The following is a 144,179-nucleotide window of genomic DNA, read 5'->3' on the forward strand; positions in this document are numbered from 1 at the left end:
GTGGAAAATTAAGATAATAAGTAAAATCTGCTTCACTTTATATTTTAATTTCTTGTCTCCAAACATAATTGAATAAAAGTTGTAAACATTCACCTAGCAATCAAATTAACATTCTCTAAACACTTCCAGTAAACACCAATAATAGTGAATAGATCAATTCTTATGATATATATGTTTTATTATGCCCATAAAAATTAGAGGAGTCATAATGACAGCAGCCATTCTTTCAGTGCTTCCAGGTACCAAGGTGCTATGGGATCCTGTTATTTAAGTTATCTTATTTAATGCTTACCCACTGATTTTAGATCACTTAGTTAACCAGATCAATTAGCTCTTGAGTTATCAGGCTGAGATTCACACTCAGGTGCAACCTACTCCAGAGACAGTGCACTGTGTCTTGTTGCTGTGGCTGCAACAGGGGTTAGTAAGTAGGAGATAAGAAATAACCCAGGGCATATGCTGCAATTTTGCCTTTATTTAAAAACATTGTGAATTGTTACTAAGAACATGCTCAAAGTAGTATGACAAGAATTACTTATTATTTTCTATTTGTAGCTATTTGAGCCAAAATATCTCTGTATGGTTTACATTATTCCTTGTATTTTTTTCTCCCTATTCTGTACCCAATAGTAACCCCTCACTAAACATTATTTTGGGGAAAGCATTGAGATTTTTAAATAGCCAGACATTTAAATAAGATAAATGAGTAAAACATCCTTACTATGACCAAATAGCGTATCAATATGGAATAAAATATTTGTTTAGTAATAAAGTTTAATATTAATTGGCTAATGCAAAGCCATTTTATAATGTGCTTTGATTTATATTTTCAAAGTATTTGAGGCATATTATCTCTAATTTTTAATTCTTTACTGCATGGGTTAATTATCATAGCTTTATTTTCTGCCAATTCAAGCTGTAATATTAAATTTTGAAGAAAATATCTTTATTCATAAATGCAGGAACAGGGAAAATATATATAATAGATATATAGAAATAGAAAATATATATGATACCCAGAAATAAAAATGAATTAATTAGAACATATTAGAGTTAGGAGTAAACTTGGTAGCTATCTTGTCTAATCACATTAGATTACAAAGGAATATTCAGACATATTGAATGGTATTTCTAAAATGTCACTGTTAGCATAGAGTCAATTATAAAAATTATATCCACATAATTCTTTGTGGGTTTGAATGTCTAGTATATGCTTTTTCAGTGACTTCCAAATAAGCTATAATAAATATTTGACTAGGTATCATCATTATTTTGTTGGTGGTATGCAAGTAATTCAAAAGACCCCCTTATGTGTCTCTTCTAACTGCTCATTTGAAGTTCTTATTTATTTCTAATTCATTTAAGCAGATATTCCCATGTGTATCAGATTCTAGCCTCCCTCCTGGAGGTCAATGTCAAAGACACACCAAGGGCTTGCGGTGTAGGTTGGTGTTAGAATGCTTGCCTAGCATGTGTAGGGCCCTGTGTTCCATCCCCAGCACTATAAATGAATAAATAAATATAAAATGAAACAACTTTTGTGAGCACAAGAATGAGTCCACATTCCCTGTCTTTTGATTTGACAACTAGTTGAAGTTACCAAACCCTTGAACAATCCTATAGAAGCACAAGTCATGACAAATTATGGGGTTTAACAGAGCAAGAAAACTAAAGGTCTTGGTGGTGCAGTTATATGTCCTTTAAAATAACAAGCTTGTTTTCAATAATGAAAATTTTTAAGCAACAGTGTTAACCAAGGGCAAGAGAAGCTTCTGAGGATGAGAGTCTCATTTAGACCTTAGGTTCCATTTGGACAGCTGTATTCTCAGAGAATTAGTTGAGATGTTTGACTTTTCCACCCACTGCTCTATCTGATGCTGTTGTTAGGAACTTTCACAATCACATGTTGTTTAATGACAAGGATGTTTCTGAGAAGTGTATCAATAGACAATTTCATGGTTGTAGGAAGATGATAAAGTATACTCAAAGAAATTAAGACAGCATTGTTACTAGGCAGTATAATCTTAGGACCACTGTCTTATATACAGCCAACCAATGCCCAGAACATCATTACATAGAGCATTACTGTATATGAAATGTATACAATGGTAAATCTATAGGGATAGAAATTAGATTTAAAGGTGGTTTAGAGCTAGAGGGAGAGGGGAATGAAGAGTGATTATAATAGATTAAAATTTTCTTTGGGGATGATGGTAAGGTTCTAAAATTAAGCTTTTGGGCATGGTTATACAACTCTGTAAATATACTAATGGCTATCAAATATTTAATTGAACAATTAGTTGATTAAACTTTATAGTATGTAAATCATTTCAATAAAGCTATTAATATAAATAAATTTAATACTTTTATGTGACAGAATAAATTCATTTGCTTATTTCAGAAATTCTTTCAAATTTCTGTGCCAAGACATGATCTATCTACTGGATGGATAACTGCCAAAAATAGAGAAATAGGTACACATATAATATAAAGCTATCCCCAAAGATTTATAACAAAAGAACATACATAATACTTGGAAACACAGGGTCCTGTGAACTTTCCTAAGAAATCTGGGGAAGGGTCCATAAGAAAAGGAACATTCGAATTTTCCTTAAAGTATTAGAAGAATTGCCCTGAGTATTAAACAATGGTCAGAAAATTCAAGGTAAGATCATGAAGACATGAAATCTGAAAAACATAAAAGGTTTGTGAGACAAACCAGTGGGATCAGGGACCTGAAGTCGTGGCCAATAAAGCCTTAGTGGTAGGTGGGGCCTTATGTACATGCTGAGGAGTTTTATATGGAACAGGAGATAATGGTGGTTATTAAGTGTTTTAGAGTAGATGTATACACTTATCATAATTTGAACATTATGCAATGAATGCACATATTGAAGCATCACATGGTACCCTATGAATTTGTATAATCTTATGTGTGAATTAAAAACTAAGGTTTTAAAAGAAGGAAAAAATAAAATGTAATCTGTTTGTTTTTCTCTGAAAATCTCTTCGTGGCAGTGTAAAGAACAGATTGAAAAGATGTGAGACTAAAGATATGGGGACCAGAGAAAAAAGCTATTATATGATGCCTTAGGGAGAAATTATGAGGATTTGATCAGTCATGCAACAGGAACATAGTAGTTAGATTTGGATAACATTTCAACAGTAGAAAAACTTGGTAACTCACCAAAAGTGTGTCTAGGGAAAAGGATGGCAACAATTTTAGGAGTCTGGCATCCAAGTGTTCCAGGTGACTAGGTAATAGGATAGGATTACTTAAAAAAGAAAGAAAGAAAGAAAATTTACTATCTTTATATCTTTAAACCAAACCTATCATGTTTTAACCATGCTACGTACACAAAAGTTCAATATATGGATGAATTACTTAGGGCATGAGTCTGACACTGAACTTGGCAGCCATGTATATATTAATATTATTATTTTATGCAAATAAAATAAATATTGGCAATATTTTAATTAAGAGTAATAAGATATTTCAGTTTTATCAAGGCTTTTCAAACTAGTTTTGTACCTGAAATCTTGCTGCTGGAATCAAGTCATCCTGGGTGACAGTGCCTGTTTATATGTTTGTTCTATACCACATTCTTCATTTCATCATAGTTCAACACTGTGATGTTCTTCTGTTGCCTAAATCAAGTCTATATGCCTCTACTTTTATTAAAACTTTATTATCAAGGTGAGCCCATGTTCTCCTTCTAGCAACCCAAAGGTAGTTTTTTGTTTGTTTGTTTGTTTGTTTTTGCAATTAACTGAATTCAGGTGTATTCCATATAAATGAATTTGATCTGTGTTTGCATGCATCCTTTAGTTTCTGTTCTGGAATGCATATTTCAAACCTTATTTAGTCAATTTCATGTCTGTGTCTTTCATGAGGATTTTACTTATCAATAAGAATTAATTGATAAGTAAAACAATCTCTAGAGAGCATATACAGTGTATGCCACATTATCATTTAGTGAAGGTTATGTTTGGTTGTTCATCATTGGTTTTCTCCATGTAATTTGCTCAAATAGGTTGCAAGTTCTTTCAGCCCAAGGATATTATTCTTTTTGTGAGTGGCCTTTTTTTATACAGAAAAAATATGTGTTGTATATTTTAAACATTTATTTTATAACTTATATTCTTGGGTTTCCACATAAAACTACATGATACTTCTCTAAGTGCCAGAATTATTATTGTACATAAGAGACCTAAGTTTCCTTCACTAAATTTGGCCTCATTCAAAACATAGCAGGATACCTTTTCTTGTCTCTGAAACCTTTATAATTCTTGCTGGTACTTCCCATATCATGCAGAGCAAGCCTAGGTAAATTGCATGCTAGGTAAAAGCTGCCATGGTATTACCCACCACAGGAAGTGGTAGGAAAGGAGTGTTAGTGGAAAGTCAGTGGAGAGCTCAGTAGGAAAAGAACACATGAAAACAATATGCTGGTTATTATCAATAGTTAAAACCAAATGGAGAGCAGGCATTCCCATTTAAAAATCAATCAGGGGATGCCAAAATATCTTAGTCAGCATGAATCATTGATATTTGCAGATTTTACTCATTCCAACTCTGATATGGGATTAGACAAGAGTTGGCTCTGAAAAGGGTCCAGGAAATGGCATAAACTTTATTGCATTTATAGACACAAATCCTTTCTATTTCCTTAAAATTCATCACATTGCCAAGAAAGAAAGTCTGTAAGAAAAGAGCACAATGCTGGTTCAAAATGTGTGTGCAGCCAGGCGCAGTGGCGCACACCTGTAATCCCAGTGGCTCTGGAGGCTGAGACAGGAAGATTGCAGGTTCAAAGCCAGCCTCAGCAAAAGTGGGTGTTGTCTGCAAATAAAATACAAAATAGGGCTGGGGATGTGGCTCAGTGATCAAGTGTCCCAGAGTTCAATCCCTGATCCCCCCTGCAAATATATATATATATATATATATATATATATATATATATATATATATATATATATGCAGTGTTTTATTTTAGGCCATTATAGACTCATGAGATCTGAGATGAAGAGGTTATTGTTTCAATAATTGCCTACTCCATATACCTCTGGCAGAAACTAATGCTTGAAAAAATATAGGCAGAGAATTTGCCATCTTATAAATAAGGTAACCACTTTCATATTTGATTATTTTTTTCAGGTGTACTAGCTAAACAATAGCACTTTAGTGAATGTCTGACACTGCTCTCACCCTCTTTGGAACTTTGATCTCACCTCTAAATATTTTATTATTATTTTAGAAATTCCCATGTGTTAACATGAAGGTGTTCTGAGGATTCTCTTCACAGCTACAATGTTTCAGTCAACATTGTCCCATCTTGCTCTTGCTTTTCATGGTGATGTCCAAGACTATGGTGGATATCCAATGTTGGAGACAAGCTAGGCATGGTGGCTCATACCTGTAATCCCAGCACCTCTGGAGGCTGAGCAGGAGGATTGTGATTTCAAAGCCAGCCTCAGGAGCTTAGCAAGGCCCTAAGCAACATAGTGAGACACTGTATGTAAATATAAAAAAAAAAAATTGGGGATGTGGGTCTGTGGTTATACAGTCTTGGGTTCAATCCCTGGTACCAAAAAAAAAAGTTGATGACATTCCAGTGACACTTGTCAAACTTCAAGGACTGAGCAGAGAACAACCTGAGTGACAGATGACAGGCCATACTCATAGCCACCATTGTTCTGTGACACTTGGTGCACTATTTTGTTATTATTGACTTGTTGCCAAGCTTTCCCTATTGTAAGATGCTTGAAAGCAAGAACCATGATTTATTTGGTTTGGACTGCAATTATTTGTTGAATGAATGAGCAACTCTAAGCATATGTCTTCAGACAAAATTATGCAGTGTTCACTTTTCTTTTAGTAAGTTCTTTTCCCAGAGAAGGCTGCCTGATGATACATGTAAATGGACCTCTTGCAGTTCAGTTCCTTATACTCATGGATGGCTCAAATTTGGGTGAAAAAATTTTAAGCTTAAATTAGAATACATGCTAGATTCGTGAATTAATTTCATTATAAAATGAGACTGTCTTCTGTGGACCTACTTTAGCACAGTGAAACTACATAAAATAATACTCCCTGTAGGGCATGGCTGCCTGCTTCCTTGTCTTGAGGCTGCACATATGGCTGGGACAGCTCCTGGAGATCAGCCAGGAGGTGGTGCTATGGGCGGTGACGGGAGAGGCGGACCACCTCAGGATAGGTCCAGGGCTCTTCCAACTTCATGGACAGCTTGTGCCTTCCCTTACAGACTATGGGATGGGTGTACATGTGAACTTGCTCCACTCCTCTGACCTGTATTCTGATTGGCTCCTGTATAAACTGTGTGTACTTCCTTATTAAATGAGATCCTGCTTTGACTGTTCTCCCTGGCACATCTGATTGTCCTCCCAGGAGGCAGCCAGTTGACCTTTACCTTTCTTGGCTCCTCTTGGTCTGGGTGTGCTTTTCCCTCTGGCCAGGAGGAGACACGGGCTAAAAACCCTGACAATTCCCCTTTCAGGTAAAGGATGGTTCTATTAGGGTCTCAAATATATAGCTTCAAATTACTCTTTCGAGATAAATTTTAAAAGAGACATGGAAAAAACAACTGTCAATAACTCCATTACTTGGAGAAAAATTTTAAAATAATAAAAGCTGCTAAGTTTTCAACTTTTATAAAAGAGTCCTTTGTTTGTGTTTTCTTGTGTGCTAGAAAAGAAGATAAGAAAAAAGTCATGAGAATGGAGACCTTCGAAGTGGAGATGTCAGGATGTGCAGGATTTATTTATTCATTAACTGCAGAATATTTATTGACTAAGGGCATACTGCTGTGACAGATGCTGACAGCAGTGAACTGGGTGGACAAATTCTCTTGACCTCAATGAAGCTTATGGCCTAGTAGAGGACAGACAACAAGTGCAGTTACTCAAATTATTAGTGATAATTGTAAGTACAGAAGTGGTCATATGCCAACCTAACAACTTCATCCAAAGTAATCACTTGGAACAGTGAGGGCATCATGCCAAGAAATCTTTTGGGTAAATAGAAATCAAATTCCAGGAGATATTAAGAAACTCTGAAAACTCTGAATTTTTTTTTTTTTTTTTTACCTATTGGGATATGAACACATTAAAAAAAACTTTTTAAAACGTTTTTCAATTATTCTATGTAGATAATTTGTATATTCATTGCATTTTAATCTCTCTGGTGGAAAGATTATTCTCATTTATAGGGATAAAGTGACTAAAAGATTTATAAATGGAGACGAGTGATTACATGTCAAAAATTACTTAGACATGGTAGTTTGTCTAATGAAATCACCTTCCTGATGGTGTTTTAACCTTTGAACACACTCTTTTAGACAAAATTTTAGGTACCAGTCTCTAGTCACATGTTTAAGTAGAAATCAGAAATCAAACTCAACTCTGTTTAATTGTGTCTGATTCATCTCTTTTTAAAAATATTTATCTTGATAAATCATATTATTCTATATTTCACTTTTAGTTGTTATTGTTTTAACTTAGAACCCCAGAAATACTAGATAACCAGTGTAAATCCTTCAATTTTAAATAGGAGAAAATTGGAATACAGATAGACAATGTGACTTGCTCATAATGTCACTAAAATTAGGCCTTCATTATCATAATCTGCAGAAAGTACTACAAAATATATAATTCTTATATGTACTTATTTAAGCATATATTATAGTATATATGGCATCATTTTCCTGGAAATTTTATTACTAGACGTCTTTAGGAAAAAGTTTTGAAGAGAACTTTAGATATGAAGATGATACCAACCAGTGAGCATCTGCAATTCTCTCTCTCTCCCCTCCACCTATTGACATGGATACAATGTTACAGAAGATAGGAAAATAAATTTTGGTGTTGTGTCTAATTTCAAGTCTTAGTGAAAATTATGCCAAACTCAGGGAGGAATTAAGGCTCTAATTTATACACCTAGAGGTTTTTGTCATGTGCAGACTTAGAGGTTATTTTCAGCAGCTACAATTATTCATTTGTAAATGTGGAATTTTGGTGTGAGAATAAAATTGGTCTTTATTCATGAATTTCTCTTTCCATCATATAAAATATATCTTGTAAATTGAGTTTTCAAGATCTATTATTGTGGTGTTCATTTGTTGTGAGTGAATTTTTTAAAAATTGTATTTGACATGTACCTAGTTAAGTACTTGTTTTCAGCTTTTAGTATAATAAGCAATATGTGCTATCATAGCTTCAATTTTCCTGCCAAGTAGAGAGTGACAGCTGTGTGGCAATATGTAATGCATATTTTCATCTACAGATAAATTGGAAGGAAGGAAAAACATCTTCTGGGTGGGCAGGTCACCATCATTTAAATGAATCGTTAAAATTATATTTTTCCCTAGAAACAAAAATGTAATTGCTTTTCTGGTTAGATGCACACTGAAAGGCCTTATTTATATTATTGTAACATATTTTCTCTCAATTTACAACTTTCCCAAGATCCTTCAGATTTTTTCATTTCTGTTACTCTTTTCCATTCAAGAAATGTGCACTTATTTCTTTGTAAAATTCCATCATATTTGCAGAAATTTTCCCCTGAAGGACAGTCTTACTCAGTATGTAGCATTATGATACAGAGCAAGCTTTCCACATTCATCTGATTGGTGAGGTAGGGATTGAAGCTTCCACTTAAGGAAAGTTCTCATGTTCACCTTGATTGAACAAGGTTACAGCCCTGGGCTCAGACTTTTAACTGTACAATATTTTAACTCAATTTCAAAGCAAAATGTGAAATATCATTTATTTATTACTTTTTTTCTTTTTTGTATTTGACCATGAATACATTTGCCCATAATATATTTGCCCATATCCAGGATGGCTTTACAAGTGCTTCATTTCCAAATTGTGTATCAAACCTTAAAATTCAGTTAACAATATGTGACTGTGGTATTCATTTCATGATTTGCATGAATAGCAAGCAGAGGCAATCTTTCCTCCTCTCAGATGGCTTATATGTAAACAATATTTTGGTATTTTTATGTTCTGGCATGTTTCTAATTTGAAAATACAACAGAACAACTCTTCATGAATTATTTAATATTCTGAAGACATTTAATTACACTTTGGACTGGGATGATGTCATTTACACTTAAAAGAGTATTAGAGAAATAAATGTTATCCTTGATGATCATTAGTACAATATTTAGGCCTATCAGATGAATCACACATTTGGAGACATTACAGAGGGAAAGAAAAGCTAAGTGCTATTTCTTAAGAGTTTATTTAGTATTTGAGAATTTTATTGATTCAAAGCCAATAATAGTTTGTTTTCTCCCAAGTACATGAAGAAGTTAACTTTGTATGTAAATTTAATCAGTGCAGACATACTATGTGGAAGTTGGGAGGGTTCTTCCAGCATAGTATAATGATTTAATAAATTTTTTGAATTTTTTTGCATAGAAAATATTTTATAAGTCTTTGTTCAACATTTAAAGCAAAGACCTGTCTCATAGGTCTTAATGTATGTCCCTTTCAGTTCGTTTTTTTCCTTCTCTTAAAGTCTGCATTATGCTGATAAACCAGTCTCTGCCACACCAGTGCCATCACAATAACTGATAGGATGTCTCCAAATGCTCTTAATACATTAACTTGAGAATCATTGGTTGTTTCTGTCAAGTCAGACCTGCAATCTAAGAGTTCAACACCCAGATGTCTTTTCTAGCTTACTCTCTTTATACTTGCAGCATACCTGACTGAATTCTAGTTATTCGTTTCCTAAACAGCTATCAGTTGGAGCTGTGTCGGGCCTTATGAGGAACTACTACTGCTCCTTTCAAACTTAACCACGTCCTGTAGATGGTTATATTTCTACATTATTGTATCTGAAAAATTACCTGTATGTTGTTTTATTCCTTTGCTTCCATTTTATCCTATCTTAGGCTAGATTCTATAGAAAATAGGCCCTAGACCAGGATTTGCATTCAGGATACTTATGGAGGGGGTAGGGATCCTCCTGTCAACAACAATTGAGACTGAGTAAAGAATACATAGCTAGGGAGAGTGAATTGAGATGCAGTTGCAGAAAGGGCTTCGCCTAACCCCACAGATTCTGCTGAAATTCAAATGTCTGTTCAGAAATGAGGCTGAGTGATCCTCTGAATCCCCTCATTGACAACTTATGGGTGTGATTTTTTGGTCAAGAGCAAGATCCAAGCAAATAGTTAGCTGTGTTCTCGGAGCAGCCAACATTGTAGCTGAGGGTAGTGAAGGCCTCAGTCCAAAGGGAATGGGGTTGATACTATAAAACATATACAAGAACCTTCCCTCCTTTTTTTCCTTTTCCACCTGGAAAATAATCTAATTCTCCATGGCTCACTCTCTCTCACCTCTTCTCTCTCATGACACTTAATTTGTATTTCTTTTCTTTCTCTTTTAATCTTTTAGTACTTTTTCTAGTGGATATGAGTTAATTTCATAACTAGAAGGGCTGGGAAGTTAAACATAGAGACTCTATGCTGACTGTATTTCTTAACTATCTTGGACACAATGAGTTAACTCTTTTAAACAAATCTCTAGCAAGAATAATGGCCCATAAACTTACTCTTCAGTATTCAGTTATAAAGAAAATAAACATAAAATAATTTTTATGCATATGTAGAGTTATGAGAGATATAATGAGGAATTTAATAACTTTATTTTACTTATAGATTAATTGTACACAGTCTCTGACTTCAGATATTGCATCTTTTACTTGGGATATCTTGGGACAGATGGCCAGTTCCTGATCAAGAGGAGGAGGCGATTACTACCTATAACACAACATCTGCGGCTATTAAGCTACTCACTCAGAATATATAAGTAAAACTTGAATGTAGCAAAAGTAGTATTATCATATCTCCATATCTCTAATCAGACACTGTTTATACCTTACATTCAGGAGAGCTTCTAATGATGATCAAACTTAATTTACATACAGAGAAATCTGAAGTTGTTGATACTAATCTTCTAAGAACAACAAATATCCACTTTGCAAAGAGTTATGGACAGTTTCTTACAGGAAAAGATTTTTAATTCCACTGGTAAATGTGACTGCATGTACTACTATACTGGATTTACCTGATTAATGCATCTTACCACTATAACACTACAATAAAATCTTATCACATATAAGCATCCACTATCTCAGCAGTTCTTTTTTACTATTTCATAACTTCAGAGTTTTATTTTTATTATTCTTGGTAAGATATCATCTTATTTTCAAATTGCTTCTTCCGGTGTATTATGTAAACATGAATAAGTGATAAGCATTAGGCTCCTATAACTTCCTATTTGAGACATATGTAACATTCTTAGAATTCTGTAGTTTTCACAATTTCCTTCCTTGATTAAGTTCCAGTGAAAAGGAAAGATTCTCTTTCATTTCTGTGAACCAGCTCATTCATTCAAAAACCATATTGGCACTCCAGTTGTATACATAGAGGATATGAAAATGAATAAGTTGCTTTTGTTTCCCCTCTCAAAATTTTGTTTCCCCTCTCTAATTTCTGACAACAGATTTACTAGAAAATAAAGTTACTGAAGGAGAAATATTTGAACTAATTTTTGACGGTTGAGCCTGATTTCTCATGGGTATCATGAATGTACATGAAAAACACTTTCATTATTGCTAAAAAGGGTGAGAGGGGGGTGATAGCAGAATGTAATAAATACAAAACTTAACGTCAGGTATCAAAGGGCCTTAAAATAATTCTACCCTATATTTAATGGCCATTTAAGGATTTATTTTTCTTTTATTTTGTGAAAGGGAATAGATTAATTATATTATTTCAGAAAGGAAGTTTTGGTTACATAATACAGGATGGATTATGAACAGAAGCCTAAATGGGAGCCTAAAAAATCTAGGCATGAAAGTGTTAAAGAATGAAGCAAAGAAAACTACAAGAGGTAATTATTAATAGGGAGATGGAAAAACTTAGTAGAGGAGAGTTGGTGAATTGCTGTAGTGGGAGGTATTAGAGTAGGATATGTAGAAGAATCAGAGCATGACAGGAAATACTAATTCACTGCAAAAATGTTGTCACCTTCTCTATGATTTTGGCACAACCCTTTATGTTTGTTCTATGTGTAACTCAGCCTCATAATGCATAGGCTTCATTACTGTAAAAAATATATATTTTTTCATTATTGAAGTTAGTACAATTATTGAAATGAATGAGATGGGAAGAGAGAATGAGAATAGAGAAAATGGAAAAAAATGAGATTGAAGAGAAAAAAAATGAGATATCATTATATCCTATTCCTGGTTAAATGTTCCCTAGTGTACTTAAAATCAAATACACTATTTAACGTTATCCTCCAAGGACTTTCTCCATTTCCTTGTGGGATGAAAAGTGTTTAGGATGTTGGAGTTAAGCATATTTTGAGGACACAAATAACATATGTGATATAATAATGAAACATTTCAATTTCATGGGAAAGATACTATGAAACGGCATCACCTTTATATTACCTAACTGCCTGGAAAAGAATTCTAGTATTTATGGTCTAGTTTTCATAGGTGATAATTATTTAAACAGAATTTAGGCCCAAAGCTAAATGGCAGATGAGTTAGCAAAGGAAATTTTCTTCTTAGTGACCTACATTGCCTAAGGAGATTTTCTTTTAGAGCGAAAGTATATATGAGAAAGGGAAAAACAAAAAATGAAACAAAATCCCAAATTATCCACTTTTAAAATACTGGCTTATTTAAAATATTTTGGTTTAAACTAGAGGTTCATGTTCTCTTTACTTCCCCCAACATTATTAAGGTATAATCCACATGCAAAAAAATGTATGCTTTTACAGTGTATAGAGTGATGTTTGGATGTAGGTATACATTATGAAATGACTACTACAGTCAAGCCAATTAACACATCCTCAACTTCATATAATCATCTTTTTGGTATGTTTATGGTAAGAACACTTAAGATCTATCCTTTTAGCAATTTCAAATATTTAATAGAGAATTATTAACTTTACTCACCATGCTATTCAATAAATATCAAAAATGTATTTATCCTAATGAAACTAGATACCCTTAGTCTAACATCTCCCCATTTCACCTCTTCCCACACCCCCTGGTGACCACCGTTCTACTGGGTCTGTGAATTTGACTTTTTAATATCCCATGTACAAGTGAAATCATGCAGTTTTTGTCTTTTTGTGTCTGTTGTAGTCATTTAGCATAATTTCTCCAGGTTCATCCATGTTGTTGCAAATGCCAAGATTTCTCCTTTATTTAGACTGAGTGATATTCCATTTTATATATCTATAAACACACACACACACACACACACACACACACACACATATATCTCCATGCAAACAAACATTGTTACACACTTACACTGATTCCACATCATGCGTATTAGGAAATTGCTACAATAAACATGGGATTGTAGATATCTTTTTGACATTAATTTTATTTCCTTTGCATATATACTCAGAAATAGGCCTGTTGGTGATATGGTAGTTTTTTAATTTTTTGAGGAATATTCATAATATTTTTCTTAATGTTTATATTAGTTTGAGTTCCACTGGTGTATAAGAGTTTCCTTATCTTCAAATCTGTTATGATTTGGATGTGAGGTATCCCTCAAAAGCTCCTGTGTTAAGACAGGAATGTTCACAAGTAAAGTCATTAGATTATGAGACCTGTAACCGGATTAGTCCATCCTAGTTTGAATGAACAAGCTGGATGGTAACTGTAGGAGGGTGGGTAGAACTAGAGGAGGTAATCACGGGGAACAGGGGGGGCTTGCCCTGGAAGGGGTCTTCTTCCCTGCAGCACCCCCTGCTTCCTTCCTGTCATGAGGAGAGCAGCTTCCTGCTACCACATTCTTCATTCATGATGTTCTCCCTCACTTTGGGCCAAAGGGATGGAATTAACTGGATATGGACTGAGACCTCTGATATTATGAGCAAAAATGAACTTTCCCTCCTCTAAGTTGTTTTGATTGGGTATTTTGGTCACAGAAGCACAAAATCTGACCAAAACAACAATCTTACCAACTCTTATCTTTTCTCCTTTTGATAATAACAATTCCAACAATTGTTGAAGTGATGTCTTTATGGTTTTAATTGTATTTCCCTAATGACTAGTGATTTTGAGCACCTTTTAATATACGTGTTGGCCACTAATAAGTCTTTTGTAGAAAATTATCTTTTCAGGTCCTTTTTCCACTTTTTATTTGGATTTTTTTCTTTTTTGGCTATTAGTCAGCTTTTCATTACTGTAACAAAATACCTGAGACAATAAACTTATAAGGAGGAAAGACTAATTTTGGCTCATGGTTTCATAGGTTTCAGTTCATGATTAGTTGGCTATCTTGTTTTTGAATCTGTGATGAGGCAAGGCATTATGTCAGGGAGTTGGGGGTGGGGAGAGTGAGAGGGAGGGAGCAAGGGACGGACAGGATCCTAATATCACCTTCATCTCTTCAGTGACCTAACTTTTGTTAGTTTCTGAAGGTTCTCTGACTTCCCAATAGTGCCACAGGTTTGAGGCTAAGTTTTTAATATATGGCCTTTGAGACACTTATCAAAACCATATGCTTACTATTGAGTCGTTTGAGTTGCCTATATATTTTGGATATTGGCCTTTTATCAAATGTATGGTTTTTCAAATTCTGTAGGTTGTCTCTCAACTGTTTTCTTGTTTCCTTTTCTGTGTAGAAGCTGATGAGTTTCACGCAATTCCACTTATCCATTTTGCTTTTATTGCATTTATTATTGGTTTTTGGAGTTCTATAAAATAATTATTGCTCACACCTATGCCAGGAAACTTTTCTTATATGTCTTCTTCCAGTAGTTTTACAGAATCAGGTCCTACATTTAAGAAATCAATCCACTTTGAGTTGATATTTGTATATGAGGTAATAAGAGTCTAGTTGCAATCTTATGCATATAAATATCCATTTTTCCCAGCACTACTTATCAGATAGTATTTTCCCCATTCTGTATTCTTGGCACCCTTGTCAGAGATCACTTGACATTAAATGTAGGAATTTATTTCTTATTTCTCTGTCCCATTTCAATGATCTGTATTTCTGTATTCATGCCAATATCATGTTGCTTTGATTCCTGTAGTTTTGAATCAAGATTCTGAGCTTCACTATGTTCATTTGACACAGACTATACATCTGAAAATCACAATATTTCTTACATTAGAAATTAATTGGGTTATAAGGAAAAACCAGTATAATAACTGTTTCAGCAAAATCATTTTATTTTTAAAAATAAACCAGATGTTGGATACAGTGTTGCACACATGCTATCCCAGCAGATCAGGAAGCTGAGATAGGAGAATCACAAACTGAAGACCAGCCTAAGCAACTTAGTGATACCTGTTGCAAAAAAAAAAACAACAAAAAACAAACAAACAAACAAACAAAAAAACAACAACAAAAAGGGGACTGGAGATGTGGCTCAATGGTAAAGCACCTCTAGGTTAAAAAAAAGAAAGAAAAGAAAGAGCATGCATTCCTTATATGTAGTCTGTAGTTACTTCACATAGGAAGAAGTATGTATTTTATAGTTTTACATTCAACTCCTTGAATATCTGTTTTAGAATTTCCAATTAAAGGATAAAAAATTACAGTTTTAAAACTTCCTCATGATATCTGAATACTATATACAATAATAAGACTGCTGTGGGTTCAAATTCAGCAATTAGAATAAAATCATTAAAAGACTATACTGGATTAAGATGTACTTGCAAGTTACTGGAGCCAGAGAAATTTTATACGAAAAGGACTATTTCAAAGTCTTCTGGTTCTTTGAAACTTATTTTAGAGTATCTATCAACTTCCAATTCAGAGTGTTCAGTAGATTCTGTCTGGAATATTGCTTATCTTCTTTTCTCAAATTATGCTTTCTGATTCAGTTCTGGAACCTGTTCAATCATAAATATTCTAAAATCAAAGATTTTCTTTTAAATTTAAAAATACCTTAGAAGCTGCCTACTCAAATTAACTGACTCATGTGTAAAGTACATTTGACAAATGTTGATTCAGCCTATTCTTAAACCTGCAGAGACTGGTAATTCCCTATCTTTTAACACATCCTATTATAAAGATCTTATCTAACATAAATCTTTTAAAGCTTAGTCTTAACACATTAGTTTCTTGTCCCAAGTTATTTCTTCCTCATATTCATTTCAGTTTGAGTACCTGGTAAGATCCATTTGTATAGGCTGAACTTGTCCATTTAAAAACACATAAGGACATGACAATGTTGTAAGTCCAGGCTTTAGAACCTATAGTCTTACTTAACTTCTATAACTTTTAGTTTTCTCATCAGTAAACTGGTTCTAGCAACAAATATCTTATAGAGGTTGCTACAAAAAAAATAAGTAAAAAGGCACCTGAAAAAATACAATAGTTTAACACATTATTATTCTTTTCTCTGACTTTGGTGTGGTCAAAGTCAGACCACTGGCAGACTTACTAGCAGACTGACATGGTATCATCAAGTATTCTGCATGTTACTAAGTAATACAAAGATTTCATTCACTTTTTGGAAATCTTTTTGTGTTATTTATTTACAAGAAGCATTCAAGAAAAGTTAAAATCATTTTATACAAAAAATGCTAACCTTCATACATACACATTTTGAAATATTCTCTCTCTATATATTTAATGATTCATGTCAGAATCTGTCTGTGGTCACCAGCTTGTTAAGCCATCTTTTGGAATTTTTCCCAACTATCCATGTGTTCCAGGTTCCTAAATTTGTCTTCTGCCTATTTAATAATCACCCCACCTAGAATAGGTGCTAAAAACCAAAATAAAGTTGCTGGGCATTGTAGTTTAAATATAAGATAAACCCCAAAAGCTTACGTTTAAAGAAATGGAAGAAAGTTTAGAGGTGAAATGATTGGGTTCTGAGGGTTTAATCTAATCAGTGTATTAATTCACTCAGAGAGATTAACTGTGTGGTTAACCATAGGCAGGTAGGATGTGGCTTGAGGAAATGGGTTACTGGGGGCATGCCTTTGGAGTTTATGTTTTCTTCCTGGTGGGCAGAGCTCTCTCTCTGCTTCCTTTCTGCCATATTCTGAGCTGCTTTTATCCTCCTCACCTTTCTGCTATGATGTTCTGCCTCACCTGGGTCCCATAGCAATGAAGTTAGCCATCTGTGGACCAAGACTTCTGAAACTGTGAGCACCAAACAAACTTTTCCTCCTCTACATGGAAGCGAATGTGTTGAGCATATAACTCAGTAGTAGGGTACTTACCTAGCATGCACCAGGCCTGGGTTCAGTCCCTAACCGCACACACACACACACACACACATACACATACACATTCCCACACACACTAGGAGAGGGCAGACTTAAGCCAGCTTCCTAGGAAAGTATACACCGACCTGGAGCCAGTACTCAATACTCTACACCCTTCATTCATATACCCATTTTTAATCCATTTTGCCTTCTAGGGATCTAACAGACATTTCTCTAGCTGACTACTACCTGCAAAGTTAGCTGACGTAAAATTATCAAATGCAATCCTCAGATGCAGGGAACAGTTGTATTTGTTGATGAATCCAGGCATAGGTCAGTTAGGGCCATCAACTAGTTTGCTACTGACAGGTTGCAGGTTCTCATGGAAACCTGGAGTGATTAAAAAGCTGAACCCAGAACAAAGTCCTAATGAAGTGGAAGGAGTCAAAGCCATAGAAAATTACGATATTAATTTTAAGAGCAGGTCTAAAATCTGAGGAGAAATCCAGCAGCTGCAAGGAAATGAAATGGAATTGGAGAGAAAAACAGAAGGATTCTGAGTGTCCATTATGAATGGAAAAGGGGGAGTATTTTTGCATTGCATATGTAAATGCAGTTATTCAAACTCATGGAAAGGGCCAAACAGAATGAACATATAAATTTGCCCACATTTTTGTATTACTTTCCTTTTGTACTTTCATGTTGAGTTGGGGAAAGGAATTGTTTAATGTCACGCAATTTATGGCAAGCCCATTGGGTGATTTTTTGTCTTCCCCTTTCCTTTAGAGCATTTCTGAAAATTAACTTATAGAATATAGTTTCATTTAGATCAACATAAAAAGCAGTTTGTTGTTTAAAGGACCTCTCTGTCTATGTCTCTGTCTCAGTCTCCCTATGTGTCTGTCTATCTCTCTCTCTCTCTGTTTTGAATGCTGAGATTCCTTCTCTAAATTCCAGGGTTGCAGCCTCATTTCCTGTCTCATTGTTTCCTAAAAGTTCAGTGATAAAATCATTGTCTCACATGCAATTCTCCTTGTAGCACTGGAATGTAATTAGTCTTTAAAAAAAAAAAAAAAAACTTGAACTAAATTACAAGATGTCTCCTTATCATCTCTTTCCCAACTGGAGCTCAAATTCATTTCTGTCAATGTCTTTGATCTGTCTCTTTGGTTCAACAATTATTGTTTCTGTTGACAAGCAACTTAACTTTTTCCACTACATAAGTATTAGCCCTTTGTTGAAATGTTTTATTTTTAGTTTATGATTTGTATTTTTTTCTTTCTTTTTTTGTTTGTTTTAATTAGTTACACATGACAGTACAATGACTTGACATATCATACATTTGAATCACATGGGATACAATATCTCATTTTTCTGAGTATACAGGTTGCAGAATCACATTATTCATGCATTCATATATATACACACAGTAATAATAATGTTTGTTTCAGGAGAGATAGGAAGAATAATTTGTATATTTTTTTTAAAAAAAATCATCATAAATCTTGTTTTCCTAGAAATAGTGTTTCATTTTAAAAACTGAATACAAATGAATCTTATAAAATTTGGTGTGGAAATTTCATATGTTTTTATAAAAATATATAAAATTGTGTATATGTTGCTACTATGGTTGTCCACATGTACGATTAGGAAAATAAAGAAATTGAAAGTTAATTTCTGGCATTTTAGAAATACAAAATGATAATGAACAAACTCAAATATGCTACATAGTTGTAAATATAAGGAAAAGGTTTTAAAAACTGAAATGTCTGGATTAAAATTCAAGGTTGATTATATAAAAGTATTATTTATTTCCATGTATAGTTTAAAAAAAGTAGTTAGATTTTAATTTTTTTCATAATTCATCCTTAGATGACCTAAAAAATTTTAAGGTGTTTAAGAAAATGCTATTTTATATATTAAACACCCTGACTCTGTGGTCTGGTAGAATATGTGAATATAATTATTATCACATACACATTATGATTTTCTTTTATGAACCACACAAATAGGGCTTTCAATATTCATGGCATGTTAAAAAAGTGTAAACATATTTTATTTTGTTACCTGTTAAAAGTATTATAGCATTAACAAAAATATCCTATAATATGTGAAAGAATTAATCTAATATTGAGATGAGGAATACCTTATCTTAAGTGTTTATTATTTTGAGATTTTATAAGTGACCAAACAGATTCAGAAATATTACTTACTGCAAACATTATATATCTGTTGGGAGAAAAGTGATTTAAACCAAATTCCAAATTCTTTTCAATATAATAACCTGCTTCAAATGAAGATATATCCCTTTCTATCTCACTCCTGCCCCCAAAGTGTGAATGTCATACCCTAAGGGAGAAGTTTATGATTACTAAAATTTTAACCCTTCAGCGAATCTGATAACCAGCATGTACTTTTCTCTAGAAAAACTCACAAATACACATTCAGGAGCCAGACTCAAGTAGTGGCCGTTGTCCGAAAGTTGAGATAGAGAAAATTTAATTACAGGAATTCTTAGGGATAATTTTTTATGTAGTTTTATTTTCATCAAGCTCATCAAAAGTTACCATTTTGTAACTCACTCAGCACTTTGGTATATGTTTCTGCTTCTATGTGGATTCAGTTGGACAACATGATGGACAGCTTCCAAATCCAAGCGCAAACTATTTTTTACATTCCTATGTGTTCCCTTGGTTGGGTGCCATTGTTTCTGTATCATAGAAACCTTGCTCAAAGACAGATGCTAAAGAAGCAACATAGGCTATATAACCACTCTCTTAAGAGGTGTTAGATCCAGTTTAATAGTGAAGTTCAATTTTTTGTCTGAAACAATTATGCTATTTAGGGTTGCAATTCAGGACAGAAGATAAAAAATAACTATTGCTGCCAGTACTCCATTTCTTTACTTTGCCGAAAGCAAAAATGATCTGATCTAGCTCAAAATAGTGCTGGTTAGAGATACTAAGATGATACTGAGGAGGCAGCCAGAGTTGGGGCTCAGTGGTAGAGCGCTTGCCTAGCATGTGTGAGGCACTGGGTTCAATCCTCAGCACCACATAAAAATAAATAAACAAAATAAAGTTATTATATCCATGTACAACTTAAAAAATATTTTAAAAAAACTATACTGAAGGACATCAAATCTTCATGTGTTCTGCTTTCAAACTGGGATGCTTAGGTGTTTTTGTCTGACCCTGCATTTACATTAACTATTTTTAGGGAATTTATAACCACTACTGTTTATAAATATTGCTATATATGTCTTTTAATCTATTTATTCAATGAAACCATACCATGCCAGGAAATAAACCTATTTACAGATATGCCCTCAATATCAAGTAGAATAATTATCATATTTGATAATATTTATCTAGGTTATAATCTAGAAATTATTTTAAAATTCACACAAAATTGTATTTGGGGAGGAAAAATGAAAATTCACTTTGGTTCTCTCTCTTTGAACTATTCTCAGTTTCTTCTCTGATGTCACCAGGCTTTGTGCTTGATAGAGAAATCATCTTAAATTTTATATCTGTGTACTTAACAATATCTCCCTGACATATAGTCATAAAGCAAAATGCCTATAGACTTCAATTGAATTTACACATATATTTTAGAAACCAGATTGTTTTAATGGATTTCAGAATCACCTGCTGTTATACATCATGTTGATTTGGTAAGCATGGAAATATATTGATTTTATGTGTTCCAATTTTCTATTGAGTGGTTAATCCTTTTATGAAACAAATGTATTTTAGTGGGAAGAAAGAAAATACTACAAATATATTTACCTGGATAAAAGTATCCTGGCATCAGAGAAATTGAGTGATTAATTATTAGCTTGCATCCATTGCATTGATGTATACTTAGCAATGAGAAAAAGCTGAAAATTTGTATCATCCACACAAAATGTGTGTTTTTGTCACTGAGAGCCTTAAAACCCACATATGAAGGCTGTTAATTGTATGAAAATCTTTACATATCAGCCTGTGAAAGTGGAAAACCCATAATATGATTATATATTTAATGATATCAGCCTGAGCCCATTTAGGTTTGTTAATGCAACAGTGGAATGCAGCCTCCAGGCCTTCCCATTCTTGCATTTGTCTGTATTGTCTTCATATTTGTTTAAATTAGAAAGTAATACATTTTTAACAGCATTGTTGAGGTATAATTTGTATATCATAACATTTCCCTTCTGTAAGAATAAAATTCATTGATTTTTGACACCTCTATAGAGTTTTGCATCTGTCATCAGTATACAAGTTCAGAACATTCCCATCACCTCCCAAAATTTCCTCAAGCCACATTTGCCATCAATCAAATGTGTATTTTCAAATATAGTGTGTTAATTGCTTCATGTATTTCAAATAACTCATCATTAAAAGTAGCATAACACATTGATGAATAGAAACTTGAAAAACATCAACCAAAATCTTTTGTTAAATGTATTTTGAGGTTCTGTATACATACTTGATTAAAATCAGCTTATTTGCATCTGTTCTCTACTGGTAGTTTCTAAAAAGGGAACATACTGAACAGTTGATTTCTTCCTTCATATGTTCTTGGTGGGTGAATGTTGTCATGTTGTTCTGGGTGGGTTTTTAGTTTTAAAAATTTTAGTTGGTTTTGGGGAAAATGTTCAGTTATACAAATGGCACTTTTATATGGCAGTCTGTATAGTACTAATTTCTGAGAATAAATCATACAAAATAGAATGAATAATAGAAGTTAGACTATATAGTTAAATTAAAACATAAATATCAAATTGTAAATTATTCTTTATTAGGAGTAACTAAAGGAAAGAATGTATTGATCAACTCTGATATTAAATGTCTCAGACTTTAGGACAGAATAACAAGTATTTTAAAAGCTTTTCTTGTCTTTGTTCTACCAATTTATATTAAGATGCTGAGTATAATATAGAAGTACATATGGAAAATAAATATTATGTGAGCATATTATACTCTTATGTATAATTGGGCTTCCTCAAGTGATGTTTTTAACAAACTTTTATTATACATACTATACACTATTATTATAGAAATTATTATTTCTGCTTAAAGGTGATTGTATGGTTGGGAAATGCAGATATATTATGTGTAAAATTAAATATTTTTCTAAAAAAGTATAAATCAGATGTTCATAAATTTTGGAAATTAAAAATACATAATGCCTAGCTAGTTCTTAAGAGGTAGGCTATATCTTCTGTTTGTCAAAGTATTTACTCTGAATTATTGGTGGAGCTAACTTTTATTGAGGTTTCTCTGTTGCCAGGTACTTTATTACCAAGGTTGCCATCAGAACCAGGAATGACATTACTCACTATCAGGATTGAGAAAATTGATCTAAAAGACACTGGACAGTGCATCGATCCCTATATTACAGTTAGTGTAAAGGGTAAATAACTGGCAAATTGCATTATGTTTTTTCTTATATGGTGCTGGGAGCCATCAGCCAAGTAGGTATGACAAATTCCTTGCCAGCTTACTCCCATGCTGTCTAGTGGAAGGACTTCTGAAAGGTGACCTTGCTCAAGGACCAGGGCGGTTTAGCATAATAGGAGATTAGGGTGTTCCCCCTTTAGAATAGGGCAGTTTAGCATAATAGGAGATTAGGGTGTTCCCCCTTTAGAATAGGGCGTATCCTGCTGCTGAGTTCCTCTTGAGTTCTTAGGGTCAGACAGTATATTTGGGAGACAGAAGCCCATGCGGAGTGGATTTGGACAGAGTGTTGGATTTGGGCAGAGAAGTGGATTTTGGGAGAAGTGGACTTGGGCAGAGAACGTGGATTTCCCCAGAACGTGTTTGTAGACGGCCGGTGTGAGTTTGGGAATAAAGAATTGCTGTTTGAATCTACAAGCTGTGTGGAGACTCGTGATTTGTGCCCAGCCAGAGACTGCGGCAATATGGGACAAAGTTTTTGACAGGGGATGGTCTTGTATATGTGACAACTTACTTTAATGCATTCTATAATGAGGCAAAATCCTAGAAGAGATCATAACAGAACATAGTTCTGAAAGACTTACAAAATATATTTCCTACTTGCTTTTGAGTTTGTATAGATTTTTGCTCTTCAGATTCCAGCTAACGTGTGGACTAAACATACACATTGTCCTTAACAGCAGCTACAGCCTTCAGGATGTAGATTAACAACAGCACTCCTCACCTTCCATGGGTGTGTATTTTTCTACACAAAGCCCCATGTCCTCTTTTTCCATCTCTCCTGCTTCAGCCCCTCTTCTTCCTGTGCTACTGAGGTATCTACATAGGTGAGTCCTACAGAGGCAGATGAAAATCAGGGGACAGGGAAGTAGGGTGCGTCCATAACATCCATGCCCTGAAAGCAATCCCGTGGGATGATGATGTGATTAAGGAATAAATTATACCATTTTACAGAAATAACTATAGTTAGTACAAATGGCTTATTTTAATCTGTAGTTTTGCACCAAAGAAACAGATCGGTGCTGAAATTAAATGGAGGAACTTTTATCAATTGCAGAAATAAAATCAGATCCATGGGTTCATTAGTGCTAATTAAAAGAAAAATATGACCACAAAGAAAAAGATTTATTTAAAGAACATAATCCACAGCACTAATACTGGTACACTTTTAAATTCCGATGTTACCAGTTATCAAATATATAGTGTACTGGAAAATATTTACTTTGTTTGATAGACCATTTGTAAAACTGCATACTCATTCAGAAAGTATACTTAAAACACAAAAATATTTAATGATGTTGTAAATATTAAGTTACCTTTGCATATGTTAAACTGAAATATTTTTATGTAAATATTTTTAATAATTAAATGTACTAAATTGTTTTTGAGCTTTTTGAGACTCATAAATGAATAACACATAAACACTGAGGAGTTATTAAATGAGTCCATGTTGAATTTGATTAAACTGAGATTTTAAAACCCAGAAAATTAAAACTACATATAACGTACCATCTGGTTGTTGTAAATTCAGGGTATGTTTTAAACAGTATAACCAGAATTTAGAAAATATATATGAAAAATTATTCATTAACAAAAGGGTTTTTGTTGGCTGTTCTCATCCATTTTGGGTTCTTAACAGGGAAATTATGATAAGGTTAGGTTTAAAGACTTTTCTAAATAATCCATGTACTTGATCAAAGTTAGAAATTGGTGGCAGAGCTCCATTGTGGCAAATTATATACTCCAGATTTTTTTTTTTTTTGCATAGAAAAATATAGTGGGCTATTCCCTAAGGAAAACATGTTTGTTCTTTTTACCACTTCACTATGAAGATCAAATTTTGTCCACTTGGCCATGTAAAGGCTTCCTTCTCCCCTTCATGAGGTCTCCTATCCAGTCGATATTCATTTCTCTCCACATACCCCATGAACTTCAACAACTCTCACATACTTGCTCACACCAAATAGGAATCTCTTAGCCTGAGAATCTCCTCTCAGCTCTTTCCATGCCTCTTTAGGAACTGTAACCTTTGCAGTTTCTAGATTTTCCATCTGCATATGTGAATGCTCATAAGCAGAAACTTATTTGTTTCTCCAGATCTGAATGGTATAGATTTAACTCTTGTGCCAGATACTCCTGTGGCCTCAAGAAAAGAAGATACATATGTTCATTTTAATGTGGACATTGAGCTCCAGAAGCATATTGAAAAATTAAACAAAGGTTTGTAATAATCAGTTACTGACTTCTTAAGGACTTCTTAAGGACAGTACTTATCTGGGTTTGTGTTGATAGTTTACTTAACACAAGATCTTATGTCACATAGTTATGAATATTGACTTAAAGAAAGTGAAATCAACAATTTTTTTTTAAATATGAGAACTAGCAGTTGCATTATCTAGTTGTGTAATAATGTGGTTAAATATTATTTGACAGGGAAGTTTTTCTCATAATACAGAGTTAAGGAAGCAGGTTCTCTAATAATTACCTTAAGTCCTTTTAGGAACCTAATGATTACTTTCTAACAGTTAAAGAATTATTATTATTTCTTTCAATAAGATGCATTGGGTAAAAAGATACTATAACTGGCAGTTAGTTTGTAAGAATATGGAAAGGACAATCTGGGCATGGTGGTTTCAGGAGGGAGAGAAATAAAATATCAAAGGAACTCTTAAATTTCTATTCTATCTAATAGAGGTGCTTATTGAAACCATTGCTATAGGTACTGCTGATACTTAAGTAACTTCTGTTTTTCTTGTGGTATTTAATATTTTATATTCTTTGGTAGTTTATGATTCTACCTGTGTACATAACTTACATTCTTGCTATACAATTTTGTTGTACTTTGTAGAATTAAAATGATATGAAGAAATGTCACTCAGACAAGGTAGAAGAGCTTGGAGTGACAGCCACAGTGAGTTATCAACAGTTGTGTCATCAGACTGTTTGACATGTTACTTTGTAAAATCATAGGCTTCTGGTGACACATAAGAAATGTGTGGTCTCTGGCTTATGTGGTTTGTTTTAATTCCTTAGGTGCAGCTATCTTCTTTGAATTCAAACACTACAAGCCTAAAAAAAGGGTTACCAGCACCAAGTGTTTTGCTTTCATGGAGATGGATGAGATTAAACCTGGGCCAATTGTAATAGAACTGTAAGTGATATACATATAGGATTCATACTGTTCTAATGGTTACTGGTTCATGTTTCTTCTTAGTCCCTCTTATCTAGAATGTAACATTGGAGTAAATCAATCATCAAAGTATTTTAAACAATCATCTTTCTATTGTGGTTACAGATACAAGAAACCCACTGACTTTAAAAGAAAGAAATTGCAGTTATTGACCAAGAAACCACTTTATCTTCATCTACATCAAACTTTGCACAAGGAATGATTCTGACATGAGTAATGTGGAATTTCTGTGAATTTTACCACTCAGTAGAAACCATCATAGCTCTGGGTAGCATATTCATCCTTCAGGAGGCAGGAAGTGAGCCGTACCTATAGGCCAGTGAGTCCTTTGCAAAGCTGTACCACAGAACTAAAGTCCAGCACCTCATTGTTATGACTCCTTTGGATACAAGGTTTATTGTAGATTTTGAAACATGTTTTTACTTTTCTAATAATTGTGCAATTAATAGTCTTTTTCCTAATTTACCACTGTTCCTACCCTGCTTCCTTGAACAATACTGCTGTGGTAGGTATGCTCATCTTCAAACTTTAAAATACAGCAATAAGAATGTGCTAGAGTTTACACATTTGCTCACTTTTGCTCCAATATGGTCTTTTGATTTGAATTAACTTCAAACTTTTGAATTGAAGTGGGTAGGATAGTACCAGATTGCTTTGAAAGGAAATTGGATCAGTTATGATCTGTCTTATAGGCTGTTCCTTAGAGCTGGCCTAAATTCACCCTCATCTGATAGTTCTACTTAGAAATAGTGTGCCTTGACCAGATCAATATCTTATATGGGAGTGCCCCCCAGATTGTAGCTATGATTTTTTTCCAGATGACCAGATTGTTTTTCTGAAAGTGAGCATATTTTTAGTCATGTTGATTAGTTGTTCTACATCACATTGCTATTGTTTCTAGGGTTAATATTAAAACCATCTCTCTCAGAATAATTACAAATTTTTGGGTGGGTTTAAATCATGTCATCTAAAAATATATGAGTCAGATGCTAATGAGATACTGCAGGAACAACTGCTGTTTTTCTGACAACTGATTGTGAAACCTTAAAACCTGCATACCTTGTCTTTATAAAGTGATGAGTATGCAAAATCTGGAAAGATATTCTATTTTTTTTTAATATAGGTAGATACAACTGTCATTTATATCCTATTTAGATATATTGACATTCATATGAAAATATGCAGGTCATTAGCCTATTATAATTTCACCATTTACATTACTTTTAACTTAATGATGAGACATAAATAAAACTTTCATAGTACACAAGGTGGATATTTTATACACAGAACATAAAAATTTGTGAGGAGGTTTTTTGTGGGTTACATGTAGAACCCATGTATTTTAATATTCACTATTTTAAAAGAACAATGCATGAAGGGAATGCAATACTTGGCCTATTTTTAAACTAGTGTAAACCCTAATCATACTATCTGTTTGCTTTTTAAACCAAATAACAGTTATTTTAGCCCTTGCACTTCAAGAGATCTAGTCTTTAATTTTTCAGTTGTCTGTTAGGTCAATTTTGTTTACTAGATGAATGTTAATAAAACTATATGAGCCTGAAAGAATTCTCAACCAAATTTAGTCTTTTCTTTCATCTGGATTGGGTTAATTTCACAAGTGCAAAAATAGTTCAGTCTACAGTAGTTCTAGGAAATGAAGAATTTGCCTTAATTGAAATGTTCACTCAACTGAAACTCTGAGTAGTCAAAATTTCCAGACTGTAAACTTCTCAAGAGAAAGGCCTCATCTTCTCCATGTCATGTAAACTTTACAAGGTACTTGGCAGCACTCTGTACCCTGTGGAGTACTCAGTACCTTTTTGTTTGATGTTACTGATGTTTGAAGTTGCTCCCTTAAAATCTACTATTAAAATGTAGCAAAACTGATACATTGTTTTTTCTGTTTTTTCATAGACTATAAAACATGTATATCAAAGTGATAATTTTAAAAAAAAACAAACCTTTTTTTTTGGTTGTAGATGGACACAGTACCTTTATATTTATATGTGGTGCTGAGGATCAAACCCAGTTGGGCCTCACACACAACCCCAGCCCCTCAAAGTGATAATTTATATAAAGAAACATTTAGCATCCTTCACATAAGAATGCTTTTTTTAAACCTCTATTTATTTATGTGATGCTGAGGATTAAACCCAGGGCCTTGCCTGCGCTAGGCAAGTACTCTACCTCTGAGCCACAACCCCAGCTGCCACCAAAGAACAGGGTTATGTGAAAAAAAAGAGGATGCTTTGTATGAATGTCTTTCATCAGCATTAAACAAACTTAAATTGAACATTGTCATCAGCTTAGTTTTAATTCAGACCTGAATGACCAAACCTCCCCTGCCAAAAAAGGTGGTTTTATCTTGAAGCAATTAACACAAAACAATCTGTATCTCACAAATTAGTTGTTTAAATTTACTTTCTAGTGTGGGAGGGGATGAGTCACTGGACAATAATTACAACTATAGCAGTAATACTTTCAGGTTGAAACACTACTGCTTCACAAATGAAATAATTTTAGTAACTAAACTCAAACACAATTTGCTGGAGAGGACTTCTAAAACTTTTGAGATACAAAAGTATAATTGAATCAAGAGACAGTATTCTCTCACAACTGGTATATGGGCAGCTACCTTGGGCTTTGCTACAGAAGTGGTACAATCAGATGGATGTAAGGAGAGGCAACTATGGGTGGGTTCAGAACTGCTCAGATAAACTACATAGAATGCATTATAGCTTACCAATAGAATAAATACAAAAAAGGCTTTAGAGGGAAAACTACTGTTGCTTTGAATAAAAAAATAAACCTGCCTTTCCTTGAAAATCTATCTTCCTAGCTGACATCACCTTTATTTAAATGCTATTTTAAAATTAGAAGTTTTAGTAACTTCAGCATTGCCTTGTGTCCTATAGAGGTTGAAAGATACATTCAAAATTGGTGTTTGTGACTTAAATTTTATTTTACATGGTTAAAAATGGCATAAGCTATTATATGGTTTTCCTCTTACACACAGCTGCTGCTTCTGATATTAAATGGAGGCTATGTAGATTGAATTCTTCCTAACGGACTCAAATTCTTTTTGATTCTGGGTCATTTTCAGTAGTTTAGAGATGTTGTTTCACAGAGATTTTGTTTCACACTGAAGCTTTTGCCTCTATTTTGAGAATACTTAGGGGACATAAAAAGAACAATGATATGTTCTAGGTTTCAACAATCCTATTACTTTCTAGAACTTTAAAGAATGGAAGAATATGGTCTAGCAGTAAACAAAAGTACCAGGCTTTTATAATTTTATTTAAATCTTAAACCTCTTAAAATGTACTGTTAAAATTGCTGTAATTAAAATTACAGCTCTGGAGAGCTAGTTCTTAGAAACATTGTTTTAAAGACAGTAGTTACAGATTCAGGACTTGCTTTAATTGATTTTTAAATAAAATATATTTGAGTATCTGTGAAAAAAAAAAAAAGAATTTAATTCAGCCCATAGTTGCTGATTAAAGACATTATAAGCCTTAGAGTTTCATTCATTCTTTCTCAGAGGATTATACTTTTCTAATTTTTTTATCATATTTCTTGAAAATCAGTGGCAAGGTATGGGAAAGAGAAGAGTGTGTGTGTACATTTTTTAAAAGAAATTTCCTTATTTTTTATAGACACAACATACCACCCTATATTTTACTGTTATAATGCAATAATGGCAAAAGCAGTAGAACTTCAGGTCAAACAACTCTTGCTACTAATGTAAACTCATTCTCAGAAAACTATTCTCACATGGACAGTGGTTAGAAAAAAGTACATGAATGTGCTACAAAAATAGAGCCACAAGACTTCTCACAAGTAAAATAAATTCCTCTGTATAAGTCCACAGTTGACCAAGGTCCAGCCTCCTTAACAGTGAGCAACAGGAAATATGCTGCCAAGTCACCATCTTCAGTTCTGAGAGTGAGTTTACATGCTTCCCCAATGGCACAAAGTCTCATGACAATCCAATGAATCAACAGACACTTGGGAAATATTAATAAACAATTTTTTATGAACTATTACAACAAAGAACTTCAGCAAGAAGGAAAATGAAGTTTATGATCTTTGAGTAAACATTTTTAGCGTAACAGTCTCTGCGACCAGATATTTAAAGAGAAAAATCAAGCTTATAAAACACCATTTCTCTGTTATCAACTGGAATACACTAAAAATAGGATAATGGAAACACATGTTCTTAAAGCATTTCCACAGGAAATGTCCATAATTATGACATTCTAAATCATTTAGCAATTGTATATGCTACATTAACTAAAACAAAGGTATTCCTTATTGCACATTTTAAAGTTGGAAGGATACTCTAGTTTAAGTGGGGGATATTTAGGGGGAAAATATTTTGGCTCCAAATGTATACTGTGCCAAGGCAGCTTCATTCTAAAAACATAAACCATTTAAAAAAACTTTTATATTTTGAAGCCAATAATCCTTCAACACAATGAATAGTTCATAGTCCACTTTCTGACTAAGTGTCAGAGGTTAATTTTATGGGCCCTGTTTTAAGGCCTGTGAACAGCCCTCACTACTCTGAGAATCGGGTGTAGTTGGAGGCTCATCTTTAAAGCCTGAAGACATTAAGTCTTTTGCAGCAGGTGGTGGCCCATAGTCTTGGGGACCATGAGTTGGAGGTGGTAATGGGGCACCAGGAATGAAGTACTCTCTTGGGTCAAATGAGCCTAAAGGTCTAAATGGTGCAGGTCCTGGAAAAAAATCACGAGGGTCAAAAGGCAAATCCCGTTGTCCAGGTGGAACACCTGGTGCATATTCTCTGAAGCCTATTGGTCCTGACCTGGAAAATAAAAAGGAAGTTATGTAAATACCCAGAAATTTCTGAACTTGGGTGATTTCAAGTATGTTAATATAGTCTTTAATTTCTCCCAAGCCTAGAACATCCTGAGTTGCCAGATGAGGCAAACTGAAATGGAACAAGTTTAGGTTATAGCCTGGCCAACCAGCCATGAAGCAACATATTAAGGATTTAAACATGGCTCTACCTAGCTCCAGGCTTATCTTTTTTCTTTCCCTACTATATAATTGCAGAATTATTTCTATCTCACAAGAGCTCCATTTATATTTGGAAGTACTATATTACCATGACAAGATGATAGATTATGAAATAAGAACTTTGCTACATCAAAGAAATTTTGATAAAAGGAAATCCCACTATTTATTACTGTATCCATTAAAAATTCCTGAAGTATTTCAGCATGGACTTTACACATGCCATCAGAATTAAGGTGCATGCCCTCCTGGAAAAGGCCTTCCACAGCCACCTAATTAAATCAGCAACATTTATTAGGTCACTGTTAAATCCTCCTCTTTAACACTTCCCTCTGACTTTTCTCAAGGTAAGGAGGGTTTGACTTTTCCTTTTCTATATTCTATAACCTACTGCTTATGCTTCCATTATGGGTGATTACAAACTTTATGCTATAGGATTTTCATATCTGTGACAAAATTTTAAGTTATGGCATGTGTCTCATCCACCTTTCCATCGATTGCAGTGCATATCAACATATTTTCAACAAACATCTGCAGAAGTAATATTTCTGGCTTTTCTCTATATAGCCCCTTATCCTTGTCAATGAGATAGCTATTGCCTATCTCAGTATAAGATTATGTAGTGTCCCATATGTCCCAGAAAACTGGAGGAAAAGTTAAAATGTACTCAGCTGTATCCTTTCATTGTTAAGACCTGAGATAGCAACCAACTGTTTTAGCAAGCAATAGAAATGAAAGATGAATGTGATTTATAAGTCAATCACTACTGTTTAGATCATCATACCAAATGGTGGAGGAATTGGCCGAGGCCCAAAAGGCCCACCGAGCTGAAATGGCGGTCCATACCAAAAGGGAGGTGGTGGAGGCCGTCCCATCGGGGGTCCCATAGGGGGGCCCATGAAGGGTACCCCTGAGAAAGGAGGGGGCCCTTTCATAGCCATATTAACCTGCAATTTAAGATTTGAAAGCAGTTAAAAGTTTTAAAATTCCTATGTATTAAGACAAAGTACCAACACCGATAAAAGCTAAAACCCAAAACAGGCACCTGTCCAGAGAACACCATCAGTGCAACAAAACTCTACCCACCCCTCCTGTGTATTCCCACTGACAGCTTACAGAAGTTATAAGGATTCCACAAGAGGGAGCAGTTTGTTACTGATTATATCTGCACAGGAAAGGGAAAGGCAAGAGAACTGGCAGAGGTTATTAACAGAGGTGATTTCTGACCAGTATGTCATGCTGTATTCACTACAACCTATTTCAAAGGGAGTCCCCCCTTCCCCATCACTTCCCTTTCATCACAGTAGCTCATTACTTCCATATTAAGAATGAACAGAATAAAATGAAAAATCCATTCTCTACCCATGTAATAATAGCTACAATTCAGAGTATCTTCAGTACATCTTTCATATATTATTCAACCTCTGAGATCTTTAAGTAGACTGTCTTGTTTTAAATAAGAGGGAACAAAAGCAAATGGATTATCATAATTTGTTGATGGCCACACTGCATATTAAAGGATCTCAATACCAGGTTTGCCTCCAAGCCATGCTTTCCCACCTCTACTCCTCTCTAACAACAGGTCTTTGCTCTCTTTTAAATCTTCTACTACAAAGGGGTTTGGGGGTCTTATCTAAGCTGCCCTTAGATTGCTCCAGAGATGTATGTTCCTGGAATATGTATACACTGGAACTTGAGAAGTATTTTCCAACACAATGCTATATACACAAATTAGGAAGACAAGGCTTTAATATTTACTTTCATTTACTGTACACCATTTGAGATATTGATTTATCATTTCCTATGAGTAGTGGGTTTGAAACTAAACAATTAAAAATTTATTTTATTATAGAGCTGCAGAAGACCTACCAGATATAATAGCAACACAGTTACAAGAGAATGCACTTATGTGAACAAATGAGACCATTGCTTGGGATTGGCTCAAGAGGTCATTTCAGATTATCATTGTTGCACTGAAACAGTATTTCACTTTCAGAAAATCTGATACCAATCTAATTCAAATCACTCAAAATAGGGTTTGCTCAAATGGAGGAATTCTTAAATAGCATTCTTCCAAACAAAAATAAAAATGATGAATTATATAATTTATAATGAATTTACTTTGCCTTAGAACATTCAACACAAAACACCATATAAAGTTAGAGTGATAACTTTTCACATTCTGTAGTTCATTATAGTTGTACACACTTAAGCCACATTTCCAAGTTAAGGAGAAAAGTAAGCTCAAAATTGCATGCAGTTTAAAGCAAACAAGATCAGTGTCATGCTCTGAATATCCTTCCCAGAAATGCACAGAATAAAACCCAATTCAGTTCTCAACCTCTAAGTACTTACTCCAACTGGATGCTCAGTCAAAGAAGTAATGGTAGAAACTGAGTGGGTCTCAGGTTCTTGGGGAACAGTTTGCTTTTTAAAAAACAAATGGGATAGTACAAATAGAACACAAAGAAGGATAAAGCAAAGAGCAAGTACTGTAATAAAGCTACATGTTCCTCCACGACCACGTGATTCACAGTAACTACAGAACTTACCTTGCCCTCATCCGTCACCTTAGCTGGAGAAGAACTTCTGGAGCTGCTGTTCATGTGAGCTGGACCACATCCTGGGTCTGTTAGAGATCAAAGAATGGATTCAGATTTATGCTAACATGAAAAGAATAAAAATCCTGCATCCACAATTACAGATTCTTTGAAATTACTTGGTCTCTTTACCAGAGGCAATGGGTTTCCCAGATGCCTCAGAAGACCATTGAGTACGAGGTAAAGGTCCATCCATTGACCCTTGGGAAAGAAAGATCAGAGCCCTTGTATGTATTTTTCAGAAGAAATAAACCACTGGTGGACAGGTCAGGGTTCAACAATAACTAGAAAGCAACATTAAAAATGGGTTGCCCAGGGGTTGGGGTCGTAGCTCAGTTGTAGAGTGTTTGCCTAGCATGTGTGAGGCACTGGGTTTGATTCTCAGCACCACACCATCTATAATTAAAAATATTTTTTATAAAAAATGGTTTGCCAAATACGAAAATCACAATTTATGAAGAGACTTAAGTAAAATAAAGAACTGCCTTGGGTTGATAGAACAGCAAATTAATACGTACTGGTCCTAAACTTTAAGCTATAGACCTGAAGTATGTGTAGGTTGGCTTTTCTTTAGTCTATATCACCTGACTTCCAATCTTACCAAGACTACAGTCCTATTTAGAATTGGAAATAAGACTCAGTATTTCATATTGGAAATATGTATGCTACATAAAGTTTAAGGCTACTTTTATAATATTTGGGAAAGGAACACCATAGAGATTTAATTTAAAGATAAAGGTTTACACTTCACAGTGTAAAATTTAAAAGAAAAAAACAATACAGGGACCTCCAGGAAAAAAAAAAATGTTTTCTATTCTAGAACAGATTTTACAGAAAACATTCACTAAGATAAAGTAAGAAATTATCTTCTATATATTGTACAGGCCCAAATTCTATGTTTTCATTAGAATACTCAAAAGGGAAAAAAAACAAAACCTTGAAGCAGTTTACTATAAAGCAACATGCGAATGCTCACCAAATCCATTTCTAGGCATATCTCTTTGATTAAGAGTAGCAGAAGGAGGTCTCCCAGCTGGCTCTGCTGTCAGTGGAGGGGAACATTCTCCACCACTCATGGGGGATAGACCAAAAGAGCCATTATGGCTCAGTGGACCTAAAGACAACAATGCCGTGTTACTACTTTAAGGCAGCCTTCTCCCTGACACCAACCCCCACACCTCCCGCTTTAGCAAATCATTCAGATTGTTTCATAACCATTACACACAGAAATAAAAAGTAATTTACATACATTCTGCACCAAGAAATAAAATAGCTCCTTTTACAAAGTGCCCCCTACCTCTCCGAGGAGGATTTTGTAAATTTGGTCTCCCCGGCATTGGTTTTACAATCACAGGTTCATCTTGCCGCATTGCCATCTTTTGGGTCATTTCCAGTAGTCTTGAATATTGAGAAAGAATGGGCTGAATTATGAAACAGCAATCCTAAATAATATCTAGCATAATCTTAAAACACTATAAAACATACAGTAAGACACAAAAATCACATACTTCTGTCTCAAATTAGCAACTTCCCTTTTCTCTTCAGCTATAGCTCTTTCTGCAGAACGAGCTTTGAGCTATTAAAGAGAAAATATTCAAATTCAGTTGGGGTAGGCTATGCAAAAAATAAAGAAAAGGGGGAAAAAATCTTACCCAATTATCATGAGCTTTCTTCTCATGCATAGCAATCTGAAAAAGACAACACATTAAAAAAATGTTTTTAGGGACTCATTATAATAGCCTATAATTGTCTCTATTAGATATCAAAGAATTCTGCAACTACAGGACAGTATTAATTACTACCTGGTTTTTAAATGAGCGCTCGGTTTTCTGTAATTCTTCTTCCATCTCTTCAATTCTCCGCCTAAGAATTACAACAATTGAATAAAATTTGAAACATTCTGACCATTTTCTCTTTATTCCATCAGCTATACTTTTTAAAGAGTTTTATCATACATAAGTAAAACATTTCTATAGTTATATGAATCCAGTGTGATCAAAACTAATACTACAGACAAGGTGCAATGCCACATGCCAGTAATCCCATGCCAGATTGGGAAGCTGAGGCTGGAGGATCACAAGTTCGAGGTCAGTCTCAGCAATTAAGTGGGAACCTATGCAACTGAGACCCTGTCTCAAAGTAAAAAAAAAAGGTCTAAGGATGTAGCTTAGTAGTAAAGCACCAAAAATAAATAAATAAATAAATAAATAAATAAATAAATAAATAAATAAATAAATAAAATAAAAACCTAATACTAATAACTTCTTTATCATTTAATTGCTAGAGATTTTGAATTGATAAATTATAATTTCCTCAACTGCTCATCAGTGTGTTCTCAAGTAATTCTGCTAGAAATATCTTCCTCCTTAAAACTTTTTTTTCTTTTTTTCAAATTATATCCATAGAAGATTTCCAAGGTCTATCAAATGCCACACTTTTGTGGGTCTTGATATAACACACAGCAAACTGATTTCTTAAGAATTACTACAACATACAAAACCCCCAAAACTGTTGGCATTGACCAAGTTCCCTATGGTCTTGCCCATTGGGTACAAGTAAATTTTTGTTAACATTTTTTATTTTTTAAGTTGAAATTTATTTTTTCTCCTGTGTGAATTGAATGTGTTCATATCCTCTCATTATTATACTTCCATGCTATTTTCTTCTATCTACATTATGTAAAAAAAGATTAAAAAGAAAGCTAACACAAATTCATTAGACATTGACACCCTCCTTTAGAAACTGAACTCACTTGTAATTTTTAACTTCCTGTACAGCGGAAACCACCTTTTCATCTGCAGCTGACAGCTGCTGCTCTTTTTCTAGTCTCTCACATTCTTCTTGACTCAGTTTCCTAAAATAAAGCCAGTTATCAAATCAAAAGTTTCTCTTTGTGAATATCACTTCCCACAATTCTATAAAATGCTTAGGCTCATAAAATGGGAATTCAAACCTGCAATTTCATAAATCAAACTCTGGCAAATCACTTACATTTTCTAACTTCTCCTCTTAATTCTCTACTTACCAGTAAATAAAATAAATGTGAAAACAACATGTACCCCAAGGGCAAGTCTCCTGTGTGTAAGATAATAAAAACTCACTTTACTTCAATGTGGAAGATCAGGACTGATCAACCTAACATAATTAAACATATTAGGATAAAGCAGGGGATAATTCTTTTCTCGTTTCTGCCATGGGTAGGACACTAAGTATATCTTTGTCATGGAGGAACTCTTTTCTCAATCCAAGACTGGTACCATAATAAACATATAGTCAGTCAAAGAAAAAATCTTCTAGAATATGTCTTTTAGCTATGCAATTAACCACAGAACATTTTTCACACTTTAGAATTGTAAATTAAGCAAAAAGACAAATCTGAGTTTTGATAATGTCTATCACCCAGAAAAAGAAGCCAAACTGACCCACTATCAGAGTATTATCTACTGACAAGTTTTAACTCTGATCATGAAACTCAAGATGTTCATCTACTGACACAAAGGTAGCCACAGTTAATGATTTAAAAAATACTATTTTCTGCTATCCTTGTACTACTTTAGCCATAGTTCCAATTCAAAAGATAATTAACTTGAAACTTAATTTCCATAAATCAGAAGAACTACAGTAAAAAAGGATTACTGATACCAAATAGAAAAAGGGGATTATATATTCTTATATAGCTTCTCATTTAATTCTTCAGCAAGTATTTTATGAGTGGCTATAATATACTAGTTACATTGTAAGATGCTAAAGAATAAAAGAGCTCACTGTTTCAGGTATAAATGATGCCTAAAGGAATATAATAATTTTCCCCACTGGCTTAAGAAGGGATATGGAGAAAACTGAATCTTGAAGAACAGAGAGAATTTTGTTTCCAATTATCAAAGAGTTAGTCTGAGAGCACTAAGCACAATCAAAACATCTTTATAAGAATATAAAATTGTGTTTGAAGGGATCCAAGCTAAAAAGTCAGTGAAGATATATGTATGTGGCCAAGATCCATTAGAAAAAGGAATCTCAGAATTACAAGTAAGGCTGGCACTTTAAGGTACTTTTCTCCTATTAAAGATAACACAAAGATATGAGTCTGAACCAAGCCTTCATTAAATTCCTGGGCTTAGAGGAAAAAAGAGGCTACCAATAAAGGGACCCTTAATAAAAGCCCTAGTCTTTGAGTTTAGATTAGAAAGTACTGCACACTTAAGTGATGAATAGGCAAAAAATCCAAAAGGAACAATACTGAAACATTGAAAAGACAAGTCATTTTTGAATTATCTTAATTGCTGACTAAGTTTAAAGTGACAATCTTACTCAAGTAACTCAACACTTTTCTATAAGAAGATAACTTCGTCTTAGTCCTCAAATTTTATCTATAATTATCACAACAATGTTGGCCAATCAAAACTGACTAGGCACTCCATAAGACAAAATTCTGTGAGAAAATATCCCACAGAAAAGGAAACCAGCTAATGGGGTTATCTGCACATGTTTTAAAATCACTGTGCTTTATATAGTCAAAAAAGTAAAGTCAAGATTATGAATTTCAGGGCTGGGAATATAGTTTAGTTGGTAGAGTGCTGCCTTGCATGCACAAGGCTCTGGGTTCAAACCCCAGCACCACTAAAGAGGAAAAAAAAAGATTATGAATTTTGTCAAAGGATTAGAAACTATAACACCAAGAAATAGTTGGGTGTGGTGATCTTCCTACAGTCGAAGATACTCAGGAGGCAGAGGCAGAATTATGAGATTAAAGATAGCTTGGAAAGCAGTAAGACCCTAGTCCCTTATGAGAAAGAGCAAGGAGTCTGGAGAGGTAGCTCAATAGTAGAGCACATGGCTCAAGGTCCTGGGTTTGAGCTGTAGTACTGAAATAGGACTGGGGTTGTGGCTCAGTGGTGAAGCATGGGCCCCACATGTGTGGGGCACTGGGATCAGTCCTCAACACCACATAAAATAAATAAAATATTGTGTCGGGCTGGGGATGTGGCTCAAGCGGTAGCGTGCTCGCCTGGCATGCGTGCGGCCCGGGTTCAATCCTCAGAACCCCATGCAAACAAAGATGTTGTGTCTGCCAAAAACAAAAAAAATAAATATTAAAATTCTCTTTCTCTCTCTCTTAAAAAATCCTATAAAAAATGAAATATTGTGTCCATCTACAACTAAAATAATATTTTAAACCCTGAATTTTTAAAAATCCTAAACTCAATGAATGATTTTAGCAGCAGATTTGGGAAGTAAAATAAATCCTAGCACTTTTAAGACAGGTCAGAAGAAAATATCCAGAAGAAGTAAATCCAGAATGTAGGAGGCAGGGGAAATCAAATTCTAATATGCATTATTATAATCAGAAGAGAGAATGAGGTAAAATCAACATTTAGAAACAGACTCGAAAATTCAAGAAGTGTTTAATGGTCCCAAGCAACATAACTGCAAGAGGAAAAGTGGGTGGGGTGGGGAAAACTACACCTAGGCACTTCCCAATACAACTGTTAAAAAAAACAGAGAAAGGACTACAGAAACTGGGGGAGGGATAAGACCAAACAACAATGATAATGGACTCCTTAAAGAAAAAATTTAAAACAGATGGTAATTAATTGGATATTTTTAAATTGCTAAAACTAAGTAACAGTCAAAATTCAGTAGCCAAAAGAAAGATCCTTTAAAAATGGAAACTGGTTTTAACTCTAATCATGAAGTTCATGTCAACCTAATACGGATTATAAAGGTAGCAATATTTAGTGGATAAAATACTATTCTCTGTTTATCCTTGTACTACCTTTGATACACTAATCAAATCTATCATTAAAGGACAATGTTCAAATAGAATGAAAATAATTTCAAATAATAAACCAACAGTGTAGAATGCAGAACTACAGAAACTTTAAATATGTGTATAAATTGAATGAATGTCTTGTGGAGTTCACAGTATATGAAGTACTAACATATAATGCCACAACAGTTATCTGATTCAGGAGCTACTTAAAGCCCATAAAAAATAATAATAAACCTATTAATCTATGTCAGGTTTTTATTAAATCCAGAATATATACCATGGCCTTTAAATTATGAGAAGATGAATAAAATTATAATTATATAATTATAATCCATTATAATTTATGATTACATCAAGCTTATACAGGGGATGAGGACAATAATTAAAAATATATAAACTATTAAAAAGATACAAGGAAGAAAAAAAGAACAGGTCACCAAATAGAAAGCAAATTCTTCATAAACCACAGGCACATATTGACATGGACAGACTTATATTTTAGAAAGTCCACTCAAGCGGCTTTAGAGAAAACTACTAAGAATTTGAAATAAGTTATATACAAATATAAAAAAATGGAGAATGAAGACAGATGATCTAGGTTAGAAACAGAAAAGATGGCAGAGGCATGAACTGACATAGTACCTGGGGATGAGTAAAAAGAGTACAAACCACAGATGATGACTGAATGAATTTTGGAGGAGTTGAGAAAAATAGTGCTACAATTTAATTGCATTACAAAGAAAATTAATTGCCATTTAGGTCATTCAGATTACTAGTAGGGACAGAGAAAACAAGTGTTCTTTAAAAAAAAAGTGATAAAATGAGAAATGTTTCTTTGAAACAGGCCAGGAATTTAGAACTGGCCTGAACAAAAATTTGAGATTCTAAAAAGGTCACTTGGAGATCACAGAATTTTAGAAAAGTTAATGGAAAGGTTTCAATATTTAATGCATTAATTAGGCAACAGAAGTCAAAATACCTAAAAATAGATAGGTCTGTAAGAAGGTCTGTCTTTGCTTTACAAGATATATATATGCCGAAGAGTAAAATCAGGTGCAAACAAATAAAATCTGACACAACCTATTTTTAGAGAATTCAAGTATTTTTGTGGATTAAAAACTTCAAATGAACTTTCAAAAAATAACTAGCTCCACACTAAGAAGATTAATATATAAATATATACTCCAAACAAGTACTTCTGTAATCATAACTCCTAAGTTCCTTGCCACAGTTCAATTTTGCCTGAACATCTGAGATATTCAAGTCCAAAATTTGTACCATCAATAAGTAAATATTATTCCTTTTTGAAGTTTTTATTCTACTAAAACATGTCATTCCAAATCACTCAGTATTTTTAAAGGTCCAGAGTTAGAGATACAAGTTCAAAACATTAGAATTACATAACTAATCACAATGAAAGGTAATTAAAATAAATAGGGGGATCATAGAAAGGGTCTAGAACTTTGAAAGGTATTTCCACAGTGACTGTTAATACCTTTTTACCACATCCTGCCTTCATATGAATTTGACAATTGATTATGATGTCTTCACAGCCTTAGTTTATGGTTCCAACTACCTCAGGACTCTTAAGACTGACGATGGAAAGAAAAATGCAACTTATAGGAAACAAAACACAAAGGAAAAAAGACAAATCTCTACTTATTACAACTAGAAGAAATTGTAAATAATCTTAAGAAAAGATAAAATTATCTATTAGTTCACACAGTGATAACAATAACAAACAATGAAAATCTTACTTTTGTAGTGCCATCTCATTTTTCTGGTAGAGTTCATTTAAAATCTCCATTTTCTGCCTTATAGTTTTGCATTCCTCTTCTAGTCCAACTTTAGAAGACTGTAGTGAATTGCAGTCACCTTCTAATTTCTTTTTTTGGTCTGTAAAGGAAAAAACAGCTTATCTCTATATGTGTACAAGGACTTAAGAACTTGTTTGAGGGAGTAGTGCCAAGAAAAGTAAGAAGCATGAAAGCAAGAAGCCATTCTTTATCTTTGCATTAAAATTTTAAGTCTTTCCAACATGGCAATTTCTTCTCAAGAAGAACCCACCTTCTAGATTACATTTTGTGGACATCGAGGCTCTTAGCTTAAGTTGTAAAAGTTTTAGATCCTCTTCAACTACTGATATTGTAGTTTGTGTCTAAAAATTGCAGAAAAGAGAGGTATTCTTAAAAGTGAGGCACAGGAAGAATTCACAGGCACTATGGGACTCTTACAAAGAACTATACCTGAGAGACATCCATCATCTGCTTAATTTGATCTTTGATCTTCTCATTCCGATCACCTAAAAAACAAAAGGCTTTAGCTTTTTCTTTCCTTACTTTTAACTCTATATTCTCCTAACTTCCCCAAACTAAATAATGATTGTGTTCAAACACCAGAAGAAAAAAAATCAATTAAATAACTAAACTGATTAGACTAATGACTTTTAAGAGAATTGCAAGCTTAGATTTAAAAAAAAAAGAGAGAGAGAGGTGAATTTCAGGCTGGGGTTGTGGCTCAGTGGTAGAGTGCTCACCTAGCATGTGTGAGGCACTGAGTTTGATCCTCAGCATAAAAATAAATAAAAGTACTGTGTCTGTCTTAAAAACAAAACAAAAAAAGGTGAATTTCTAGTTTGCACAACTAAAATGTTATCTATGCTATTCTTGTAAGATAAAATCTTTTCTTCTCTCTCAGATCTATCTTCACCTGGGCAAGTAAGTGTCTTATTTAGAAAGATTCAATCCTCTATTTTCTCCCTGAATCCACTACCAGGTGTGGTTTGAAATACTTGCTATGTAAGCAATATCCAACTTGGGAGAAAACATCTGGAAATATTTTCCTCATCAGTAAACACTGTTACACTCCCTCTCTCTAGCTTTCTGATAGTCTCTAGCCTCTGTTCTCACAGCCTTAGTTTATGGTTCCAACTACCTCCGGACTCTTAAGACTGACTGTGGACCTTAAAACCACAGAGCCATAGAGATGATGAGTATCAAAATCAACTATCATCTGCATAAGTTAAGAAATAAATTTCTCTTACTGTACAATGTTCAATACTCTAAGTATTGTATAGGATGTGACTATTGTAGCTGCAGTGTACTTACTAGTTTTCAATGGGATAGAAAAAGTCAGTGTTCTTCATATGCCTATTGCTACATTATACCCCAGCAACCCACCTCTGCCAATGCAACAGACATATCTATAGATCCAGTGATATGTGTCTACAACCCTGAAGCTTAAGAAGAAAATAAGCCAGCTGAAAAGTGGCATCTGTATAAATACTTAATTAAAGACAAGAAAGCAAAAAAAGGATTCAACCTCCCTGAGACTGATCTTACCTGCTACCTCTCCGTTGGTTAATTCATCTGACTCATCTTCTCTATTTTGATCCTCAGATTCAGATTCACATTGTAACCGATTCAACTGTGTGATATAATTAGTCAAAGCCTAGAAAAGAAGCAAAAGGTTGGAAGACTCTCGATTTTAATTCAGAAGATTTCAGGAGAATTCATGAGATGAAACATGTATTTGGAGTATAAACTTACATTAATAGTATCATCTTTGTGATTAAGAGCTACAAGTAAATCTTTCTGGAACTTCTCAAATGATTTGATTTGTTCACTGAGCTCAGTGTGTGATGCACTCCAGTCTTTGACTTCCTGCTGCAACTGAAAAGTCAAAACACACGAATTCCTATGGGTTAGGGAGGGGTTTCTGCACTGGATACATCAGGACTACAAGACTTAGACAAAGAAATAGAGAACCATACTCCTCGGTGGCCTGCCTCAATCGAGGGGGTTGAGACCTTGGTTAAGGAAGAGGGCAGAGTGGCCCCAACTTTCACAGCTGCAGTAAGAACATCAGAGCTCTCAGGAAGTTGACCCTGTTTATTGCATTCCCCAGAAAATTGCTGCCAATTCAAATAATTTACCTCCAGCAGGAATGTCTGGGCACATATGACTGTCTCCTAAATTTAGACTCCTTATCATGTAATCTTCCCTTGGCCGGTGAATCAGTAACTACTCAAAAGAAGATCATAAAATACTTAATTTTCTGGTTTAAAAAGTTTCTTTGAGGCAATGCAAGTTAATAACTGATTGACATTTTAAGAAAATACACATATACAAGATAAAAATCAGGATGAATAAAGTTTATTACATTTGAACAACCATTTTAATTGACTTTGCACTGAAAAAATACACATTTTGTATAGCTTTCACTGGACAGACTATCAGGAGGTACATCTTCAGGTTTTATGTCCATTTCCTTTTCTTTCAATGTCTGTTCCTCAATTTCCCTTTGGTTTTCATTTTCATTCTGTTTAAGTTTGTGCAACGGCAGAGAGGACAAGACAGAAAGAAAACCTGTCATCTTAAAAACAGCATATCATTCTTCTGTACTGGTATGATGTGAACCAGAAAGTGCTTGAAATAATATTTAACTACAATTTATCAAGAGATCAGCAGTATCAAGAAAAGGATAAAACATTCAAGTGTAGAGATGAAAAATGTTTTAATGGCTTCAAACTAATATACTCTATATAGTGTGGCAATAAGGGTTGTCAATAAAGGTTGCTCCTTGGTAGAACAGTTTCTCCTACAGCAATGCCAGATTCAAATTATCTTAAACAGAAAGCAAGGCATTTTGACTCCACCTACCTTACATTTAAGTGATCACCAATATGTTAAGCTCAGTAACTATAAAAATACGTCACCTATCAACAATAAAGACAAACAAATCCTACTGCATTGTTGATCTACTGTTCCTAAATGCACCAAAGTCAATACTACCTGTGTTTGCGTACTGCTGCTGCGCAGCTCACAACACAGCTTCTCTCTTCCAGCAAAAGACAGCTGCTTTAGTGCTACCAACTCTTCTAAAAGCACCCTTTCTCCTTCTGAAACCAGGTTTTTGTTATTTAATGAGGATCTCTAAATAAGAAAAGAGGTCATGGAAGAATATTGATTGCGATAGAGGTAAAAAGCAGAAACATCAAGCAGATTTCTTTTAACCCCTTGGGACCAAGAGACCTTGGTTCTACATTATGATTCATATTTCATTATTAGGGATTAAAAGGCACATATGAAGTTCAATGCAAAATTCGCAACTTTAGAAAAAAAGTTATTTAAACTTAAATATTCAGGAGTTTGTATAGTTCGAGTAATATTTTCTCTGTCAATTTTTGCATTGAAATTTTAGAAGAATAAATTCACAAAATGCAATGAAGAAAAGAAAAACTGATTTTTCTTTTTTTTAAAGGAGATAGAGAGAGAGAGAGAGAGAGAGAGAGAGAAAGAGAGAGAATTTTTTTTTTAATATTTATTTTTTAGTTCTCGGCAGACTCAACATCTTTGTATGTGGTGCTGAGGATCGAATCTGGGCCACATGCATGCCAGGCGAGCGCGCTACCGCCTGAGCCACATCCCCAGCCCCACAAAACTGATTTTTCAAATGACATATTTTATTCTCAAATATCAATTTCCCTATTATTTTATATTTAAAAAATACACGTTTTAGTTTTCAAAATTAAATTCAATAAATTTGTTTTCATAAGAACTTTCATGCAAATATTTCTTGCTTTTCTGCAATAATTTTGTGAGTATATTTTATATAGCAGTTGATAAGAATATAGCTCCCAAATACCATGAGATATTTAAATTTAGAAAAGAATGTTATATAAATTTGAATTTCTCTAATCAACAAGAGATGTGTCCTCTGAGAGAGTTCTAGAAACAGATTACTTCAGAAGATTTCCATTCATGATTAAAAAGATGGATTAAAGATAGCTAAAGATAAACCTTGGAGATGGTAATTGGTAGACTCACAGAACTACAAATGAACATTGAAAAAGTGAATGACAGCAACTGTATACTCAAGTACCTCAGTATAATATTTCCAAAACTCTCAAAGTGCTTTAGCTATGTATGGTCAATAGAATTTTTAAATTTATATTGTAGTCACATTTCCAGTGCCTGAAAGGCAGTTAAATAAAATGATAATGCACATTATATCAGTTGAGTTAGGTGTGCCTAACAAGGTCTAAAGTTGATCCCAGGAACTTCCTGATGTTAAGTATTTGTAATTTGTTTGTATCTAGGAAAAATAATTTTGACTTAAAAAAAAGCCACATAAAAAATACCATTATTTCATTTGAGGAGAAAAGAGACTCTAAAGTTCCATACCTGGGCTAACTGTCTATTAAGTCTCTTAATCTCTTCTTGTAGCTGCTCCATGTGTCTCATGTGTGCCTGCCTCAACAGTTCTGTGGCCTGTTGATGTTCTTCATACTGTCGTACTAGTTCTTGCCTCATATCTTCCAACTGTTCTTCGTTTGACATCATTTGTCTAGAAGCATCCATGCTTGATGTCAACATCTTACCATGAATCTTTGATAAGAAAAAACACAAGCAAAAAACTCAATCATAACATATTTTGTGGTAATTAGTCAGCACTGATACTTTAACTGAATATGAAAACAATTCTATTAACAACATAAAGCATCTGAGTTTTAGTTTTATTATTAAACAAAAGCATAAATCACTTTTTTAAAAAAAATTATTTTTTAGTTGTAGATGAACATAATACCTTTTTTCATTTATTTTATGTGGTGCTGAGGATCAAACCTAGTGTCTCACCCATGCAAGGCAAGCACTCTACCACTGAGCCACAACCCCAGCCCATAAATCACTTTTTTTTAAAAAAGTATTTTTCTTATTTATAATTCCAAAACAACATGAAGTTAATTTATTACCACCATACATGTTATTTTCCAAAAGGAAACAGCTACTTACAAGATAGTTTAGCTAAAATCTAATTCTAACAGAGAAAAACAAAATACTCAAGATTCTTTATCCACCCTCTCCAACCCCCACCCCATCCACTTTTTTTTCCGCCCATACTAGAGATTGATCCCAGGGCCTCACACATGCTGGGCAAGTGCTCTACCACCAAGCTACATCTCTAGCCCCTTCTCTTAATAAAGTTATAATTCCTTTATATCTCTTGATATTTTATAATGGGGAAATAATATAAACAACAACAACAAATATACACACACACACACGCAAAGTTTATAGGGCCAGGGTTGTGCCTCAGTAGTAGAGCGCTTGCCTAGCATGCATGAGGCACTGGGTTCAATCCTGGGAACCACATAAAAATAAACAAATAAAATAAAGGTATTATGTCCATATACAACTAGAAAAATATTTTTTAAAAATTAAGTTCACAAAATATAAGGAATTTTGCCTATTTAATTTTTATTCATTGGTCATCACCGTATTATAGAAAACTGCTTATTCAAAGAAAAATTATAATAAATTTTATTTGGAAATAAATGCTTTACATTTATGAGTTTCTCACACTCATGACAAGTCAATAGGTTCTATGAATACTTCAATCCCTTAAGATACTAATTAAAATCATTCTGCCTTGAACAGTTATAGCTAAATTAGTTTTCATAAACATTTCACAAGTTTTGCATTACATAAAAAGCTGACAGTTTTATTTGAATACTCCTCTGAACAAGATATATCTATCATGAACACATAAAATAAATTTGAAATTCAGATAATTTTAAAAGAAATAGAATTTACTGTTTTCTAATAAAGGCTGCAATTCGTTGGGGTAACAGATCCTCAACTAACAAGAAAAAAGAATTAGTATAGAGATAATAAGATACTTTGAATTGTCTTCTTGAATTCATAGCAATTTCCTTTTATGTTCTTACATTTAATTGAGCAAATCATTTGGCCACAGGTATTACCTAGTTATAATATAATTAATCTTCAATTAGTTTAAATAAAACTAACACAGGTATAATTTACAATGAGAACTTAACATGTACTATGTCCAAAAGACAACCAAGAATACTATGACCTGATTTATTTTATACTTCACACCAATATTGTTTCACTTAATCAAATACCTTATAATTAATAAAATACATTAAAGTCAAGACTGGACTTCATACTTTCATTCTCTATTAATCAGCATTATTGCTACTGTTTTAAACTGAAGACATTACTATAAGTTTTTCTTTTTTATATTCAAAGAAGCATACTTACAGATTCGCTAACTATAAATGTTTTGTCTTTGGAGAACATTTCTTCTGAAATAGTTAGTTGGTAGACCTCTGATTCTGTTATATCATCAAGATAATCACTGTTTGGTAATAGAACTTCTCCATCTTCTCCTAACTCTTTACTAAGTGGCTTAAATTCTTCTTTAAATTTCATGTCCAATGCATCAGAAGTCTGAAGATTAATTTGATCCTGAGATAATTTCATTTCATTAAAATAATGTTTTTCATTTTGCTGACAGAAAGTAAGTGCTTGTTTTGATGACATAGTATTTTCTTTTCCCTTTGATAGTCTAGATAGTTCAGTTTGTTGAGCAAATGCAACACTCATTGACACAATGACCTAAAGAAATCAATCAAACAAACAAAAAAGGATTAGATTTATAAATACCAGCTGGATTTAAAAAGTGGGTCATTACTCAAAATTATATGAATTAGAAAAAAGCCTGGCCTCATAGTTTTAAAAACAAAAATAAATCCTCTGATAAAATGATACAGAGATAGGCTATTTTTCAATAAATGTAACATCAAAGTGTTTTACTGCCTGCCTTTTAAAATAAAACAAGCAAAACTTTTCTAACTATAACATCAATAAATGCTCAGTACAAAAATAAAAAAAAAAAATAAAAGTCTTTATATTTCTTCCTTCCAAGAAAATTCACTTGGCCATGAGTGATAATGTTCTGTGACAATCCTCCATCAGTATCTGTAGTTATTATCTAACATTACAATAATTTATCAGGGTAATACAACTACTTTTTCTCTTCATAACTTTTCCCTCATTTTTAGAATGCCAAACTCCTTCACAAGGTAACTATTTACAATGTAACACATATATAAAAACTTGTGGCATTCTGAAAAATTGTAATTACTATTCTATATCAAGAAAAAATGTTCTTTTCAATGAAAAGCACCGCAAAACATTCTATGAAGCAGCAATTATAGTTGATGCTGTTACAACTGTTTGATGGAATATATATGAAACTTACAAATAAAAACAAAGTACATACCATCAATAAAATCCATGCTTTTTTTGACAGTTCAAAGATCAAGAAAATCTATAAACCAAGAAAACCTTGCAGATAAACTATAAACTTACCTTAGCTATTTCTTCTTCTAATCTTTCTTGGTATTGTTTTTCCAAAAATTTAACCATGTTTGTTTCTTGTTTCATTCCACATTCCTTAGAAAACTAAATTGAAGGGTGAAATATGACAATTTACACTGATTTTATACCATTAATTTTAAGGATGTAGTCAATATTCCAAAAATATCACTATTTTTGGACACTTTCAAATAAAAATAAATTTCAGTTATCTTTTAACTAAAAACATTTAATCTAATAATCCTACAAAATAATTACACTTAGTATAAACTTAAAGATGCAAAGAGAGAAATATATTTACATATCTGTAATTATTAGCATAAATTCTAGGGTGGGTTAAAGATACTTAAATATAATTAATAAGACATAGGTAAAATGTTAACAAGTGGCTATGTTTGATAATGAAATCATGAGCAAATTTTCTTCTTGGTATTTATTAAAAGAACACAATTTTCCACATACAAATTATTTTTATCAATTAAAAAAATAAATCTTCTTTTAGAAATGTAGATATACAGTCAACATGAAAGTATTTGTTTATTTACCAATTATTTGAATTTCATCCAACAGACATTTAATAAGGGATGAGTGTGGCTCATATCTCTTCTTAATATCCAGAATGAGAATGGGCAATAGTCAGTGATTTTAATTTTTACTAGAATTTAGAATTATTTAGTGAAGATGAAGATGCAGTTGGGGGTTGAAAAAAGTTTTGAATAATACAATGTCGAGGACAGGCAGAGAGTGGTTCAGTGGCAAGCACGGTTAAAAAAGCATTTTTCTATCATTATTTCTGTTGGAAGGTGGCCTGATCCATTATTCCAGCCCTAGCACCTTGGATTTTAGGGAATCCTATACACCATTCTGAAGATACCCTCCGCTTCCATAATGGGAAGAAACGACTATGTTGGCCATGGTACTGAAGCTGATTTGTTACACAGTTCATAAAGAAATGTTACAAAGAAAAAATTTAAACTGTAACAGGGGAGGAAAATTCTCAAATTTAACTTTCTCTGTGTTTTTCCTATGCTATGAAAAATATTTCTATAGACATTCTGGATCTTTTAAATAAGGTATTATCCTCATGATTTATGCTTAATCTTAGCCAAATATTTACTACATAATTACAAAACTGAAGACATAAAATTGATAGTAAGAAAAAGTATCAGTGTACATAACTGTTTAAAAATGAAGATTAAAAATAACATACCTCTATTGCATGATCAATATTCTTTTTTAGACAACTTCCAGGATGTACTACTGATTTCTGTACATCAGATTCTTTAATTACCACTGAATCAACAGAGAAGCTAAATATAAATAAAAAAGTATAAAAAAAATTAGTGTTGTGTGTTTTATCCAAAGTTTCTACCATGTATAACGTGTACTGAGGCAGTGGGGAGACAAAAATGATAGTTCCCCCAGGGTTACAAGTATTGTAACTTAAAATATTTTTGACTAAGTTTTCAAATTAAAAGTAACAATGAATATTATGTCATTTAATGAATTTCAGTATAAATGTATGATAAAAAAATTATTATGTAAAAAATTTTTTTAATAATTCTTTCAAAAATAACATCTTAGATATACTTATATAGCAACAGTGTACATAACATACTATATACACTGATACTACACACTACTTATATACCTAAGATATATGATACATATTATTCATATTACATGGATATCTAAATTACACAGACACAAAACATATAATAATATAGAATAGATTATATTGGATTAAATATATTAAAAGAGCCAGGTACAGTGGTGTGTGCTTGCAACTCCAGAAATTTGGGAGGTTGAGGCAGGAGGATCAAAAATTCAGGATGAGCCTTAGCAATTTAGTGAGACTCTCTTTCAAAAAAAAAAAAAAAGGTTGGAAATGCAGGAAGATGGCTGAATAAAGTATTTGCTTCCCTGACAGATCTGTGGAGTGAATCAAGAAAAGCAAAAAGGTCACTTTTTTCAATAAGATGGGTGAATGGTCCAGAACTAGGAAGGACTTAACTGGAATTTAATACTGGATACTCAAAACAGATCATGGACTCAAGAGATCCTGTATAATAAAATAAGGGGGAAAGATCCCCAGCTCCAGAGCTGTAAAATAGCTGGAAGTACAAACCAGAATAATCCCTATGTGAATGTAGTAAAGCAATAAAGGAACCCCCAGTCCTAGGAAAACAGAGGTGTTTTGCGGTATGGAGAGCTTAAGAGCTCAGAGATACTGCTCAAAAAACAACAACAACAACAACAAAAAAAATCAGTAAGCTGTGCTGCACAGCATGTGTGTACAGGAGGGAAGCCACCAGCTTTCTTGGCGGCATGCATGGAGGACAGCAGAAAGAACCCTTGTGAAGCAGTGGCTGGAGGGCCTGCAGTTAGGTGAGTCAATTATTGGCAGATCGAAGTCTGGCCCCAAAAATGTGCAAGGCACACCCATGCTGTGTGATAGAGAGTGTTCCAAAGTGACCAGAGAAAATCAAGCATGGAGGGACATTTACACAGGAGAATACTGATCAAGGAAACCCACCTGGCTTTCCCCTCCCCGTCCAATCAGCTGCTTGCAGTACTGGCTGGAAGAGAAGTGCCTGACTGTGAATTTGAAAGGACAGGCAAAGAAAGAGATCAAGTTTTGGAGACCAAATGACGACCAGGGTTCATGGGGTCTGCAGGCAAAGTTGTGGGCTAAGAACAGATTCCTACATCACATGTGTAGAACCTAAAGGAGATTCCCGAGGTATGGTCTTCCAATGTGGACAGACAATTGCTGAGCCTTGGAGGTGTGATGAATTAAAATCTTCAGACCAATAGGCACGCAGTGAAGAGATTGGAACGTACCTAAGCCTACACCTTGGCTCTAGTAGTTCCGCTTCCAGGACTAACACTCTCACCCTAGCAAACCTAACTACCCTGAGGGTAGAGCTAGCATCAAATTCAAGACAACAAACCTAACTGCTCAGAAGAGAAGCTGAGAAACTTGAACTGCAATGGAAAAAAGTGTTCAATTTTTCATCCAGATTCCTTTTTTTTCTTCTCTCACATGTCTACCATTTTTGAAACCAAGTATTTTTCATGGATCATTTTATTGAGGACTGGGATATCTGAATAGTACATTACAGTTTTGTTATTATTTTCTTTTAAAAAATTATATATATATTCCCCTCTCATTTATCTGTTTCCTTGTATTCTCTTTCTCACTTTTCTCTTGCTAACACCCAACCTCTATTAAGTCCTCCCTTCATTCTTCCTATAATTTTTTAACTTCTATCTTTTCTGATCCTTCCTCATAAACATCACACCCTACATGACTTTTGTTCTCTCTTTGTCCACCAATGGAAACTGTAAACTTTTTTGCAAACTTAATGTTTATATTGTAGACAATAATTGAACACATCATTTCAATTTAATGGAATAAAACTGTGGATGCCTTAATAGGAGCTATTTGGTTTAAGGCTGTATATTATTTGTATTGGGTGCAGTTATTATTTGTCTCTTCCACAAAGGCGAGGTACTAGAAATCTTCAGGGACACTATTAATCTACAGGGTAGACACTGTACTGCTTGAAATCCACACTGCTAGAAGGACAGACATAAGGACAACATGAGAAAACAATGGAACAAAGTGGCCCCCAAAAAACCAAGATGATCCAATAATTAAACCCATAGACAACACAGTAAAAGAAATGAAGAAAAGGAATTTAGAAAGTACATATTAGACTGACCTGGTACATAAAGAATGATATAGGGAATAAAATCAGAGATAAATTTGAGGAGGTAAAAGATCATTGCAGAGGCAGAGATTCTCAGAAAATTACAACAACAACAACCCCAGAAATCCTCAAAATGAAACAATCAATAAACCAATTAAAAATTCAATGGAAATTATTATCAATAGACTAGACCATTTGGAAGATAGAACCTCAGGCAATGAAGACAAAATATATAATTTTGAAAATAAAGTTGACTACACAGGGAAAATGGTAAGAAACCATGAACAGAACTTCCAAGAATGATGAAATAACAAGAAAAGACCAAATTAAGATTTATCGGGATAGGTGAAGGCATAGAGATACAAACCAAAGGAATGCCCAGTTTTTCAATGAAATAATATGAAAAAATTTCCAAAATCTGAAGAATGAAATGGAAAATCAAATACAAGAGGACCTCAAATGTACAAGATCACAACAGACCCACATCAAGACACATCATTAAAAAAAGGTCAAATATAGAAAATAAGGATTGAATTTTAAAGGCTATGAGAGAAAAAAATATCAGATTATATATAGAGGGAAACTAATTAGGATCTCAGGTGATTTTTCAACCCAGACCCTCAAAGCCAGGAGGTCCTGGAATAATATATACCTAGTTCTGAAGAAGATGGATGCCAACCAAGAATTTTATATCTAACAAAATAAAACTTCAGATTTAAAGATGAAATAAAAACCTTCCATAATAAAAAAAAGTTAAAAGAATTCATAACTAGAAAATCTGTGCTATAAAACATTATCAACAAAATATTCCATGAAGATGGAAAAAAAAGTCAAAAATCAACAAAGGGAGGAGCCATACAAAAGGAATAATCAATCAAAGGAGAAATTAATTCAAAGTAAAAAGTAGAAATAACCTAAAATGACTGGGAACACAAATCATATCTCAAAAATAATGTTAATGGTCTAAACTAATAAACCCAAAAGACATAGATTGGCAGATTCGATTAAAAAAACAAAACCCAAAAATCTGTTGTCTCCAAGAGACTCACCTCATAAGCAAAGACATCCACACAGTGAAAATGAAAGGACGGGAAAAAACATATCACTCACATGGACTGAGTAAACAAACAGGGGTTTCTATCCCCATGTCAGATAAAGTGTACTTCAAGCCAAAAGTTAATCAGAAGGGACAAAGAAGACATTTCATACTGCTTAAGGGAATTATACATCAACAAGACATAATACATTAAATATTTATGCCCCAAACAATGGAGCATATACATATATCAAACAAACCCTGCCTCAATTTCAAGAATTACATAAACCATAATACAATAATACTGAGTGACTTTAACAAACCTTTCTCACTACTGGATAGATCGTCAAACAAAAACTAAACAAAAAAACTATAGAACTTAATAATATAGTCAATAATTTATACTTAACAGACATATAAAGAGTATTATATCCATCAACGAATACATGTTCTTCTCAGCAGCATACAGACTCTTCTCTAAAATATGCCATAAAGCAACAATTATGAAATAAAAAAGAGATTATACCCTGCATTCTATCAGATCATAATGGAATGAAATTAGAAATAATTGATACAATAAAAAATAAAAAAACTCCAACACCTAGAGACTAACCAATGGATATAAGAAGAAATCAGGGATGAAATTTTTAAAATACTTACCAGAGATAAATGAGAACTAATACAACTTGTCAAAATCTCTGGGACACTATTAAGCTAAATTCATTAAATGAATGGAAAGTCAATGAGTAAATGACCTAACATAAGACCTCAAAGCCCTAGAAAAAGAAAAACAAATCAACACCAAAAGCAGTAGAAGACAGGAAATAATTAAATTCAGAGCTGAAATAAATGAAATTGAAATAATCGGAACAATTAAAAAATTAACAAAAAAAATTTGTGTCTTTGAAAAAATAAATAAAATTGATAAACTCAATCGTGCTAATGAAGACAGAAAACTCAAATCATTAAAATTCATAATCACAAAAATATTACAACAGATACTGTTGAAATACAGTAGAGAATCAGAAGCTATTTTGAAAATTTATACTACAATAAAAATGAAAAATTTAAAGACATCAACAAATTTCTAGAGACAAATGAGCTACCCAAATGGAATTAGGAGGACATACACAATTTAAACAGATCAATTTCAAGCAATAAAATAGAAGAAGGCATGAAAAGCCAACCATTTAAGTAAAGCCCAGGATGAAAAAGATTCTTACCCAGTACTACAAGACCTTTGATGAATTAATACCAATAAGCCTCAAACTATTTCATGAAATAGAAAAGGAGGGAACTCTTCCAAACTCATTCTATGAAGCTAGTATCACCTGATATCAAAATCAAAGACACATCAAGGAAAGATAACTTCAGACCAATATCCCTAATGAACATAGATGCAAAACTTCTGTATACAATTCTGGCAACTCACATATAAAAACATTAAAAATATAGTTGTTATGGTTTGGTTGTGAAGTATCCCCCAAAAGTTCACATAAGACAATGCAAGAAGATTCAGAAGAGAAATGACTAACCTAATCAGTGAATTAATCCCCGATAGGAATTAAAAGAAGTGGCAGGGTATGGCTGGAGGAGATGGGAATTGGGGGGATGGCAATGGAGTATACATTTTTTATATGGAGAGTGGAGTCTCTATATGGGGTATATATTTTGTATCTGGAGAGTGAAGTCTCTGGCTCTGTTTCCTGATCACTATGTGAACTCCTTCCCTCTGTCACACTCTTCTTCCAGATGTTCTGCCTTACCTCAAAGCCCAAGGGATGGAGCTGGCCATCTATGGACTAAGACGTCTAAACACGATGAGCCCTCAAATAACACCATGAGTCCTTTTCCTCTCTTAAAATTGTTCTGGTCAGATCTTTTAGTAACAGAAATAAAAAAGCTGACTAAAACAATAGCGCATTATATTCAAGTGGGATTCAAGGTTGGTTCAACATACAGAAATAAATAAATGTAATTCATCACATCAATAGACTTCAAGAAGAATCATATGATCATTTCAATTGGAGCACAAAAAGCATTTGACAAAATAAAGCACCCTTTAATGTTTAAAATACTAGAAAAACTAGGGATAGTAGAAACAAATCTCAACACTGTAAAAGCTATACATGCTAAACCCAAGACCAAAATCATTCTAAATGGAGAAAAACTGAAGGCATTCCATCTACGAACTGTAGTAAGACAAGAATACCCTTTTTTACCACTTTTATTTGATATAATCCTGGAAACTAGCCAGGGCAAGTAGACAGAAGAAAGAAATTAAAGGGATACGAATAGAAAAAGAACTCAAATTATTACTATTTGCTGACAATATGATTCTATATTTAGAAGACCTAAAAAATCCACCAGAAAACTTCTAGAATTAATGAATGAAATTCAGCAAAGTAGTAGGATATAAAATTAACAACTATACACCAAATGCATTCCTATATATCAGTGATAAAGCCACTGAAAAAGAAATTAGGAAAACTACCCCATTCACAATAGCGTAAAAAAATAAAATAGAATATTTGGAATCAATCTAACAAAAGAGGTGAAAGACCTCTACAGTGAAAACTACAGAAAACTAAAGAAAAAAATTGAAGACCTTAGAAGATGGAAATATCTCCCATATTCTTGGATAGGTAGAATTAACATTGTCAAAATGGCCATACTACCAAAAGCATTATATAGATTTAATGCAATTCCTATTAAAATTCCAATGACATTCTTTGTAAAACTAGAAAAAGCAATCATAAAATTTGTTTGGAAAAAAGAGACCCAGAATAGCCAAAACAATCCTTAGGAAGAAAAGTGAAGCAAGAGGCATCATAATACCAGAACTTAAATTATACTACAGAGCCATAACAACAACAACAAAAAACAATGGGATGACACTGGCACCAAAACAGACACATAGACCAATGATACAGAATAGAAGACATAGAGACAAACCCATATAAATACAGTTATCTCATACTAGACAAAGGTAACAAAAATACTCACAGGAGAAAAGATAGCCTATTCAACAAATGGTGCTGGGAAAACTGAAAATCCACATGAAGCAAAATGAAATTAAACCTCTATCTCTAATCTTGCACAAAACTCAACTCAAAGTGGATCAAGGATTTAGGCACTAGAACAGAGACCATGCATTTAACAGAAGAAAAAGTAGGTCCAAACTCTACCATCTCAGCTTAGGAACTGACCTCCTTAACAAGATCTCTAGAGCACAATAACTATAAGCAAGAATCAATAAAAAGATTCAAACTAAAATGGTTCTTCACATCAAACAATCAATAACATGAAGAGTGCCTACCGAATGGGAGAAAACCTTTACCACACATACACCTCAGAGCATTAATCCCCAGGATATATAAAAAACTCAAGAAACTTAACAACAGGGGCTGGGGTTGTGGCTCAGTGGTAGAGTGCTTGCCTGGCATGCGTGAGGGACCTAGGGTTTGATTCTCAGCCCCACATATAAATAAATTTAAAAAATAAAGTTTCATCAACAACTAAAAAAAAAATTAAAAAACAATAAAAACACCAGAAAAACAAACCAATCAATAAATGGGCTAAGGAACTGAACAGACACTTCACAGAAGACATACAATTGATCAACAAATATGTGAAAATACATTCAACATCTCTAGCAATTAGAGAAATGCAAATCAAAACTCCAATGAGATTCTATCTCACTCCAGTTAGAATGGCAACTATCAAGAATACGAGCAATAGGCCTAGGGACATAGCTCACTTGGTAGACAGCTTGCCTCACATGACCAAGGCCCTAGTTCATTACTAAGCACCACAAAAAAAGAAAAAGAAAAAATATGCAACAATAAATGTTGGCAAGCATATGGGGGTAAAGGTACACTCATACATTGCTGGTGGGACTGCAAATTGTTGCAACTACTATAGAAAGCAGCATGGAGATTCATAAGAAAATGTGGAATGGAACCACCATTTGACCCAGTTATCCCACTCCTAGGTTTATACTCAAAGGGCTTTAAATCAGCATAATACAGTGATGCAGCCACATCATGTTTATAGCAGCTAAATTCACAATAGCTAAACTACGGAACCAACCCAGGTGTCCTTCAACAGATGAATGGATAAAGAAAGTGTGATATATATCTTCCCAATGAAATATTACTCAGCCATAAAGAAGAATGAAATTATGGCATTTGGTGGCAAATGGATGGACCTGGAGAATATCATGCTAAGCTAAATAAGCCAATCCCAAAGAACCAAAGACTGAATATTTTGTCTGATATGCAGATACTAATTCACAATGGGTTGGGGGGGTAGGGAAGAATAAACATATTTTGGATTAGACAAAGGGCAATGAGGGGAGGGGAGGGTTATGAGGGAAGAAAGGATAGTAGAATGAATCAGAAATTATTACCCCAGGTACATATATGATTACATCACATATTCTACATCATGCACAACCAAAGAATGAGAAGTTATACTTCATTTATGTATGATATGTCAAAATGCATCCTACTGTCTTAGATAACTAGTTAGAAGAAAAAAAAAATGTTAGAACTAAAAAATAATAATTAGTTATTGAAACTACATATATAGAAATAATAGTTCATTAAAATTGATTTGTCTAACATTACCCAACTGGTATGTGGTAGATCTGAACATGAGTTATTTTAAATAAAAACAGTAGTTCTGAAAAAAAAAGAAGGATGAGGATGTGGCTTGATGGTAAAGAGCCCCTGAATTCAATCCCTGATACAAAAAAAAAATTTATATATATATATAATATATGTGTGTGTGCATGTATGTATGTATATATATAAAGATATACCTAAGATATATTACTGAGTTAAAAAAGCTTGTAAATTCTCACTTGCATTAAAAGCCTGTTTTAACATATATGTCTATATAAATAGGAAAATGTCTGAAAGAATACATATCAAAAGTAACAATGATTGCTTATATTGGAAATGAAGTGTGGCAACAGGAAAGAGAAGGTTCTTAACTTACAGTTAGTTTAATTTTAACTTACAATCAGTTTAATTTTAACTTTATCTACCCACATATCTTTTGGTATGTATGTCCGAATTCTGTATTGTTATATAAGCATTCACTACTTTGTAACAATGTTTTCTTAAAATGTCTAATCTAATAACAATAAGGCAAGATTAGTATTTAGAAATCATGTGGATTTAGAATACATCAGTGACTTAAATAGACAACGATAAGCTTAAATTCCTAGGCTGGGGTTGTGGCTCAGTGGTAAAGTACTTTCCTGGTGTGTATGAGGCACTGGGTTCAATTCTTAGCACTGCATGTAAATAAATAAATAAATAAAATAACAACTAATAAAAATGTTTTTTAAAAAGGCTTAAATTCCTTAATTGAAAACAAACAAAATGAAACAATATTTCCTATAAATTTATATATATTTGGATACATAAATTACATACATACATTATTTATATACACATATACATGCACACACACAATGATTATAATGTATTCGTACATATAAAACAAATAATTTTAAGAAAAAATGAAGTAGAAAAGTAAGACACAGACTCTTTGGGGACGATTTTAATTTATGTAAGAACATGACATCTAAGTAAAGATCCAAAAGAGATGAGGGTATGGGCATACAAATACCAGGAGAATAATCATTCTAGGTAGAAGAAAAAGCCAATCAATCCCTAAAGCAGAAGCGTACTGATATGTGATATAATTGAGGATCACAGTGGGGATGTATGAGGTTTTTTTTTTAATATTTTAAAACTGTTTTTAGTTGTCAATGGACCTTTACTTTATTTATTTATATGTGGTGCTGAGAATTAAACCCAGGACCTCACACAAGCCAGGCAAGCCCTTTACCGCTGAGCTCCAACCCCAACCCCATGGGATTATATGGTTTGAGAACAGTAAGTGATAAGAAAGTCAGTAGGAAATGAAAGTCAAAGATGTCATGGTCCTCAGGACTAGTGAGACTGTAAAGAGCAGAAGAGGATTAGAGTAACATGATGTAACTGAAATTATAAAAGCAAAGGTTCTGGCACTTGTGTTGACTATATAGAGAATAGACTGTAAACAGAAGTTGAGTAATCCAGTTGAAACACAAAACAATGGCAGGGACCAGTGGAGCAGTAAGGAGTGGCACAGTTGTGATGTACTTTGAAGGTTAAAAAAAAAAACAAGATTTTTCCATAGAATGGCAGAGAGTTATGACAGAAAGGAGTCATGATGGATGAAGATGGCTACAGAAGGAGCAAATTTTAGAAGATCCTGATCCAAGAAAACATACATAGTGGTAATTGAAGATCATTTCTTCTCTCCTCATAGATCAGGGTTCTATTTGGGACATGATGAATTTGAGCATTAGACAATCAAATGGAGTATATTCAAGTCATAGTGGAATGATCATACTTAGACTATTTAAGTACTCACCACATCAACATATCAAAGCCTAGGCATAGAATACACAAGTAAATGTCTACTACCTGACCTATTTTAATTCAGAAAATAGATTAATAATAACATCTTTATAAAAGTATAAGTAAAATTCCTATAATAAAATGTCTTTGGTTTATACCAACATTTATTTCACACATTTCAAATACAGAATTATCTCCTGCTCTTATTTCTTAAAAAATGTTACATCCTATCTCTTTGTTAAAGTTATATTTTATTCTTAAAATAACCATTCCAGATGATACTATCATTGTTACTAAGCTACAAATACTGCTGAATGAAGTTTTAAGTAAATAGATACCTTGGGTCCACCGTGGTCTCACTAATGGCTTGAAGCTTCTCCTGCAGAGAATAAATTTCTGCGCTATGATTTTCTTCAGTTTCTTTCAATTGTTTGCGCAAAAAGCATATGAAGTTTTCTAATTCTTGAATTTGTTCTTCAAGTTGTTTAATTTTTTTGGTATCTTTCAGAGAAGATAACAGGAAGAGAAGACAATACACATTTCAATACAAACTTCTCAGTGAAATAACAATCATTTTATTTCAATGTATAAAAATATTTATTCTTTGAAAAATGTTTTGAGTGAAACTCAGGTTTTAATTTGACTCATGCTGACTGATGAAAACAAGAAAACAGTGTGATTCAAGATCATTTCTCCTATCCTTATGGTATAGTATCTCTAAATTCAACAATTTTATATCTTTAAAACAATTCAGAAACATGAAACAAAAGAAGTGTTGAAAAGGGACCACAGGAGAGTAATTAACACCTTTCACTTTCCTCTTTTATTTTTATTTCTTAAAAATGCTGATAATTAATCACTAAACTAACTTTTTTTGCCAACTAAATGGGCCATTAGTTAACATGCAATTTGGGAAATAGTGGACAGACTACCTCAAGAAGATATCAATTTAAAAAAATACAAACTTAAAATATTACTATATTCAAAGAACCCCTGAAGTGAAAAAGCATGGTATTATCTGATATGCTTGAAATTCTATTCTGTTCACCAAAGCAATTACAATAATAAAACTCATTCCTAAAAGCAAAAGTGAAGGCCTATAGATACCTTGAACACAAGAAGTCTAGTTAACTGGCCAAATAATCATGAAAGAAAAACATTAACTGTGACTAATTGTTTATGGTTCATTGTATGGTCCCTTAACATTGTTACTTCCCATTATGCCATCTTGGTCTTTTAACTCACTCTCTAGTTTCCCCTGATAACTCATTCTTGTCCTTGACCTCTTGTCCTTGACATTCATGCTGATTATAAATCTTTACCTCATACTTAAATTTTTCTCCCAGGTTTCAGACTTCTATTTTCAACTAACTCCTATATATTTTTTCAAAGTCAATAAGTATTCTACTCTTAACTCAATATATTTAAAACTGAATTATTATTTTTTTCACAAATTGGTTCCTTTCTATGACTAGAATCATACTCTAATTTCTTCAACTAGAAACTTGGGTATCATTCTTAATTTCTGCTAACATTAACGACAAACTAGAGCCTAACTCTTAAGTGTTGAACTTAACTTTCTATCATACTCAATTCAATCTGGCTGGTCTTCCCATCAATAATTTCATCCCTTCCAACTGATCCTAATGGTATCAACTTAAAATAAAAATCTTATTGTTACTCCCACTATTTAAAATCCTGCTGTAGGTCTTATCACCAATAGCATAAAACATACACATGTTTCATCAGAGTACATAAAACATTTCCTGATCAAGCTCCTTCCAATCTCTCCAGTTTTATCTAGCTAACACAACCTGAACTCCCATTTCTCCCAAAAGGATGCAATCTTAGATAGAGCTCAATGCTTAAGACTCCATAGCCTTCCCCAAATTTCCAACCCAGTTACTCCTACCCATACCCTCATCCTACTCATCTCCCCAGGAAAGACAAAACTCTTTTTTCTCCCTCCATTCTTTACATTTCAGAAATTTTCAGTGTATTTTATATATGCTTTCCCAATGGATTATAATTTCCTATGGGAAAACGACTCAGTAATTTTAGTTTTCTCTAGCACTTGAATGAATATCCAATGTTTATATGAACAAATAAGACTAGGGCTTAGATACACAAGTCACCTTCCCCTGTGAGTTCTAAGGACAGAATTATGAAATGGTGGAATCTAAGTGATGCTTTATGGTAATTATAAGTCAGAAATTATTTACCTGTTTGTGTTTTTACATTCTGTAGTTCTAACTGGTATATTTTCTGAAGCTCTTTGATCTTTTCCTCTTGAGTAGAAATAAGCTCCTCTTTAAGATTGCAAAGAGCTTTATCTTTTTCATTTTCCATATATTCACGAACCTGATCCACGTCAGCTGAATAAACCACTGAAAGGCATATGCACTGAGCTTCCATCTGTAGCCTTAAATCATTCTGAAAGTGAATATATATTAGAAAAATGTAAAATAATTTACTATAAAATAATTTGCTTTTTGCATATACTAAAACAAGAGGAGAAATAATTTATAGTTTAAAACTTCATAAGAGAACCAATGACATTTTTTCTTCATTCTTCATTCAATTATACTTAGCTACTTCTTTTTTCAAGGAGAGTAGTATCATTACCTCAATTTTAGAGCAAATTCTGATATTTGGTATAGCTTATGATTTGTCCATATTGGAGAGTCTTTATTCTGACTGTCTGGGAATTCTCCCTACAGGAACAAGTTGTCTCTGCAGGAAACAGCCTAGAGCCTCAACATTTTAGGATATTTAAAGGCGAAAACCACATCCAGATTGACTTTGCAACCAGCAAGCAAGCAAGCAAGAAGTAGTACAGAAGCTGAATAAAGCCATTAGCGAAACAATGCAATGTCTTAATCAAATTTTCATTTCATTCATTTCTCCTGGGATTTTTTCATAATCGTAATCAAAAGAGAAATGGATCAAAGTGACCCTAGTTGAATACAAATTAAAGAATGGCTACTAACATCTAATCAATTATTCCCCAGAAAGGTACACTGCCCAAGGAAAGTGGGAACCAAAGAGAACAATTTTACATTGTGCAAGAATTGCTATTCTGTATTGCAAGTAGGCTATGCTAGGCAATTAGTAATGTGGTACAGTGATGGGACTTTCCTATGGGAGAAGCTCTTCTTACGTAATATGGAGTCTCATGGTAAAATGAAGTCTGTTTGGTCATTGCTTATATAGCCTGGCCTATAACATTCCCCACTGGTTTTATGGAACTAATCAAATCATTAATTAATCATCATTGGTTTACAGCTACTGTAGTGAGTATGGAGGACCATCAGTTTTACAGAATGTATTTTTTGTTTTATATATCTTATTAAATAAACAGTTAAAGATGCAGGGTCCAATTAAAAACCCTAAGAGGACTAACAGCAATGGATCGGCTACAGCTGTGTAAGAGTAGTTAGCCAAGGAGACCAGGAGAACAAATTTTCATACCAATTTCTCTCATGTTGTCTTGGCTCTTCCTTATCTTTCTTTTTATTTTCAAATAATTTTTTATTTTCATGGCACTGGGAATTGAACCCAGGGGTGCTCTCTACCTGTGAGCTACATTTCCAGCCCCTTTTTTTTTCAATATTTTCATTTTTATGTGGTACTGAGGATTGAACCCAGTGCTTCACATATGTGAGACAAACGCTCTGCCACTGACCCACAATCCCAACCCCAGCCCTTTTTGAGGCAAGGTCTCAACAAGTTGCCAAGGTTGGTCTTGAACTTAGAACCCTCCTCTGCCTTAGCCTCCCAAATAGCTGGAATTACAGGCATGCACCACCATGCCTGGATTTAAAATATTATTTTAAATATGGAAAAATGCAAGCAATAAACTCAAAACCCAAATTAACAAGTACTATAACATTTTCTCTATATTTTTCATTCCCTGTACTCCCCATAAACTTATATGTTCTCATCACTCCTTTCTCACAGGCAACCATAATCATAGTTTGGTACAAATCCAGTCCAATTCTTACATTATCACTTCTCATTACAATACATTTTGCATTCTCAATGCACTGTATATTTTGTATTTTTATGGACTTACACAAATGATATTAATTTTACAAATTTATTTTCTCATTCAATATGTCTCTGGTATTATTCCATGTAGGTAATGGGGGGTTTAAAGTCCAGTACCACAAACAAACAAAAAATAAACAGCATGAAGGCAACAGGTTAATTCATTTTAACTGTGGTATTATGACTATACCAAAATTTGTCCATTTCCTTTCAGGAGATAAATTGGTTTATTCCTAATTTTTGGATAAATGTGCTAATTTCTTTCTAATTAGTGGTTCTCAAATGTAACATGCATCAGAATCACTTGGAATGCTTATTAAAACAGGTTACTTTAGGAACCTAACCCCATCCCCACAATTTCTGATTCAGGAGAGGTCAAAGAGCTTTGAATTCTAACCCGTTACCAAGTAATGCTGTGCTTCTGGTCAGGAACCCCACTTTGAGAACTACTTAGAAATATAACTGCTAGGTCACAGATAGTGCATTTTTAACTGTGCTAGATTTGATCAAATTATTTTTATATAACAGTACTAATTTACAATGCTACCAGAAGGTTGAGTACTTATATACTCACATCCTCACCATTCTTTATATCAGACTAACTTCACCAACCTAAATGGGTATAAAATGTTATTTTATTTTTACACTGAATAGTAAGGTTGAAAGAATATTTTCATGTTTATTAGATACTTTGATTTCCTATTCAGGCACATGTCTTTCACATCTTTTGCCCATTATTATTTTGTTTTTGGACCTCTTGTTACATTAATTGTTCTTTCTATATTCTTGATAGCTTTTGTTTGCAACTTACATTCATGGCAAATATCTAGTCCCAGTCCTCAAATCTGTTTTACATCATTGTTTTTAAAAGATACAATAAAAATTTTAAAAAAATTTAAAAAAAATTTTAAATGTTTTCCCATGCTTTGTCTTTATTAAAAGTTTTCCCTATCTTAAGATTCTATTTTCTTCTTATGTGTACATTTTTAACCAACCTGATTTTTTCCCCTAAAGTGACAATGATCTAATTCCCTAACTTCTAACCTCTAGTATCAAAAGTCAATTGTGCTCAAAACAATTTTGTTTTTTTCCTCCCAAACAATTTTGAATACTCTAAGCTTCTGCTAATTTGGTTTATTTTTTGATTTCCTCTGTCTCTGCTCAAATATCATCTCACCAAATAGTCTTCCTTGACCTACCCTATGCAAAAAAAGCCCTACACTTAGGGAGATCTTTTTTTCATACTGTAATTTTATTCATAGCACTTAAGACCACCAGAAATATTTGTCTGTATTTTCTAATGTTCATTTAAAGCCTAAAAAGTAAACTTTATTCTTCCTTGACCATTTTCATTCACTGTTAAATTATGAATGACTTGAACAGTGCCTGGAATGTAGTAGAGATTCACTAAGTGATTCATTGACTTGTAGGGCCTTCTTGCTAAATTTTTACAAGATACAGATCTGTTCTGGGCTTTTCATTATATTCTACTGATCTACTTAACCATCCTGGCATTAAACCATATTGTTTATAATGATTTTGTAATAAGTTTTGATAACAAATACATACTTTTTAAGATTGTCTTGAGTATTCTTGGCTATTTACTCTTCTATATCAATTTTAGAATCAGTATTCCACATTCATTAAGAAACCTTATTGTAATTTTGACTAGAACTATTAATTAGGAGAGAACTGATATTTTTCTTTGTATCTTTCCATTATGTATATGATATGTATTAGCACACAGTCAGGTCTTTGTGTCTTCAATATTTTATAACTTTCTTAACAAAAACTCAAAACATCTTATTATCTTGGGTTTAAAGTTTTGCCTGATCTTTTCAAATTTTTTTCTCATTTCCTATTCTTGTCATATTGCAAGAACTGGAGAAGCATTCACTAAGAACTACAAAACCATGTTGCAATAGTAATGTTGACAATGGGTATGTATCCTAGTCCTATACTTGATTCTAATGGAAATGCTTCTAAATTTCACCATCAGAAATATAATCTGTCAACATTTTGATGAAAATCAGCATCATGACTAGAAAATTTCCGTGCTATTCCTGATTTCCTAAAGCTTTTTTTTTTAACTTATAAATGGGTTGTCAATTTTTTTTATGTATTTTTTTCTGAGATGCACTAAAATAATCATGGATTTTGTCTTGCTACATAAAAATGTAGAGATTACAGTCACAGATTCTTTTTTCAAATGTTTAACTATTTGTCCACTCTTGGTATAACTTGCTAATATTTTATTTGTAATTTCTGCAACTACACTTACAAGTTAGATTACTCTACAATTTTATTTTCTTTACAATTCCTATCAGGACTTCATATTAATATTGGCCTTCTAAGGTGAACTGGGTGGTTTTTCTTTCTTCAGTTTTTCTTCTTTCCTTTGTTTTTCCATTCTCTCTTTAATCCTACTTTAGTGGACAATTACACTTTTGTGCTTGGAGAGTTAATAACAATTACTTGTAAAATGGTCTTAAGTCTAGCATTTTGGTTTGAGATGAGGCAAAAGGGAAAACTTCTGACCACTACTTCAACTCTTTAATGATTACTGACTTATTCATTTCTATTTAATGGTTATTTGAACTTATCCATTTCTATTTGCATTAGTTCTGGTAGTTTATATTCTTCCAGAACACCATCTAGAGTTTGCTTATATTTTCAAATCTATTGGCAGAGATTAACTGTAGCATTTTTTATGACTTTTAAAATTTCTTGTGGTACCTGTACTTATGTCCTTATTTCATTCTTGATTTTGCTTATGTGTTTTTCCCCCCTTGGTCATATTTTCGTAGATCTAATACCTGTAAATAATCTTTTCAAATAATAAACCTCCAAAGTTCTTGAAAAATTTTCCCACTTGTTTATTACAAGTTCTCTTATTTTTGCTCTTTATTTCCTTCCTTCTACTTCCTTTGAATGTGGATATTCTTGACACTTTTCTATGCTGTTTAATACTTAACTCATTTCAATATCTCATTTATTAAATTGATAGTATTCTAATTTTATTTATATTGGTCTTACACATTTTTGGCTAATTTTGACATTTATTTTACATTAGGTTTTTTGGTTTCTTTGCTTAGATTATTTTTCTCAATTTCTTAATTACACCTGTGAATTATCTACTTCTATTTATGCCATGTATCTTTTTATCTTTGGAATGGTTAGGGCTTATAGAACAATGCTAAATAGCAAGCGACAAAAGCTATTCTGATTTTCATTCTAACATGAAGGCCTATCCTGATTCACAGCTGATTCTTGATAAAGCGGCTTTGTTTATTTCCCCTATTCACCCCTCATTCATCCATTTGTAAAACATTATTAACTGCTGATCATGTGCAAAACATTATTTTAGGTACTAGGGATATAGTAGCTGTCTATATAGCCTATATAGTAGTGTCTCTTCACTCACAGAACTGATATTATGGTTTCTCTTGAGGTTTCTAAGTTCCAGTAGATGTTTCTAAGCTCAGTATCTCTTCCAATACCAATAATTACCTCCAATTTTAAACACACACACACTTGAATTTATGGCTTCTCTCAGCATCAATAACTAGCCAATATCTATAATGTTCCTGTCACTCCTTATTTCTTGCACCCCAATGTTGAAAAGACTCTTTGATAATATGGAATTATACTCCAAAACTATTCATTTCTTTCTTTTCAGTTAAAAAATTATTTTTTTCTTTTTCTTTTTTCTTTTTTGGTACTGGGGATTGAACTCAGGGCACTCGACCACTGAACCACATCTCATCCTTATTTTGTATTTTATTTAGAGAGAGGGTCTCACTGAGTTGCTTACTGCCGCACTGTTGCTGAGGATGGCTTTGAACTCACTAGCCTCCTGCCTCAGCCTCCCTCAGCTGGGATTATAGGCGTTTGCCACTGCAGCTGGCCAGTTAAAAATTTTTAACAGCCACATTTATTTTGGTTTCAGCGAGATATATCTGCTCTAATTACTAAGTTTAATACTGAGAGTAGGAGTATTTTGTTGCCTCTGCAGTATTTCAGACAAGTAAACAGTATCACTATGTAAGTCACCGCTCAATTTCTTCTGTGAGCTTCCCTCCACCTGCATAAATACCTTACTCCCCCCTCTGTATCAATGATGGGGTTTATTTTAATAATGATAAATGGGAGCAATTTACAGACTTGCTTTTCTTCACTTTGTTTAGTTAATTTCAAGGAGAGAGTATCTAAATACCATTGCAAGTATCTTCAATACAGAAACAAAATTCCTATTAAGAAAATTTCACCAATTTGACAAATGTGCTTCAAATTCAGGTCTTCTTCGAATAATGCTTTTTAATAAAATTTAAATTATGCCTGACATTTTTTAGGAGTAATTACCACCATTTATAGTTTTAAAAACAATTTGCAATATTTAACATAGCAATAGTAGTTAAGCAATTTGAATTTCTTGGGTCTATTCAAGTTATTAAAAACGTAAAGTATGACCACATTTGATAAGATCATCAACATGAACATGTCATTAGAAATAAAAACAGAAAACTTTCCGATGACTTCCTATTGTACTTAGGGATAAAAATCTAAACTTACAAAGTCTATAAGGCTCCCTATGATTGAGTTTCTTCCTTCTTCAAACTCTTTCCAAACTCAACTACATAGGCCTTCAATTCGGTTCCTCAAATTTACTCATGGTACAACTGCTCTAATTTCCATAATGCAGCCTCTTCTCTCTCATTCGAATCTCAGTTCAAGTGTTAATTCCTCCAATCTCCAGACCACCACCCACCCCCACCCATCATTCTCAATTTTTTTTGTGAGCTTCCCTGTTTTATTTTATCACGATATCGTGTTTTATTTCTTCATAGACTGTTAACAATATTTCTGTCTTATTTTCTCATTTATTACCTGTCTTCCTCACTGAAATATATACTCCTTAACTTCTTCTCTCTTTCAAAACTAAACTCTTATATCTGCAAAAGATATTTATTACCTAAGTTTTAGAAACACACACGTTTATTTAGCAGGCTACAGTTGTGGCTCAGTGGTAGAGAGCTTGACTAGCATGTGTGAAGCACTGGGTTAAATCCTCAGCACCATATTATAAAAAAATAAAATAAAGGTAAAATGTCCATCTACAGCTAAAAGTTGTTTTTAATTATAAAAAGTTTATTTAACATTATCATACTGAAGATACACATCAGACTTTTCTGTTATTTCTAATATGAATAGCTGACATAAAAGGAAATAACCTATTATTTTTTATGTGTTTTATTTCTTTAGCTGTACAGAGAATTAATACTATTTTTTTTCCGCCTCAGGTATAAGACTCAAAAAACTCTAGGGCTTAAGTGTTTTTCTTGCACAAAGGAAAAAGAATTTATAACTATTGAACAACTGCATAAGGTTTTAAAACACTCAAAAGAGTTTGTTTACAATTGTGGAACCTTGAAAAAGACCAGTATGAAATAAAAACTCTAAAAATCTTTGAAATTGCAACAAAATACTAAGTTATAAAATCAATAACTTTTGTAAAGTTGAGATTCTAAACAATATTATTTAAACTATTGTCTTTACAAAGAAAATATTGCTTTAATTTCTGAGCAGAATACATAATAGATTAGCTAAAAGAAAAACAGTTTAAGAAAAAAATAGGAAAATTAAATGATAAATGATAGATCCAAATGAGAATTACATAATTCACTTTCATTTTCTTTTATAAATTTGTTTTAAGAAGGTGAAAACTCTTTTTAGCATGAAATGTACATTTTCACTGTGCTATACCATATGTAAATAAGTAAACATACCTGTTCTGATTTAAGTACATAAAGTTCCTGATGGAGTTTATCGTTTTCACTTGATTGATCTGTCCCAGGTGAGGACTCATTTGTTACTGATGGTGAAAATAACTGTTCTTGCTTGCTTTCTCTTCTAATAGCCACATTTTCAAAAGAAATTTTCTCTTCCACTACTGTTTTTGATTCTTCTCCAAAATCTTCACCTACATTAGATAATGATCCTTGAGAATCCTTGCTTATAATAGTTACTATCCCATCTTGTAAAGAACTTAAATGAACATCACATATGTTTATATTTTCTGCTCTATGATGGTTAATTAGGAGTTCTAGCTCTTGACACTTCAATAGGATTTTCTCTTTTTCTTGCTTTAAAGATTTGACTTCTTCACTGAGAAAATTAACCTCACCATGTTTCTGTTTTAATTGTTCAGAGAGATCAGACAGTTTCTCTGACAATTCTAGCTTTTCTCGCTTGATTACCTCAAGTTTTTCCATAAGTTCTGTTGTATCTTTCTCAACAACTTCACAGATTTCTAATGGCTCTGTGACAAATGCTTTGTCAGTATCAAGCATGGCACTTTTCACTTTGATTGTAGCTGGATTTATTCTTTGTAAATGAAGCTCTTCATTAAGTGCTTTAAGTTTACTTTTATACTCTAATTCTTGTTTGTTTTTACTGTCTTCTAAATCATCTTTTACCTTTAGAAGGCAAGTATACTCCTCCTGTAACTCTTGATAGTTAACTTCAAAATTTTTTTCAGCAAATGAAAATGTACTTCTTTGCTTTTCAATTTCTTCATTTAGCTGAATACACTGTTTCTTGAGGGCCTCATTCTCTTTTGTAAGCATTTCCATTTCTTTTTGCCAGCTGCAATCTTTGGATATGGACTTGCTGGAGTCAATGAAAATCAATTTTTCTTCTTGTTCAGCAGGAACATAAATTTTCAACATGTCCTCAAAAGCTTTTTTCTCATTTTTAAGAATGCTATTTTCTTCTTCAAGTTGTGAAAACTTTTCTTTAAGGTCATCCTCTTTTTCCTTTATTTGTTTCTCCAATAATTCAATTTTAAGTTGTAATTCCTGAACTTCTTGTTCAAGCGTACCTTTTTCTTTTTTTTCTTGTCTTAATATTTCGATTTCCTCTTGGAGTTCATGCATCTGAAGGGTCATTTCTTCTGATTTTGAATCCATGATGGACTTCTGTAAATCTTTTAGTTTTGAAATTTCCAAAACCAACTGATTCTGCTTAGTTATCAAATTATCTTTTTCAAATTGCATTATTTCTATCTTTTGACTCATTTCATTTTGTAAGCCATCTATCTGCTGTTTATAGTGAATGCCTAAGCTATCTTTAAGTTTTTCAATATTTATTCGATGTTCAACTTCTAAATCATCTTTTAGTTTCGAAAGTTCTTCTTCATGACTAAATAGGAGCTGTGTTCTCAGCCTCTCTAATTCAGCTTCTTGTGATTCAGCCATTCTGTCTAATACAGCATTTTTTTCTTTTTCCAGCATTTCAAGTTTTATCTTGTAATTTGTAACTTCTGCTTCATGTTTTAACTCTAGTTCTTTCCTAGATTCAGATGCCAGAACAATCTCAGCTTTTAAAGCTTCCACTGTACTAAGGGACTTATGTGCTTCATTCAGTTGACTTTCTTGTTCAGCTATTATCATTCTAGCTCTCTGAATTTGGTCCCTTAAAAAGTTCAATTCTTCAAAAAGGTCATCAAGTTGTCTCTGCAGAGTAGATTTTTCTCCTGAAACTATTCCTAGTTCTTCTTGGAGTTTTTCCTTTTGAGCATTAGTATCTTGTAATTTCATATTCAGTTCATTTATTGCCACGTTCATTAACTTTATTTGATCTTCATTAATTGTAATATTTAAATGTGATTTTAAAACACTCTCAATTTCTTCCTTGTGTTGTGCTTTAAGTTCCTCTATCTGTGACATGTGTTGCTTTATTAACTCTTGTTTCATCTGTACTATCTGTTGCCCATACATTTCATCCATCTCTGCTCGGAGTTGTTCTAATCTTTTCTGCATTTCTTGTTCCACCATTCTCTGTACCACATCAGATTCAAACTGGCTATCTGTGTAATGATGTCTTTTCTGAAGGTCTTCAACTGTACCCATTAATTGTTTTATTTCTTCAGAACATTGTCTTTCTTTTTGCTTAGAATTAGCCAGCTCTAATTTCATACTTGCAATTTGTTCTTGTAATTCTCTCATTAATTTTTCAGTGGCTGTGACTTGATCTTTTAGCTCAAGATTCTTTTTTTCTTCTTCTATTATTCTTATATTTAACGCCTGGATGATTGCATCCTTTTCTTGTAATTCTTTTTTATTTGACTTTTCTACTTCATCTTGTTCCTTTAGAAAGAAAAGAAAATGAAAATATAAGAATGACATTTTTAGCTTCTGGCAACTTCTTATGGGTGTGTCTCCTTTTTATAAAATTCTATAAAAAGGAACTGTTGGGCCTGCCCCCCTGTTTTTCCCAGTACAAGGAGACCTAGGACTTATCTACCTGACAGTATATATGAACAAACAATATAACAGTTTTACCCTTCTTGGGAAGAAATTTCTCTTACATTGTGCTGTGATTAAATATTTAAATTTAAAAATGCAATCTAATTTGCCTAGCATGTGTGAGTCCTTGGGTTTGATCTCTAGCACCACCAAAAAAGCAAAACAAAACAAAAACCAGTCTGACTAAAATATCTATATAAACTATCACATTTTCATTTTTCTTATTAACTGGTCAACATTCTAAATATTAAGTATTTCTGATGGCTAGTTATAGTACTACATACTCTCTAGACACTCTCAGAAGACACAAAAATATAAAAACCGGTCCTCCCCTGGATTCCAGAAGAAACAAAAAAAATAAATATAGGTCCTCCCTTGGATTCTAGTGATTTGAAGGTATTTCATGGACAAGTGCTATAAAATGAGAAAAACAACAAGAACTAAAGTGGATTCCTTTAAGTCTTCCTTAACTTCATTCCTGGGGTTTTAAGTGAATCAGAAATTTAGGGATATGCAATGCTTAAGTGACTGAACATCAAGTGACACCTAAGACCACTACTGTATGTTTACGGCATACCAACTTGGGCTTAGACCCACAGTTCAAACAGAAAGATAAAAGACCATCAGATAATTTTCCCCAGTTCCTATCTGGGGACTCAATTTTGGAACTGGAGATTAGGCTAAGACAAGACATATTAACGCATATTCATTAAACAGTTAAGAGCTGTAGTCCCAAAGCCAAGGAAATAAGTGAAATCCATATAACTGATGAAAATATAGGTAAGGAAGTAAAGTTATCTTAAGGAGACACGAGTCCTTGCCAAACAGGACTTCTAGGTGCCTTGAATGAATGTACTAAGAAAATGTAGGCATTGATCAATTGAGTATAGTTCTTGGAAGAAGACCAATGCACCGTCAACCTTTGAGAAGTCTGATCCCTCTCGAAAAACCATACTGAATGCAGAAAACAATGTTGGGAGTTACAGCAAGGAGCATTTAAGAAGTTTAGTCTACAGACATGAACATTACTACTCTGAGATGGATGTAACAGGTTATCTCAACTTCATGCCACTGAACATCTGATTCCTCCAACACCCTTTCATCTAATACTTAATAAACAACTTTTTAAATTATTACCTGGCTTTTAAAATTCATCTGTCCATAGAAAAATAATAAAATCCAATGAGCTTAAAATCTGAAGTTTGTGATAATTATTTCTCATTGTAAATTCACAGTCTTATATTTAGACTTAAACATTAACCTCTTGAACTAATTCACCTCTGATATAGCTCAAGAAAAAAAATATAACTTCTGAGCCTAACAAATAAAGGCCAAATTTTGCACTACATAAACCAAGGTTATCTTGTGCAGCCTCTTGAGTGAGACTATGAGCTGTTGTCTTAGTGTCACATATTCCTTTTCCAATTACACCATATGTTATTACCAAGTGCTGAGCCTTCTTAATTTCTACACTAGAATGCAACATTAGTAAATTAGTGTAATCTATTAATCCTGGTATTTCTATCTGTACAATAAAGATAAATTTCCTCTATCTCCCAGAACGTGTTTGAGGTTAAAATAAAATAATTAAGGTATTTTATTTTTACTGAGCTTTATACAAATATATTCATATACTAGAAAGAAATTTATAAATCATTTGGAACCTATATAAAATGTAAAATCAGCACTGGGGCTGGGTCTCAGAGGTAGTGTTTGCCTCACACACATGAGGCACTGGGTTCAATTCTCAGCACTACATAAAAATAAATGAATACATAAAGATATCGTGTCCATCTACAACTAAAAATTTTTTTTTAAAAGTAAAATCAGTTCATGATGGTCAATTTTAGCTAAACTGTTAAATAATAACTAGTTTTGAAAAATGTTAACATTGATATAAAAATCTGTTATAATTTTATTTCCTGATTTTCTATAAGATGAAAGGAACACTCCTCATAAAAGAAAATAACTTAATTCAACACTGTCCAGCACCTAATATGATTAATAAATAACTAACCATAATTCTTCATTCAACTATTAAACACCACAAATTCACAGTTTTCTTTGTTTAGCTCTTTTCAAATTACATGGTTTTAAATCACTTGTTCTATGTTACAAAACTGAGAGCCCTTCAGTCAAGGATGTAATCCTCTATTTTTAGAACTACACCTGAAAGAGTGGGGAATAATATACTTCCTGTTTGTGACTACTATAACACAAGAGGTTTGGAGGATTAGGATAATGAGCCTTTGACTATCAGTATAGTTACTTCAGGTGCTCTGACAGAACTACTTCTCAAAGGGATTAAATTTTTTGAAAACTGAGAAATTAAAATATAATAATAAGAACAATAAAAGTATTATTGCTAACATTCAAATAAACAGTTTATTTTCATTACTAAAATGAATTACATAAATTTTAGATAATCTGAAATTATACTGCCTAGTAACAATAAGAAATAATAAAATCCTAGATCCGGGCACTTTCAACCTAGGCCTCGATTGTCTTTCTACTCTTACCCTCCAGAAAGACACTTCCAAAGCCTATTGCTTTCTAAGTAAATTACTTTTTGCTCCCTATACATTTTCAACATTGCAGCCTGGGTCTTTATGCCCACTCCACATCCCACAAAGAATATCCTGTGTATCTCTATTTGTCATGAATTCATAAACAATTCTCTTGATTACCAAACAGGTATTGAATAGCTGTTCCATGTACTATGTTCCATATATTATACCAATTTATGGGTAAACAAAATATAAATAACACATTATTCCAATTTATAGATCTATCTCAAATATTACCTCCCTGCTGATGTCTACCCTGAATCTTTTCCCCATAAAGCAGACCTCGTCAAAACATTCATAACACTTGTTACCTGCACTTACTTTTTATTTTGTGGTAACTTGTGTACATGCCACACCTCTCCATGGGTTCAGTGAAGAAAGGGGACATCTTAAGGTTCGTCATATATCTTTTGCAAGGGTTACTACAGAATAGGTATTCTGTAAACACTTGCATAATCTTTAAATTACCTTAGTTGAAAAGCATGCCCTTCTCATAATTTTAATTTGTACATTCCCTATTTTTCAAAGAGGAGTCTCTGGAGTCAGAAAACAGAGCTTTGAAATCTGGCTCTATCGATACATCACTTCTGCACCTGGATTATTTCCTTCATCTTGCGTTGTCTTGGTACCATCATTTGTAAATGATAAAGGTACCCTTATCTCATGGGGTCGTAGTGATGATTCAAAGCATTAATATGGGTGAGAGGCTTTGAATACTGCCTGTTATAGAGTAAGTACTTAATAAGTGCTAGTTAATGCTTTTGTTATCCAAACAATATTCTTGTCTTGGTAATTTCTCAACTTCCTGTAGAATCTTCTAAGTTTATAAAATATGCTGTATTATATGTATTCTCCATCTTCATTATTCCCAGATTCTGTATTTGCCTACTTGCTCAAATTTATTTGAAACCCACAAATCCATACCAATGGTGCTTTCATAGACATTTGTAGACACGCACAGAGTGATGGCAAGAAATTTGAGTTACTGTAAAATGATGTTCAGCTACATTCAAACATGGTGATCACACTGCCTTGTTTCAGCTCTCACAGAGCAAAAAAGAGGACAGAGATGGCAAGGATCAGAGTGCAGTGTAGTGCAAGGAGCTCAGAATTTCAACTCTGGTACCTGTTAATGGGGCAGCTTCAGGCAAATCACATCTAAACTTCAACTTCTCAAAAAAACAAACAAAAAAATGGAATCTACTAGCATGAATTGTTTTTAAGATTAAAGATTACAATCCATGTGATACATTTCCTACCAGGAGCACTTATTGACTAAATAATTCCCCAAAACTGGAATATAACTCAAGTGAATAAAAAGAATCAACCACATTTTTTTCTAGTTTAAATTTACAAAATTTCTTTTTCAGAATTTTATAATCATGGCTAAAATAAGAAGAAATACATTTAGTTGGAGGAAAAAGGATAAAAATCCTAGTTATAAAAATAGATTCTCCTGAGACTTCAGTTTAACATAGGCAGATCACTTTCAAGGAGCAGAGTAATGAGTAGTATCATCTTTAAAACTATTACTACGAAATTCTCAATGCTTTTGAAATACATTATTTTATATACTCAAAGAGTTTGTCTCAATTACGAAATTTTGGGTGCATATGCATAAAAAAAGATAAACACCTCCATTAAAAACTTTAAAGTTAATTACAAAGCTGCTACAAGAGGGTTGACTTCCTTAAGATACACATACCATTTCATATACTTTAATTTTCTCCTGTAAGAAATTAATTTGCATTTTAAAGTCTTCTTTCTTTTTTTGATAATCTTCTAATAGATGGTCTTGTTCTTCAAGCTGTTGTTGATGAGTGAGAATCTGTTGTTTGGCTTGCAGTAAATCTGCAGCTGTGTTACTGTGAGTGCTGTTTCGTAGAGTTTCACTAGCCTGTAACTTGAAAATAGAAAGAAACCTCAAAATATTAAATTTTGAAGTGACACTTTATTGTACCCTCAGCCCACAGGGGTTCTCTGGAAACTATGCTCACTTCATAGGCTTACGATCTCAGTCAGCATGTTTCCATGCTGTCAACATGCTGATAGGTCATGTGCACTTTGGGTAATGAGCCAAAGAATTTACCTTTCACATTATAAAGCTGAGAAAATAGGAGAAATAAGACAGGCAGGCAGGCAGAGAAAAATGCGGACTGAAAGTTCTTCCTGGATTCTTGATGACTTTTCAAACTCTAGTTCCAATTTCTCTCAGAGTTCTGATTGTATTTCTGCCCTTAAGTTCTATAAACAAGCCTGTATTCTTACCTTAAATTCCTCCCTTTTGTTTAACGCAATTAGATTATAGTTCCAACTAAAGATAAATGGAATATATCCAGTTGTCAGTCTAGTTATAATTGAGAACCTAATTAACATAAAACCATGCCAGGGTTGGAAAAAGTAGGGTGTAACTGCAGGTTAAATTTCTGCAAAAATACACCTGATAAGACTTTGTAGAATTTTTAAATAGAGACAGGGAAGAAGTACAAAGAAAACAACAGCAAGAAACTACCCAAAAAGTATAAATTAAATTCTTGATTAACATAACACTTATTCACTAGTTTTTCCAATACGAATAAACAAATGGCTTTATAACAGGTTTGTTCTAGAAAGTGAAAAAATTTAAAAATTCGTTATAAAAATCGAGTAAGTCTTGTTCTACTTACTGTAATACTTACTTGTTGGAATTGAATCTGCAATTTTTGACTTTGCTCCCTCAATTCTAAGAATTCTCTCACTGTTTCGTCCCTTTCCCTTCTTGCCTGTTGTAAATTGGCGGTGAGTTGTGTGATAATACTATCTCTTTGTTTAACTGCTGCTTCAAATTCTTGTAACTAAAGGAAATCAGTGAAAATAATTACATTCTAGGCTTATATTTTACATAAAACTGATTATCATTGTTACAAGCAACTTTTTAAAAAATATGAGATTCAAAACACATTAGTGGAATTCTTACAATTTGTATGCTATCTCCCAAATTTGAAAGCTATGAGCTTTAAGAAATTTGTTTTACTTCCACATCAATCTGAAAGAAATTAATGTGCACATGCAAAAAATTTTCACTTGTTCTGGCTTTTCTATATATCTAATTCTAGAAGCAAATGCCTTTATATTGGGAAGCTCCCCCAATCTGTTACCAGGCAACACCACCAACTTGTTTTTGGAGAGGATGAAACTGAAATCTATTCTGTCATCCTCATTAATATCCCATTTTCATCTTGATTCATAACTGATTACTTAATACAAGAGATGTCACTCTAACTGCAGAGAATATTTACAGGGACTTGCTGACATTCTTAATGGGTTTAAGTCATCATTTTTAAAAAAATGTGATTTATACCACAATTTTCTTTCAGGCTCATTAGAAAAACATCTTTAGTAAAATCACTAAAGTTATTTTACTCTATCTTATTAAGTTAAATAAACAAAGTAACATATATGTTACCCCTATTAGTTGAATTCTAGGTGTAAAATGGGATTCTTAATACTATGTGCAAGAACCCCATTTTTCTCGTGAATGAGATAATCTTAAATTAACACCTGTAATTCTCATTAAATAAATAAACTATCATTAAAATTTCCTGGAGGGCTGGGGATGTGGCTCAAGTGGTAGTGCACTCGCCTAGCATGCGTGAGGCACTGGGTTCGATTCTCAGCACCACATAAATGTAAAATAAAGATATTGTGTTCACCTAAAAAAAAAATAAATATTAAAAAAAAAATTCCTGTTTTTGTTTTTGTGAGTAGCAAACAAAGGCCACAGAAAGTAAATGTACCTGATGCAATCCTTCAATTCCATAGGTGACCCTCATTTCTTCCAGTTCTCTGTTCAGTTCTTCGGGCTCATGTTCAGGTTTCCCAACTAAATCGTTTTCTATCAACTCTAGGCGAGTCTCACTATAGTGTGCGCCTTGTTCAGAATAAGAATCAACGACACCAAATTCTTCTTCCTAAATCAATCCAATAGTTTTAATAATTCAGTACTAGCAACATTCCTGAGAGAGGAATTCGAATATTGAATTCCATAGCAAAATCCACTTTAAAACATCACTCTTCACTTTGAAGTTCACTTCTATGGCAATCTGGTTTGCTATTAATGTGATATTACCCCTAAACAGCATATCTGCAAATTTTGTTCCAATTCCATGTTATAATGAAAATGAGGTAACTTTGTTTTGTTAAGCAGTAAAGAAGATCTAATAACTTTTAGAAATCACATACAGAAAGAATTACATACAGGAGAAAGCTTGGTTAGTAAGTCAAATGGTTTTAAATAATAAAAAACATTAGTATCATGAGTAGTTTTATATACTGTACCATTAATAAATTGGTAGGCTTTCCTGTTTTCACCACATTACAGCAATCATTTACCTGTATAAAAACAATTTCCTGATATATTATGATAGACCAAATTTTATTTACCTAACAATAATATTTCTACTAACTGTGTATCTTTTACATCTAGGGAAAATGCCTTACCAGCAAAACAAATATGGTAATTATATTTAACTGAAGTATCTAAGAGGCATATCAAATGTCAATCATTCCTCAAACATCTAAGTTCTTACAATACAAAAGACACTTTCATTTAAGTTAACTGAAGTTCTAAGTGCAGTTCCTATTTAGTCTTCAGAAAGATAAATAAAAGCTTCAAGTTACTAGATCTTCTTTTACAAAATGCTTCCTTAAAATTAGCTAAATATATTTTTAAAATTAAGCCTTATTTATTTTCAAATAAAACCATTTACTGGTATAAATTTTATTAAAGGCTAGTAAGCAAGCCAAGGGAAATAAAGAGGTAAAGAACACTCCCCTAAGAACTTCCCTCTGGGGATAGTACTACTGCTAGTCATGCCAATCCAGACAGATGTGGGGGCTTTCCTTAACATATCACCACTTGTCTGTAGAACAGATATTTTGTAGTAAGAGAAAGGAGGATGATAGAATATGTATATAGGGTTTATGGAGTGGGAAATTAATTTCTTATCAATTAATCATTTAATTGCCTTTTTACCACTAAGAGTACAAAACCCAACTTCATTCCTGCCCACATTCCTGCCCATATCTTAAGCCTAGCATGTACAAGGCCCTGAGTTCAATGCCCAGTAACACACACGTACACACATGCACACACACACATGCACAACAGTACAGCAACATTAATTGCAATAAATATTTATATATATAAACGTGTATATATAGATATATACACACACACACACACACACTAGTATTCAAACATTTGTAAAAAGCATTTGTCGGGAGCCATTCTCACACATGACTGGGTGACTCCCGGTTAGGGTCTGAGGCGCTCTGGCTGTGTCGGAGATTTCCCGGCCCTCTCCTGTTGAGAGAACCTGTCCGTGTGGGGGTGTAACTGACCACTGACCCCGGAGGCCCAATCACTGACCCTGACCTTGGAGTGCGGCCCCCCTTCAACCTTCATTGGATGGAATTCTCCCCTGAATTTCTTGCTCCCCAATAAAAGGCTACTCCCTGGCGTGCTCACTCTCTCTCTCTCCTACTAGCCCTGAGTAATCCTTGCTGCCCTGACGGGTGGTTAGAGGAGGGAACCAGAGAGGGGAGCCTTCTCGGACCTGGTCATAGAAAAAGGTAACTGAGTCTGTGTGTTTATTTCGATCTCACTAGCTAACTTTTATGCCAAGAACCTCATTAATGAAACCATTGCGCTGGTCGCATGGTAGAAGCATTAATATAAAAATCATACCAATTATAAAATTTTTACTGTGCTAAATGGCTATCTTAAAATGGTCATGGATCCTAGAAATGCAGACTCATTTTCCTAAAAACCAAAATAGGGCTGCTATATAATTAAGGATTAAGCAATTCAAACAGTTAAGACTTTAGCTAACCACTGGAAAAAGATACAGCATTAAAATATAATTTTCAGTATTTCAATCCATTTATATTATATTATGTTACCTTAAATTATATTAAATATATACAGAAGCATATAAATTTATAAGAAATAAAGTACCAACAATCAATAATTTCAAAAAAATATCAATTTTATCTATGACATTTTTAATTGGGATATGTTAGTATTACCTCGGAAGTGTAATCATCTGCTGTGGTTGAAATCTCACTTTCCGGCTACAACAAAAGTAAAACATGATTACAATTATGACATTTTTCCCCTGCTAAATATCATACTTTACAAAAAAAAAAAATCCTGCTTTACTAAGACGTTGCTGTTAGTAACAATGATAGAAAATTCACAAAAATACTATTAAAAAACTAGTAAAAATTATCCAAATCTTTAAAAATTTCATTTCATTATGAATTACAATGACTTATAATAATGCATATAAAATTTATCACAAGGCATTGTTATAAATACAAAAGTACCAAGAACTTTTACATATATAGATGTTATCTGTAAGTCAAAAACATCAAAGACACCATTCCTCTAATTCATGTAACTCTTTTAAATAAAAGTAAATCCTTAACATGCCATCAGAAAAGTTCAAGTTCTTTAAAAGAATCATCAGTTCTTGATGCTAAAAAGTCAATGACTTTGTCAAGCTTCCCTCAGGTGGATGTTAATGACTTTTCACTGCCACTACTTTCTAGTTAGAGGTAGAATGTTTTAAAATCTGGATGAATACTTACATCAACAGTAAAGACCTGCTCTTGCTTAAGCATTTCTTCATTGTTTAGAGTTCTCATTATTGTGGATTCAGGCATCACGGCTGATTCAACACCCTGAGAACTATTTATGAACATCTCCTCACTCTTTGATTGATCAATATTCAAGCCATGAACATCATTTTTACTGCTTGAGGTTTTCTTCTTTTTTGGCTTCTTATGAGGGTTTTGTCCATCCAATCGAGCTCTTCTTTCTCGAAACTGGGCAAGCTACAGGAAAAAAGTATCATTAACATCAATGATAATTTTTCTTTGGGATCACTTTCTTTAAAAGATCAAACTATCACCAAATTAAAACGATGATAATAATATAGATGACTTCACAATTTCAGAATAACTATTGGATTGAATATTCGGGTTGTAAAGGTTGTAAAACTAGGTACTTGTGAATGAACTTATTAAATATTGAGGGGTAAGAAATGAACATGTCAAGTCTAAAGAAGAGGAAATTAGCTGAGTTAGGGGAATAACTATTCTATAACTAGAATAGGGGAATAGAGGGACTCTCATTCACAGTATAATCTCTGGATTTAAGATTATATGAAAATACACACAAAAACAAGGAGCTCCAAACACACTTGTTCTGTTCTACTACTTTATACAAAAGATATTGTCTATAATTATCTTTTATACAAAAAAGATAATTAGCCTATTAGCTATACAAATGCTCACTGCAACCATATTTATAGTGGAAAAAACTTACAAGTAACTTAAAATTTTAAACAGCAGTGTTTTCTACCCTTTATCATTTGTCTGTCATCATCAGAATTTGCACCAAATCCTAGTCATCGATACGTTATCATTTACTTAATATATTTTAAACAGTGTATTTTCTTTAAATTTATTTTAAAAGGAGATGTAATCTCTGGCATAAATTGAAAGTTAATATCACTTGTTATTTCTTTTAAGAGATAAGTTGAAAATAAAAGAAATGATAAATCTACTATTGAAATTTTACTAAGAGATTGCTGAAGGCTATGAAAAAAATGGACAAAATAAAAGACTGTTAAAGAGAGACAAGCATCAAACAGATTTTCGTTATCATAAGCAGAAAGAAAACTTAAAAAGAAAAGTTTTTTAAGACCTAAAATATTTTCTTACCACCTAAAATCAGAAGTACACATTATATACCAGGTAACACTAGAACTAATTATGGTGAACTTATATTAAAAATGCCAATGCAAGCAATTGCTATTAAAGACTTTGTGATATAATAGCAGGTATAAAGTAGTATTGTAGCATATCTATTTCTTTTCATGAAAGGAAAATTACACTTCATTTTTTAAAAGATAAGGCAAGTCTCAGGCTCATAGCTTTCAATGATTATATCCAGTATGAATTTAAACATCATTATATTCATAGGCATAGGTAAATTCTGGAAAACTACAACCTTAACAACTTTTGTTTACATTTGGAGTTCAGATTACAGGTATTTTTCCTATTGCTCACTTACATTTTATGTATTTATTCTTAAGAATTTTTTTTTTGATGGACACAATACCTTTATTTTATTTATTTTATGTAGTACTGAGGATCAAACCCACAGCCTTGTATGTGCTAGGCAAAGGATATATTGCTGAGCTATTACTGTATTTTTTTAAATACAGTAAGTTTTCTGATTTTTATATAAAGCAACTACTGACAAAGACTTAAATTTAATTTGAGCTCCTGAATCACTCTTAAGAGGAGAAAAAAGAAGACCACATGTAAGTTCCTTTCTGCCTTAAAAAGAGGAAATATATGCCTAGAATTACCATAACTATTAACCAGACCAATTACAAAGACAGCAAATAAATTTCTTATTATCTAAAATATTAAAGCAATCTTGCTAATGTTACTATCAAAATATGTGGCAAATACATTATTTATAAATAACATTTTATACTTAAATTATCTGCTGTAGATGAAGAAAAGCATATAAACATGTTCTATTCCCTTAATAAAGATATTTAATTCATAAGTCAGAAATAGCTCATGATTATACTTACAGAGTATAAAAATATATCACATTTAACATTTTTCCCAGTTATTTAGTAACTACCCAGTGTGTTGAGGAACAGGTGCAATACCAGTTGCCTCTATTTTCACATTATTAAGCTGCTGGAATGTACTTGAACTACTTAGAGCATAGCAGATCATTCTTAAAAATAAACTAACTCGAATATTGGCAAATACTTTATCTATAAATATAATCAGAAATCCAGGAGCATTATTTAAAAACATCCCTTAGAGAGAATGCAATGCCAAAAAATAAATACTAATAATGACATTTATAACATTTATACTCAATTTCAGAAACTTCTTGAAATATCACGTTTCTGCATCAGAATATATTTAGTCAGCAAAATTTATCAAGGCAAAGATGAAGATGTTTGCTTAGAATTCCAAGTGTTAGATTATATCAATAATTTATATCTAATATTTATTCAAATGTCAAATATATAACAAAGGAAAAAATTATTAACTTTGCATTATAGAAAGAATGACTTAGGTCTGGGGATGTGGCTCAGTGGTAGAGTGCTTGCCTAGCAAGCACACAGGGCCCAGGTTCAACCGTCAGCACAAAATGAAAGACAGATAAATAAAGAATGGAAAGTTTGATTTAAACAACAACAACAACAACAACAAAAAAAATAGTCCTCCAAAATACAAATATCTGTACTAAATGCAAAAAGCAACACACAGATATGGAATAAAAAGTAGAAATAGTTCCATTATAGTATTTAGAATGAATCACTTCTACAGACATAATTAAAAAGATACTGTTCTAGGCCTATACTACTCATTATATGAGTCATATTATTTTTTCAGAAAAATTAACCAGAAGGTAAACCCCATGAGGGCAGGGACTTTTTTCCTCCCTACTTCTATATATTAAAAGCCTAGAGCAATATTAAATAAATATATGTTGAATTTTTTATCTATTTTTTTTAAAAGATGTAGAGTCTGTAAACAAGTCTGGATGGGCGCCTAGCATTTTGCCAGAGGAAGTGGTTTGTGAAATAACGCCAGTGAGCCATTAAGTGTGGAGATTCCTGATTGGTTGACTGCTGTATCTAGTTTATTTTAATTAGATAAGCTGTGTGGAATGTATAAATACCGCTCCTGTCCTACAATAAATGGCTCCCATTCCTGCTGTATCAACATACACAAGTTGTTCGTCACCCCCCCGCCCCGCCGCCTAGTTTGCTGCAGCCGGACTGCGGCAAAAAGAAAGAGAGAGAGAGAGAGAGAAAGAGAGAGACAGAGAGAGAGAATTTTAATATTTATTTTTTAGTTATCGGCAGACACAACATCTTTGTCTGTATGTGGTGTTGAGGATTGAACCCGGGCCGCACGCATGCCAGGCGAGCGCACTACCACTTGAGCCACATCCCCAGCCCCTATGTTGAATTTTTTAAAAGGATAATTTATCTTTTATTGAAAAGTCACCACACTAAGCAAGATCATATAAAAGGCATACCTAATTCTACTTTATTAAAATGTTCCATGGTTTCAAAATTAAAATGAACAATTTTCAAATTACTTGAATCACTCTTAAGAGGTGAAAGATAAAAGAATGAGACTAAGTGAATTTCTTTGTTCCTTAAAAAGAGGAAATATATGATTGGAATTACTGTAACTATTAAATAGACCAATTACAAAAATGGCTAATAAATGAATAAGAACATAAAAAGAATCCTTCTCACTATAACCTCCCTCCTCCACCAAGAAAACCAAAACAGAACAAAAAGTTTCTCATAAAAAATAATATCCATAATAGCTTTCTGGCAAGACTACTGTTTTATAAAAATGTGAAAGGAATAAGATTGTATCATGTATTCAATTATTTATAGCTATTTAGTTTTATTTTAAATTGGAAAAATGGCAAGCTAGCAGATAAGCAAAAAAATCTGAATCAATTAGATAACCATCTGATACTGAAATGATGCACTTTAAATTACTGAGAAAACATTTATTCTAAAACATGCTGAAAATTCAGACTACAGACATCTGTGTTTGTCATTTGGAAGCCAATTATAAAAGTGTTAACATATGTAGTCACAGAAATAGTTGCAAGATTTACTGGAAGATATTATGTTCACATATTTATCTTTCAAAAGTAGACCAGATCACAAGTAAATGTCTTATCTTGACCAGAACAAGAATAAACAACTGAATATAAATATATTGAGTTCCTTAAACTCAATATTTATAATTTTATAAATGATCATTCTCAATAAAACAATACATTTTCAAAATGTTATATATAAAAACATGCCAAGTTTTTATAATGTTCCTTCAAAAATAAATGACTAATTGAAGTCTGTTTAGGTTTTTGTGTGTACATTGACTATTTACTACATGCCAGGCTCTGTGCTAGACATCAATGAAACACATTGTCCCAAAAGTAGAACTTCACAGTATAATGCCAAACTCTATTATTAAATGGAGTGAGAAATAAGGGTTAGAGCACAATTTCTTAAGCCTGACAATCGTTCATATATACATATATGGACAGCGAGAAGAGAGAGAAGAGGTGTATTGTGTTATAGGAAACTGTATTGTCCTGATTTTCTTTAAAAAGGACTTCCGAAAGAGATGTGTTGTAGTTTTATGCCTGGAAAGCATAAAAATTGGATTTATGTCAGGTTGTAAGTATATAGTTCAGTTATTTAACAAATACTTATTGACTGCCTATCATGAGCTATGACAGGGCATGTAGTGATAAATAACACATATGAACTCTCATGAATTGTAATCCAGTAAGAAAGATAATATTAAACAAATAAAGAAATATGTACATTCAAGTTATAAAAAGTGCTTTGAAGAGAAAGTATATGCATTAAAGACAGCATACAATGAAAATTCAATTTGTGGGACTGTGGGGAGAGGTCAGAAAATATCTTACTGAGACAAAAATGTAGAAGCTGATATATAAAAATCAATTTGTTAGGGGCTGGGGTTGTGGTTCAGCGGTTCAGCACTTGCCTAGCACATGCGAGGCCCTCAGCACCACATAAAAGTAAATAAACAAAATAAATGTATTGTTTAGAAATAAAAAAAAATTTTAAAAAATCAATGTTACCTGATCAATATTATAATCAGTGGCAAAACAAAACAGAACTAGAGTATCCGACTCCAAATCCAACCTTTCATTATACTAATTTGCTTTCTGTGTATTTTTAGGTCCTTTTTCATTGTATTTCACAATCCTAGAACATTAATTTTAAAGCATGAACAAATGAAATTGCCAAACTGACAAGTGTTTTTTGACAAGAGAGGAAAAACAAACGTGAAAACGCACATACCTCAAAGCGAATGTTACAAAAATATGTAATCTGGTAATCTCTATAGTATTTAAAAATAACTATAAAAAGTGATTTTTATGTTTATTCTTATTTCTTTATGGATGATAAACAAGAAGCTATATAAACTATCACAGAAAAACTTTGGTGGCCTAACCATGGAAACAAAAAGATTATAACGACTAACCTAAAAACCAGCTGAAGAAGGGCAAACGAGAGCAAAAATAAAAGCAACATTTTAGGGTGCTCTGAATCATATTTTCCAAAATAACAAAAAGGTACAAACCAGGCCTAGTAGAATGCCTGTAGTCCCAGCTATTTGAGAGGATGAGGCAGAAGGATCTCTTGAATGCAGGAGTTTGGGGTCAGCCTCAGAATCAGCAAGACACCCCCCCCCCAAAAAAAAAAACTGTAAGAAAAAAATAGTGCTAAATAAAACTAAGGAAATCAAGAATGGAAAAGACCACAAGACTTTAAATCATTGAGCAACCAAACCTATTTATAGCCTATAATCTCATTCAATTCGATCACCTTCATGTTTAAAAAGAAAACAGATTCTGTAGCTTAAGGAATCATCTTAATTTTGTGTACTTCATGGCCTGGGTATACAGACAACCCAAATATTTCTTGAATTTCAAAACAATATGGACTACATATAATATAGTGCTGGGTTGTCATACAGTACTAGCTATGTGACAGTGGACAAGACACTTAACATCAGGAGAATTCAGTTTCTTCAACTGTATAATGAAGAGATACATTAGAAGGATCATTTAAAATTTCCTCCAGGTCTTGGGGTTTTTTGAGAAAAATTTTCAATTATTTCCTTTCCTTTCTCCTTTCTTTACCTGCAATTCTAAGTAAACCAGCATTTTACCTATGAAAATTTGTAAACTGTTGCTTGAAAATACAAGTCAACAAACAGTATATAGCTATTACTAAATAATCCCAGCTGAAAAATGGTATAGGATACAGAAAAAGTGGAATGATTCAGTGTTCAGAACGAACCACATTTAAGTACATAAAATTACCAAAACATTATTTATTCTCATGTTATTAAGTATCATCCAGAACAAATTACTAGAAAGTTACATAAAGAAGGGGATTTTTAATAAAAATCAATCATTATACACTCCAAGTCTAGAACAGTGACTGCATATAAGCTCTGAATAATTGCTGAATTTTTAAAAACTGATTTTTTGTGAAAGAGGTACCTCTAGGCATTAATTATAGGCATTATTTCTCAGAACTTCAGAACTCCTACATAGTTTCTTTTACAAACAAACAAACAAACAAAAAACCCTAAGATGACACATTCAGGTCCATGGCTTCACATGGCTATATTAATTAATGCAATGTAATGTTATGCAGTTGTCAAAAAATATTTTCAAAAAATTCTAATGTGGGAAAATGTTCTCAGTATAAAGCTGGGTAAAATAAGAGCACAAAACTGCATAAAATGAATCAAGTGAAGTTTTTAAATATATTTGTGCATAGAAACAAACTATTAAAAATTAAAACAAATTATTAAAAATAATTACTTGTAGATTATGAGACTACCGGTAATTTTTTTCTTCTTTGAAAGATCTTTACTGCCTTCTACCCCTACATATCTTTAAGGATATTCACTGATAATATTATCATGACTCCATGTGTTACTATAACTATTTTTTATGGTGCCCATGTTTTCCATTTACATCTGCTTATTTTATACATATAGATGCATGTAAGTATATATGCATACACAGAGAGATCTCTGTATCTAATATGCACATATAAACATATACAACAAAAAAATTAGGTCATGAAACAATCTTTTTAGTTTCTTCCATGAATCAATACAATGATATTAGCACTAGAATAAAAAGACAGAGTGAGGAACAAAGTGATAAATGCTAAAGCAGTGGCTACAGTTTCATATTGGAGTCTCATTTCATTTTACTATCACATTGGTTCCTATGTTTATGATGAAAACTAAGAGTGTTTTCTTTTTAGCCTGAAGTCAACTGAATCCAGTACTCCTGGCTCTAGGGCAATCCAAATCAACGTGAGAGTTTCATTTCAGATCCTTGATAGAAAATGTCTAGCAAGAGTATCATTTACAATTGCTGCTTGGGATAGTGTACTCAGTCTTTGTATGCTTATGTCTCAGGCTGTCTTCTCCCGCCACTGCCATTCCACCACCATTCCACCTTCAATAATAACTATTTTCTTAAAGAATAATAAAACTATATACCTACTAGAAATCACATCCAAAAGAGTATTATTCAGATACCACCTACCTCTGCTTCATTTCACTGTCATGCAGGCTATTTTATTATTTATTAATTTTTAAGTCTAGGTTATAAATGACTCCTTCTGGTAAGCATATAGTTTTGGCAGGCAATATCAACTCAAAAATACAAGAACTGGGCTTGGGTTGGCTCACTGGTAGAGCACTTGCCTTGCACGTGTGAGGCACTGGGTTTAATCCTCAGCACCACAGGAAATAAATAAAGATATTATGTTCATCTACAACTAAAAAAAAATAGAAAAAAAAATAAAAGAACTGCTACCTCTGTTCAGGTCAGTGATCCATGTTAATGGTCAATGGGTATCAAGTGTTCATCAATAGTTCCCAGGAATGTCTGTTTGATGATATATATATTGAAACCATGTAGATAATATTAACAAATACAAGTTTTGCTTTTTTCATTTTTTTATATTTTAGTGGTAGATAAACTCAATTCCCATTTTATTATTTTTATATGGTGCTGAGGACTAAACCCAGTGCCTCATATCTGCTAGCCAAGTGCTGTACTACTGAGCTACAACCCCAGCCTCACCAGGTTGTTTTTGATTTCACTCCCTCTTTCTACCTCATTTTCAAAGACACTTTCTAGTACTCAAGGACTAAGGGATCACAGGATTCATGATTTCTATCCAACTCTAAACCCTTGGCACTTGCAGACAAAACCTAACACAATAGAAATATTTGTAACAGTAACAAAACTGGAAATGACCTAAATGCTCACTGATGAGAATGGACTCTGAGATAAATTTCTATAATGGAATACTATTGCAGGAGTGAAAATGCTCTAATGATATTGAACAAAAGGAAAATCACTGAAGACGTCACATAATGACACCACTAAGTTCAAAAACAGAAAACTAAGTATAGTTTATGTACACATATGTGTTATAAAAAGCAAGGTGATGATAAATTCAGAACTATAGTTAGCTCAGGTGCTAGGGGTGGAATTAGATAAAGATTTTATTGCATTGGTAGATGAATGTTTTTAATCTAAGTGACAGATGTAGAGGTCTTTTTTTCACTTGTTTTAATATTATATATATATATATATATATATATATATATATATATATATATATATATATATATATATATATATTTACCATGCATTCTTCTGTAGGTGAAACACTGAAGTACTTTTAAAGTATGTAGAACTTCCTTCTGAGGGAACTGGAGAGTACTTACAACTTCTACCATCCATGACATCTGATTTCACCCTCTTTTGATAAGAGGAGTGAATCAATTAGATTCTTCTCTTGAAAGTAGGGAACAAGGGAGTAGCAGAGCTGTCCAGAAAGGTTATAGAGAAGAGGTATCTTGTATGAAGGATTCTAAAATTAGTGCATAATTTGATCCTCATGTAATTACAGCCACACCACTAAAATGACCTCTAAATAGCAGTACACATGATCATCCTACAAGATAAATTGCAGCCCAAGACACTTTTCTCTATATCCAATACAGCCAGTTTTCCTTCTGGCATTAAATAATCCTTACAGAAGCACACCAAGTAAAGTACCTGGCTTATAAGAAGTCATAATATATAATCACTCAAGTATTGCAAAATCTTGCAAAGTGGCTCTATCAATGGTTTTAAACTTTTCTGCTCTTTGAAAATCTTTTTAAAATAATGAGACTTTCTGATTTTGGCATGGTGTGTGTTCTAAACAGTAAAAAGAATTTTTAAAAAGCTTACCAGAAGCTTCGAGTGTACAACAAAATTTGGGAACCACCGGATAGTGGTTTATTTTATGAGATTTGCTTCCACTGTTTATATATTGGGTTTTTTTTTGCCTTTTAAAAAAAATTTAAAATGTATTTAATGGGAAACCATTCCACTATATAATATAGGTTTGGAAATTCATCCTATAATTTTTGTTCATACTCAAACTGATGTGTAAATAAAGGAAGTTAATATACAAAAATATGGAAATGAGATAAGAAATGGTGGCAAGAATGGCATCAATTTCCCATGGCTTTTCAGATTCTCTGAGGCCCTACTACACTTCTCCGTCCTTCCTCTGAAATCTCTGCATTTTTACAACAACCCTCTCTTACCTCATCTTAACTAATCTTAGTTTTTGTTTTGAAACAAGGAAGTCCTACCAGAATTAGACTGTTCATATTCAGCGATCTTAATCAAATCAATACTTCATTTTAAAAAATGATAGTTTTATTGCTTCATTTGTACAACAGTAACACATACCTAGCACCTGGTGGCAGCATACCTACCTAAAAATAATAAATTATTTGGAAAGAACCCTTTCAGAGGTTAAGATATAACACACTTAAAAAAAAAGTTTTCTGCTATATTTAGGTTAAAATTCATACTACTTTTAAGTGATACATACAGTCCCTCATTATCTGATCCAAGCATATTTCTCTACTCTAGTTTTCTGCTATATAGCGTTAATCTTCTAAATCCCAACATGACAATGATTTTAAGAATGGCTAATAATTCTTTAAGACTTTTTACAGCCTGACAAAATTCTAAAGTATTTTATACTAAAAGGCTAAATCTTCACATCAACCCCAGTATCAACATTTACAGATGAGTTACTGAGTTACAGAGAGGTTAAGTATAACTTCATAAAGACATATAGCCATAACTGACAAATTCACACTTGATCCCAGACAATCTGGGTTAGCCACTATAGGTTATACTTTTCTCAACAAAATTTTTGAAAAATTCCACTCAGCTGTCTCATAAGGAACTTCTAATACAAAATATTCCAAACTGATTTCCCAATCTTGCCTGAAGTCAACAACTGAAACTGTTCTTCTTTTTCTCTTAGTGATAACAACACCAACCTTCTATCCATGTTCTCTCCTTTACCAACCAATCACATTCTGATTTTATCCTCTCTATATTTCTTGATTATCCCTACACTTTCACTCCTATTTCACTGTCTCAATTGTAGTTCAACAGCCTCTAAATAGTTTTACCCTCAAGTCTATCCTCCATAGAGCTGCAAAATGGATCAATCTGAAACTCAATCTTTTTAAGTATCAGTTAAAAATAATTTTTTAATTGCAAGAATTTAAATGAATGAATGTATATGTAACCATATTAGTCCTTGTCTTAAAACCCATCAACATATCCCACAACCTTCAGGATAAAAATCTCCTTAACATGAAATTCAAGACCCTAAGGATAGAGCCCAGACCTACCTTCTTTAGCTTCATCTCTTGCCCTATCTTGCTTATACCTTTATACTCCAATAATACCAATGCTCTTGTACACCTTCCCCCAAAGAAGTCAAACTGTTCCACACCTCGGTGCTTTACTCTTCCTGTCTCATTTTCCTGAAGTTTCTACCCATACCTCTCTCTTTTTCACCAAGTTTTTCTCAAAACTTCAAGGCTTCATTCAGAGTTTATCCATGCAAGAAGCCTTCTCTATTTGCCAAATGGAATCAGATATTCCTCCCTTGTGTTTTTCATAGAGCCAGAATTATATTACATTCCTAAATTTATAAATATCTGTTTATATTTCTGCCTACTACTAACTAAATGAATCTTGTATTTAGCAGATTTCATGTCTTTCAGATTCTACAGTCTAGCACAGGAAATAACAAGCAATAAGTGCACAAATGTATTTATCAAATAAGTAAATAAATGATTATCTGCACTTCACTTACTGTATTGTGGTTGATTTTCTACTCTATTAGAATGTGAAAATATTAGGGGCAGGCCTGTGGGTATTTTTATCTCTGAATCTACACCGACTTGCATGGAGGTCAAATAAATATTAAATAGATTATTAAGACTGAAAATACCTGAGTAACAAAATGAAAGGGACATTTTAAGATCAAGACAGTGACAATGTACAGAATCAACTTGAGAAAATTAACAGAGTCAAAAAAAAAACCACATAAAAGGTGAGTTAGGCCTGATTTTTTTAGGGTGTGAGATAGAAATAGAATGAGGCAGATTTTGAATTAAAAAAATCAGGTTTGGGATTTGGCTATGAGTATAAAAAAATAATCCCATAATGTTCAAAGGATTTTTCAACCAAGATGCGTCTCAAAATAAATACTACTGTGCATAGAAAATATGATTGTGTGTGAGACAGAGAAAACTTAGAATATTAAAACAATTTAAGTTCATATCCTAGGAAAAAAATAAGTATACATTCTTTCAAAAAATTAAAATCTTGAGGCCTATATAAAATATTATTTCATCTTTTTAATTTTCAAAAAATAAATATCATATACAAAAATAAATCTCAAATTAAACTTTTTCTGTCAAACTTTATTTTAAAAATTGGTATTGGTTGTTTGAAGCACAAAAAGGAAAGTCATTAGAAATACTCAGACATGTAGTTCACTAAAAAGGAATTTATGCAAGTCAAAAGTAAACATTAGTTTGACAAATATAAAAGATTTCACACCAAAAATATTTATCTATTAGTAGAATATAGAATTTCTTTGACTTTTAGCTAAAACCCATTATTTCATTTAAAAAATGTCCTCCTAGTGCACATTTGTTAATGCAGTTTTTATACCTTTTCTAATACCTTGATCTTTAGAGCATCTACTAATTTATTCAACTTTCAAGGAATCAACATATACACATGCACTCAATAAAATATTAATGATGCGGGAAGTTAACTGAGATCATTTACCACACCTATGGCAACAACAACCCCCCACATCTCCCTCACACACTTTTCACACATTAAATATGATTCTTGAACTAGTATTTCATTTATAATTGGTTCCTTTTTCTATCTTCTCTGGGGAAAACAACTAGTAAAGAAACACCAACTTGAATAAAAGTGAGACTTCTGAGGAATAAATAAAACCTAATTACTGAACCCCCACAATGAACAATCCTTAGAAAACAACAAGGAATTTTATAGTATATGCAATATCAAGAAATAGAAGGCCTAGCATGCATGAGCCTCTGGGCTCAATCCCAGGGTTGCTGAGGGGCTAGGGAGTGGCTAGAGAAAGAAACTGTAGATCTTGTTAGTTTTTCAGAAATCTGTAAGTCAGAAAATCTAATCAATCAATACAATTTATAAAGTCAAATTTTTAAATAGGATTTTGTATAATACATAGAGTAGTTCTGAATCATCAAAATAACTTAAGGCTCTAAAAAATGATCTCTAAAAGGGGAAACACATCAACACACACATAAAAATCTTAGAATTACACAAAAAAATTTAGATTACATAAAAATCAGAGCAAACAGTAACCCAAAAGAGGACAGCAACTGCAAACAAGAATTACATTGTTCATGTAAGATAAAGGAATTTTACATAGAACAAAAGAATATAGATTTAAATAAATAACCTAGGCAAAACTACTCCTGGAACAATGCTAAATTTATGAACAGTCTTAACATTTAGCACTTTTGAACAGTGTAAAATCCATGAACAAATTAACCAAGCTTTAGGAGGTGTACCAAAATGGGCATTAAATATCCTAAGTTCTATTTTGGTGAAAACTACCACAAAAAGTAAAAGGAGAGTCGATATGACAATAAAATCCTTTGTACTAGGTAGAATACATACACATGTCTATCATGTTCACACAGAAAAATGACAGGGCTTTTTGTTATTGAAGACTAAGTCATTTTCCCCCCAAACTGATATGTATTGGTAATGATCAAGCCAAAAGGCCAACAGGTGCCCATTTGACCAGCTGGTCAAGGAATGGAATGACTTACTGCACCTCAAAAAAACTCAAACTTCACCATCACGCTGTAATCAACTCACCAACAGCTTATACAAAGGAAGTACCAGTTTAAATTTTGGTGAGCCAAACGAGCATTAAAAAAAAAAAAGAGATGAAAGATAATCCCACTGGAAATGTGTATTTCTGTCTGTTCCTCTCTTGTACATGATCATACATGCTCTCTCCCTTGATGCATATATATATATGCATATTAATCATAATATGTAAAACAAATTCCTAACAACCAAATTACAAGATAGGTAAAGGACTTGAATGGTCTGAAGATCTACAAATGGCCAAAAAGCATACAAAAATGACACTCAGTGTCATTAGTCATCAAGAAAACAAGAATTAAAACCACAGTGAGAAATCCCTTTATGCCCACTAGAATGGCTATGATTTAAAAAAAAGAAACCAAATTTGTTGAGATACAGAGAAATTAGAATTATCATGCATTATCAGTGGGTATGTAAAATGAAATGGTACAGTAAAATGGTAAAGCCACTATGGTAAGCAATTTGGAGATTCTTCAAAATGTTAAATGGAATTACTATAAGACCCAGAATTCTTAATCCTAAATATACGCCCAAGAGAAATGAAAACAGGTATTCAAATGCTTGTATACAAATGTTCAAAGCAGCACTATTCACAATAGACAATACATAGAAACAATCTAAATGCCGATCAATGGATTTAAGTGTGAACACATTTCTGTATATACACACACTGGAATATTATTCAGTCATAAAAGGGAATGAGGCATGGACACATGCTACACCATGGCTGAACCTCAAAACATTATACTAAGTGAAAACAGCCAAACATGTAAACACCATTGCACGTGGCCCTTCTTATTTATTATTTTGAGACAGGGTCTCACTACGTGGCCTAGGGTCTCACTAAATCGATGAGACTGGCCTAGAACTTGTGATCTTCCTTCCTCAGTCTCCTGAATCACTGGATTACAGGCATGCATCACCATGCCTGGCTCCCAATTAAACGGATGCTAACCAATTAAATAGAATGCCTAATTTTAATTTTATAAAAATCTTACTAAGAAATAAAAATAATGCCCCTTATCACTAATGTTTCACAATTTACCAGAACTTTTTTCTATTTGTCATATTAGAAGAAATTAATTCACATTTCAATCATCAGCAGCCTAAATTAAATGTTTAATAGTCATAGTTTTGCTCTTTCTACAAACCTTTTTATTTAACAAAAATAAGAAATGTTTTTGTTTGAAAAATTTTTGTCCCACTCTTGTCATAGTCCAATCCTTTGGATGAATTCTATCTTTTTTGTTTCCTCGTTGCTGTGGGTTATCATTCAGTAAGGATGTCTGTGGTGTTCTGTCAATAAAACTGAAAAGTGAAAAGAGAAAGTAAAATAAAAGACACATCCAAGGGACTAGATAAGAACAGGAGTGGGATAAAAATTGTTCTCAAACAAAATTATCTCTTCATTGGACTTTACTGATGCTCTGTTTTCCTGCCTTAGAGAAATTCTTTAACATACATTTAAAGAAGCCTGTCATGTCTATTCTTTCCTCTCAACACCATGTTTTCTTTTATTTCAGCAAAGCCCAAAAGTCATGAATTAGTTTTAAATCACAGAAACGCACCAGTCTCTGATGGAGGCATCAAATTGCTATATTCAGAAAAAGCTTAAAAAATTGTACATTGTAAAACTGTTATCAAATGTAACTTTGAAAATTAAGTAAGACCTGTCATAAGTATAAAAAACTAGGAAGATTAAAAGAAAGCAGAGAGGGAGAATAGCTTTCTTCACTGTGGAGCAGAATATCTGAAAATGCAAGGAACAATTTTATACTATAACTAGCTTGCCTATCAGAGCAGCACAGTAATTGAAAAATCCTATCAATAACCTAATAAGAGAGCTTATACAGAACATTACAACACTGGCATTACTCTACAAACTAAAAATGCTTGTTAAACAACAACAACAACAAAAAAGAAAGGATAAAGGTTGAACTTAATCTCCAAAGGCTAATGTCTTACTCTATCTACCTATCTCACAAAACATCCATAATGTAGGTTGAAGAATAGTTTGTGGAATTATGAAATTTCTTAATTCCTGTAAAGAACATAAGATACTAAGAAATTATATTTGTACATTAACTATGTTAGCATATTCAAATAATAGTCATGTAAGGTTGTTGTTTGAGGAAAATTCCAAGCATCACCTGGCAATCCGTGCCTAGTCCGATATAAATAATGTTTGAATTAATAACTAAATCTGATGTACTCACTCTAGCAAAGCAACTCTTTCCTCTTGTATATATATGTGTATGTGTATATGTTTGCATATATATGCATGTATATGTGTGTGCACAGGTATTCAATTTGCTACAAGAACATGTACCTCCTTACTAAAAAGACACTGCAAATGAGGATCAACATTGCAGCATTAACAACCATAAAACTTAATAAACTCACCTAAGTTGTGTGTTGCAAATACCAAATAATTACAAACAGCCATTAGGAACTGATATCAGAAGCATATGCACAGGCTCTGTGTTGCCTGAGCTAAATAACTACAGTGTATTTTAATGTAGTATGTGTTATATGAAATCCAAACAAAGAGATCCCATTGTAAGAGATTGATTTGGTGTGAGGGAGGATGATATGATATTCATCTCTGTACAGCCTATTAAAACTGATTTACTGCAATGGCTTGTAGAAGTAACAGATGTTTATTTGAATGAATATTCATTTGTTCACATCAAGTCTCAGTAGACAAATCTTTCCTTTTAAGAGGTTAAATTTTCCTCTTATGCAGTGTTTACTATTGTGGTTTCCGATTGTCTATTTAGAGGATATAACATTAAGAATATATGTAAAGCGGAGTCTTGAAGGATAATGATGTAGAATCTGAAGCAGAGATAAATACGCTAATTAGAAACAACAAAAATTTCAGATATAAACATCGTAGTGACTTACCTTATATTTCCTGACAAAATGGTGATCGTTTCTCATCAACCAATCATGAATTCTCTCTCAAATTACCTTATTATCACACGGTTGGAGCTATAAAAAAAAATTTATTTAAGAAAGAGTATTATCAGGCTTGTGATGTGCATCAGTGGTACAGCACTTACCTACATGCATGAGACCCTAGAATTGAGTCCCCAGCATTGAATAAAAGAAAAAAGAAAAAGAAAAGAAAAAAAGAAATAACATTACCAAAAAGTGAAGTGACTTCTTTAAATAACCATAGAAATCAAATAAAGAATTTTCTTGTGAAGAATCTTTAGAAATTATACAATTCTATATGAATAGAAATTATTATCATTTGGAAGCCTGTCTGCCTTTCTGCCACTTGCTATACAAAATATTGCTTTCTCCCATGCATACTTTTCAAGCAAACAGCAATATCAGAACTACAGATAGTCTGTTTGTTTCATAAGTTCATGTATTAGGGCCAGTTTATCATACCTATATTTATTTTGGCTCTGCAAAAGATTATTTTGGCAGACGTTTTATTAGTGTCTCAAATTGTCTTTTAAGAAACTTGGCTAGGTTTATTGCCTAAGATGGCAAGTTATAAATTTCAAACCTTATTACTGCATACTCCCAATCCCTTTCTCCAAGTCACTAGTACTATGAGATTTTCAGGTGCAATGATTCAACATAAATTTGTTACAGAATTCCATTAACAAATAGGATAATTTTAGGAGCAGAGTTATAATGAGATAATGGTTTGGCTTCATTTTTTAGTGCATGAAATGCCTAATATACTTGGCAGCAAAACTTAATCTCCACTATCCATGAAATTATTAGAAGAACAGATATAACATGTACACTAAAATATGAAGCTAATTCAAAAGCTATATGAGTCAGCCTTCTTTCTCAAACTCTCTGACATCTATCTATTCATGGGAAAAAGATACATTATTCTATGTACTGCTACATTAACAAACCTAACCTTAATAGCATCTGGGACAAAGTGCCTTAATTTTTATTATTTCCTTAGAATGAGGGGGCTTTTGTTGTAGCTCAGTGGTAAAGCAATTGCCTAGAATGTGTGAGGCACTAGGTTCGATTCGCAGCACTACATATAGTTTCTAGGATGAATTATGAGCATTGGAATTGCAGAGCCAACATGTTGCTTACTGTGCAGGTTTGAAACATATTGTTAAATTTACAAAAATCATACAGCATATTCATTGAGTACCTACTCAAATATTGCTTCTCTTTAGCCTTCCTTACTCCCTGAGGCAAAAATGAAAACAATTAAGTGCTATGCACTAGGTCAACAGCTGATCATACAACAATAAGCCAACAAAGTCCCTGCCTCTTGATGAGCTTATAGATTTATTAATAAGACAGACATTTATTAGATAACGATACACAAATATGTTATGACAAACAAACTTACATGATCCGTCTCCTGCACATCTCTTGAACTTTATATCTAACTCCATTATGACATTACCCTTAAACTTAATTGGTTTATTTTTTTCTTCTGTTAGACTTAGTTGCTTAAGGGTAGGGACAAACATTTATGACTATAGTGTCTAAGTGGATCAGAATTCCTGCAGTCAGACAATCTTAACGTACATCCTGTCTCCACACTTATTTTGTATCTTTGGATAATTTTTTGGCTTCTCGTGCCTCAATTTCTTAATATATAAAATGAATGGGGATAGTTATAATATTAAAACTATGATGCTGCAAAAGGATTAAGTCCTAGGACATGTAAAGAACTGAGAATAGTGATTGACATATGGTAAGTGCTTAAGAACTATTAGCTATAATCATCTTTCCATACCTAGTATAAACATTTTGTAATGTCTACTGCCTAGCTTAATAGATAAATGCATTTAACTATATCAATAATTCTGAGTTCTTAAACATAGTCAACAATTTGATAAATGACTAGTCTTAAAAATCAGTATGTGCTTTTGTCATGACAAGAAATTGAAAGTTTGATTATAATATAATCATTATTTTGCCTCTAAGAAAAATTGTTGTCAGCTAAACAATGGCATAAATTATAATATCAAGTGAAAGAGTTAATTCAAAGATGCAACATTTTATGTGCCATTATAACTGAAAAATCATTACCAATTAAACTGTAATAATATTTTTTGTTCCTTAGAATTTTTATTTTATGTTTATTGAAATAATTTTCTTAAACTTATTTGTTCTTGGATTTTTATGGTACATCACAATATAAAGAGCAATGGACAGGTTTATGCAGTCCCAAGCAATGATAATTGCATCACAATTGCTGCCTGTCTAAGAGTGATTGAAAACATCATTTATTGGATGGTACATTTTGATTTTAGAGATGATAAAAGGCACATGTTAGAATTAATGATATCACATATATATTTATATGGTTACATATGATAGGGAGACCCTTAGAATATAAAGACTACTGATTCCCACACTTTCTCAGAAGTTGGAGTAGTCTGTGATGGGTGATGGTTTTAGCTTTGCTGAGATACATATTGCACATATTTTCTGTCAGGTGCACAGGACATGGTTCTGCAGTCAGTGAATGAATGTGGTGGATTAAGCACTCAATTCACATAGCTATAGTGCACCCATGCAGAAACTCACACTTTCCTTGTCATTGTATTCCTAAATATAACAGGCAAAGATTTCCTGCAGCCCTCTTAAATGACAAAAGTCTATTGTGGGGTAGTTATACACAAGCAAAACTACTCACCCGGCGAGGTAAGGAAGCAGGGCTGGGGTACGCTTAGAGGGCAGCTGGAGCGGCGATGGCGAAGGCGACTGCGGCAGCAACAGCATAGTTCACGTGGCAAGGTAAGGCGGAAGGCTGAGGTTCACCTGAGGGGCAGTCTGGGCAGCGGAGGCAGCCTCCTTGAAGCAGCGAGGTAAGGTAGCGAGGCTGGGGTCCGCGTGGAAGGCAACCGGCGGCAGGGGGGGCCGGCAGAGCCAGGCGGCGCCAGTTTCCTTCTGCCCCGAGGTAAGGGAGGTAGGAGCCTGGAGTCTGCTTGGTGGACAGCTAGGGCGGCGCAGCGGAACCTTCCTTCCCACAGCGAGGTAAGTTGGCGGGGCCTGGGTCCAGTGGGCAGCAACCAGGGTGGCGGCTGCAGCTTCATTCTGGCCCTGAGGTAAGGCTTGGGGGCTGGGGTCCGCGTTGGTGGGCAGTCGGGGCATGGTGGAGGCAGCTTCCTTCCCACCGCAATGTAAGCAGGGCTGGAGTCCGCGTTGGGGCAGTGGAGGGGGGCGGCGGCGGCTTCCTTCAGGCAGCAAGGTAAGGCAGGAGGCTGGGGTCTGCAAGGTCGGCAGCGGCAGCAGCAGCTTCGTTCCACCTGGAGGTAAGGCAGCGGGTCTGGGCTCCTGTGGGCAGTGGCAACGGCTGCTTCCTTCTTGCTGGGAGGTAAGGCAACGGGGGCGTGGGGGTAGTTCAAGTAGTTCTAACTCTGCATTTATATAACTGAATAAATGACAGTTTTGAGATACTGAAAAAATTGCTGGAAAATCTTTAGTAATACAAAACCAAATTTATATCACATAGTTAGTCTAAATATAGGATGTGAAGACCAACAAGGTATTTGCCTGTAGCCAGTAGCTATCAGTCTACTGCTGTACTTTCCTAGTTTGCTAAAGAAGCAGTAAAAATCAACAAATTTCTTGTGAAGCCCTAGCCTCATCTTGGCTTTAATATCACTCATTTCTTGCTCATGTGCCTTCAAATAAGTAAATATATATACACACACACACACACACACACACACACACACACAAATATACACACACATACATACATACACATATGTGTGTATATATATATATATGTATACATGTGTGTATAGCTATTTTTTGTTTTTGTTTTTTTAATGCATATTTATTTTACAAAATTTTTCTGATTCCATCTTCTGTATCATTTCAATAATATAAGAAATCATAAATGAGAAGATTTGGATTATTTATTAAGGCAAATTTTGAAATAATGATTTTGATGATAATAATGGAACTTTCAACGACTATTTGCCCACACTTTAAGAAAGATTTATTTCCAACATAATGATTTCTAGAAAATATGTATCTTGTGAAGAAATATATGCTCTAAATAGTGAGTTGGTCCTATCAACACTAGTTTGATGGTTCATATATTTTGCTATATTTTAGAATAAAATATTTTAATGAGACTCTATGTTACTTCCAGGAACACATTTCAGATATTGAAGGGCATCTAGGCTGGTTCCACAGTCTAGCTATTGTGAATTGTGATGCTATGAAATTGTTGTAGAAGTGTATCAGACTTTTTAGTAAGAAAGATCTTTCTGGTCCTCCAACAACGACTTGAAACAGTAAATTTATTTATTCCGTCTCAAGTAATCCTGGGTATGGTGTCTCCTGCTCCTTCAAGGTGAGGTCTATGGGAAAAATGACATAGAGAGACAAAGGGAATGCAGATTTCCCTGTATCATACCTGATAGAGGAGAAAGGGACTGTGTTAACATACTAGGTTTTCCTTCAATCCTACCAATCAGATGTCTCTCTGTCTCCTTGGGGCAGAAGGAATAAAGAGGGAAAGATTATTCAGATGAATTGTACTAGTTAACATTGATCCACATGGAAGGAAATACCAAGAATAGAGAAAAAAGCATCCCTAGCTCATGTGTTCACAAAAATGTAGAGGGGCTGGGGATGTTGCTCAAGCGGTAATGCGCTTGCCTGGCATGCGCGAAGCACTGGGTTTGATCCTCAACACCACATAAAAATAAAATAAAGATGATGTGTCCACTGAAAACTGAAAAATAAATATTTAAAAAAAAGAAAATGTAGAACATGTTAACATGTTAAGGCAACACTCTTAAATTAGTTAAGTTTCAAAATGTCTTAAGGTGTTGGACTCATAGGTAACTATAGTGAAATAGAAGACATTTATACTAATCACATTTAAAAATCTGTTTTTAATAGATGTTCTCTGAAAAGAAAATGACCTATATTAATTAAAGTTAATTTTACATGCATTTAATCTCAGGAGTTAACTATGATCACAGTTGTACTAAAAAGCACAGAGCACAGTTTGAAGTTATCAACATAAAATTTTCTATTAGAGATCATACAGGACCCACTGGGCATCCCCTAACCTACCTTTGTCCACTGATAAACTTCTTTAGGCACTTGATCTAACTCAAGACTCAGTTGCCCACTGAGCACAAGCCCAGCCAACCAGTCTCCCAAAGCCATTTAACACTCTTTATCCTATCCCTCTACCATCTTTGGAGGTTTCAGATGATATACACTGTGCATTATGCCTCCCCTGTCCCATGTACCCTGACTAAAGTCAGCTAAGCAGTAGACAATCAGTAGTACCCAGAAATTCTGGGAGTTCCAGTTAAATTTTTGCCCAGGAATATTTAAACATATTCATTTGACTCATTTTTTTAACCTTTTCAACCAAGATGGATATGTAAATAGAATATGCATTTATTTCACCTGAACATGTGAACATCTAAAGCATATAGATCTTCCTCTACTCAAAACCCAAGGACACTAATCACGTAAGACTAATCACAAATTTCCTGGGCTACTTTCCCTGCTGAGCCTTTAACCCAGAGCCTGTCCCTCCCTTAAAAAAAAAATCCAATTTTAGGTCTTTTATTTCCCTATTGAGTTATTATATAATATTTTAAGATAACCATTCGATTATCTAAATATTAGTCCTGTATCTTTGGAGAGATAATGATTGAAGAGATTGAAATTTCTACAGGAATTAATATAATAGTAAATTCAAAAATAAAAGTCATTAATTTGAAATGTCATAACTCAGAATTTATAACACCTATGATCAGAGTTGATTTACTTTTACAAATCACATATAATCACATGTACACACATACACAATACACACATCAGTATAAGTGATGTCAAAATTACTATTTATAGTAGACATGAATAACAAACCAAATGAATCCCTTTTGATTTTTGAAGAGCCTAATGTTTTTCTAACTATAAAACAAAACATACCTGTGGTAGAAATTTAGGAAATGAGTTGGTTGCAGTGGTGCACACCTGTAAAAGCAGAGACTCAGGAGACTGAGGCAGGAGGATGGCAAGTTCAAGGCCTGCCTCAGAAATTCAGAGAGACCTGTCTCAAAATAAAAAGTAAAAAGGACTGGGGATGTAGCTCAAAGGTAAAGTACCTCTTGGTTCAATCTCCAGTATCAAAAACAGAAAAAAAAAAATGCTGAGGTCTTTTCAACCATTTCAACTTTGTAGTTTATTTTCTTCCTTTTTATTTCTTATGCCTCACTCTTTTCAATGTAACAGCTACTGATCAAGAAATCACATGACTGCTCTGAGAAACTTAAGAAGGATATGAGATAAGATATGGCATTTCAACATAGTTGAATGGACATGATTTAAAAAAAAAACATATAAAATGGTATCATCAGCCAGAAAGGATAGGAGCACAGATAATAAGCAGATAAGGATCTATAAAGAGAAGGGTGCCTCCTGGAGAAGATGACCAGGAGCTGCTTTTACTGATTTACGATTGAAAATACAAAGTAAAAAACATTCTTGGAGTCTTCTCCAAAAAGAAGCAGCACTAACATATAAACAACAAATAAAAACAAATAAAGCCTAGATGGACTCAATGAAGAAAAAAGAGTCAACCAGAGTTCCCTGGTTTAAATATATGTGAACCAATAATCTTTGAGACATTAACAATTACTCGGGATCTATTGTGTGGCCACTGTTGGAATTTATACAAGACTTTTCTTTTCAAGTGCCTTTTCACTGTTTTTATGGCCTCTCACATTTTTGTGGGAGAGAAGGATGTCTGAGGACACGGTAATGTTGATTATAATTATGGGACAGTGTTATAAACGCTATTGTCTAAGCCCATTTGAGCATTATGAATATTACAGGTGGTGAAGGATCTGTTTTGAACAAAAAGAGGCTGTATTCACAAAGAACTGAAAAAGAACAACCCGGGGTTTAATAAATTCCAAGGCTTATAGATTTTGGAAATCGTTATGTGTGCCTGGCATCCACATATCCATATACTAATAAATACACCCTGATTCTCTAACAGGGGACTGTGCACCTTCTGCTTTCCTCCTGCATTTTGACAGATGACCATGCCTGGCCAACTGGATGCATTCCATGCAAGTGAGTCAGCATGACCAATTCAAAGATGGCGTTAAGACATAAGCTATGAAATGAAGGTGTTGGATTTACTGGATTTGATTTGCTGATAAGATAAAAACCTGGGTCTGTACAGACCCTACAAGGTAGGAAACTGTTTAAGAATACAATAAAAAAATATAAAAGGAGGACAGAACTGATACATGCAACAAATCAAGCTCTACTCATATTAACTGAGATCCTGAGTATACATGTGAGTAAAGCAAGCTCAGATACTGGACTTATCATTGACATGACTTTGAGAAGGGGATGTGGCCAGGAGATTTTTATGAGCTTTAGCCCTTTAGTTAGGCTGCATTTAGTTGAAAAATAGGGAATTATGAGTGCTCTGAGGAGTTAAGGATGATCATCCTAATCTCAATGAAAAGTAAAACACAAGGAGATAATGTCAGTTGCAGCAAACAAAGAGTAAAATCTAAGAGAGAATTTATATGTATAAAATCCTGTCACCACCACCACCTGCATGTGGAAGTCTATTCTGCTTTTATAACACACCTATCAAGACAAGACCCTCTTTATTCCTACTTCTGAGTCATCACTAAACAAATAATGTTTATGCTGATGAAAACCTCTTAGGGACCCTGTATGCTTTGTTATTTTGTTTTCTACACAGGATTTTTCTCCATGCAATTTCTCTTATCTTCATTGTCATGCCAGCAGCATTAGAGATGGGTTGGTGTGATTCCATTCACTGTTACCTTCTGAAATGAAAGCTGCCACATGATAATTACTGGTGTTAAGGCACCTGGTTGTGGGCTCACTCATTGCAACACAATAGCGATGGGTTTATTTAATCTCCCTCTTCAGCAGGTAATTTGTCTCATCATAGAATCTGGAAGCTTCTCCTTCCTTAAAAAAAAAAATTAAGGGACCAAGACAAATGCACAGCAAAGTAAAGACTTGCATATCTGAGTGATAATAAATATAGAAATTGCTACTGACCTGGAAACCTACCAGAAACGAACAATATCAGTTTTTTTTAAAAAAATGAGTGAAGATAACAGGAGGTATACATTATTATCAAATGAAATAGTTTCTTTAGCCTGGTAATAAATCCTCCTTGAGAAGTATAAAAGTATCATTAGCTACCAGCACAAATCTGGTTAATTCAAGTAAATAATTTTTGACTTTTAGAATAATGAGATCAACAGCGACTGTTAAAATGAAGCTGGTACAGGCCATGGTTGTACTAGGTTGTGGGGAAAGGAATTTTGATATTCATCCCAAGGCCAGAGAATATAGCAGAATTGAATATAACCAAAACCAAAACAGCATCCACTTCCTTTTCATAATTCAGAGATGTGCTCATTGTAACTAAGGAACAGTAACAGTTGAGTGTCTCTTAACAACTGGTTACTAACTAATGTAATTGATTATATAGAAGTTTATATTGTGGGTTTTTCTTGGTTTTCATGAGGAAAACTTTGGGTTAAGGCTGTGGCACCTTACGCACAGAAAAATATAGGGTTTTAGTTTAATCATCATAAACATAGTGATCACAAAAAGCAGCACCATACCACAACAAATTTAGCCACACTCTGTTGTTACCTGCCATTATATTTTCTAGGCTAGCCACATGTGCAAAATGCTTAGCAAAAATGCAGCTACCCACCCTTTAAAAAAAATGCAACAGGACAGGATGTGAAATGCAGATTGGCCCTTAAAAGTGTTTTTAGAAGGCAACATTCTAAAGTCTTTACTTTTCTAGAACTACTACAAATTGGTGAGCATGCTGTGGGGAATCTTGAATTACCTAAGAAGAAGAATAAAAATGAAAATGAAAAAAGCCCAAAACACTGAAATGATATCAAGAGATGGTGCAAGCACTGAGCTGAGCCCACGGTTTTGCTTTCTCCCTTTTCTCCCCTTGATGACCCTAAGGTGGTAACCTATCAAGTACGTGGCATTCCTCCTGAGACAGGGCTTGCCAAGTAGGCACTGTCTTGTCATGATGCCTCCTAGAAGTTAATCCCCAGAAACCTTATCAGGAAATAGTAGCATAGTGTCCACTGATAGGTTTCATAGTTAGCATGTCTATGAAGCAAAGATGTCCCCTTCACCTGTTCAACTCCGACAGAAGCCCTCCTTCCGTTCCTGATCATCATTGCATAAACATGGCTTCTTTCTTCAAACATCCTTAGTATATAACCTAATGTTCATGTTCAAAGCCTTCCTCACTCCAAGACAAAGAAAAGAGTTATATCTCCTGCCGTTTTTCTGACATGTTAAATAGGTCTACCTTTCTTCGGGCCAGTGGAGTTTTAAAAAATGTGGCAGCTTTTGACTCAGATATATTTTTATTTAATCATTTGTTAAGCATGATCAACTCTACGACTGCAGTATCTTTCATATATTTTTCCATTATTCACAATCTTAGGTCCCACTTCAAGAGCTTCCTGACTCACCTATTTCCTTTTAGTCTCTTCTATGTAATATAGTATGTATCATTCATTTGAAAATACGGTTGTTCCAATATTCATCTCCAAAACTTTTCCTGGTTCCCAATTAGCCCCATTTACCCCTAAATCATACCCAGCTTCTTTCATGTTCTCCTATATCCCTAATGTTCTTTATAAAACCTGGGCCCACACAAAGAGTTGGACTATATCAAGGATGAGTCCACTATTCCTTAGGAACAAGTAAAGGCAGCTACATGAGCTTTTGTACACATTGTTTCCTTTTGCTATTTCATAATTGATTATTTCTTCAAATGTTTCATGTCCTTTCTCCTTGAGTAAGGAAATAAACTTTATCAAATATCTCAACCATCAAATGAAAACATAGGGGAAAAAAGTAACTTACTATAAAACACAGACCTCATCAGAGACATGTGCAGTCAATCTCTTCCAAATGATGACAAGTTGAAAAGAAACCTTACCCTTGGCATACAATTTGAATAAATCAGTGATTTGTTGGAATGAATTCAGCTTAGTGGACAATTAGTATTTCCTTTATAATTTCCTCCTGGGACTAAATCTTGAGCCAAAAAAAGGAAGAGCTTATTTCTGCACAGAAATTTGCTCATGATGTTCACCCAACTTCTGGGAATACAGGTTCCATTTGATTTTCGTTCTCTCTCAAAATTTCATCTGCCTGTCAAACAGCTCTTCTCTGAATACTTCCAACTGAGCATAGTCACACTAAATCTACCACATAGCTACCACACCTCTTCCTTGAGACTTCCCAAGTTGGGGCAACATACCACTACTTAAAAACTGTGAATTCAGACTTCTTTCTTGGTTTCTGTCCCGTTCAATCATGCTTTTCTTCTTTGTAGCTTCCAATGTTTACTCTTGAGTCTGCATCCTCCTTTCCTTCTGTCTTCATCACCATAGTGAGTTCAGATCCTCAGAGCTCTACAGCCGGAATGTTGAAATAAACTCAATTCCCCTGTCTCTTCTTCTTGAGCATACTGCTCTTCTGCCACACTTCCAGATGTTTGGGTCCTGCCTGTAAACAAGTTTATGTGGCTCCACTTGCAAAGGTATTAGGTCTAAGTTAGATAATCTGTGGATGTGTCAAACAATAAAGTGGTATGACCAGCAGCATCCAGATTCTTTGACTTGGTATCGTTATCTCATTATCCCATTTTAGAAGGGAAGAAACTGCATCTCAGATATTCCCATGTTTTTGTACATTAGGTAGCGGTTTTGAAGCAATGTTTTAAACTGAGGTCTTTTTAACTGTAAGGCTCAAATATATGCTTTATTATATTTTGCTGTAACATTGTGGTGTTCATTTTATAAATTAATTATTGGATTCTGAGACTAAAATCAGGATCATTGAATTGTTCAGTCAAATCCTTAATGTCAACCCAAGTCTTATTTAGTGCCTCTGGTTATAAATAAAGTTTTATAGGACAAAGTTGTACCTATTTATTTGCATATTGCCTTCATGTCAGACTTGAGTAGTTGTGGAAGAGACCCACACAGTCTAAGACATTTCCCATCTGGCCCTCTAGAAGAAAAAAAAAGACTTTTGTCTATTGGCCAAAGTGTATAATTCTCAACTTTAGTGGGCATTAGAATCATCTACCATAAGGGTCCTATCTCTTGAGATGCTTATTAAGTTCATATGGGATTCGAATGTGAGCATTTGTTGTTCATAAAAATCTTTCAGGGGATGTTAATGTGCATTCAGGCTTAAGAACCACTGGCTAGAAAAGCCCTTTATAGACTGATGACCGTTGAAGCCACTGAATGTACAATTAGAAAATATGGCCCAATCACAATTCAGGATTTTGTAATCTGCCTGGTTGGTAAGGATACTGGCGTGATTTACTCAGTGAATGCATAAGGCTTGCAATGTATAAGCACTGATTTTCTGTCTCTGCTGACAAAGTCATTGTAAAGAGAAAAAAAGGGCTTGCTGATAAGAACTAGGATTATTCTAACACCTACTTCATTTTCCTAAACAAAACTACATTTTATTCCAGAGAGTCATACAATGGCAGATAATTAAGAAGATCATTTGTGCCTTGATTAGAAGCCTCACTTGCTAAAAAATACAGATTACCACTTATATTAAACACAATTGAAACAAGTGGAACATAACTTCAGTACACTTGTGTTGTCAATTACCACCTAATCACCTTATAATTGTAGCCACCATTGTCATGCCTCTTGTAATAGAGATAAACTCATGAAAGGCACTTGCATCCAATCCTTCTTACAGGGTAAGAAGCTCCTAGGCAGGTAGATACCAGGAAGAATATCCAGAGTATGGAACATCCAGGGTTAAAAGTTCACTATCTGGCATCATTGAGATGGGTCATGTGTAGCCAGGAAAGCAATCAAGCAAGTTAACCAACCCTCATGCTCCTCTCACTCACCATGAAAAAAACATGTGAAGGATCACTAAGCCTGTGCCCTAAGATCCTCACAGAGAGTTGGATCCCATGTCACTGAAAAGAAAAAAAAAAGCAGAGGCCACAGTGATAATGTAGAAAATAATGTCAATAAAAAAAATGAGTCTTTCCTAATTCTTACCAATCATATAGAAGGAATCCCTGTCAATCTCTCAGAGATTACGGGGATAGGAATCTCTCCTTCTGTCCTCCCTTAACAGTATCTTTTCCCCATTGGAAGAGGCATTATTATCTGATTGCTGATATTACCAAAGTACAGCAGCCATTAATCCTTATTTCTCCCTTGGGTAGACAGATAAGTTTAACCCTCATTGAGCCATTTGAATCTTGGATTCTTGGTCTTTCTGAGCTGAAAGTTATGAGCTTGGTCACAATTTTCCTTGGAAACTGTATGTCCTACAGATCCAGTCAGTCTCCCTCACTTGAATTTCAGACTTGGAGAGGAAAGATATGAGAGAAAGCTTATTCTAAGATCTCATTCCTACTATGGTCTTTAAGTAAGCAAAAGTGAAGTCTTGTCCATTGATTCAGACTCAGAAGAACAGATGCTTGTGATCTATTAGGAGATTTTGAGTTACCATAACAGTTTCTGGCACATTCACAGTTTTCCATGTGATTCAAAACTGGGCCCTTAATAATAACCATGTGAGGTAACTGAAATAGGGAATTGTTTCAGATCTCTTTCAAAAGCCTCTGGTGCTCACTTTCCATTGAATTCATATGGCTATAAAATAATCTACTTCTGGGAGCCATCAGCCAAGTAGGAATGACAATTTCCTTGCCAGCATATCCCCATGTTTCTTTAGTGGAAGGACTCATGGAAATAGGACATTTTGCAGCGACTTTGCATGTAAGGTGACCTTGCTCAAGGACCAGGGCGGATCCGTGTTTAGGGTGTTCCAGGTTTAGCATAATACGAGATTAGGGCGTTCCCCGCTTAGAATAGGGCGTATCCTGCTGCCTGAGTTCCCCTTGAGTTCTCACGGGATTCAGAATATATTTGGGAGACAGAAGCCCAGTGCGTGGTGGATTTGGGCAGAGAACGTGGATTTCCCCAGAACATGTTTGTAGATGGCCGGTGTGAGACCGGGAATAAAGAATTGCTGTTTGAATCTACAAAGCTGTGAGTGGCTCGTGATTTGTGCCCAGCCAGACTGCGGCATCTGGTGGCTCATACGCCGAACGCCTGAGGCTTGGGGGTAAGTAAAATTGCTCGCCCCTTAGGGAAGGCGAGAGAATGGGTGAGCATTTCAAAAAACAATGTGTTCTTCTTTTAATTTATTTTGTTTTTCTTTCAAGCTGCCTATCCCTAGAAATTTTTCAGAAAAACTGGAAAAAATGGTTGACTAAAGGTTTGTAGTTTGTCGGCCCTGAGGAAGAGAAAATTGATACAACAATTTTTTATTCCGTTTTTGTTTCATTCAGTTTCGGTTTTGTTTTGTGTTATCTTATTGGGTTGCATTATCTTTATAGTAGATTAAAACAAACTGAAAAGATGTTAAGTAAATTGTTAGAGGTTCAGAACATAGAGAAAGACATTTTAGATCAAGCAAAAGAGAAGGTCTCTCGAGCTAGTCAGACAGAGGAAGAAAATTTAAAGGAAAAGGGTTGTTAGGAAAAAGACCACAACAGGAGGCTGTTACTAACTCCGTTTTATCACAAGAGGGCGTAATTCAACCAACAGCCCCACCGATAGAGACAGCTGAGTGGCCCTCAAACCCCGTAGTTGATAAATGGGATGCTGAGACAGGACCTCAAAGTTTAGCATGCCCTGTACTTGAACAGGTAGGAGGGCAGCGAATTCACCGTGCTTTAGATTTTAAAACAGTGAAGTAGTTAAAGGAGGCCGTAACAACCTATGGTCCCCAAGCTCCCTTCACGGTAAGCATGGTCGAGTCCATTACTATCTTGGACATGACGCCAGCAGATTGGGCTAGTATGTGTAAATCTGTGTTAAATGGAGAACAATATTTGTTATGGAAGGTTGCCAATGAGGAATTTTGTGCGGAGACAGCTAGGTGAATTGCAGCAACTGGTTACCCTCAAAGAAATCTAGAAATGTTGTTAGGAAAAGGACCTTATGAGGGTCAGTGGCAACAAATTGAATATGATCCTGCTATATATGCACAAATTGCTGCAGACGCAGTTAGGGCATGGAAGACTTTACAAGGACATGGAGATTTACAAGGTCCGCTATCTAAGGTAATACAGAGAGCTAATGAACCTTACGCTGACTTTGTAGATAGGCTAATTCAAACGGCTGCCAAAATTTTTGGGGATACGGAATAAGCAATGCCATTAATAAAACAACTGGCTTATGACCAAGCAAATCATTGCTACAGAGAGGTTATTAGACCATGGAGACATGAAGATTTAAACACATATATTAAATTATGTAGAGATATTAATGAACAAGGGCAAGTCTTGGCAGCTGCAGTACAACAGGCTTTAGATGCCAGGCCAAAAACATGCTATGATTGTGAACAAACAGGACATTTTAAAAGGAGTTGCCCCATAGAATGAGGGTTTAACAAAACTAGATATCAAAGAAATGGAATACCAGGTATTTGCCCACGATGCTGTAGAGGGAGACATTGGGCTAATGAATGCCATTCTCAAACCACCATAGAGGGTACTCCCTTATCAAAAAATGGACAAGGACCAGGTATTTACCCACGATATCATGGAGAAAGGCATCAGGCTCCATTGCCAAAAAACGGACAAGGGGGCCCAATGCTCTGGGGCCCACAACCACAAATATACGGGGCAGTGGAGGAACCCAACAACACCATCAGGGTAGTGCCCAGGACACATTGTCCATTAAATCACTCATCATAGAAACCTGAGGGAGCGCAGGGTTGGACATCTGCGCCTCTGCCAGAGCAGTACTAACCCCAGAGATGGGAGTTCAAATCATTCCCACAGGAATAAAAGGACCTCTTCCCCAAGGGACAGTAGGCTTATTATTGGGATGTAGTTCGTCTACATTAAAAGAACTTATGATAAGTCCTGGGGTAATTGATCCAGATTATGTAGGTGAAATAAAAATTATAGCTAGTTCTCCAAAAGGTATATCAGTAATTTCACCTGGAGATAGAATAGCACAGTTGTTAATACCCAGCCTACATAATAAATTTCCTAGTCATAGTGTAAAAAGAGGTTCCAGGGGATTAGGCTCCACAGGTGTAGATTGGGCTACGTTGTCTTTAAATTTAGATTCTCGCCCAATGCTAAAACTAAATATTCAAGGACACGATTTTAATGGGCTACTGGACACAGGTGCTGACCTTAGCATCATATCTAGTCAGGAATGGCCAAAACATTGGTCATTACAACAAGCCACTCAAACGCTTTGAGGCCTAGGAGTGGCGACTAATCTCCATAGAAGTGCAATGGTATTAGATTAGAAGGATCCTGAAGGATGTGAAGGAACTATACAGCCATATGTATTGGATCATCTTCCTATAAATTTTTGGGGACGAGATGTTCTAGATCAATTAGGTTTGACGTTAACAAATAACATCAATCCTAATGCACCCACTACTAGGGCTAGACAAGGTTTTAGGAAAGAGAAAAGATTAGGAAAACAAGGACAAGGTATCGCAGCACCAATTCAAATAGATCAAGGAATAGACAGACATGGGTTGGATTTTCAGAAAGGGCCACTGAGACAATAAAAATTACTTGGAAATCAGAAAGACCAGTGTGGGTTCCTCAGTGGCCCCTGACTAAAGAAAAGATACAAGTAGCCCATGATCTGGTCAAACAACAATTAGCGGAAGGACATAAACAACCTTCCATATCTCCCCATAATACTCCCATTTTTGTCATCAAAAAGAAATCTGGTAAATGGAGATTATTGCAAGATTTAAGAGCCATTAATAATGAGATGATTATTATGGGAACTGCTCAATCAGGGATTCCTCAATTGTCTGCTTTGCCAAAAACCTGGCATGTTTTAGCTATAGATATTAAAGATTGTTTTTTTTTTTTTCAATTCTAATTCATCCCGAGGATAGTCCACATTTTGCATTTACTATCCCTGCATTAAATCATGAAGGTCCTGATCAGAGATATGAATGGAAAGTACTCCCTCAAGGGATGGCTAACAGTCCAACTATGTGTCAAATATATGTTAACAAAGCAATCCAGCCACTTAGAAATCAAAATCCTGAACTACAAATATTTCACTAAATGAATGATGTATTATTGGCACATAAAGATAAAAACATATTGCTGGAACGTTATGCCACACTTACAAACTTATTAAAAATTATAATCTAGAGATAGCAATAGATAAAGTACAATTAAATTTTCCAATTAATTATTTAGAAGTTCTATTATCCTCAACCATGGTCCATCCACCAAAAATTCAAATATGAGTAGATCAACCCAAATCACTTAACGACTTTCAAAAGTTATTGGGAGACATAAATTGGATAAGGCCTTATCTAGGTATACCAACAGGAGAGTTGGGACCTTTATTTGATATTCTAAAAGGTCCATCAGATCCAAACTCACCTCGCATGTTAACTCCTAAAGCAAGAAAGGCATTGAAAATTATTGAAACATATATGGAAAATATATGTTTGGATAGAATTGATATAAGTTTGCCTTTATTATTTATTGTACTACCAACAAAAAATATTCCTACAGGAGTATTTTGGCAAGAAGGTCCATTATTGTGGATTCATTTATCTTATTCTCCTAACACTATTCTTACTAGGCTATAGGACAATTAATACTCAAAGGAATAAAAGCAGCGAAGGGAGTGTTTGGAATTTCTCCCATTAAAATTATTACTCCATATACTATGGATCAAATTGATGAGTTAGCTAATGAGTTAAATACTTGGGCAATAATCATATGTAAATCTAATGTTTCATTTGATAATCACTTACCATCTAATCCTTTGTTGTCTTTTTGGTCTAAGCATCCTGTAGTTTTTCCAAAAATGACAAGAAAAACCCCTATCATGAATGCTCCAAATATATTCACTGATGGGTCAAATAATGGTACAGCAGCAGTAGTTACCCCTGATTAAACTTTTACATTTTTAGTACCCAAACAATCAGCTCAAAAGGCTAGAGCTTAATGCAGTTTTACAAGCCTTTTTGATGTTTAAAGATTCTGTATTTAATTTATTTTCTGATAGTCAGTATGTAGTTAATGCTATAGTATCTCTTGAAGATGCTGGTAGGATTTCCCCTTCTTCTACTGTTTTCTCTTTGTTTTCCACTATACAAAGTCTAATCTGGGACAGAAAAGATCCGTTCTTAATAGGACATATTAGAGCACATACAGGATTGCCTGGAGCCCTTAGTTTGGGCAATGATTTAGCAGATGAAACTACACATGACATTCATAGTTTCTCTACACTAGAAGAAGCTATGAATTTTCATAAAAAATTTCATGTTAATGCTAATACTTTACAAAAGCGTTTTAAAATAACTAAGGAACAAGCCAGACATATAATAAAACAATGTCAAAATTGTGTGACCTTTTTACCACAAGTTAATCTTGGAGTCAATCCCAGAGGACTGATACCTAACCATATTTGGCAGATGGACATCACACACTTGCCAGAATTTGGAAAATTAAAATATTTACATGTTACAGTTGAAAGCTCTTCCAGATTTTTGATGGGCTCCCTTCATGCCGGAGAAAAAACTAAAGATGTTATAGCTCATTGCTTACAAAATTTTGCCACTGTGGGCGTTCCTAAACAGTTAAAAACCGATAATGGTCCTGGTTATACTTCTACCTCTTTTACACAATTTTGCTCATCATTTGGTATTACTCAAATAACAGGAATCCCATACAATCCACAGGGACAAGGCATAGTTGAAAGAGCTCATCAGACTATTAAAACATACTTATTAAAGCAAAAAGAGGGAATTGGAAAGGGGTATATATCCCCCAAAGATAAACTTAAAATAATGCTTTTTACTCTAAACTTTTAAAATTTGAATTCATCAGGACTTAGTGCTGCGGAAAGGCATATGTATTCAAAAAATGTACATAAGCCTAAAGTACTTTAGAAAGATATTCTAACAGGACAATGGAAAGGTCCTTACCCAGTGATTGTCTGGAGTCGGGGCTCTGTTTGTGTTTTTCCACAGGGAGAACAGCAACCGATTTAGATTCCAGAAAGACTAACTAAAACGATTTCTACAGACCAAAAAGAAGATAATTTGACTCAAATCCATAACAGCTGATATCCAGAACAGCTGATGGCCATTCTTACATCTGCGACAGTGATTAACCAGGGTGGTTTTTTCAATATCTATTTTATTTTTGCATTTTTCTACATCATAAGTTTCTATTTTATTTTTTGAGCTCATACACACCTAGGTTAATGTTTTTTTTGATCAGTTTTATTTTTTGACTGTGGAGTTTTTAAACATTGCAATGGAGATTTCACCTAGGTAAAGCTACAAGGTTTTTATTATTGTCTTATGTGTTGTACTTTTGTGTTTTGTGTTGTATGTCTGTGTGTGTGTATGTCCATATTTCATATATGAGGAGCACTCATGAAAAATGGATCCAAATTATTATTTTTTTTTATTCACGTGATTTAAATGGCTTAATTTAAATTAGGTAAACAGCTGTTAAGAATTGTTTTTAAAGGTGGTTAACAGATCTGTTTGTTTACTAATTTAAATCAGGTAAACAGCTGTTAAGGATTGTTTTTAAAAGAGGTTAACTGATCTGTTTGTTTACTTTCACCTTTCCTTTTCATTATATTTAATAATTCTTTTCAGGATAATGTCTCTTTAGCATCATTGCCAGAATTCCTATCTTCATCCCAGTGCCAGTGAAGACAAACTACAGCTTCTATGATAGCTATCACAGTAAACTGTATAAACTGATGCATCAATGAATATAACTCAACAAGTGATGCTCAATCAAGGAGTCAACATACTTTGAGAGGAAACGGGCTTTGGGAGGAGATGGAAATATTGATAGATTTCTCCACTTTGAACTGCTTACAGAACTTGCCTAGATTATGTAACTATTGTTTGGTACAGCGAATTGTGGTAATGCTGGCATATCTTTGCTGATGGTGTCACCAGTGATGCAATTTTTATTTCCTTGCCAGCGCATCCCATGTTAAATGTGGTAGTGCTGGCATATCTTTGCTGATGGTGTCACCAGTGATGCAATTTTTGCAAATGAGCTGTCAATTGGCTTGGTGTCGTGGCATTTCTGTATCCTCCTCCCTTCTTCTAGTGATGGTCTAAAATTTGGGGGCCAATGGCTATATGCTGGACCGGCAGTCAGTGACGAGTATGATCCAAATGCAGTGGTATCAACCTAAGACAGGAGGCTGACGCCTAAAGGTCAGTTTTCCGAAGATGAGTAAGAACCATACGTTGAATTAGACAACCTACCAGGCATGATCCTTAAGCCACATTAACCTCACTCCCCCACTGGCACCAAGGCCAAATTTGGGGGCCAACAGAGGTGAGGCAAAGAACCTCACCCCCCCACTGGTGCATAGACCTATCCACAAGTATGGCTGTATGCTGGACCGGAAGTCAGTGACGGGTATGATCCAGTTGCAGTGGTATCAACCTAAGACAGGAGGCTGACGCCTAAAGGTCAGTTTTCCGATGACGGGCAAGAACCATATGTTGAATTGGACAACCTACCAGGCACGGTCCTTAAGCCACATTACTTGTTGTTTAATTAATCAGAAGCGGGGAGATGCTGGGAGCCATCAGCCAAGTAGGTATGACAATTTCCTTGCCAGCGTACCCCCATGTTTCTTTTGTGGAAGGACTCATGGAAATAGGACATTTTGCAGTGACATTGCATGTAAGGTGACCTTGCTCAAGGACCAGGGCGGATCCATGTTTAGGGTGTTCCCAGTTTAGCATAATACGAGATTAGGGTGTTCCCCGTTTAGAATAGGGTGTATCCTGCTGCCTGAGTTCTCCTTGAGTTCTCATAGGATTCAGAATATATTTGGGAGACAGAAGCCCAGTGGGTGGTGGATTTGGGCAGAGAACGTGGATTTTCCCAAAACGTGTTTGTAGACGGCCGGTGTGAGACCGGGAATAAAGAATTGCTGTTTGAATCTACAAAGCTGTGAGTGGCTCGTGATTTGTGCCCAGCCAGACTGCGGCAATCTACTACAGTTTATTTATCCCTCTGCCCATCTATCTTTCACATCACCACCAAGTTTGTCCTTTTAGGCAACACATATGATGACCCCAACCTTTGCCCCAAGAAGTAATCTAATTATCACTCTTGACAAATTTTTAGTCCCGGAACCAAACATAAGGAGTTCTTCTGACCTGATACACCTAGATGTAGAAGAAGAGAGTGGGATTGCCAGTCTTAGTCTCTAAATAGAAACTATTGTTGCTCCATTGCATACTAGATACTGGAGACACAGTAGCAACACATCAGTGGTTTTCACTTTCAGAGTTTACAGTCCAGTGGCCAAATTGTAGTCATACATTATGTTGAACAACCATTAAATATTGTGGAAGCCCCTCTTGTGTGCTTTTCCCTTGTATCCGGTACTGCTCCCAGCCACACATGGAGTACCACAGAGGAAACATATGCTCATAAAGTACAACCACAGAAAAGAAATGCAAACACAGTGAACCACCATTGGAGGGTCTATTTCTCATTTCTATTGTTCATTGCTTTGTTTTTTTTAAAGGACATGAAAGGGATTTTGTGAAATCTGATCCTCCTCTTTCCCAAATCACATAACCAGAACACAACCAATTCTCTATAACAAAGCTGTTCATTCATTCCCATGACAACTAAAGATAAAAACAGAATTTATAACTTCAAGAATGGAGTACTAGGAATAGACAAACTTTTAAAAGCAAAGGTTTTATTTCCATTCAACTGCCTTAAAGAAGAATTTAAAACAAAAATATGGCATATATGAACAAGAGTGGATGTAGAAATTAACCAGAATTGTTTCCAAATATTATGGAAGAATTTTTTTACAAATGGCCTTGAAGCATCAGGGGCTGCTTCAGATACAGCCAATAAATAAAATTTGCACAGCACTCTGCATTATTATTTCAGTAATGAGGAATATTTTTCAGAGATTGGTTCTACATAACATGCTAGAAGGCAAATGGTGATCATCATTTTAAGATTATGAGTTAATCTTGGCCTCAGCTCACTTCAAACATCACAAATTACATATCCTTAAAATCTGCCAGTTTGAGTGCAAATTGTATCTTTTTATGTTCTTCTTTTTTTCAAAAAAGAAAAAAAAACATACAGAGTTCCAAATTTCCCTGCTTGAAATAATTCATCGATCTCTCATGGTTTGCAGAGATAAAAGGAAATCTGGAAGAATTCTGCTCAGTTTGGGTATTAGAGAACAGCACTTAAGACTGCAATCCTTACAAGCTTAGTCAACTGTGCTGATCTTATTTTTGAAGTAAAACTAAAAGGTGACTTTCAAATTATATAGGTCCATAGAATATTAATATATTCACAGGGTATGAGTAGTTTTTACATATTTGGTAGTTGTTTTCTATATGACCCTTTCATACTTTGTAAATATCAAGGTCTGGAATTACTAGGCTTCCATCTTGAAGACCATGCAAAAGAAAATCAATTTTGAAATCATAACCATGCAATTTCTTAGAAGAGTGCTCTTGGAAAAGCCATTTAACCTGTCTAAAGACTTCCTATCTACAAAATACATGTAAAAGCACCTTCCTAAACATTTAGCATAAAGGAATTTTTATAATATTTTATAATATTTTATAATATTTTATAATATTTGTTTTAAAGTCTCCAAACAACACACAGTAACCTAAATCTAGCACTGATCCCCATATTTATTCTTTTTCCAACCATTCTTTTCTGATGAATATTAGTCTTTAGAGACTAATATTTGGTTACAAAATGCTAGAAACAAAGCATCCATGGTTCTCCCAATGAGTTCAGATTTGGACTAGAGATGCAAGATTTGGCACTGGTATGGGAATGTGAAATAGCTGCCACAGACCTGCTGCTAAGCTCCAAATATATTACCATTTGCCTATGTGAATTATCTCTTCATGTTTGTGGAGAGAACAGTGCTTACCTGAAATGCTGCAATATCATAAAATCTTTCTTCAATAATACGTTCTGGTTGAAGAGGGGATATATCAGCCAGACAAGATTCTTAGGCCATAAGGTTTCAGTAATCAAGCGAAATAATCAATGGGTTTTATAGCCTATAATGGATGAATTCATATTTCACTTAAATAATCTACGTAGCTCGAAGATTTTGATAATTTTCTCATTATAAAATTCAGTTGTTTAAAGATAAACTGTTTTGTAACATCACCCAAGCAAATTCTTATAAATCAAAGTTCTGAAACCTTGCTATTATAACCCCATATGAACACCTTCATTTCTGAAGTAGATTTTGGACTCATAAAATATTCATTTGTGTGCCTGGACACTCCATCATATTAAAACAATTCTGCTTGATTAAACAGAATATATTATTCTGCCTCCTTATTTGCATAATAAATCAGACCTACACTGTGGGTCATTGAGTGCAAATTACAGCCTCTAACAAGTTGTGCCTTCAACCTTGCTCTCAATTTTCAATTAAAATAACTTTAAGGAGATACAGGATTTTTATATTGCGAAACTGAAAATGATCTTCAGAAATATATAGCCTCTTTGATATGAATATTACAGCTACTTGATGCCAAAGGAAATGGTTTCTGTAGTATAGAATTTGGGGTTTGATCTACCACACAATAACTGATATACTTACTTTTGAGATTGAGTATATTAGGATATTATAGATAAAAGCTTTTGTCACAATTCAAACACAAGTACAGCAATGGTATGTCTCTCTGTTCTCCCTATTTCCTGTTTTGATAGAAAGATTTGTTACAATCCAGAATGGAGATATATAGCAAAATAATCAGAACCAAGTGATAAAAAGAAATCACCATAATTGCTTAAACTATTAAAATACTAAAATCAAAAGCTGATGCCAATTTTTTTTTTATAATTAACATTAAATGCATTATATATGAAAAATACTACCCAGGGCTTCTGTGACAAGAGTATCATTGAAATTTATATATAGATACTTTTACACAATGAAAAAAAAATACAGTAGCAGTAAAATACACTAATAACTGGGCATGTATATGTTGAAGTGAGTGCTCCTAATAGGAAACAAAACTATTTTCTCCCAAGGTTGCAGATTTGTCTGGCCATATCTGAAGATGGGTGATTCAGTTCTTCCAGAAGTGTATTTATAGAATAGATCCAGTAGCTTCCAAGAAATAACTCAAGAAAAAAGATATTGAGGAACAACAAGGTGGTCCATGAACAATGGTATGGTGGTAAAAGTGAAAGATTCATCTTAAATAGGGAAGAACATTGACCATTCACAGATGTATTGCTCAGTTGCTCTGAAGTTTGGTTAGATTTTCATAAAAATCAGTAAAAATAAAAAATCTGCCTTGCTGAACTTTTTAAAAATCTTTAAAGAAATGAGGTAGTTCCACTGTGTAACCTGAATAAAAGAATCAGTCAAAAGTGGAAGAGTGAAATAGCTATCCTAGCATCCGGGATTAGAAAATGCCAAATAAGAAAGTTAGTGTGAGCAACAACATGGACCAGAGTAAGAAGGAACGTTAGAAGGAACGTTATTTTCTGGTCTCAGCAGAAAATGATGGAATTGAGGAGAAATAAAAACAAAACAGAAAATATAAACAAAAGTTTGTGAATATATAAGATGCCCCCTGGAGATTTCATTCAGTTACTATTTGGATTGAAATACATTGTAACTATTTTCTCTAGTATTATAAGTAATGCAAGAACAGTGCAGAGAGGGAAAAAATAGAAAAGCAACAAATTAAGCAAATATAATTAACTTTTGACCTCATCAAAATAAAGAAGAATTAGAGGAAAATGGAGTTGTTATTGAAATAATAAACATAGTGAAATGCTATTTTAATTATTGTTACAGTGATCTCATGTTTACCCCTGGCTAGGATAGTCTTGTTAATTCCATATGATCTCCCCAACAAACTATAGCTACCCTGTCATATGACTCCTTCCCTAACTAAGCCATTTCCCTCTAGTTACTAGAAATCAGCCCTTCCTGCCATTTCCTGCCATTGCAAATCCAAGCAGCAACATCTCTGGAAGCACAGAGTCATCCAGGGAAGCCTCAAGTATTTGTTCTTCTACTAGATTGTTAGTGGCTCTTGGCTTACATATTCTTTCATGGAATTATTTTAATAGATACTACAGCAGTCTACCTTCCCTAGAAGAAATCAACACAGTGATTAATAATGACCTTTGGGATAGAATTTTTAATCTTCAACTGCAGGAGTAAAATGATGCATACTTTAATCTCCTCTCTCCAGCCCTATTTTTGCAGTACTTAATGAATTACTACATCTGAAATTTTATAATTCTATCAGAAAATTAAATATTCTGGAATGACATCAGCTCTATTTACTATTGATTTAACCAGCAGTCAGGTCTCTAATAGAACCCAAGATAGAATACCATCAGAATATAATACAACCAAGTAAAGCTTGGTGCCATAGTATTAAAGGCATAATCAATTACAAGAAATTACAAAAAGAAGTGTGTTTTATTCAAAATTTTAGAGGTAAAATTAGAGATTTGAGTTAAACATTTTGAGACAGTGGTTCAATTTTAAATCCCTAATCAATTTCCAAACATTCAAATCCCAATAAATTCCATACACCCGGCACATGATATTCAAGAAATGCCTATTGAATAAATGAATGAATGATTCCCTCAGTTTTGAAAGCTCAATAGAGTTGCATATATCTACTTTTGTCAGACACCTAACCTTTGTAGGGTGGTCCTTAGATGATAAAGTCAGATTACTGGAAGCCATTATGTTACTGCTCTGTTGCTGACGCCAGTCACACAGGATCTGTCCAAATGGTCTTTCTGCTCACTCTGTCCCTCTCTGGTCAATCCACATGCTCAGTCATTGTCTCCATGGTCACACCTCTGTACAAAGCTCTTTATCCATTTTGCAATACCTGTGGATTTCAATTTCTTATCCTGAATTTCCAGGACTCCTGTGATCTCTGCCTACTGAACCTCTTTCCCTTTTATTCTCTGTTCTATACCTACATCCTTTCCTTGTCAAGTTCTCTTGCCTTCCTGATCCATGAACTCTCAATAGTCATTCCCAGCTCAGTGAATTACATCATCAAGTTCTCCATGCTGTAATATTCCTCACTCTCATCTGCCTTATTTTTTAAATATATATAAAATATTTTTTTATCCCATGTTGCTATGTATTGACAATATTTTGTCAATACATAGCAACATGGGATAAAATCCATTTAAATAATACAGGCTTATCCATTTCACTTTATAAGAAATCTAGAGATCTATATAGTAATTAAATCATTTGTCCCACTGGGGATTTAGCAAGGAACAAAAAAGTCATTAACCTCTACAAATAGTGCCAGAGAGCAATATGTCTAAGTACCTCAGGAGTTTGGCAATGACACTCCTGGGCTTGTATTCACAAGACAAGGGCAGAGACCACACAGAGATCTAACATGAAATAGACCATTAACTGGTACGGTAGAACTTCAGGGTTTTGATAACACTGAGATCTCCCTCCTGCCCTTCCTTGGATAAACCCATAAAGTCAGAGGAAGATGCACAGCCAGTAAGATTCAGCTAAATTATGCCAAGTTAGGAAAAATACTACTTAATTATTCCACAATAGGAGCCCAACTGATAGACCCCTGTCAGCCAATTCCTATCAACATCTCTAGTCTACAGAAAAGGAAAGATGTGGGACCCAGAACTTCTCTATGAGCCATATTATTCACTAACAGCAAGAAGTAAAATCAAGTAATGTATTTTAAAATAAAGCAACATCATACTAAGAAATCAAAAACACTCTCCAAAAAAAATTATTAAGCAAAAAACTACAATTTAAATTGTGACCTAAATTAAACACTACAATTCTTGACTAATTCAAAAATAATGAAAATGCAAACACTATCATCAAATCATGGAATATGCGACAATCCACTGTGCAGATAAAAATGTTTTACCTCAACTGTTTCATAATTAAAAGGAAAGTAAAATAATCATTCAATTCTAAAATAGAGAAAATAACTACAATCTAACAAAATCAGGAGGAAGGAAGTAATAAAAACAAAGAAAATGTTGATTTAGAGAAAGAATTAAAAAAACATTTAAATGATTCCTAGGTAAACATATTCATATATTAAATATTAATATATGAAAAATGAATTTGTTAATAGAAAAAACAAAATCATAGAAGAAAATTACAAATATACCATATGGGGAAAAATTACTTTCCATAACTTGATATAAATATACTTCAACATCTAGGTGCAATAAATACGTTTCTAATAAAATATATTTTATTAAAATTCAAAGAAAAATAATTTTTTCATTACATTTAAAAATAAAAAGTATCTTTAAGACCTTCTGGAATTATGAAGCAAGATTATTAAAAGTTAGCAAACTATTTTTCCCTCTTCCCTACCTCTGCTTCCTTGAAAAAAGTCTATACCATATGGCTATTTGGTGTATGACATATATAAATAATATGTGTGTTCATATACATATATATATATATATTTTTTTGCTCCAATTAATTTTATAATTGAAGTTTTCAGCTACTCTGGAAAGGGAAAATATGCACAAGCACCCAAGGAGAGGGATGGTTAGCACTCTCATCTTTCCAATAATGCACTCTGGACTTTGGTCAAATCTCTCCATTCCTGAAAGCCTTCCTTTCTTCCTCTCTAACACAATCCCTGGGTGCTTGTATGAATACATGTGTGCTTCAGAAGGATAAATCATGTAGAAGGTCTGCTTACTGTCAATCATTGAAACATGGGAGTTTAGAGTTAGGAGGATCTAAAATGCTTTAAAACAATCTCACATATCAGTCTCTCCTATAATCTATGGCAAATTCTTTGTACCATCTCTGAGGTTGTGAGTAACTCATTTTCTATCTTTTTCTAACCCCAGTCTTACCTATCTCTTGTCAAAACCCTATCTCCTTTGGGGAAACATTTATGTTCTACAATTGTAAGTTATCACAACATATGAATTTAGTTTAAATTCAAAACCTGAGAGTCCAGAGTGAAAAATGCAATGTTCTGCTTGGATTCCAAAGCATCTTTAATCAATAGAGTGTGGAATATTCGTTCACCAGTAATACCCTGAGGAAGGGGCTAGGTATGTAGCTAGTTGATGTGCCAAGTAACTAACTTGTCATGATATAAAATAATAAGCCCCCAGATACACTAAAAACCACACACAACCCCCCAAACATATTTCAATGTCTTTTCCCCAAGCTAAGGTATTGATAAAATGAAAAAGGATGATATACCTGTTATTACACAGAGTTTGGGGAAACAGGCACTCAAATTGCCAGAAGGTACATATGTATTTACTGCAATTATTCTGGAGAGCAACCCTGCACACAAATTTGCTTGAATCTTTGCAAGATTCCCTCACTATTTCCTAGCCATGACCTTTCTTAGTCAAAGAATTGTATCCCAGTGTTATGTAAATAGTAAGACATTGAAAATAACCCAATGTCCAATATTGAAGGAATTAGTGCATATTTTCTGATATGTGTATTAAATGAAGATTTCTACCTATTAAAATAATGAAGACTGATATTGTTGGACATGCAAATATATTGTTGGACATGCAAATATAATCAGTACACACTGATATGAGAAATATGATGCTACTGTTCTATACATGTATCCACATGTATAGAGAAATAAGTATATATAACATGAATAGCTATTATCTTAGTGTACTTGGATTACAGTGTATTTTATATGCTTTCATTTCTAAATATTTAAGAAGAGAATATTATACTTTAAATCAAAAAAGTAATACAGGTATTCTCATTTTTATAATTAAAATGAGTATGCATGAATAAGGTTAAAAAAAAAAACAGCAACTCCACTGTTGGTTAAAGTACAGTCTTAATTTCAAATTTCCTGGGAAAGCTTTATGAACAGTTCCAGGCCATTGTCTTTGCTTTGAAGTCTGAAAAGCATTCATCATTTGTCTCTTAGTAAATGTTGAGTTCTAACAATCACTTTCTCTGGATAGAGTTCTCCCTGTAGAGATGAGGAATGTGTATCCCTATTTCACATGTCCATGTTTATATGTCTGTACTTGTATTTATTTAGCTGGCTCTCCCTGACAACTACATGGGAGAATACGTGTTGTTACACCTAAGCACATATGCCAGCTCCCCTTGTTCCAAATTCCCAGCAGTCTGGCAAATGTCTTAAATATGAGATAGCTGGGTTTTTTAATAACTGTGTTGTATTAAGAAATTTTATGCTCTTTTTAGGTCTTTTGGGTATAGTCCGAGGAGGGGAATAGCTGGGTCAAATAGTGGTTCCATTCCCAGCTTTCCAAGGAATCTCCACACTGCTTTCCAAATTGGCTGAACCAATTTGCAGTCCCACTAGCAATGTACAAATGTATCCTTTTCCCCACATCCTCTCCAGTACTTGTTATTGTTTGACTTCATAATGGCTGCCATTCTTACTGGAGTGAGATGGTATCTTATGGTGGTTTTAATTTGCATTTCTCTGATTGCTAGAGATGGTGAGCATTTTTTCGTGTATTTGTTGACTAATTGTATGTCCTCCTCTGAGAAGTGTCTGTTCAGATCCTTGGTCCATTTTTGATTGGGTTATTTGTTTTCTTGTTGTTTAATTTTTTGAGTTCTTTGTATACTCTGGAGATGAGAGCTCTATCTGAAGTGTGAGAGGTAAATATTTGTTCCCAGGATGTACGCTCCCTATTTACCTCTCTTATTGTTTCTCTTGCTGAGAAAAAACTTTTTAGATTGAGTATGTCCCATTTGTTGATTCTTGATTTTAACTCTTGTGCTATAGGTGTGCTATTAAGAAATTTGGAGCCTGACCCCCACGAGGTGGAGATTAGGGCCAACTTTTTCTTCTATTAGACGCAAAGTTCCTGGTTTGATTCCTAGCTCCTTGATCCATTTGAGTTAACTTTTGTGCAAGGTGAGAGAAAGGGATTCAATTTCATTTTGTTGCATATGGATTTCAGTTCTCCCAGCACCATTTGTTGAAGATGCTATCCTTTCTCCATTGTATGCTTTTGGCACCTTTGTCTAATATAAGGTAGTTGTAATTTTGTGGATTGGTCTGTAGCCTCTATTCTGTACCACTGGTCTACCTGCCTGTTTTGGTACCAGTACCATGCTGTTTTTATTACTATTGCTCTGTAGTATAGTTTAAAATCTGGTATCGCTATACTGCCAGTTTCACTCTTCCTGTTTAGAATTGCTTTTGCTATTCTGGGTCTTTTATTTTTCCAGATGAATTTCATGATTGCTTTTTCTATTTCTGCGAGGAATGCCGTTGGGATTTTGATTGGCATTGCATTAAACCTATAGAGTACTTTTGGTAATATGGCCATTTTAATGATATTAGTTCTGCCTATCCATGAACAAGGTATATCTTTCCACCTTCTAAGGTCTTCTTCTATTTCTCTCTTTAGGGTTCTGTAGTTTTCGTTGTATAGTTCTTTCACCTCTTTTGATAGGTTGATTCCCAAATATTTTATTCTTTTTGAGGATATTGTGAATGGGGTGGTTGTTCTCATTACCATTTCAGAGGATTTGTCACTTATATACAGGAATGCCTTTGATTTATGCGTGTTGATTTTATATCCTGCCACTTTGCTGAATTCATTTACTAGCTCTAGAACTTTCCACAGCTACATCAATGTTCATAGCAGCACAATTCACAATAACTAGACTGTGGAACCAACCCAGATGCCCTTCAATAGATGAATGGATAAAAAAATGTGGCATTTATACACAATGAAATATTACTCAGCACTAAAAACAACAAAACCATGGCATTTGCAGGGAAATGGATGGCATTAGAGCAGATTATGCTAAGTGAAGCTAGCCAATCCCTAAAAAACAAATGCAGAATGTCTTCTTTGATATAAGGGGGGGTGATTCAAAACAGAGCAGGGAGGAAGAGCATGAGAAGATTACCATTAAATAGGGAGGAGAGGCGCGTGGGAATGTGAGGGAGAAGGGGAATTGCAGGGAAGATGGTAAGAGACCCTCATTTTTATGCAAAATTACATATAAGATGGTGTGAGGGGGAAGAAAAAAGAGAGAAACGTGTCACAGTAGATTGGGTAGAAAGAGGGGAGGGGAGGGGAGGGGGGATAGGAAGGGCAGCACAATACAATAGACACTAGTATGGCCCTATGTATAAACGTGGCTGTATGACCAATGTGATCCTGCAATCTATTCACGTGGAAAAATAAGATTAAGATTACGCACCCCATTTGAATCAAATGTATGATATGTCAAGATCTTTGTAATGTTTTGAGCAACTAATAAAAAAAATTTAAAAAAAGAAATTTTATGGACACATAATTTTATAGAATATAAACATCAAACCTGTAGCTAATGTAACTTGCCAATAAACGCCAAGGGCTTCCAGTGTCCTAAGATGAATCTTGTTTTATTCCATTGACCATTTGTCACTAGTGTGGACAACTTGGGGAGTGCTTTTCTGCTTTAACTGCATAGTAGCTGGGGAAGTTCACTGCCAAGTATGAAGTTTTATCTCCAAGGCCAAAGGAGGATGCATCTACAGTGGGCTGCACTGTCCTTTCTGATTATTCCTGCCCAAGGGCCCACCAGTCTTACACACAACCTACCAGGAACAAGATATGAATGATTCTTGCCACAGAATTGCTTTGTGAGACAATGGAAGCCATGCTGAGCAGGCAGTACTCTACGGCTCTGCCTTTTTCATTTTTCATTCATAATTTCAAAAGCCACTCCAGAATTTATGTGTGGACCATTAAAGTCTGTCTAGGAATATGCAGGCTCCACAGCCCAATTTCTGTCCCTTCCATCATCTTTAATATTTCATGTACTCTAACTTTTGATCTTATGGTACCCAGGCCTGCCCTGCATTCCTTGCTCTTTCAGATGCTTCAGGAAGAGATGTATGTATGTAAACATTGGGCATCAGTCTTGCCCTGAGATGCACACATCAGCTAACCTCACAAGAGCCACCAGGCAAGCAGCAGCCTGTCCTCCACATAGCTCTCCTTCCCTGGATGCCATACTCCAACCTCTTGCTATCAGGAGGGACACTCTGGTGTAATTTTGAGGAAATCCACAGAACACAGGGTCCTTGAGGACTGCATTCAATTTTAGGCAGCTTCCTGGCTGCCTCACTTCTCCTCTATCCATCTCTCTCTCATTCTGAGAACCCTCACTGATTGCACTAGAGTGAAAGGAAAATATTTCCTTTTGTCAGAAGTCACCATCTATTCCTTACAAAGTGGCTACAGGTATGAAATAGGAGACTAGAAATGACATAAAGTTAGAAACAGAGACAGTATTCTCAGAAATAGAAATACACACATACACACACACACACACACACACACACACAGAATTCTTTACTCCCCTGTGATGTTCACACATTTCCTTCCAAGGCACAGCATGTGGGCACAGCCTTCCTGAAGGGTGAATTACACATTACTCATTACTTCATCATGGGAAGATGGTAGTGGTGTGTACTTACCTATCACAATTAGCAGCTTTAAAGCAATTTGTGCCACGTTTCCAAGATTTTTGTGCATTATAAAAATGTCAAATTTTGCAAGTTATTTCCAGATACAATCTGGTGTATCCATGTCTCTCACAAATCTCACCTCCAAGCCAAGCATGGTGGTGCACACCTGTAATCCCAGTGGATTTGGAGACTGATCATGAGTTCAAAGCCAGCCTCAGCAATGGTGAAGCCCTAAGAAACTCAGTTGGACCAATATCACCAATTACCATGATGAGTTCTTGCTTCCCCAAATGCTGAAGTACATGCCAAAGCAAATGTAGAATGTAAAGTAAAAGGCTTTATTAAAGGATTGCAGAAAAGATTTCCCCCAGGAAAAAGGGTACCCTAGAGGCAGAATCTGAGAAGGAGAGGTCTTCTCCCTTTTATACCTAAAGTCTTCTTTTGTTCTTCTACATTTCTCTTCTTTGTTTTGCTTATTTCCTGCACAAGGTGGGAAGGCCAAAAGGTGGAAGGAGGTGGGCAAGTGGGATTGGTGAGGAGTGATCTAGGCAGAAAGGGCCTAGGGTGATTTGAGTAGCATCTCCCTGCCTTTTGGGGAACTATCTCATTAACAATTCTTGGGATTTGCCCGAGCCTTGGACACATTAACATTTCATCCCAGGTCATTCCAGGTGCTGCTCTGGTTTCCCTGGCTCAGATTGACTCCATTTTCCTTATTAGACTCGATATTGGACCTGATTTACCTAAGTACACTATCTATCTTTAAATCTGGCTTCAAGATCCTGTCTCTAAATAAAATACTAAAAAGGGCTGGGGATGTGGCTCAGTGGTTGAGTGCCCCCTGAGTTCAATCCCTGGTATTCCCCCCACAAAAAAAATCTCACCTCTAGTTGCTGCTTCTCTCCATCCAGTCCATAAAATGCTGTCCTTTTCCTTGATAACTCTGTGTACACACACACACACACACACACCATACCACAACATAGCACAACACATACACACACAGAGAGAGAGACCCAACAATATCAGCATATAACATGTATTTGCACATCTTACTGTGCATGTGGATGTCAATGTGAGAGCAAGGTTATGTCTCCAGAGCTTGGCATGGTGGGGAAGAATTCAGGTTTTAAATCACTGCAGAAAAAATGACTTTAAATGTCCTCCAGTGGTTTTCACTCACTCCCACCTACTTATTGGTATTTTTTATAGCAACACCTATTTGCATCATTAAAGCAAAACAACTTCTCTAATCATCTAATGCAAAACAGTTCTGTTCCCTGCAGATCCCTCTCTATACAAACATATTTGAGTCTACTCGTCTTTGCATAGCAATCATTTTTAATATAGTTGAGTGAAGGAAAGTTATTGAGAATTGGGCTCTGGATATGAGAAGACTGATTTTTCTCATAATGTAAAATTTGGGATAAACTCCTAAACACTCTTGTCTCTCTCTCCTATGTAATGACAGTAGCAAATTATGGGCTGCTTGAGGCTAACATGAGATGACACAGGAAAGGTGTCCATGCTACATCTGATACCAAGTAAGTTGTCTTAAGTGTTCCCCTTAGACAGAGGGTCACACACAGGTCCCGTCCCCTCAAAATCTGAAAAAGTATGTAATATACAGAAACATTCCCAATGGTATTAATTAATAGAACTGTCCGTTAAGGAAAGCCAAAGCAACTCCCATATGTTGTAAGTTGCTTTTAAATAGCACAGATTTTCTCCACTTAACACATCAAACTATTATCTATTGAATACTGATACAGATACACCAGCAATGATGTTGTGACTGGAGATGTACTGCTCCAACTATGGTCATATGTGGGTCTTTATCAGGATAGTATGTGATCTTGGACTGGGGCATATGCACTTACTCACTTTAATTTTCTTCTTTAATTATTTTTCTTTGCCTTACCCTAAAATAGTAAGAATGACAACATCAGTCAAATGTGCTGTTAATCATTACTAAATTTGCATAAAATATGTAGAAATAACTAACATTTTAAACCTTTCTACCCCTGCCTGTTTCCACTGTCATAATCACCAGGATTTAGAAGCAGAATCATAAAAATTGAATTACTATTCCAGGTTTCATATATTATTGATATCTGCCCTTGGATAAATCACTTAAACTCTCTAAGCCCCAGGTGCCTCATTTGGTCCAGCTCACAAATTTCTTGTAAATATCAAGGGAGAAAATGTACATGGAGGTCTATGTAAACTGTAAAGTGCTGTGCATGTGCCTGATACTCATTTTTAGGAGATATTCAAGAGATCTTGGTTGCTGCTGTTAATTCTGTAAATGAGCTTCAACAATCAAGAACCTGGTTCTTCCAATGAAAGTGAGTTTCCTTCATCCACATTCTCCTGGGGGAAGTGTCACTCAAGATTTTACAACTGTGTGCACCTGCAGCTAGTAACACCTTGGACCTCCCTATTGTAGTGGTAGCAAGGTCAAGAATGGTACAGAAAATACCCCCTCAGAGTTCAAGGATGAGACAAAAATCTATAAATGTCCTTCCCTTCCCTACCCCTCCTTTTTTCCTCCAGCCACACAGCCTCACCCGTATTCTCTCTACAGAGGCACTTCCTGGCATTGGTACCAAGATCCTGAACTCAGTTTTGGGCAGTGTGCACCATCAGAACACCCACTTTGCACTGTCAGCACCTGTAGCCACAGCACAGCATGTCACATTTCTCACCTAGTCTGAGAACTCCTGTGGCTCTCTGCATACTGCCTCTGCCAGTGTTTTTCAGTCCTGGATGCACATTAGACTCACATGGAGAAATTTAAAAAGAAAAAAACAAAACAAACAAAAAACAATGGTCCAATCCCAATCCAATTTAATTAGGATCTCTTGGTGGAGGTGGTGGTTCAGATATCAGGTGATATTAAAAGGCCCTCAACAGTGAAGCCTCCTTGGGAATCTGTGTAACCCTTTTGGAAGTGTAATCCTTTTGGATTACACCTGCTTTAGGTGAACCATGGCTAGAGGTAAGGCTAAACCTACTGGGCCAAAAGAGAAGTAGAAATGAAGTACAATTAATATGCCTAATTAGGGGCAAATCAAATGAACCAGAATAACTGTGAGAGAAAGCAAAAAATAACCAAAACATAATAGCAACAACTCCTGACAGACTGCCTACACTAGTCTTACTCATAAGATGGTCCTTTACTTTCTTGCATAGTTGAACTATACATTCTGGATCCTTAACCTCAACCTATAGGAACCAGAGTGTCCCACCCCCACTGACTAGAGAATTTTCATTTCAGCAGGCTTCCCAGATTATATAAGTACACAAATGTTTAGGACCACAGCTCTTTAAGGAATTGCGTCTATTAGAAGCCTATACAATCTGTTTATGGCTGGTACAGCCTTCTGGGATTCTCTACCTGGTTCAGTAACAAAAAGAAATTCTTGGAATTGGCCCCAGGAATTCAGGTGTGGTACCTGTTTGGCTGATTTTTTAAAGATTCACATAGGATTCTGAAGATGATCCCATTGTAAACCTATGCTATAATGTCACTGGGCTGTAAATAAATAAATAAAAATAAAAACATAAGAAGTATATTGTCCAAGTATTTTTTTCTATGGCCAAATTTCATTTCCAAAACCAACTTCTCCATGGCAATTCTCCTCAAAATAGTAAAAAAGAATGTCTCTTGCCTGTCAATTTGCTTTTCCCACACAGAATGGAACACAAATTTAGAAAGTACTTAAAGCAGTGAGCACTCTGAATATTCATTATTAAATGCTGGAATCCAAAGCTCCCTGGGCATTATTAAACAAATTGATGAACACTGCAGCTGAATTTAAAAGGAAGAAAAATGCTGCTGGAGCCGCAATCCACTGATTCTTCATCCACATGTCTTGTAAGTAAGGACCCAGGAACCAACTCCATAGATTTTCCTGTGTAGGCGATGGTATTTACATCTCAAAGCCCACTCTACATTCTTCTCAGGGAGGCCAGCTATTGAAGATTCTAGAATGAACACAGGATGAAATGCAGCTTAAGTCTGCCTGAGAAGGGGAGAGAGGCCTCACAGCTCACCCCCTGGGTGCTGGACCTGGTCAGGCCCTTATTATGGCCTGCACACATACAAACTCAAGCCAATTACTGTTTCCACCCTCTGGTTTGCTTTTCAGTGGAAGTTTGAGCCATGCAAGATGGAGTACTGTTTCTGTCTGAGTTCATGACTTAACACAGAAGGATCATTTTTTTTCTTCTATAATCATTGTAGGCAGGTTGAAACTTGCAGAGCAGTCCACTCTAATCCCACTCAGTAGGTGGCTGCTGGAACTGGGCATTTGTAATGGAAGACTAAGCAATGTCCCCTGTCGCCACATTATTTTAGATGACAAAGTGGTGGGGGAGAGAGCCACCTGCCACTCACAGGGAAAAGGAAATACAGGGTGCATCTCTGCTCTCTAAGACCCCACCAAAACTTGACCAACCCAGTGGGAGAAAGGTGCTGGAGTTGCTTTCTGTCCCAAGTTTGTGATTGGTTTCAAAACACTGTCATCCATCACCCTAATAAGCACTTAAAAAGTAAATCAAAGACTATTAAAACACTTTTGACATTGAACCTGCCTCCTCAAGCCAACCATAAACAGCCAGAATTTACAACGTTTGCTGAGGGTTTAAAAACAAATTTATTAGCTTGTTTCTTATGCTGTATTTTTTCCCTTTCTCCCCTTGGGAAGTGATAAACTAAAATGGCTGGATGCCGTGAGAAACTGCCAGATTCGTAGTTAAGGTTCATATCATTATCCTAGCTATCCTGGATTTCAGTTGGTGATTTATAAGTATGTGCCAGCAAAAAGCCAGGAAACATTTACTCCTTTAATTAAGGGGCCTGGGGCTATTTGACCAACATCCACACTTAAAATGCCAGGTGGTGAAATAATATTGTCACTCCCTTCACAGTCAACATTCCAGAGGACAGAGCCAAGTAGGACAGTGAAATATACAGGGAGAGATGGCAGCCAAACCTAATGTGTGGGATGACCTTGGGCAAGTCATTTACCTCTTTAGACATGAGTTCCAACTGTAAAAGGAATGGGTTGATCTTGATAACTTTATGGTTCCTTTCTACACCACCATTCTGCCATCCAAATTGCTCCTTAGCCAGCACTGTATCCATCAGCTATTTCAAGGTTTCTATAAATGCCTAAGGTAAGACCTTGATTCTCTCTACTCTCCAGATTTTGTGGGGTGCAAATGTTCTGCCCTTAATGGTGAGGAACCTGATTTCAAACCATTCATTTTCTTTCTCCTTTAACAACAGGCTTAGCACTGATCTCAGACTTGTACTCTTTTGGGATCCTTGATCAGTTGGGAATTAACCGTACCATCAGTTGACGGGAGGCTGTACCCATTTTCAAACATGCAGACTAACAGATGGGACTGGGATTGAGGCAAAAGACCAGCCTCCACTGAGGGAAGACTGTCTGCTGGTAATTCAGCAGGAACACAGAGGTGGCTTATCTTTGGTTCTGGTCTCTTCTTTGTGTTCCAGATCTGCACTTGGTAATGATTGTTAGGATGTCTCAAACTGCTCTGTTCCCATCTGCCCCCTCCCTCCTACAACTCCCCACCTGTGTGGTCTCATCTCATGACCTTCTATTTCCCATCTCCATTCTAGCCACATTGGGGTCACTTCAGTTCCTCTCCCCTGCCATGTTTCTTGGTGCTACATGTCTACAGCTCTGTCTAGGAGACTTCTATTTTCTTTACCAAGTGTAGACAGGAGTTTATTAGAAAAGTGAGAAATGAGGATAACAGCGTAGTCACTACATGGACCACCTCCAGAGAGAAGGAACCGGCTCTTACAGAGTCTGGGGTTTAAAAGGGTTGGGATTCCTTTGTCCTTGTCTTATTTTACCTTCTGTTGTAAGTGGCTTGTTTTCCCTTGTATATCCCTATGCAATTTATTTTCTGAGGGTCCTAATGACCTAGTCACAAAGGGAGGGTCCCGAGGACCTGTCAGAGGGGTGAATGGGACAAGATCTTAACCAATAGTTCCCTTAGGGGGTTATGATAAACTGTGCTGGAGGAGGTTTGGCATACTGGTCTCCATTTTCCAGGTATTGTCTGTTCCCATGAGGCTCCCTGTGATTCCCACTCCTGGGACTCAGACTCTCTGCTGTGATGATGTCTGATTTCTTCCCTGTATGTCATGGCCTTCGCTGTCTCTGAGTCTTAACACCTCCTTTCCACTTCACCTGGCCCATTTCTATATTGTGTCATTTTGCTGGAAAAACCTTCCCTTTCACTCTAGCCTAGTTAGAACCCTTTAACCACAGGCCTGCTGAAAGACAAAGATCTGTCCCACCTGTCAGTTAATTTTGTGAGTACTCAATAGTAATAATAATAATTATTATTTTTAGACTCTTTCTCACTAAAATCAAAACATCTTAGGAGCTGAAACCTCTTCTGACTGCTCGCTAATACATTTCCAAGGTCTAGTATATCAAAGGCTCTCGGATACACTTACAGAGTGAATGAAGTGGACAGTTGCTGACAGAAATGAATTTTATATTTCCTCTCGTCCCATTCATCATTCCAGGTCTAATTCCTTCCTTCTAATTATAGGATTTACCCCTCATAGTGAAATCACTCACATAAAATTGCTTGCATCAATCCCTTTATGATAAAGATTTGCTTTTCCAAAATTTTCATTTTATCTTTCACTTCTCAATCGCCAGCATCTTCTCAACTTCAATATCATGTTCTCAAAGAACTTACCTACAGAACCCAATCTAATGAAAATACTTCCATTATTCTCTTTAATATCAATTCTAACTTTCCTTTCCAAGTATGATTATCTCAAAAATACAGTGAATTTTGTGTATGCTTACCCTTTTTAGCATGTGTTTCCCTCAGGAAACTCTAAGCTTCTTGAGGACAGGTACCATCATTTTGTCATAATTGTAACTAATGCCCAAACCTTGAGAGTGACTATACATAGTTAGTGCTCAGCAAATTCTTGTGAAACTAATTCAAATTATGGTCATATTATTCTGATCTCCATATCAAGGAGATCTAGGTTGTACATCTGCTGAGAGACCATATTCCTTGTTTGTCTTATATACTGCAGAGTGCTATGTCCATAATTAAATTAGGTGAGGGCTTTTCAAATCTGGAGTGTTGACTAATTTGTTTTTCTTCATGCATGTTTCCCCTGTGTACAAGTTTAGCAGTATCCCCAGCCTCCACCCACTAGATGGCAGTCATATCTCCCACAACCAGTTGTGACAAAAATGTCTCAGGACATTGTCAAATATCGTCCACAGACAAAATCTTCTGCCTCCACCTCTCAACACTCTGCTGAGAACTACTAGGTTATGTGCCTAGGCTAATTAATGGTGGGTAATGAACTGCAAGCAGGCTTGGCCATCTCTGGATTCTAAAATATCCCTCAAACTCTGGCCAATATATAGAACAATACCTAACAGCTCCTATGAGTAGTACTCTCTTCAGGTGCTAGAAACAGCAGCCAAATTGGCCAGGAGCCTATGCTAACTCCTACCTTAGTAATTGTTTGCTCAATAACTGCAGCTCATTTTGAACATCCTTGGAACACTGGGTGAATTTGTATATTGTTTACTATTCCCTGAACTCACCAATTATGTTTTCATCATTGCAACTTTTTTTAATTCTTCCTGTCTGCTACATCCTCCTAAGGGTTGAGAATCTGTACTTGTTTTATTGCAGTGTCTTTTGCCATTTAGATGAACACACCCGAGCAAAGCAGTGTGTTAATAATGGATATCCTGGTTGAACTTGGCCATTTGCTATACATTCTTGCATAGCCAACTTTGTGTTTGTGTACATGCCTCTGTGTGTGTGTGTGTGTGTGGGTGTGTGTATGTATGTATGTATGAATGTACTAGAGGAAGACAGAGAGGGAGGGACAGTCTAGGTATTCAGTGGTCAAAGGTGTGAACAAGCAATCACAACTTCACAGGAAGTTCCAATATCTGGAGATGGAGAACAATAGACAAAAGCTGAAAAAGTTTCATGCTTCATTTTAGCTATAAATGAAAGAAATGAACAGCAGCTTTTGTAATGAGAGCTTTGAAAAATTGTGTAACAGAGTATACATTTTGATATCCTCTACAATACTGACCACTTAAATATTTCTTTATGAAGAAGCACTGCGATGATAGTGAGGTCTTTTTTAATGGGGGAAGGTAAAACATTTCTAAAGCTCACAGAGTAATCTCAGCTCTTCTGATTTTACGTCTTAGGTTCTTTCTGCACTATCCCACTGACTGTTGAAAGGAAGCCCTGATACTGGTCATGCCTCTACTGTCTTTATAGTAGGTCTCTCTCTCCTGCTGTTGAATGTGATCTTCTGGATCTCTGTCCATTAACTTGTAAGGGTGGGTTCCTTGGAAGATGTATATTGCTTCATTACTCAGTCACTCAAATTAGATGCCCTTGCTGGATTCTGATACGTGTGTGTGCAATCCACTATACCTGCCAGCACCAACTGAATGAACCACAAATTCCCTGAGCTGCTGGGTTCAGGGGACACTTAATGGTGCTTCATCGTAAGTGTCATGAAGCTTCCCAAAAGCAGCATGCGCTTTTAACTCTCACTTCTTACAAACAACAACTACACTTTCTCCATAGATTAGGAACAGCAGACGATGGACACAGTGACAAAACGTGTGCTGGTTTACTCAGAACGATCTTACCTTATTACTGTTATCTTGATAAAATTATTCACAGTACCCACTCTCAAAGGCAGTCTAGTTTGAAAGATGAATTATACAGTCATGCTAAATATGGCTTGAGTTTCACAGTGCACATGATTGGCTTAATGTATTGCCAGGTTTCAGGTTTAATCACATTTCAGTGTTTATAAATTTCCTCCCCATACATTGTTCATCATATTGGAATAGTGTTAGGGAGTGGGTGGCAAATTTCTCATTTCTCTACCAAAGCTACATTATTACTCTCTAAGGGAGCTTTGCACTCCCACCACTGTTACCCCCTATCACCACTTTATGGCAGAGAACAATGACCCCTGCAAACAGAAAAGCAGACAGGGAGCCTGAGCTTCAGGGGACAGCAGCCCATTCGCACCTGTATCCATAACCACTGTGCTAGACAAATATGACTAGTCATTAAAACATAGTTTTTGTTTCCATCTTCCTCTTAAATTTTATTATTTAGGAAAAGTCTCCCCTAGCTCCTGGACCTAATCTCAGGCAGGTCCCTGAGTTTTCAGTTCAATCTTAAGTAATAGTTCCAAAGTCACTTTGATGAACATTTATTTAATTCAGTGAATAAAATGTCCAGTTAAAGATACTAATCAACAATCTGTGTTTGACTATATTCAATCCACACTGTTCTCCCTCCTTCCTGGCCTCTCCCTACCCTGTCCTTGAACTCCTTAAGCCCATTTAGAATGACACCTGCCTTGTAGAAAGGGTGTGTGGTCTTTTCTCTAAGTAGTCTAATGGGCTTCCTGACTTCCAGCTTGCTACCTTGATCCAGGAAGGCAGGACAGGGAGGAGGGTGAGGAGTGAGGGCCGATCCCATGTGGCAGGCGGTTTCTAGCACTCTGTGCCTGGGAGATAATAAAAGTGACTCTCTTTGGGCTCTGGAGATGGGTCTGCTGAACAAGACCTGACAGGACACCAGCAATACTGTCCTGCATGGTCCTGGGGAAATGCTCCCATTCCAAGCTCCAGCATCTGAAAACAGCAATAGCCTCCTTTACAGGCCATCTAGCCAGTAGTCAGTTCTTACTTCTCCCTCTAGATTTCCAAGGCAAGATACAAAATCCTATCCACAAATCACTTTGATTATCACAGGAAGAGTCAGATTCCAATCTCTGTATTCCCAAATTTGAGCAGGCAATACAGGTGAGCCTCCCTGAAGCCCATCACCTCGCATGGCTCAAAGTTGGGAGTGAGAGACTCCTTCCCTCACCACATAGTGTGGGGAGGAACTATTCCAGCTATCTGACAACTCTCATGGATCCTCCTCACATGTAAGTCCTACAGAATGCCTGAATCCCTCACCACTATCAGTCTGGACTGAATGTGACATTAAATATTAAAGATAGAGTGCAACTTCCTCTGCAAATAACAGTATTACAATATTCTCTTCCCTTCCCCTCTGCCATGCATCTTTATATCTTTGCCTAACTCCTCTATTTGATTGAAGGGTGCAATTATTGCCCCAGAACAAGTTCCAAGAGTCATTGACCTTATAGCTAAGTACAAGCAAGGCAGGGATAGGAGTGGGGGAAATTGTCTGTCTCCCACTTACTTTGGAATCCTGACTTCTGTTCCATTTTGAACCTCAGTAGAACTAAAGAATTGAAAGAAACTACAAACCCTCTTGTGAATATTAATGTTAAGGGCCTGGTGGCCACAAAGGCAAACCAGGCAAGTAAGATGATATGCCTCCTCTACCCATTAAATCCAACCCAAACCATTCTTATTTCTTTCCTGCATTGCCCACGTTTCCAGAAAAGCTCTCTCTAGGGTCCAACCACATCCGATTCAAGCACCTTACTCCCACAAGGGAAATCTAAGAAATTGCTTTCCTGTGTGCTATGTCTTATACCAAGTTGAGAAATCCCCTCTGATCCACTGAACTTTTGAAGTTCCAGAAGTAGAAAACATTAAGAAATATATAAAAAGGTCAAGAATCTGAAAATGCCACTTGTAAATGGACGGTCTTATTGGGCAGACAGGTCTCCTCAGGTAGTGAACAAAGCTTACATTAGGGCTTAAGGAAGAATGAAGGGGATACGTTTCTTTGGCACTTTAATTTTGAGCCAAGGACAAAGTCCTGATTTCCTTCGGGTAGATTTCATGTGCCATGTACTAAACATATAATCACCAGTGAGCATGAATACAGAACCTCAACAGAGTATGAAACTATGGGGCTGCCTCACTAAGGGAGATGAAACTACTTAGCTTTGTTCAACATGAAGACCACATCAGGCTCTGTAACCTGCATATGTCCTCAGTCACCTTCTGAAGGACTTACAACACACAGACAGGACAAAACAAAATGGCCCTCAATCAGGAGGTCAAAACATTGGGACAATCCCATGGAATTACTCAAAGTCCTGCCCCCCTCCACTTTAAGAACAGCTTTAGACTCACAGCAAAGCTAAGAAGTAGAGTTTCCAGGGATTTTCTGTTCGCCTCCCCAACTATCCTGAGCAAGATTTTTTTTCTTTATTTAAACTATGATTGCACCAAGATTGGCATTTCATTATCACTCAGATCTATAGTTTATATTCTAGTTCATTCTTTGTGGTGCACATTCTACAGGTTTAAGCAAATACACAATGACATGTGCCCACCACCAGCATCCCACAAAGTCGTTTCAGTCATTCCTCTGTGCTGTCTGATGCTCCCTCTCCCCCCTCTGTGGTGACCCCGGATCTTTTCACTGTCTCCACAGTTCTGCCTTTCCAGAATGTCACAGAGTTGAAATAATACATTATACAGCCTTTTCAAATGGGCTTCTTTAGCTTAGTAATATTTACTTAATTTTCCTGCATGTCTGCACGTGACTTGAGAACTCATTGTTTTATTCTTTTTTCTATTTTTGTGGTCCTGGGGAGTGACCCAGGACCTCACATGTTAGGCAAGCGCTCTGCCACTGAGCTACATCTCCAATCCGTTTTATATATTTTAAATATTTATTTTTTAGTTGTAGTTGGACACAATACCTTTATTTTATTTATTTTTATGTGGTGCTCAGGATCAAAACCAGGGCTTCTCCCAGACTAGGCGAGCACTCTACCACTGAGCCACAACCCCTGCCCCCATTTTTATATTTGTTTTGAGATAGGGTCTTGCTAAATTTCCAGGTTGACCTCTGACTTGTAATCCTCCTGCCTTAGCCTCCTAAAGAGCTGGGACAACAGGCATGCTCTACACCCACTGCTCGTTGCTTTTTAGTAGAACAATATCCTATCAGATTGATATACTTAAGGTTGTGTCTGCCTTCATCTTCTAAAGGGCAACTCAGTTACATCTAAGTTTGGGCAATTATAAATGAAGTTGCTGTATACCTGCCTCTATGAGCAGGTTCTGTGGACATGGGTTTTCAGTTCATTTGGATAAATACAGAGCAGCATGATTATTGAGTCTTACAGTGAGATTACATTTAGTTTTATGAGAAAATATGAAACTATTTTTTAAGTGGCTGTACCATTCTGCATGATGAACAGTGATGAATGATAGATGCTGGTGCTCCACATCTTTACAAGCGTTTCATGTCATCAGTGTTTTGGATTCTATTCATTCTAATAATTTTTTGTTGATTGTTTTGTTTTGATTTATAATTTCATCATGATAAATGATCCTGAACATCTTCATATACTTGTTTACCACATGTATACTTTCTTTGATGAGTTATCTGTTTAGATCTTTCACCTACTTTCTTCCAAAAGAGAATTGCTTTATTTCTGAATTTTTTAAAAATTCTAATTTATTATGTATGACAGAAGAATGTATTACAATTCATTGTACACATATAGCACAATTTTTCAAATCTCTGATTGTATACAAAGTAGAGTTATACCATTCATGTGTGAAGATACAAGTACTTAGGGTAATGATGTCCATCTCATTCCACTGTCTTTCCTACCCGCATTCTCCTTCCCTTGCACTCCCTCCCCTTTGCTCTATCTAGAGTTCCTCTAATCCACCTATGCTCCCCCTCCCATTATGCATACCCCATTATGCATCAGCATCCTTATATCAAAGAAAACATTGGGAATTTGTTTATTTGGAATTGGCTCACTTCACTTAGCATTATAGTCCCCAACTCCATCTATTTACCTGCAAATGCCATAATTTTATTCTCTTTTAATGCTGAATAGCATTCCATTGTGTATATATGCCACTGTTTCATTATCCATTCTTCCACTGAAGGGCATCTAGATTGATTCCACACTTTAGCAATTGTGAATTGTGCTGCTATAAACATTGGTGTGGCTATGTCTCTGGAGTATGCTGTTTTTAAGTCCTTTGGGTATACACCAAGGAGTGGGATAGCTGGGTCAAATGATGGTTTCCATTCCCAGCTTTCCAAGGAATCTCCATATTGCTTTCCGTATTGGCTGCACCATTTTGCAGTCCCACTAGCAATATATGAGTGTGCCTTTTCCCCCACATCCTCACCAACACTTATTGTTGTTTGTATTCTTAATAGCTGCCATTCTGTCTGGAGTGTGATGAAATGTTAAGAATAGTTTTGATTTGCATTTCTCTAATTGCTAGAGATGTTGAACATTTTTTTCAAGTAATTGTTGATTGATTGTATATCATCTTCTGAGAAGTGGCTGTTCAAGTCCTTGGCTCATTTATTGATTGGGTTATTTGTTCTTTTTGGTGTTGATTTTTGAGTTCTTTATACATCCTAGAAATTAGTGCTCATATCAGATTTGCAAGTGGTAAAAATTTGCTGCCCAAATGTAGGCTCTCTATTCACTTGATTCCTTTGCTTAGAAGAAGCTTTTTAGTTTGCATCCATCCTATTTATTGATTCTTGATTTTAATTTTTGCAGTATATAAGTATTAAGGATTTCAGGGACTAATCCGACATGAGGGAGATTTGGGCCTACCTTTTTTTTTTCTATTAGGCACTGTCTCTCTGTTTTAATTCCTAGGTCCTTGATCCACTTTGAGTTGATTTTTTTTTTGCAATGGCGAGAGATAGGGATTCAATTTCATTTTGTTGCACATGGATTTCCAGTTTTCCCAGTACCATTTGTTGAAGAGGCTATCTTTTCTCCAATGTATATTTTTGGGGCCTTTGTCTAATATAACATAACTGTAGTCATGTAGGTTTGTCTCTGTGTCCTTTATTCTGTACCATTGGTCTACAAGTCTATTTTGGTGCCAACATCATGATGTTTTTGTTACTATTGCTCTGTAATATAGTTTAATGTCTAGTATTCTCATGCCACCTACTTCACTCTTCTTGCTAAGTATTGCTTTACCTATTCTGGGTCTCTATATTTTTCCAGATGAATTTCTTGGCTTCTATTTCTATGAGGGATGTCGTTGAGATTTTGATTGGAATTGCATTAAATCTGTATAGTGCTTTTTAAAGTATAGTCATTTTGACACTATTCTGCCTAACCAAGAACAAGGGAGATCTTTCTACCTTCTAAGGTCTTATTTAATTTCTTTCTTTAGCATTCTGTTGTTTTCATTGTAGAGGTCTTTCACCTTTTGTGTTAATTCTCAACTTTTAAAAAATTGTTTGAGGCTATTGTATATGGGGTAGTTTTCCTTGTTTCCCTTTCAGAGGATTTGTCACTGATATACAGAAATGCCTTTGATTTATGGGTGTTGAATTTTATATTCTGCTACTTTGCCAAATTCATTTATTAGTTCTAGAACTTTTCTGGCAGAATTTTTTTGGGTTTTATCTAAGTACAGAATCATATCATCGGTAAATAGGGTTAATTTGAGTTCTTATTTTTCTATCTGCATCCCTTTAATTTCTTTTGTCTAATTGCTCTGGCCAGTGTTTCAAACTATGTTAAATAGAAGTGGTGAAAGAGTGCATCTTTGTCTTGTTCCAGTTTTTAGAGGGAATGCTTTTAATTTTTCTCCATTTAGAATGATGTTGGTCTGGGGTTTAGCATAGATAGCTTTTACAATGTTGAGATATGTTACTGTATCCTTAGTTTTTCTACTGTTTTGAACATGAAGCAGTGCTATACTTAGTCGAATGCTTTTTCTGCACCTACTGAGATGATCATATAACTCTTATCTCTAAGTCTATTGATGTGATAAATTACATTTCTTGATTTCCTTATTTTGAAGCAACTTTGAATTTCTGGGATGAACCTCATTTGATTGTGGTGCATAATCTTTTTGATATGTTTTGTATTCGATTTGCCAGAATTTTATTAAGGACTTTTGCATGTGTATTCATTAGACAAATTGGCCTGAAGTTTTCTTTCTTTGATGTGTCTTTGCCTGGTTTTTTGAATTAGGGTGAT

The 144,179-nt window shown here is 34.6% G+C and overlaps 2 protein-coding genes across 2 annotated transcripts; one reads left to right on the forward strand and one right to left on the reverse strand.

Annotated features, from left to right (window-relative positions):
* The first annotated feature begins 22,557 nt into the window (after positions 1-22,557).
* LOC143640914 (axin interactor, dorsalization-associated protein-like) lies at positions 22,558-26,197 on the forward strand. Its single transcript, XM_077108436.1, has 4 exons — positions 22,558-22,645; positions 24,787-24,909; positions 25,723-25,840; positions 25,985-26,197. Exons 1-4 carry the CDS (start codon positions 22,558-22,560, stop codon positions 26,079-26,081), a joined length of 426 nt encoding a protein of 141 aa, XP_076964551.1. The 3' UTR covers positions 26,082-26,197.
* Positions 26,198-43,468: 17,271 nt separating this feature from the next.
* Positions 43,469-100,294, reverse strand: LOC143389920 (A-kinase anchor protein 9-like). Its single transcript, XM_077108437.1, has 17 exons — positions 100,209-100,294; positions 95,770-95,872; positions 81,208-81,453; positions 80,644-80,688; positions 78,892-78,945; positions 78,351-78,524; positions 77,253-77,408; positions 76,280-76,477; positions 69,488-71,848; positions 61,874-62,084; positions 59,990-60,167; positions 49,688-49,787; positions 48,472-48,564; positions 47,359-47,715; positions 45,478-45,681; positions 44,086-44,226; positions 43,469-43,612 (listed from the first exon to the last, which is right to left on the reverse strand). Exons 1-17 carry the CDS (start codon positions 100,292-100,294, stop codon positions 43,469-43,471), a joined length of 4,851 nt encoding a protein of 1,616 aa, XP_076964552.1.
* Positions 100,295-144,179: the final 43,885 nt, after the last annotated feature.

Source organism: Callospermophilus lateralis, unplaced genomic scaffold (assembly GCF_048772815.1).
Source record: "Callospermophilus lateralis isolate mCalLat2 unplaced genomic scaffold, mCalLat2.hap1 Scaffold_74, whole genome shotgun sequence".
In the NCBI taxonomy this organism is placed as follows: Eukaryota; Metazoa; Chordata; class Mammalia; order Rodentia; family Sciuridae; genus Callospermophilus; species Callospermophilus lateralis.

What these genes read in the sequence shown, in the direction of transcription:
- LOC143640914 (XM_077108436.1), top strand. Translation starts at nt 22,558, where the DNA reads ATGACATTACTCACTATCAGGATTGAGAAAATTGATCTAAAAGACACT. An exon ending in TATTACAGTTAGTGTAAAGG is followed by an intron (nt 22,646 to 24,786) that starts GTAAATAACTGG and finishes TTGTTTCTCCAG; the next exon opens with ATCTGAATGGTATAGATTTA. An exon ending in GGGCCAATTGTAATAGAACT is followed by an intron (nt 25,841 to 25,984) that starts GTAAGTGATATA and finishes TTGTGGTTACAG; the next exon opens with ATACAAGAAACCCACTGACT.
- LOC143389920 (XM_077108437.1), bottom strand. Translation starts at nt 100,294, where the DNA reads ATGCTGTTGCTGCCGCAGTCGCCTTCGCCATCGCCGCTCCAGCTGCCC. An exon ending in ATGTACTTAAATCAGAACAG is followed by an intron (nt 62,085 to 69,487) that starts GTATGTTTACTT and finishes ATTCACTTTCAG; the next exon opens with AATGATTTAAGGCTACAGAT. An exon ending in CATTTATAGTTAGCGAATCT is followed by an intron (nt 45,682 to 47,358) that starts GTAAGTATGCTT and finishes TTCTTATCAAAG; the next exon opens with ATTCATGGTAAGATGTTGAC.